This window comes from Chiloscyllium plagiosum, unplaced genomic scaffold (genome assembly GCF_037043375.1).
Source record: "Chiloscyllium plagiosum isolate Xiang-an unplaced genomic scaffold, Cpla_swu_hap1 HiC_scaffold_40, whole genome shotgun sequence".
NCBI classification, from domain to species: Eukaryota; Metazoa; Chordata; class Chondrichthyes; order Orectolobiformes; family Hemiscylliidae; genus Chiloscyllium; species Chiloscyllium plagiosum.
Window position 1 is genome coordinate 22,580,435 of NW_028270178.1, and position 144,179 is coordinate 22,724,613.

The 144,179-nt window shown below is 44.0% G+C and overlaps 2 protein-coding genes across 2 annotated transcripts; both read left to right on the forward strand.

Moving 5' to 3' along the window:
- The first annotated feature begins 47,901 nt into the window (after positions 1-47,901).
- On the forward strand, positions 47,902-89,639 carry LOC122544075 (NACHT, LRR and PYD domains-containing protein 3-like). Its single transcript, XM_043683075.2, has 12 exons — positions 47,902-47,961; positions 52,046-52,140; positions 62,685-62,851; positions 69,498-69,669; positions 69,773-69,838; positions 73,703-75,440; positions 77,605-77,691; positions 80,520-80,690; positions 80,801-80,971; positions 81,082-81,252; positions 88,515-88,682; positions 88,771-89,639. The coding sequence occupies exons 2-12, from the start codon at positions 52,113-52,115 to the stop codon at positions 88,898-88,900; spliced, it is 3,069 nt and encodes a 1,022-aa protein (XP_043539010.2). The 5' UTR covers positions 47,902-47,961; positions 52,046-52,112; the 3' UTR covers positions 88,901-89,639.
- A 25,052-nt stretch (positions 89,640-114,691) lies between these two features.
- Positions 114,692-131,192, forward strand: LOC122544136 (uncharacterized). The gene is made up of 7 exons (XM_043683176.2): positions 114,692-114,789; positions 117,686-117,866; positions 120,240-120,350; positions 122,812-122,868; positions 128,755-128,901; positions 129,965-130,090; positions 130,888-131,192. Exons 2-7 carry the CDS (start codon positions 117,702-117,704, stop codon positions 130,981-130,983), a joined length of 702 nt encoding a protein of 233 aa, XP_043539111.2. The 5' UTR covers positions 114,692-114,789; positions 117,686-117,701; the 3' UTR covers positions 130,984-131,192.
- Positions 131,193-144,179: the final 12,987 nt, after the last annotated feature.

The following is a 144,179-nucleotide window of genomic DNA, read 5'->3' on the forward strand; positions in this document are numbered from 1 at the left end:
TGTCATGTTTTAGCTGGGAACCCAGGGAAGCTATTGGGCACCCAAAGAAACAGTGCCATGCTGAACATCTCTGCCTACCTGATATCTCTCCTATGAGAACCTGTGTTTGATTTTATCGTTTTCATTTTGTCTGCCAAGGGGGTATTTGTGGGCATATTTCAAGCATTTGGAGCTGCATCATTAAGTTGTGATAGAGTTGACTGGGTTTTCAGCTCAATTATTTGATTTGGTATTCTGTTGTCTTTTGTTAGAACATAGAATATAGAACATAGAAAAGTACAGTGAGGCATGACCTACCCCTCACATTCCTGAAGAAGGGCTAATGCCCGATACGTCGATTCTCCTGTTCCCTAGATGCTGCCTGACCTGCTGCGCTTTTCCAGCAACACATTTCCATCTCTGATCTCCAGCATCTGCAGACCTCATTTTCTCTACCCCTCACAAAGCCATGCTGACAGCCTTTAATCACGCTATGCATTTCCAAATAATCATAAATCCTATCCTTCAGAATTCTTTCCAAAGCCATGCTGACCACAGACATAAGACGGATGGTTTGTAATTGCCAGGGATTTCCCTATTCCCCTTTTTGAATAAAGGAACAACATTCGCCTCCCTCCAATCCTCCTCCACGACCCCCGTGGAGAGTGAGGAAACAAAGATCTTCACCAGCCGCTTAGCAACCTGCTTTGTTGCTTCCCGGATCAACATAGATAAATCTGATTTGGCTCAATCTTAATGATTGCCAAAATTTCCATCACATCAACTTTATCAATCTTGGTCTGTTCAAGCTTGTTTCACAGCTCCCCAAAGTTCTCATTCACAACAAGGTCCCTTTCCTTCGTGAAAACCGAAGAAAAACACACATTTAGGAATTCCTGTATCTGCTTAGACTCCACACATAAGTTCCTTACGCTATCCCTGTTCGGTCCTCCCTTCTCCTTGATCATTCTCTTAATTTTCACGTATAACAAAAATGCCTTCGGTTCTCGGTAATCCTTCCTGCCAAGCCTTTTCATGCCCCCTCCTAGCTCCCCTCAGATCCTTTTCTGAGCTGTTTTCTAGTAGGCCTGTAATCCTCTAAAGCTGTGCTAGATCCTTGCTTCCTCCATCTTATGTAGGCTGCCTTCTTCCTTTTGAAGAGAAGCTCCTTTGTTCTCATCCAAGACTCCTTGATCTTACGCCTTCTTGCCTGTCGCAGAGGAACAAATTGGTGCATCACTCGCAGCAGCTGCTCCATCAGTAGACTCCACATGTCTGCTGTGCCTTTTCTGTGGAACAATTGCTCCCAATTTGTACTTCCCAACTCCTGTCTGAAAGCGTCCTAATTTCCTTTGCCCCAATTAAATTCCTTCCCTTTGTAACTGTTCCTTTCCCTCTCCAGGTCTGTGGTAAATGTGAGACACATCAGAAAGAAAAGGGCCAAATTAGGCATGGGAGTGAGATTCCCACTCAGTGGAAAACACACGCCAGCATTTTGTTGATTTAAAATGTAATAATGAAGGGAAAGCGACATCTCAGTCTGGTATAGAATAGCTTTCTGTCTTTCTAAAATATTTTAAAACAAGTTTTTTTTCCGTTTTAGCCTTTTGTTGCTATTTTGTACTTAAGATGGCGCTAGGTATGGTGACATTGTACATGTTTCACTCTACTCATATACTTCTATGCCTGAGTACATAGAACAAAACATTCTAATTCTAATTCTCACGAAATTAATGACGCCTTATTTTTCAAAATAGATTCCACTGCAAAATAACCCTTAGAGGAAAATAGTTAATTTGCTGCTTATTCAGATTACTGCAATTAGTGCAATTACTGATTCAGTCAGATTTATTGTCTCACTGGATATTTCGCTTCCAAATAAAATGAAGCTGTGTTGACAATATTATTGTATTCTGACGCACAGAATAATTGACTCTACAGGAACAGACAGGCCTGACTGGGACAGAATGAAATGCTCAGCAGTCTTACCGATAGCACGCATTTACTACCCGGTACTTACAGCTGTTGGCTTTATTGATAAGTCTCTAAAACAAGTTATGTGTGTGTAACAAGAAGAGAATTTGCTGGAAAAGCTCAGCAGACCTGGCAGCTTCTGTGGAGAGAAGTCAGAGTTCACATCGCGGTCCATTATCTCTTCATCAACCTTTCCCAGCAACTGCTGTTTTTGATTCTGATGTACAGCATCTGCAGTTCTTTCGGTTTTTATATTTGCACAAAGCCTATTGAATTTAACTCCCTTATTCATTATTAAAATTTGACATACTTTCCCTGGCTTTGGTTATTTCTAGTCTATGTTTTCCTAGTGGTTTCACCAGTAGTCCAATTTTACTGTTTATTCCTTCCATCTGATGACGCAGGTCGATTTATAAATGTTTATAAAGAATTTAACATAGAAAATTACATTACAGCGCAGTACAGGCCCTTCGGCCCTCGATGTTGTGCCGACCTGTCATACCAATCTGAAGCCCAACTAACCTACACTATTCCATATACGTCCATATGCTTGTACAATAACGACTTTAATGTACTTAAAGATGGCGAATCTACTACCGTTGCAGGCAAAGCATTCCATACCCTTACTACTCTCAGAGTTAAGAAACTACCTCTGATATCTGTCCTGTATCTATCACCCCTCAATTTAAAGCTGTGCCCCCTCGTGCTCGCCGTCACCATTCTTGGAAAAAGGCTCTCCCTGTCCACCGTATCTAGCCCTCTGGTTATCTTAAATGTCTGTATTAAATCACCTCTCAACCTTCTTCTCTTTAACGAAAACAGCCTCAAGTCCCTCAGCCTTTCCTCGTGAGACCTTTCCTCCATCCTAGTAAATCTCCTCTGCACCCTTTCCAAAGCTTCCACATCCTTCTTATAATGCAGTGACCAGAACTGTACACAATACCCCAAGTGCGGCCACACCAAAGTTTTGTACAGCTGTAGCATAACCTCATGGTTCCAGAGCTCGACCCTTCAAGTAATTAAAGCTAAAACACTGTATACCTTCTTAACAACCCTGTCAACCTGGGTGCCAACTTTCAAGGATCTGTATACATGGACACTGACATCTCTCTGCTCATCTACACTACCAAGAATCTTACCATTAGCCCAGTACTTTGCATTCCGGTTACTCCGTCCAAAGCATATAACATCACACTTGTTCGCATTAAACTCCATTTGCCACCTCTCAGCCCAGCTCTGCAGCTTATATATGTATCTTTGTAAACTAAACCATCCTTCATCACTAGCCACAACTCCACCGACCTTAGTGTCATCTGCAAATTTACTAACCCACCCTTCTACGCCCTCATCCAGTTCATTTATAAAAATGATGAACAGCAGTGGACCCAACACCGACCCTGGTAGTACACCACTAGTAACTGGACTCCTGGATGAACATTTCCCATCAACCACCACCCTCTGTCTTCTTTCAGCAAGCCAATTGCTGATCCAAACTGCTATATCTCCCACAATCGCATTGCTCCGCATTTTGTACAATAGCCTACTGTGGGGAACCTTATCGAACGCCTTGTTGAAATCCATATTCACTACTTAAACCAGTTTACTCTCATCTACCTGTTTGGTCACCTTCTCAAATAACTCAATAAGGTTTGTGAGACACCACCTACCCTCCACAAAACCGTGCTGACTATCCCTAATCAAATTATTCTTTTCTAGATTATTATAAATCTTATCTCTTATAACCTTTTCTAACACTTTACCAACAACTGATGTAAGGCTCACTGGTTTATAATTACCATGGTTGTCTCTGCTCCCCTTCTTGAACAGGGAAACCACATTTGCTATCCTCCAGTCTTCTGGCACCATTCCTGTAGACAATAACGATTTAAAGATCAATGCCAAAGGCTCAGCTATCTCCTCCCTGGCTTTCCAGAGGATCCTAGGATAAATCCCATCCGGCCCAGAGGACTTATCTATTTTCACACTCTGCAGGCTTTCTAATACCTCTTCCTTGTGAACCTCAATCCTACCTAGTCTAGTAGCCTACTGTGGTTGAAAAGCCAGTGGAAAATCAGGAAACTGAAATGTTTCAGGAAGTACATTCCAAGATTTTCCCTGACTGCTTGGTAATCAGGTCACAAACTCACAGTTTGAAGCAGGAGGAGACATCAAGGATTAAATATACGGAAATTGAAGTGCAATTATCAGAGACTACATTTGATCAAATGGTTGAAAGAAAACAAGGGCAAGTTGGGGGCAAAGTGAATACAATTATTTCAGAGAAATGAGTTGAATTACAAAAGAAAGATGAAACACTAAAACAGTTGAGTCTAAAAGCATAGACTGTCAAAGGGCAAGTGCTGTGGGATTGCCGCACTATTGGAGAGTCAGTACGCAGGATGTGCCGCACTTTCAGAGGGTCAGTACTGCTAGAGCACCACACTGTCAGAGGGTCAGTACTGAGGTGTGCTACAGTGTCGAAGGGTCAGTACTGAGGGAGTACCACAGTGTCAGAGGGTCAGTACTGAAGGAGCGCTGCACCATCAGAAGATCAGTACTGAGGGAGTGTAGCAGTGTTAGAGGATCAGTACTGAGGGAGTGCTGCACTGTCAGAGGGTCAGTACAAAGGGAGTGACACACTTTCAGAGGGACAGTACTGAGGGAGCGCCACGCTATCCGAGGGTCAATGGTGAGAGACGGTCACACTGTCGGAGAATCAGTACTGAGGGACCGCTGCACTGCCGGAGTGTCAGCGCTGAGGGAATATTGCATTGTTAGAATATTAGTAAAGGGCAGAGCGCAAATTTGGAGCTGCTGTGCAACGTAATATCTCTTCATGTGTTAAATCTCGTGTGTGAGTTTTGAAGCCGAGCTCTTTCAGATCTTGGAAATGAGGGACACTGTGACTCAGTGATGATCAGGAACAACCGATCATTCTCTCGCTGAGAAAGTAAACAGTGCATCAGTTTCGGCAGTCCAAAACTGGGGATCAAAGTTCAAGGATACAGATTAAATCATTTCAGACAGTGAAGAGGAGAAATCCTTTCATCAGAGAGTGGTGAGCCTGTGGGAGCATGTGCCACAGAAAACACTTTGGGCCTAAACATTAAATGTTTTTAAATGGGAGTTAGTTACAGTTCTTGGTGCTAACTGGGTTCAAGTGTATGGGGACAAAATAGGAAAAGGTGACTGAGTTGGAAGAACAACCCTGATGTTACTGAATGGTGGAGCGGGCTTGAAGAACCAACTGGCCTACTCCTGCTCCCATTTTCCATGTTACTCTGTCTTCTCATTTTCTCACGCTGTTAACCTCATCACCAACAGAGAAAACGAGGCTTCCAAACCTGCAGAATGAACCCTGAGGCAGGGGGCATGTTTACACAGGTTTACTAGTGCACAGCCTCTGATACTTGGCACGGATACAATTGGCAGTGAGCTCTCAATGTGACATGAGATGGTGTGAGGGAATTAGGGCTTTACACCAATAGCTCAACAACAGAAGCTGGGAAACGTGGAATGACGGAAGGTGCAAGACGGCAATTCAGCTCAACGTGGCTCCTTGGGAGAGGAGTAACAGTTAGTCAGAGTTGATGATACTTTGTCTGTCCCCACCCGAGACCCAGACCCTGATCCTCGTGGGGCACCAAAGCTAATCCAAAACTGTTCAGCCCATTTCTAGTTTCAATCCTTATCATTAAAGTTACGGGAAATTTAAAAAAAGAAGGTGGCAGTTTTCCCTGTCAGGGAACGAAGGAAGGACTGGGTAAGGCAATCGCTCACAGGAATCAGCACTATCCCCCAATTTCCAGCTTGGAAAACTGAACAAACGGTGAAAGACTGAGGGTCAAGCTCAGAGAATGGGAGTGATTTCCCTGCCGAAAGGCCTCATCACTGAGGGCATGAACTAGAGGAAGGAGGAAACTTTATAAATGCAGAACGGAGAAACAGAGTGAGAGTAAGCGAGAGAGTGGGACAGACACAACACGAATGCATCAAAGGACCTGGTGCTTTACCTGGCGTTGCAGCCATCACTCCTGAGATTCAGACCATTGTGCAGTCGGTACGTAACCTTTCTCCGTATTCAAGTTACCCTGTAGAACAAACCAGACCGATCCACTCCACATTTCACCAACTCTGGATACCACTGAGTCTTTGATAAAACTGAGGTGTTTGTTTACAAGACAATGCTGTGAGTTACAGACTTCACATGACATTTATGTAGAGCAAGATCTCAGAAAGGACAAAGGTTAGAATGAAGTGTTTCAAACTTGGAATGATGTGATTGAGGAAAACATCTTTCTGCCCAAGACGTTGACATCAGCTCAACTTTCACCACTGTCTATGGGATTGGTTTAGTGTCCCAACTGAAAGGAACTATCTTGCAATGCAGCAGATAGTCAGTACTGACCCTGGCTCTTTCCCAAAATGTCGATTCTCCTGCTCCTCGGATGCTGCCTTTTCCAATACCACACTCCCGACTCTGATCTCCTATATCTGCAGTCCTCACTTTCTCTGAGCACTGATACTCAGACAGGGCGGCACTCCATCAGTACGGACCATCCCACAGTGTGGCCCTCCCTCAGTACTGATCCTCTGAGAGTGCGGCATTCCCTCAGTACTAACCCTCTGACAGTGTGGTACTCCCTCAGTACTGACCCTTTGACAGTACGGCACTCCTCAGTACCGACCCTCTGACAGTGCAGCACTTCCTCAGCACTCACCCTCTGACAGTGCAGTACTCCCTCAGCACTGACCCTCCGACAGTGCGGCACTCCCTCAGTACTGTCCCTCCAACAGTGCAGCACTCCCTCAGTGTTGACCCTCTGAGAGTGTGGCACTCCCTCATTGCTGACTCTCCAATGTGCGATAAGTTCTCAGTACTGACCTTCTGACCGTAACTGTATTATTCAGTAATGCTGACATTTTCTCTTTTTCTCCATTGTGTCTGTCCCCAGTTGAAGTCCTCAGTTGAGCAAAAGTTGAATCGACCTCCGCATGTTTATCATGCAATCTCATATCACTCGCAAGTAGTTGCTGAAACAAATTACTTCATCAAAGTCTGTCAACACAAACACCCTGTTTTCCTCTGGCAGTTTTCTCCTCACAGAATCTACCCCGAAGCTCTGTCTAAAGACCAGATCAATTACAAAGGTATTTGGCCAGTTGGACCTGCAGTGCCATTCACTCAGGATCTGATTTTGTCCTGAGCACCTCTATGTACTGACCCACCAGGATGTTGTCCTTCCTGCTTGTCGCTATTCCTGCCTTTGTGATCTGCTGTCACAGTCTGTCACACTCATTTCTCTCTCAACCCATCCTTACACATCAACCCTTGCAGTCTCTGTGACATCCATCTTCCAACTCTGTTTTTGAGTGGGAGCAGCGGCCGAGTAAAGGCGAACCCGGGAGACTACAGCTAAGGTAAAACAGTTTGTTTCAAAATTACTTACCTGTAGCGGGCAGCGGTGTTTTTTATTCTCTCTTCACAAAAACAGCGGGAGCAGCAGAGGAAGTGACGGCAAACAGGGGCAGCCGGGAAGGAGAACTGTGAGTATAAATACTCACCTTTTAATCACCAACGGTCATTTGAGTGGGAGCAGCGGAAGTGAGGTTGGAGCGCATAGCTGGGCGGGAAGGTAAGTGATTAGTATTTGAGTGGGTGTGTTCTAGACCCCAGGTAAGTGACTCAGTGTTATTGACTCAGTGTTCTTGTTTTTGGAGAAAGTGTACAGTCATGGCAGCGCAGGCGGTGGAATGTTCCTCCTGCAGGATGTTTGAGGTAGGGGTGACCACCGATACTCCTGCCGACTTCGTCTGCAGGAAATGCAGTCAGATCCTGATCCTCACCGAACGAGTTAGGGAACTGGAACTGGAGTTGGATGAACTGAGGATTATTCGAGAGGCCGAGAGGGTGATTGATAGAAGCTACAGGGACATAGTTACGCCGGAGAACAGAGGTAGCTGGGTAACAGTTAGAGGTGGGAAGGGGAAGAAGCAGGCAGTGCAGGGTTCCCCTGTGGTCGTTCCCCTAAAAAATAAATATACAGCTTTGGAAACTGTTGGGGGGGACAGCGTTGCAGGTGTAAGCTGCAGTGAAGGGGTCTGTGGCTCTGAGACTCAGAAGGGAAAGGGGGAGAGGAGGAGAGCGCTAGTTATAGGGGACTCTCTAGTTAGAGGGACGGACAGGCGGTTCTGTGGACATGGGCGAGACTCGCGGATGGTTTGTTGCCTCCCGGGTGCTAGGGTCCGAGACGTCTCAGACCGTGTCTTCAGAATCCTTAAGGGGGAGGGTGTGCAGCCAGAAGTCGTGGTGCACATTGGCACCAACGACATAGGTAGGAAGAGGGGTGGGGAGGTCATTCAAGAGCTCAAGGAGTTAGGCTGGAAGCTAAAAGCTAGGACAGACAGAGTCGTCATCTCTGGGTTGTTGCCGGTGCCACGTGACAGTGAGGCAAAGAATAGGGAGAGAGTGCAGTTGAACACGTGGCTGCAAGGCTGGTGTAGGAGGGAGGGCTTCAGATATTTGGACAATTGGACTGCATTCTGGGGAAGGTGGGACCTGTACAAACAGGACGGGTTGCACCTGAACCAGAAGGGCACCAATATCCTGGGGGGTAGGTTTGCTAGCACTCTTCGGGGGGGTTTAAACTAATTTGGCAGGGGGATGGGATCCGGACTTGTAGTCCAGCAAGTAGGTTAGCTGTTTGTCAGGATGCCCAAGACTGTAGGGAGGCTGTGGAGAAGGTAGCACTGACAGGGACTACTTGCGGACACAGAGATGGGCTCAAGTGCGTATACTTCAACGCAAGGAGTATCAGAAATAAGGTGGGTGAACTTAAGGCGTGGATCGGTACCTGGGACTACGATGTTGTGGCCATCACGGAAACGTGGATAGATGTGGGACAGGAATGGCTGTTGGAGGTTCCTGGTTACAGGTGTTTCAGTAAGATTAGGGAGGGTGGGAAAAAAGGAGGGGGGGTGGCATTGCTAATTAGAAATGGTATAACGGCTGCAGAAAGGAAGTTTGAGGGGGATCTGCCTCTGGAGGTAGTATGGGCTGAAGTCAGAAATAGGAAAGGTGCAGTCACCTTGTTGGGTGTTTACTATAGGCCCCCCAATAGCAGCAGAGATGTGGAGAAACAGATTGGGAAACAGATTTTGGAAAGGTGCAGAGGCCACAGGGGCGACTTCATGGGACTTCAACTTCCCAAATATTGATTGGAAGCTCTTTAGATCAAGTAGATTGGATGGGGCGGTGTTTGTGCAGTGTGTCCAGGAAGCTTTTCTAATGCAGTATGTAGATTGTCCAACCAGAGGGGAGGCCATATTGGATTTGGTACTCGGTAATGAACCGGGACAAGTGGTGGGCTTGTTAGTGGGTGAACATTTTGGTGATGGTGACCACAATTCTGTGACTTTCACCTTGGTTATGGAGAGAGATAGGTGCGCACAACAAGGTAGATTTTATAATTGGGGGAAGGGAAATTACGATGCTGTAAGGCAGGATTTGAGGAGCATACATTGGGAGCATAGGCTGTCAGGGAAGGATGTGGTGGAAATGTGGAACTTTTTCAAAGAGCAGATACGACGTGTCCATGATATGTATGTACCTATCAGGCAGGAAAGAAATGGTCGTGTGAGGGAGCCTTGGTTGACGAGAGAGGTTGAATGTCTGGTAAAGAGGAAGAAGGAGGCTTACATAAGGTTGAGGAAACAGGATTCAGACAGAGCAGTGGAGGGATACAGGATAGCCAGAAGGGACCTGAAGAAAGGGATTAGGAGAGCTAAGAGAGGGCATGAAAAATCGTTGGCGGATAGGATCAAGGATAACCCCAAGGCATTTTATGCGTATGTGAGAAACCTGAGAATGACGAGAACGAGGGTAGGTCCGATCAAGGACAGTAGTGGGAGACTGTGTATTGAGTCGGAAGAGATAGGAGAGGTCTTGAACAAGTACTTCTCTTCAGTATTTACGAACGAGAGGGACCGTATTGTAGAAGAGGAGAGTGTGAAATGGACTGGTAAGCTAGAAGAGATACCTGTTAGGAAGGACGATGTGTTGGACATTTTGAACAACTTGAGGATAGACAAGTCCCCCGGGCCTGACGGGATATATCCTAGGATTATGTGGGAAGCAAGAGAGGAAATTGCAGTACCGTTGGCAATGATCTTCTCGTCTTCACTGGCAACGGGGGTGGTACCAGGGGACTGGAGAGTAGCGAATGTTGTGCCCCTGTTCAAAAAAGGGAATAGGGATAACCCCGGGAATTACAGGCCTGTTAGTCTTACTTCTGTGCTGGGCAAAGTAATGGAAAGGGTACTGAGGGATAGGATTTATGAGTATCTGGAAAGACACTGCTTGATTAGGGACAGCCAGCACGGATTTGTGAAGGGTAGGTCTTGCCTTACAAGTCTTATTGAATTCTTCGAGGAGGTGACCAAGCATGTGGATGAGGGAAGAGCAGTGGATGTAGTGTACGTGGATTTTAGTAAGGCATTTGATAAGGTTCCCCATGGTAGGCTTATGCGGAAAGTCAGGAGGCATGGGATAGAGGGAAATTTGGCCAATTGGATAGAAAACTGGCTAACCGGTCGAAGGCAGAGAGTGGTGGTAGATGGTAAATATTCAGCCTGGAGCCCAGTTACAAGTGGAGTTCCGCAGGGATCAGTTCTGGGTCCTCTGCTGTTTGTAATTTTTATTAATGACTTAGATGAGGGAGTCGAAGGGTGGGTCAGTAAATTTGCAGATGATACGAAGATAGGTGGAGTTGTGGACAGTGAGGAGGGCTGTTGTCGGCTGCAGAGGGACTTAGATATGATGCAGAGCTGGGCTGAGGAGTGGCAGATGGAGTTCAACCCTGCCAAGTGTGAGGTTGTCCATTTTGGAAGAACAAATAAGAATGCGGAATACAGGGTTAATGGTAGGGTTCTTAGTCAGGTGGAGGAACAGAGGGATCTTGGGGTCTATGTACATAGATCTTTGAAGGTTGCCACTCAGGTGGATAGAGTTTGTAAGAAGGCCTATGGAGTATTATCGTTCATTAGCAGAGGGATTGAATTCAAGAGTCGTGAAGTGATGTTGCAGCTGTACAGGACTTTGGTTAGGCCACAGTTGGAGTACTGTGTGCAGTTCTGGTCGCCTCACTTTAGGAAAGATTTATTAGATTAGATTTATTAGATTTATTAGATTACTTACAGTGTGGAAACAGGCCCTTCGGCCCAACAAGTCCACACCGACCCGCCGAAGCGTAACCCACCCATACCCCTACATTTACCCCTTTACCTAACACTACGGGCAATTTAGCATGGCCAATTCACCTGACTTGCACATCTTTGGACTGTGGGAGGAAACCGGAGCCCCCGGAGGAAACCCACGCAGACACGGGGAGAACGTGCAAACTCCACACAGTCAGTCGCCTGAGTCAGGAATTGAACCCGGGTCTCTAGCGCTGCGAGGCAGCAGTGCTAACCACTGTGCCACCGTGCCGCCCACTACTTCCTGTGGAAGCTTTGGAGAGGGTGCAGAGAAGATTTACCAGGATGTTGCCTGGAATGGAGAGGAAGTCGTACGAGGATAGGTTGAGAGTTCTCGGCCTTTTCTCGTTGGAACGGCGAAGGATGAGGGGTGACTTGATAAAGGTTTATAAGATGATCAGAGGAATAGATAGAGTAGACAGTCAGAAACTTTTTCCCCGGGTACAACAGAGTGTTACAAGGGGACATAAATTTAAGGTGAAGGGTGGAAGGTATAGGGGAGATGTCAGGGGTGGGTTCTTTACCCAGAGAGTGGTGGGGGCATGGAATGCGCTGCCCGTGGGAGTGGTAGAGTCGGAATCATTGGCGACCTTTAAGCGGCATTTGGATAGGTACATGGATGGGTACTTAATCTAGGTTAGAAGTTCGGCACAACATCGTGGGCCGAAGGGCCTGTTCTGTGCTGTATTGTTCTATGTTCTATGTTCTATGTTCTATGTATCAGACAACCCCACTTCCTGCTGCACTCCATGATGCCGCTATCCAATCTACTGACATCCTGACCACAATCTTCCCTTTCGTGTTCCTACTTCACATCAAAATGTAACCTGCACTTCACTGTTCACTATTTCAAAAGACTTCTTGCTCCCTCCTTTGATGAATATTGAAATCACTTCGTTGGGAAAACTCCTCAGCTCAGTGTTTGAAAAGCTTGCACTCTATTGTATTCGTTTTCTCTGCTACTTCAATGAACCAATGGCTCAAGTCACTGGGCATACATGATTTGGGGTATATTTGATCACAGATTTCTGTAATGCCCCCAGTAAAGGACAAGAGAGATGGGCGGAAATATATGAGCTCATGGACAACTCAGGACTGTAGGGGCTGGAGGAGGTTACAGAGATAGGGAAGGGTGTAGGAGATGGGGTGGGTTACAGAAATGGGGGTGTAGAGAGCTGGAGGCAGTTAAAGAGATATGGAAGATCTAAAAAGTTACTCTGACAATACATACTGAAGTTGACGAGTTATTAAACTGTAATTGCAACCCACAGCATTCAATAAAAAAAAAATCTGAAGTGGGTGGCACGGTGGCACAGTGGTTAGCACTGCTGCCTCACAGCGCCAAGACCCGGGTTCAATTCCCGACTCAGGCGACTCACTGTGTGGAGTTTGCATGTTCTCCCGTGTCTGCGTGGGTTTCCTCCGGGTGCTCCGGTTTCCTCCCACAGTCCAAAGATGTGTAGATCAGGTGAATTGGCCATGCTAAATTGCCCGTAGTGTCATCTGGGACGGTGAACTAAAGGTATCATTTTCAAGAAGGCCTGTGACTTTCGACTTCGTCAGCTATCTATAGTGATAACTGATGGAGTAAATGTTAGTTTTATGACATACAGAGAAAAAGGCCAGGAGCCAGTAATAGGTTGAATACAGTTCTGAACCACCATGTTTCCAGGGCAGAAAAGTTGGGTCAGCTCAATAGAGAAATCTGGTCATATACAGGAAAACTCAACCTCAGGAGAATCATTTGCAAAGTATCTATGCCGTGAGAGTTTGTGTCGACTTTTCTCAAACTGTCAAAACTGAAAAGAGGCTTGGGTGATCAGTCCTGCAAAAATGTCACAAAGCCATAAATCCTGCAAAGAGCCAGTTAAGTTAGAAATTAAATTTAAGGAGAGTGGCATTCTAAGTAAAGACAGTATTGATCTGAGTAGCTTCATTAACTGTACACGATTTGTTCTTGTGAGAAAAGTATAATTTTCAATAAAACTCTGTGTATTGGGCTGATGCTTCGGCTAAATGCCAAGAGTTTGGTTGTAAATATAGAGAATGGTGAACGTCAAGGATCAATTTGTTCTCTGTATGTAAAGAAAGTATAGACCAGAACGGCTTCATTCACTGTACATGTACATAAATATTTATTTTTATGAAGGAAGAATATCTTTGCAGCAAAAAAAGTTCAGAGGAAAAATCAGAGAGCTTGACACTTCATTGAGATTGAGTATCTGTAAAGGATATTCCTGGGCAAAATGTGAAATTTTATTTTTCCTGTTTCTGTTCAGATTATCCTGTTGTGTAAGGGCTTTCGGACCCTGCAACAAAGTTGTGTAGATGCCATAGAGCTGCTCTGCTCTAAGTGTCACAATAATACAGTACAGGTGGAACAACAAAATAGTGCTGCACTGTTGGAGGGACAGTACTGAGGGAGCGCCACACTGTCGGATTGTCAGTGTTGAGGGAGTGCCGTACTGTCGGAGGGTCAGTGCTGAGTTGTGGTCACTGTCACCAAAGTGTTCTCCCACCGCGCGATCTGACATGGTTCATTGTCGAACCCAAAATCCAAAATGGCCTCTCCCCTTGTGGGCCTGTCTACATACTGAGTAAGGAAACCTATCTGAACACACCTGACAAAAATGACTCCATCGAAACCATCCAGACCACGGAAGTTCCAGTCAATATTGGGAAAGCTGAAGTTATCCATAACAACAACCCTGCTACCTCTGCATTTTTTCCAAATCTGCCGGCCTAGAGTTATTCAATCTCCCTACTGTTATTAGGGAGTCTGTAGAAACCCCCTTGCTGTTCCTAACTTCCACCCATACTGACTCAGTAGACAAACATTCCTCAACAACCTTTGTTTCTGTAACTGTGATGCACTCTCTGATTAGCAATGTTACACCCCCTCCTCTTGTGCCTCCTCTTTTTTTTAAACATTCTTAACGCTGGACTATCTAGCAACCATTCCTGTTCCTGTGAAACCCACGTCTCCGCTACGGCCACAACATCATTTTCCCAAGTACTGATCCATGCTCTCAGTTCATCGCCCTTATTTCTGACACTTCTTGTGTTAAGGAAGACACGCTTTAACCGATCCCTTGTTTCATCACGTGAAAAACCTTCCCAATAGATGCGCTACATCCTGTCACTGCCCCATCTACAACTACCCCCCCCCCTCTCAGATATGTAGCTGTGGTTCCCACTCCCTTGCAAAACTAGTTTAAACCCTCCCAAACCACACGAACGAAACTCCCGCCTAGGACATTTGTGCCCCTCCAATTCAGGTGCAACCCGTCCTTCTTCTACAGGTCACACCTTTGACAGAAGGCATCCCAATGGTCAAAGTATCTTAAGCTTTCCCTTCTGCACCAGTCCCGCAGCTACATGTTAAGCAGCATTCTCTGACTGTTCCTCACCTCACTGTCTTGTGGCACCGGTAGCAAAACTGAGAAAACTACTCTACTCATCCTGCTCTTCAGCTTCCTACCTCGCTCTCTGTAAGTCACTTTTCAAATCCTCCATCCCTTTCCTGGCTATATCATTGCTCGTGTGTAACTAAATGTTGTTTTGTTCAAAACAGAGTGGTTGGAACAGCTGCATCATTCCACAGAACACCTGTGAAAAATAAGTGGAAATGTTACTGGACTACCTTCCTTAAATGATTTGAGGGTATCTGATATGGTCCATGCCAGGCGACAAAACATTTTACTTGGTTCCACCCAATATTTGTCTGAGAGTACAAAACTCATTCATTCATTCAGAGGACAATGTATTTCCCTCAAAACTGATGCCTTCTGGTTTTGGAGCCCTCGCCGCTGGAAGAAGACCATACAAGACACAGCAACCTTGTAACTTTATAATCTCTGCAAACCCAGGCCTCTGATGATCCAAGGAAAATCTGTTGACCTGCAAGTTCACTTTCAGCCCTGATTTGCACTGCCAAATTGTAGAAACTCACATTTGTTTATATTAAACTCCCCCTGTCACTCTTCAGTGTAATGGCCCATCTGACCAAGGTCCTATTGCACTCTAAGACGACTCTGTGTCTATTCCACCATCAATTTTGGTGTCACCTGCAAAGTTACAACCATCGCTATTGTATTCACAGCCAATCAATTAACATAAATCACATATCAGCAGTGGAACTAGCTCCAATCCTTGCAGTTCTCCCACTGGCTATACGGAATCTTGTCAAACGCCTTGCTGAAATGACTACAGACGGCATGCACCACTGGGCCTTCATCAGTCTTTTTCGTAACTTCTTAAAAAAAAAAACTCAATCAAGTTAGGGAGCCATCATTTCGCACGGACAAAGCCATATGGACTATTTCTAATCGCTCCAAGCCTCTCCAAAAGCATCCTGTCCCTCCGAATGCCCTCTGTAGTGTTCAGAAACACATGTGCTTGCTTTTGAGTTTCATGCACATTTCCGCCTAAGTCCCTTTATGTTGCAGATTTCTGCAGTTTTGTCTCAATTTGAATATTACTCTGTTTTTTTTATTGGAACTTCCCAAAATGGTCAAATTCACATTTTGCAAACTTATATGCTAATTGCTAGAATTTTTCACACTTACTTTACTCATTAATATCTCTCTCTAAACTGATTGTATCCCTGTTGCAACTTGCCTTCCCCCTTATTTTTGTGTCATCTGCAAATCTAGCTATAGTACATAGTGCATTCGTTTCCACTGTCGAGTCATTCATTTATACAATATTTAATATTATACATGTATTTTATTACAAATACATATGTCCATGCATACTTATGGATGATTTACTGTATGTTGTCATATGTTGTTTCACTTTATGTCTTTATGTAAATATTGTCATACATTGGAACTCTTTGTACTTATAAGTAAAAATTATTTATGTAGAGGAGCTGTTCATGTTCACTTATAAATATTGTTGTGCATTCAAGCTGCGGTTGTTTGCATGTAAATTTTATTGTGCATTGAAACTATTCCTACATATATATAAAAAGTGTTGCTTGTGAGCAGACAGGGCTTTCCACTCAAAGACAGATTTTCTGTTTCTGTTGCATGTCAAGCTGGTGAATATCTGAAAGCTCCCCGATCAGAAATGTAGTCTGGCTTTCACCGTTCTTGTTTTATTCTTGCACCAGTGGAGAAGGAACAGCTATCGCAACGCGTTCGTACATTTCTGATATATTACCTATTGCTTATCCACTGTTACCACGTTCACTAAGGTTCAATCAATAATTGCCAATTTATGCATCAATCCCTTCTTCTGCTTTTTATTTGGACTCAGGATTCTCATTTCGGATTCAATTTCCTAAGTTTCCATCTCAAGAAATAATCTTAGCATTTTATGTTTTTTTTTCTCCAGCACAGTAAAATTATCAATTAATGCCATCTCATTGCACAATGCCCACACACCCCCCACCATCACTCCCAATCACAATAGCCTCAATAGTTCTCCAGCCTCAATATGTTGGTCTAAAACAGCATCGAATATAAACTTCAGCAAATTATCGTCAGTATTATTGCTAGTTTGGTTTGTCCAACCAGTATGTAGATTAAAGTTAGCCATGATTGCAGCTGTAAACTGCATGTATTCTGTTTTAGCTTTCACGTATGTCTACAGTACTCTTTTGGGTCTACAGACAAACCCTACCTTTATTAACTGTTTGTTGTATTTCCTATCCCTACCCGTACAGGTTCCACGGATTCCATGCGGATTGACAAAGAGGAAGAGGGCACTAGGGTTCTTCTGCTGAGAGAGAGTAGAAGCGGAGCAGGAGGCGGCTGCGGTGGTACAGGCAGAATGAGGTGAAAGCATTACTTTCTAAATGAGGTAATGTTGCGGCATTCTGAAGTGCAAAGGGACTTGGGAGTCATCCTTCAGGATCCTCTAAAAGTTAACATGCAGGTTCAATTGCCATGCAAGAAGCCAAGTCAGATATCAGCATTCATTTCAAGAGGGCAAGACTGCAGCAGCAGCGGAAACTCTGTTAAGCTCTGTTCAGATTGCATTTGAAACACTGTCAGCAGTTTTGAATCCAGCGTCGAAGGAATGATGGACTAGTGTGACGATGCTGCTCCTTTATCAAGGTTATGCTGTGCTCGGGCCTTTTTTTTTCTCAGAATTCTGAAAAGGAGCGATTCTGCAAGGTTTAGATTTGTACGTTTTTAAAGCTGTTTCGATTATTGCTAACAGACACTGCCTCAGGTAAAAGGTTTTCACGGTTAAAGAAAGCACGTGCACAAGTTCACCCAGGTCAGCTTTCCTCCGTTTGCTATGGTTTCGGCAGTCAGAGTTTGAAGCAGCAAGACCCAAAGAAGCAGATCTATGATGATCCTCCCTCTCTTGGACACCTCTCCGAAAAGAAGATGTGTCTGATTTTTTTTCCTTCGTTGCTAAGAGGTGTTTATGGGGATTTCTGCCGGTATTTGGAACAGCATCACTTAGTTGGGGTAATCGACTGGGTTGTCGGATGGGTTAAGTTATTCTATATTCTCGTTTGTTTCTGCTTCATTCGGTAATAGTGTAAGTAAATTCTGTTTTGATTAAAACTGAAGTGATTTGACCAGCTGCATCTCTCCTGGAATATCTGCCTGACGCCTGCTTAAAACATACCGCAAAGTAAGGTCTCGGTTACTTTCTTGAAATGCTTACGGGGGATGCCCTGGAACATAGCACAGGCGCTAGATGTTGTCCTGAGGAGGTGGACAAGAATGATGCCAGAATGATGCAGGCTGTTCATAAGAGGAACAGTTTACAACTCTGGGTCTGTACTCGATGGAGTTCAGGAGGTTGAGGGCTGGGAAGACTGAAACTTACAGAGTACTGAGAGGCCTGCATAACACGGAAATGAAGATGTTGCAATTGGTAGGATGCAACAGCACAGCCTCAGAGTGAAGCGGCAATCCTGTTGAACTGAGGTGAGGAGGAATGTCTTCAGCCAGAGCGTGGTGAAACTGTCCAACTCATTGCCAGAGATGGCAGTGAATGGAAAGTCGTTGAGTCTAGTTAAGACAGAGGTAGATTGTTTCTGGAAAAGTAAAGGGATCAGTCCTTCAGGGGAAAAGCTTCGAAAAGTGTCGCCCTGGAAAAGCACACTAAGTCAGGCAGCATCGGAGGAGCGGGGGAGAGACGTTTCGGGCAGAAGCCCTTCATCAGGAATGTGTGACGGAGCGTAGAGAGGAGGGGAAGGCTGCTGAGAGAAAAACAGGAGGGGAGAAGGTAACATGGAGGGCAGGTGGATGCAGGTGGGAGTTGACTGTGACAGATCGTTGGGGAGAATGGAGAGGAAAGTGGGAAGGTGCATCGTCTCCAGTCTCCCCACTGAACTATCCCAACTGCATCCATCTGTAGCTTTCCCAGTTATCTTCAGCTCACCCCTACCCTTCTCTTTATCTCTCAGCACCATTCCCACATTCTATTCCCCGCCACATTCCTGATGAAAGCTTATGCCCGAAACATCGATTCTCCTGCTCCTTAGATGCTGCCTGACCAGGTGTGCTTTTGTAGTGACTATCCTGAAGCCTCGTGTGTGCAAATCCTTACCTGTCCTCAACCTCCAGCTCCCTTCAACCTGCTTTATTCCATCGTCAGTCAGATATTTTAGGAGTCGTCACTGTACATACCCCGTAAATTATGCATAACAAAATGATTCTTTCCCATCTGCTGCTGTACAGCTCGTGGGTGTCTCTTTCCCAGCCTCTGTGCATGTCCAGTAAACTGCAGGGAACAGAGAATGATTCACTTATATCTGCTGCAAGAGCTCTGTATGTGTCCCAGAGTCAGATCTGATTCATCTCCAGGACTGTTTCATACTGGTAGGAGGATCTGTATTTATGGAAGCTCTCTAACAGTTGACAATATCTTTTGCTGAGTTGTTTTACTCGGGGTAAAGTATTGCATTAATTGACGAAGTCATAATGAATTGAGACAGCTTATCCGTGCATGGCAAAGAATTCTGTTACGATGTTGAATTTGTTAAAACTAATAATGTGTCACCTCAGGTAACCAACAATCATCACGTCACAGAACAGTCGCGGTTAGACAGGGAAAATACATCCTGGAGTTGAGGAGAACAGTTCACAGAGATATACTCAACAAACATAATTTAATTACAAAATGTTTTAAGTCAAATGGAGGACGGCACTGAACTAAAATGAGTCTCAAAGTGGGACAGATAGTGTTCGGGTATCAATGCTGGCACAGATGCATTTTCAAAGTTTAGTTTTCACCGATTGAGCTCAGTTCTAAAAATGGTCTGTCTCAATTGGGAAATAACTCATGTCGTCATCTTTTTTGTTCAAATTCTTAAAAAAACAGTGGAAGAACCTCGTAAAGTGAAAATTCCCAGGCGGTGCTGTGAGGTATAAATGAGATGCTTTGGGATTATTTACGTCGGTCTGTCATACAGAGACAGATTGCCTGCACAAAGAGATTCGCATCGAAAATGCAACAAGTGCGGATAATATTTTATGTGAGCTTTCCGATCGTAATCATTCCTGGTAAGTGCCTTGCACCGTTGAATTTGTGGTGAATCTGCCTGAGGCTTCCCTGCGGTTTCAGTCTGCCACTGACAATGATACATGGGCATGTTATGGTCACCCTCACACAGGGGCAAATGATCCATAATTTAGCCTCAGATTACAGGGACCCAATAGAAATCTCATCACTGCAGATTCCTCAGAAATTGCTTGGAAAATTGAACTCTCCGCTAGCCCAATCTGCCTCTGGAACCTTCTAGAAACCTCCACTTCAACTGAAGGCTGCAGAGTTTCGATGGAATTAAGTAAAGCCGTCACGATGAGAAAGTGTAAGAGACACAATTGATTTTTTTTTTATGCAGAACATGCAACAGCATGTTGGTTGAGTTTGGTTCTGGTTTTGTTTGAGTAAATAAGTGAAGGCCTTCACTGTGCATTTGAAGTTAATCGTTAACATGAAGGTATTTCTGTAACCACAACCATTTCTTTTACAAACTGCTTTTGAAGCCTGGCTATAGGCTGAATGACTGTGTATGAATAAATTTTTGTTTCTTTTCGATTGTTTGCAACTCAGCATGTTATTAATGGAGACTCAAATGTTTGTTAGTGAGTTCTGGAATCAGTGCTGAAGGAACAAACCCTTGACTGAGAAACCTTAATTTCAGTTTTAAATTTAAATCATTCCCCTTAGTCTTTGGAAGACAGTGGAACTGGATGGATGTATCGATCTGTGCTCATGAGAAAGGAATGATGGATTTAGTCAATTAGATTATCTTGGAGCGAAAAGTTTGTGTTCATCCCAGACCAGAAGTGTTGGAATTTTTTTAAAAACCTGAAGAGGTAACTCAACACTGAGTCCATTGAAGCTGAGCTGTGTTTTAGCCCTAGTTACATTGTAAAAATGGAAGTCACAAATCATTTAACCAAGTGTTTCATATAGGAAACCTGGCTAGAGCATTATACGAGAGTTGCTTTCTTTTTGGAACCAGAAGTGGTGTTTGTATCTGATATAAAGGTAGATTGATTTCTTCTCAATTTATAGACTGATTTGGAATTAATCTGGTTATACATGTAGTGATTGTTCATTGCCTTTGAATCTGGGTTATAAAAACGTAGTTTGGTTTATTCTATTTTATCATCCTTCCCTTTACAACTGACTTCTGTTTTGTTGGGCAATATTTGCAGCATTGCGTGTTTACGGTTCAACAAGAGATCACTTTGTTCAAAACCAAAACAAATAAGGTTCTGATCCCTCAAGCTGCGTTCAGGTCCTGCTCCTGCCATATTCTGATTTTTGTCAGACAGAAGAGACGTGATTAAACACATAGTCTAACTCCCAAGTAAATGATTAACTGACCCCGTGTTTCGATCAGCTACTCCTAACTGCACCCTTCCAGGTCCAATAAATTCCCTAGAGCCTGATCAGATAGCCAGACCAGGATATAAGTTGACATCAGCTTTCCCCAAACTACCAACGACTCACCCTGGGACTCAGCCGAGTCAATGCAAATTCCCTCATCTCCTGCAACACTCGAACTACATGTGACACTGGGCAGTTCACAACTGTGATGTTGCGCGGACGTCTGGCCACCTCTAACAGTAAGGATAGAATTGCACTGAGGCGAATACTAACGAGATTAACAGGAATGTTGCCAGCATCTGAAAATTACAGAGGCATTGACCTAAGCATCTGAAAATTACAGTGGCATTGACCTAAGCTAGTTTGGGTTTGGTTTCTTTTCCTGAGGACAGAGTAGAATGACGGGGGATGTGATTGAGGTGTACAATCTGAGGAGGGCCTAGAAAGAGCCCTGATACCCGGAAAGGAGCAAACCAGTTACCAGGGGATAAAAAGTGAGACTGATTGCTGGAAGAATTATAGCAGAGAAGAGGGCTAACGCTTTCATCCAAAAGGTGGTGATGTGTCTGGAATTCATTGTCTTGTTTGGTGGGAGGGGAGGGGAGGGGACGGGGAGAATGTTTCAGGTGGCAAGCCTCAACTCAGTTAAAGAGAGCCAGGATCCCCAACTGTAGTGAAATAATATTCAAGGCTGTAGACCAGGTGCTGGAAATTTGAATTATACTAGGTAACTAGTTTATACAGTTGATGCAGATATGGTGGGCTGAATGGCCTCTTTCTTTGCTATAATTTGCCTGCTCTTCAATGAGATAGTAGATTAGATTACTTACAGTGTGGAAACAGGCACTTCAGCCCAACAAGTCCACACCGATCCACTGAAGCTCAACCCACCAATACCCCTACATTTACCCCTTTTTTTAACCTAAAACGATGACCAATTCACCTGACCTGCACATCTTTGGACTGTGGGAGGGAACCGGAGCAAACCCACGCAGACACGGGGAGAATGTGCAAACTCCACACAGTGAGTCGCCTGAGTCGGGAATTGAACCCGGGTCTCTGGCGCTGTGAGGCAGCAGTGCTAACCACTGTGCCACCGTGCCACCCTAAGATTAGATTCCCTCCACTGTGGAAACTGCCCAACAAGTCCACTCCGACGAATAACCCACCCAGACCCATTTCCATACAGTTACCTCTGACTAATGCACCGATTACTATGGGCAATTTAGCATAACCTGACCTGCATAGATTTGGATTGTGGAAGGACGCAGACACTGGGCGAACGTACAAACTCTAGACAGACGCCCGAAGCGGGAATCGAACCCGAGTTCCTGGTGTTGTAAGACAGCAGTGCTAACTACTGAGCCACCGTGCGGTCCAAGTGAAATATTGAGGAGAGTTAAAGTGAAGTCGAGGGGGCTGTGGCTACCTTGTAGCTGCCTCCTGAAGAAGGGTTTGTAGCTTTATAATTTTTCCAATACAATCATTCTTCAAAGGGAGGAAAATAAATTGAGTTAGAACATCTGTGCTCATGAGTTCTACCGCTTAACTTGTTTAATTATTCTCATTATAAAGTGAAGTTTTTTTTTCAAAAGTTAATGTGAAAGCATGTTGACCCGTTCTCTCCATGAACTACTGGCTATTCAGTTTATCAGTTTAAATGCTAATTGCCCCTAACATGATCAGAACACAATGGAGAGCCAGAGAGATTGGATTTTTATTATATTATATTTTATTACACACGGATTGGATCAATGGCAATAAATAATTGCATGAGTGAACTGCCTGTTGGGTTTTGGCATTATGTTCTTTATTTGTAAATTGTTGACAAGCACAGTCTGAAAGTAATTGAGTCAGAGAACACAGAGAAACATTAAAACAACAACATTTCTCTATTTGAAGTTTGCATTGTTTGCTGAGTCAATGCATATGCAGGTTTGGAACATTTGCTAAATGTTGACTTTCCAAGACAAGCTCTGAGGGATTCAATGATTTAGCATATCCCGTTTATCAGGGCACAGACGTCTTCTCTCTTAAATAATAAAATAGAACTTTCTCAGCTCTGTTAGCATTCTCCATCGAATAATTACATTTTCGACAGTTATGTTATTGTAGCATGGTCACCATACACCTGGTATGCTAAGTGTGGTCTAACAAAGGTTCCAAAGTAAATGAATATCAATGCTTTGTACTTCAATTCCTGTTTGGAAAGGAACACCTGTCCTTTGTTTGCAATGACAATCTTTCTTGGGGAGAAAACTGAATTAACGTTTTGAGCCCAGTGACCCTTCTTCAGAATGAAGAGTGATTCTAGACACAAAATGTTAACTCCTTTTCTGTCTCGACAGATGTTGCCTTACCTGTTGATTTTCTCCAGCTGTTTTTGTTTCAGTTCATGTTGCAAGCATCCACAGCTGTTTGATTTATCATTAAAATGTTTAATTTTGTAATCTATCTCACAGAAGCAATTCTTGGAATTACAAAACCTAATGCTGCAGAAGAGGTCATCTGCATCATTAAGCTTGTCGTATCAAAGCTACACCAAATCTAACATCATCCCAGCTTCCAGCACTGGACTCATAGCCTTAAAATGGAAAGCACATCAAGTGCTCATCGAATTCCTTTTTTTTAAGGCTGTGAGGTTTCAAGCCCCAACCATCCTCCCAGGTAGTGCATTTCAGAAATCTGTTAGTCGCTGGATGAAAGCCTTTCCCTCAAGTCCAAACTTCTTGCCTTTCACCTTAAAAATTGTTGTCTGTCAATTCCCTGGCTCACTTACTTAAGATGCGGATGTGCTAGTGTTAGACTGGGGTGGACAAAGTTAAAAATCATACAACACCAGGTTATAGCTCAATAGGATTATTTGGAAGTACAAGCTTTCAGAGTGCTACTCCTTTGTCAGGTAGCTAGTGGAGCAGGATCATAGGATACAGAATTTATAGCAAAAGATCACAGTGTCATGCAACTGATGTGATATATTGAACAAACCTAGATTGCTGTTAAGTCTTTCCTCTTTTAAATTAATTTACGGATTTCAATTCATTAATAAGTCAATCCCAAAACTTCTTTCAAGTCACATTACCGAGATAACTCAATTTTATTTTTTAAAAGTGACATCTCCACTCAGAAAATATATTAAAGGTGTGACATGAGAGTCTGTATGTATTCCAATCTTCAGTCAGACTGGTTTTATTTCCAAAGTACGAATTTATAAAATATAACATGGATTGACTGCCTACAGATTGTGGGCTTTTTGAACAGAATTGAATGCATCTGCAAGTAGAATTCTGCAAATGCAAATTGACCCCATAGATTTATAGGTGTGTGAGTGCATGATGTGGAAGAGAGATAGTGTGAATGTTTGAATGTGTGTGTGTTTTAAAGTGTGTGGCTGTCTGTGCTTGAAAGTGTGTGTACATGTGTGTAATGGAATGTATGCCTGTGAGAGTGTGTTTGCATGGATGTGAGTGGGGTTTGTGTGTGTGTGTGCACACACGTACACTTGTCCCTGAGAGATTGCATGCATGAGAGTGGGTCTGCATGAGTGTGAGTATGTAAGAGAGTTTCTGTGTGTGTTGTGTGTGTATGTGCACATGCGCTTGTATGTGAATGTGTGTGAGAGAGTATACAATCTATTGCGGTCACCTGTAGTGCGACATGAACTGAATGTTCTGGTTAAGGCTCTCCTCGTGTGTACTGAACTTGGCTATAAGCCTTTGCTCGGCAACTCTGCGTTGTTGTGTATCCTGAAGTCTACCTTGGAGGACAATCACCTGTAAATCTGAGGCCATGTGTCCCCGACTGCTGAAGTTTTCCTGACTGGGATGGAACATTCCAGTTTGACGATTCTTCCACAGAGTCCATTCGTCCATTGTCATAATGTCAGCTTTGTCTCACCAATATACCATGTTGTCAAGAAATGTGTAAATGCCAGATTCATCAGCCACACTAACAAGGTAGAAAAAACATCACCCAAACTCAATGCAATGCCACGCATGCTCTCAAAGCCAAGCACAAAATTGTCATCAATCCAGCAACAATGGAGGAGTCATTGTCACTCAGAATAGAACAGACTATTGCAAGGAAGTGTGCCAACAACTGAACAACCAGAAACACTACAGCAACTACCGATAAATCCAAACAAAGAACACACCCATGAACTAAGCGAATTGATCAAGACTTTTGAGCCAGTTCTTCAGAGTTCCCTACACAGTCTCATCCCCCGTACTTTTCATTCAGAGTACTTCTACTGCCTCCCAAAGATACAGAAAGCCAACAGGACATGCCATCGTGTCAGGTAACTGAACCCTGTGTGAGGATCTCTCTGGCTATGTTGAGGCCATCTTGAAACCCATTGTATAAGAGACCCCAGCTTCTGTCATGACACTACAGATTTCTTGCAGAAACTCAGTACCCACGGACCAGTCAATAAAGGAATATTCTTCATTACAATGGATGTTTTGGCACTCTACACCAACATCCTCTGTGATAGCAGCATCATTGCAGCAGCCTCCGTACTCAATACCAACAACTATCTATCTCTGAGCATCATCCTACAACTCATCTGCTTCATCCTCGACCACAAAGTCTTCACCTTTGACAACCAGTTCTTCATCCAGACACATGGAAGAGCCATGGGGACCACATTTGCACCCTAATATGCCAATAATTACAAACAAAAGTTTGAATAAGACTTTTTTTTGTGGCACAGGACCTCCAACCAGCACTATATACTATATATATTGACGACATTTTCTTCCTCTGGACCCATGGTGAGGAGTCACTGAAACAACTACATAGTGAAATCAACAAGTTTCATCCCACCATTAGACTTAACGCTGACTTCTCTTTAGTATCTGTCTCATTCTTGGACACACGGATCTCCATAAAGAACAGGCACCTCAGTACCTCACTCTACTCCACAGATAACCTCACAATGCTGCACTTCTCGAGATTCCACCCTAAACACATGAGGACAGCCATCTCTTATGGACAAGCTCGACACATACACAGGATCTGTTCAGGTGAGGAGAAAGGTGACAGAACCTGAAAGTGCTGAAGATGTCCTCATAAGAACAGGATCCAACGCTTAATCATCAATCACCAGGTCCAATGTGCCACAGCAAGAAATTATAATGCCTTCCTCAGGAGACAGACATGAGGTATGACAGATATTGTAACCTTCATGTCCAGTACTTCCAGGGAACAGAGAAATTACTCTATGTTCTTCACAGCCTGCAGACATATTATTGATGAGGATGAGCACCTCACCAAGACCTGCCCTACTCCTTAACCTCTTGCCTTTAAACAACCACCAAACCTTAAACAGACAGTTGTTCACAGCAAACTATCCAGCTTTCAGGACAACATCAACCACAACACTGTAGAACCCTGTCATGGTGACCACGTTAATGTGTCAGAGTGTCAACATGGATACTACCATTACACGTGGGAACACCACCCACCATGCACATGGCAGGTATTCAAGTGAACTGAAAAATGTGTTGCTGGAAAAGCACAGCAGGTCAGGCTGCATCAAAGGAGCAGGAGAATTGACGTTTCGGGCATAAGCCCTTCTTCAGGAATGGGCTTATGCCCAAAATGTCGATTCTGCTACTCCTTGGATGCTGCCTGACCTGCTGTGCTTTTCCAGCAACACATTTTTCAGCTCTGATCTCCAGCATCTGCAGTCCTCACTTTCTACTAGGTACTCAAGTGACTCAGCCAATGTTGTCTATCTCATACGCTGCAGGCAAGGATGCCATGAGGCATGGTATATTGGTGAGACAAAGCAGATGCTACTACAATGGGTGAATGGAACCCGCTCAATAATGACCAGACAGGGATGCTCCCTCTCCATTCAGGAATACTTTAGTGGTAAGGGACATTCTACCTCTGATCTTTGAGTTAGTACACACCAAGGCAAACTTCAGGATATACAAGAGAGTGGCCGAGAAAAGGCAGATAGCCAAGTTCTGTGCCCATGAGAATGGCCTCAGGTGGGACCTTGAGTTCATGTCGCTTTACAGGTAAAACCCAATACAATGTACACACCCTTATATAGTCACACACTCATGCAGACCCTCTGTCATACACACACACTCTCTCAGGCACACACACATACACACCACACTCACACTCGTGTGCACATCATCTCACAGGCATATACTCCATCACACTCACTCATACACTCTTTCAAACACACACACATGCAAGCACACACATTTTCACTCTTTCTGACATACTCACACACACACACACACACAGTCGCTTTCATGCTCACTCTCCCTCCCACACATACATGCACACATACGTATAAGTCTACGTATTGGTATTTGCAGAATTGTATTTGCAGATACATTGTATTTTGTTCAAAAAGTACACAATCTGTAGGCAGTCAATACATGTGACATTTTGTAAATTCGCACTTTGGAAATAGAATCAGTCTGACTCAAGATTGGAATACGTATAAACACTAACCTCACACTTTCAATGCATTGCCTGAGCTGAGAATTCTCTTTTTTTTATATAAACCCTTAATTTATCTCAGCAATGTGACTTGAAAGAAGTTCTGGGATTTAGATATCAATGAATAGAAACCTGGAACTCAATTTAAAAGATGGAAGACTTAACCAGAATCTCCGTTTGTTCAATATATCACATCAGTTGTGCGACAGCCTGATAGTTTGCTACAACTTCTGTGTTCTATGATCCTGCTCCACGAGCTACCTGATGAAGGGGCAGCACTCCAAAAGCCTGCACTTCCACAAAAACCTGTTGGACTATAACCTGGTGTTGTCCGATTTTTAACTTTGCTGAAAATGTGTTGCTGGAAAAGAGCAGCAGGTCAGGCAGCATCCAAGGAGCAGGAGAATCAACATTTCGGGCATGAGCCCTTCTTCAGAAAGAAGGGCTCATGCCCGAAACGTCGATTCTCCTGCTCCTTGGATGCTGCCTGACCTGCTGCACTTTTCCAGCAACACATTTTCAGCTCTGATCTCCAGCATCTGCAGTCCTCACTTTATCCTAGACGATTTTTGACTTTGTCCACTTACTTAATATCAGGAGTGACTGCTCCAAGCTGATATTTTTAGATGCACTCTCTGACATCTCCCAACTGATCCATTTCGATGCTTAATCCCCCTAAGATTGGGGAGACAAGGCAAGTGTTTGATCAATAATTTCAGATCTTTTTTTACTTTCTGTCTCTTGCAGTTAATGTCCTCCTGGTTTTTATTCTCGCACAGGGAAAATGCGGCCTCTCAACCTGTACCATGCGATGCCTGGTGGCTATGGCAACTGCAGATCTACTGTTCATTGGCACGAACATTATACTGAATCAACTGAGGATCTATTACTTCCCAAAGTGTTTCCTGGACATCACCCCTGTGTGCAGTTCTATTTTTGCCCTGGCGAATGCAGCCACCGACTGTTCCGTCTGGTTCACTGTCCTTTTCTCCTTTGATCGTTTTGTGGCCATTTGCTGTCAAAAAATGAAGAGAAAATATTGGACAGAGAAAACCTTGGCTGTGGCTCTGGCCTCAACCGGCATTCTGCTCTGTTCAAAAAGCATTCCCTTCTATTTTCAGTTTGAACCTAGGAGGATAATTGACAAAGTTCCGTGGTACTGCCGAGTAAAGTCAAGTTACATTACTGATCCCAAGTGTCTGGGTTTCAACTGGTTTAATCACATTTTAACCCCTTTCATCCCATTTGTGTTAATTGTGTTGATGAATACTCTGACGGTCAGGTACATTTTAGTGGCCAGTCAAGTCCGCAAAAGCCTGAAGGGTCAGAGGGAGGGAGAGAGTCACAAAGATGCAGAGATGGAGAGCCAGAGGAAGTCAGTGATTTCCCTCTTCATCATATCCATCAGCTTCATACTTCTGTGGTTAATGTATGGTATACATTTCATATACCGTGGGATTAATGGAAAATCTATTGGGCAGTGCTGCATTTTTCCACAAGTCGGAGAAATTCTCAAGGATTTCAGCTGCAGCACAAACACATTATTTTATGCAGTGACTCTGCCCAAGTTCAGAGCGAAGTTCAAGAATGCCGTGCACCAAATGGTCACGTAAACTCTTAATGACTCTGCAAAACAACGGTGCAGGAATTGCATGTGTACGACCAGGATTCCATCAGCAAAATCACATGGATCTGAATACAACACCCAACGGTGGATGGGGAGGAGGAAACAGGATGGGTCACCATTCACCAGGTTCATGAACAGGCTGCTATCCCTGATTGACTAATGGATTGACACACATGGGGGGACACAGACAATGAGCAGCAGTCGGCCATTCACCCCATGGAATTTGGTTCACCCACCATTCCAGAAATTTGCTGACCATTCAGTTGTTAAGTCAAATCTGCATTCCAGTGTACCCCTGACATAACAGGAATCTATCCATTTCTACCTTAAAATTATTGCAGGGCATGACAAAGCAACAGCAGGTAAAGGGGCAAGAGATGACAGTGGGGGCTAAGGGACGGTGCGTGGTGATTTCATGGTAAGAGGTTGTTGGAGTGATTCAAAAACACGGACTGGCTGTGAGTGATGGGTCCAGCTGGTGCATTGGGTCTTCACAGACTCTTGTAAAAGGTTCCTCAAATGCAGGTAAGGTTATTAAAGGTTCAGCTTTTACTACCTGTATGACATGTCTGGCAAAATCCAACTACATCCTTGTGAAATTCAGGCCAGTAAAACAGTTACTGTATTTTAGCTTGGGTTTTTCTTACACCTAAATGTCCCCCTACAGGTAGTTCATGCACCACATGCATTTCTATGACCCATTGGCAATACAACTTGATGAACTTGTGCCCATTTCTTATCAGCCTGGATATGTGATGGTGTCAATTTTCTCATGAAGACATCATTTTTAAGATAGATGACAATTGCCCCTCCCACGTGGTCAGTAATGCCTTAGAACATAGAACATAGAAGAATACAGCGCAGTACAGGCCCTTTGGCCCTCGATGTTGCGCCGATCCAAGCCCACCTAACCTACACTAACCCACTATCCTCCATATACCTATCCAATGCCCGCTTAAATGCCCATAAAGAGGGAGAGTCCACCACTGCTACTGGCAGGGCATTCCATGAACTTACGACTCGCTGAGTGAAGAACCTACCCCTAACTTCAGTCCTATATCTACCCCCCTTAATTTAAAGCTATGCCCCCTTGTAATACCCGACTCCATACGCGGGAAAAGGTTCACACTGTCAACCCTATCTAACCCCCTAATCATCTTGTACACCTCAATCAAGTCACCCCTAAACCTTCTTTTCTCTAATGAAAACAGCCCCAAGTGTCTCAGTCTTTCCTCATACGATCTTCCTTCCATACCAGGCAACATCCTGGTAAACCTCCTCTGCACCCGTTCCAGTGCCTCCACATCCTTCCTATAGTATGGTGACCAAAACTGCACACAATACTCCAGATGCGGCCGCACCAGAATCTTATACAACTGCATCATGACCTCAGGATTCCGGAACTCAATTCCTCTACCAATAAAAGCCAGTACGCCATATGCCTTCCTCACCGCACTATTTACCTGGGTGACAACTTTCAGAGATCTGTGTACATGGACACCAAGATCCCTCTGCTCATCCACACTACCAAGTATCCGACCATTAGCCCAGTACCCCATCTTTTTGTTATTCTTCCCAAAGTGAATCACCTCACACTTAGCTACATTGAAATCCATTTGCCACCTTTCTGCCCAGCTCTGCAGCTTCTCTATATCCTGCTGTAACCTGCCACATCCTTCCTCACTGTCAACAACTCCTCCGACTTTCGTATCATCCGCAAACTTGCTCACCCAACCTTCTAACCCCTCTTCCAGGTCATTTATAAAAATGACAAACAGCAATGGTCCCAAAACAGATCCTTGCGGAACACCGCTAGTGACGGCACTCCATGAAGAAACTTTGCCATCAACTACTACCCTCTGTCTTCTTCCATCCAGCCAATTCCTAATCCAAACCTCCAACTCACCCTCAATGCCATATCTCCGTATTTTCTGCAGTAGCCTACCATGGGGAACCTTATCAAACGCCTTACTAAAATCCATATATACCACATCTACCGCTTTCCCCTCATCAACCTCCTTCGTCACCTTTTCAAAGAATTCAATAAGGTTTGTGAGGCACGACCTGCCCTTCACAAAACCATGCTGACTATCCTTGATCACATTATTCCTATCCAGATGTGCATAAATCCTATCCCTTACAATTCTCTCTAAGACTTTGCCCACAACAGAAGTGAGACTCACCGGCCTATAGTTACTAGGGTTATCCCTACTCCCCTTTTTGAACAAGGGAACCACATTTGCTATCCTCCAGTCTTCTAGCACTACTCCTGTAGACAAAGAGGACATAAAAACCAAGGCCAATGGCTCTGCAATCTCCTCCCTTGCTTCCCAGAGAATCCTAGGATAAATGCCATCAGGCCCAGGGGACTTATCTATTTTCACCTTTTCCAGGATTTCCAACACCTCTTCTCTACATACCTCAAAGCCATCCATTCTACTTATTTGTGACTCAGTATTCACATCGACGACAATGCCCTGTTCCTAAGTAAATACTGAAGAAAAGTATTCATTCAGTGTCTCCCCAATCTCTTCTGCCTCCACACGCAACTTCCCACTACTATCCTTGACTGGACCTATTCCTACCCTAGTCATTCTTTTATTCCTAACATACCTATAGAAAGCCTTAGGGTTTTCCCTAATCCTACCGACTAAGGACCTTTCATGTCCCCTCCTTGCTGCTCTTAGCTCTCTCTTCAGGTCCTTCCTGGCTACCCTATAACTCTCAATCGCCCCAATTGAACCTTCACGTCTCATCTTGAGATAAGCCGCCCTCTTCCATTTAACAAGGGATTCCAATTCCTTATTAAACCACGGCTCCCTCGCACGACCCTTTCCTCCCTGCCTGACAGGTACATAATTATCAAGGACACTCAATAGTTGCTCCTTGAACAAGCTCCACATATCATTTACACTCTTGCCTTGGAGTCTACTTTTCCAAGCCACACATCCTAAGTCATGCCTCACCGCATCATAATTTCCCTGACCCCAGCTATAACTCTTGCCCTGTAGTACACACTTATCCCTCTCCATCACGAGAGTAAAAATCACTGAATTATGGTCACTATGCCCAAAGTGCTCACCTACCTCTAATTCTAACACCTGGCCTGGTTCGTTACCCAGAACCAAATCCAGTATGGCCTCACCTCTTGTTGGCCTGTCTACATATTGTGTCAGGAAACTCTCCTGCACACATTGAACAAACACTGACCCATCTAACGTACTTGAGCTATAGCTTTCCCAATCAATATCAGGAAAGTTAAAGTCCCCCATAACAACCACCCTATAACTGTCACTCATCTCCTGAATCACCTTCCCTATCCTTTCTTCAATGATTCTAGGACTATTAGGAGGCCTGTAAAAGACTCCTAACAGGGTGACCTCACCTTTCCTATTCCTAACCTCAGCCCAAACTACCTCAGATGGCAAGTCCTCATCCATCGTCCTTTCCACCACTGTAATACTATCTTTGACAAGCAATGCCACACCTCCCCCTCTTTTACCCCCACCTCTGACCCTACTAAAACATTTAAATCCTGGAACCTGCAACAGCCAATCCTGTCCCTGTTCTAGCCATGTCTCCGTAATAGCCACAACATCGAAGTCCCAGGTTCCAACCCACGCTGCAAGTTCACTACCTTATTTCGTATACTTCTTGCATTGAAGAATACACACTTCAAGCCACTTTCCTGTTTACAGGCACCCTCCTTTGAAATTGATGCCATGTTCCTAACGTCCCTACACTCCAGGCCCTGCACCCTGAAGCTACAATCTGGGTTCCCATGCCCCTGCAGAGTTAGTTTAAACCCCCCCCAAGAGCACTAGCAAACCTCCCCCCAAGGATACTGGTGCCCCTCAGGTTCAGGTGTAGACCATCCTGCTTATAGAGGTCCCACCGTCCCCAGAAAGAACCCCAGTTATCCAAAAACCGGAATCCCTCCCTCCTGCACCATCCCTGTAGCCACGCATTTAAGTGTTCTCTTTCCCTGTTCCTCGAATCTCTATCACGTGGCACGGGTAACAAACCAGAGACAACAACTCTGTTCGTTCTAACTCTGAGCTTCCAACCTAGCTCCCTGAAAGCCTGTCTAACATCCTCGGCACTCCTCCTACCTATGTCGTTGGTGCCAATATGGACCACGACTTCGGGCTGCTCCCCCTCCCCCTCCAGTACCCGGAAAACACGATCAGAGACATCACGTACCCTTGCACCTGGGAGGCAACATACCAAACGTGAGTCTCTCTCGTTCCCACAAAACCGCCTATCTGTGCCCCGAACTATCGAGTCCCCAATTACTACTGCTCTGCTCTTCTTCACCCTTCCCTTCTGAGTAACGGGGACAGGCTCCGTGCCAGACCCCTGAGCCCCGTTACTTACCCCTGGTAAGTCATCCCCCCCACAAGTATCCAAAACGGTATACTTGTTCTTGAGGGGAACGGCCGCAGGGGATCCCTGCACTGGCTGCTTCCTCCCAGTCTCCCTCACTGTCACCCATCTATCTGCCATCTTTGGAGTTACTACTTCCCTATAACTCTGATCTATGACCCCCTCTGCCTCCCGAATGATCCAAAGTTCATCCAACTCCAGCTCCAGTTCCCTAACACGGTCTTGGAGGAGCTGGAGATGGGTGCACTTCCTGCAAGTGTAATCGGCAGGGACGTCGATGGCATCCCTCACCTCATACATGTTGCAGGAGGAACATTGCACTGCCTTCACTGCCATCCCTCTAAAGCTAACTTTTATTTTAAAAAAAACTGGGACTAAAGAATACAACAAGCAAAATTCAGCACTTACCTACTACCACAACAGATGTTATTATTAGGTTAGAGGAGGAGGGCGGGTGGGAGGCACTACCCGTGTAGTGCCTCGGGTTCCTCTCCTTCGCGCTTTTAAAGGGGGAAAAAACCTACCCAGGTAAGCTTACACTAACTGCTTCCGGGTCTCGGCTGCCCCTCTGGTCGTCGTCACTTCCCCCTGGTGCTCCCGCTCTTTCTGTGAAGAGAGAGTGAAAGAGAAAAATAAACACCGCTGCCCGCTACCGGTAAGTACGTTTAAAACCAAACGGTCTTACCTTCGCTGCTGCTCGCACTGGAAATCTAGCACATCTTCTAGCACATCTCCTCCACTTCCCACAACTCTGCCCTCGAATCCCATCCCTCCAACCGCAACAAGGACAGAACTTCCCCTGGTCCTCACCTACCATCCCACCAACCTTCGGATGTTTCGTATTATTCTCTGCCATTTCTGCCACCAACAAACAGACCCCACCACCAGAGATATATTTCCCTCCCCACCTCTGTAAAGACCATTCCTTCCACAACTTCCTTGTTAGGTTCACGCCACCCCAACAACCCACCTTCCCCTCCCAGCACCTTCCCCTGCCATCGCAAGAATTGCAAAACCTGCACCCACACCTCCCTCCTTACCTCCATCCAAGGCCTCAAAGGAGCCTTCCACAAACATCAGAGATTAATCTGCACTTCTGTACACATCATCTACTATATCCATTGCTATTGATGTAGTCTCCTCTACATTGGGGACACAGGATGCATACTTGCAGAAAGCTTTAGAGAACATCTCCATGACACACGCACAAAACAACCCCATCAATTCGTGGCCGAACACTTTAACTTCCCTTCCACTCTGCCAAGGACATGCAGGTCCCTGGGCCTTCTCCACTGCCACACCCTTGCCACCGACGCCTGGAGAAAGAAAGCTTAATCTTCTCCCTTGGGACCCTTCAACCACACAGGATCAATGTGGATTTCACCAGTTTCCTTATTTCCACCCCCTACACCTTATCCCAGAGCCTAGCTTCCAACTCAGCACTGCTGTTTTGACCTGTCCTGCCTGACCATCTTCCTTCCCACTTATCCACTCCACTCTTCTCTCTGACCTATCACCTTCACCCCACCTTCATTTACCTATCGCACTCTCAGCTGACTTCCCCTCGCCCACCCTCTCCCATTTATCTCTCAGCCCCCTTGGGCTACCACCTCATTCCCGATGAAGAACTTGTGCTCATGGCAGGGCACATGGTGACTCAGTGGTTAGCACTGCTGCCTCACAACACCAGGGACCTGGGGTCAATTCCCACCTCAGGCAACTGTCTGTGGAGTTTGCACATTCTCCCTGTGTCTGCGTGGGTTTGTTCCCATTTGCTCCCACAATCCAAAGACGCGCAGGTCAGGTGAATTGGCCATGATAAATTGCCCATAATGTTAGGTGCATTTAGGATGGGGTAAATATAAGGTAGGGAAATGGCTCTGGGTGGGTTACTCTTCTAGATGGTCAGTGTGGACATGTTGGACCAAATGGTCTGTTTCGATACTGTGGGGAATCGTATCTTAAAAAATAATTGATTCTCCTGCTCATCGGATGCTGCCTGACTGGCTGTGCTTTTCCACCAACACAATCTTCAAGTGCCTATTCATGAAGTCAATCCAAGTGTGCTCCAACCGAAGACCTTGGGTGAACCAGGAAGTCCACTCCCTACTGAACACCAGATGGGCAACATTCAAGTCAGAAGACCCAAATCTATCCAGGGAATTCAGATATGACCTCCTTTTCCTGGGGTGGGGGAGTCCAGAACTAGAGGGCATAGGTTTAGGGTGAGAGGAGAAAGATATAAAAGGGACCTAAGGGGCAACTTTTTCACGCAGAGGGTGGTAGGTGCATGGAATGAGCTGCCAGAGGAAGTGGTGGAGGCTGATACAATTACAACATTTAAAAGGCATTTGGATGGGTATATAAATAGGAAGGGTTTGTAGGGATATGGGCCAGGTGCTGGCAGGTGGGACTAGATTGGGTTGGATAGGTTGGCATGGACAGGTTAGACCCAAGGGTCTGTTTCCATGCTGCACATCTCTATTAATCTACTGGAACACGATAGAGGTCCAAACCTTCCAAATGGATTCCGGCCACCTATAGCATGGCCCAACCAACATTATGGGATACAAAATGAAGCTGAACAAGATAACAAACAAAGACACATTTCTTCCTGAGGTTGTCAATCCTTTCTCTGCTCCTTTTGAGCCGAATGCTCGTGGCGCAGTGATGCCTGCCCCAACAGCCCCAGACGCACATCTTCCCTTGGTCACCACTGCAGATATCAGAACGGTCTTCTTGAGAGTCAACCCAAGGGAAGCGACAGGCCTGGATGAAGTCCATGGCCATGCACTTAGATCCTGTATGGACCAACTGGCAGAGGTATTCATCGACATCTTCACCCACTCCCTCCAAAAAGCTGAAGTCGCCATCTTCTTCAAGAACACCACCACTGTCCCCATACCTAAGAAAACACATGCAATGTGCCAACTTGCTTTCCCATCTATTTTTGTGTCATCTTCAAATTTGGCAGCAGTACATTTTTTCTTTCCTCCAAGTCATTCATATACACAGGATTGCAAGTTTTTCATACATACATATATAAACATAATAGAGTAGTATGTTGGTGCAATGGCGGGCACTGCTGCCTCATGGGACTTGTGTTCGATTCCAGCCTCAGGCAATGGTGTATGTGGAGTTTGCAAGTTCTCCCCATATCTGCATGGGTTTCCTCTGGGTGTTCCTGTCCCCTCCCACAGTCCAAAAATGTGCAGGTTAGATGAATTGGCTACGCGAAGCTGCCCATTGTTTTTAGTGATGTGTAGGTTAGGTGCATTAGTCATGGAAAATGTAGAGTGATAGGGGAATGGATCCGGTATGATACTCTTCAGAAGGTTGGTGTGGACTTGTTAGGCCTAATCGCCTGTTTCCACACTATAGGGATTCTATGAACATATATTATGTCTCATATGCTGGAGCTGTTTGAGTCTGTACAAATATTATTGCAAATTAGAACTGATTATGTTTCCATGCAATATTAATGTGCATTGGAACAGTTTGTACCTGTATATAAATATTGTTTTGTGTTGAAGATGTTGCAGTTTCTCTATAAATAAAGTTATGTATCAAAATTGTTCATGTTTATACGAAAATACTGTTGTGTATTGGAGCTGTTCCTATTTATATATCAATACTGTATTAGTTCATGTTAAAGTTGTGCCTGTTTCCATAACATCAGCAATATTGTCTCTGACCATGTGGGGGTGTTGCTGAACTCCTCCAGCACTTCGGGATGAATCTGCAGTCCCAACACTGGCCAGACGGGCGGCAGCAGAGAGCGGCGGCGGTGACGTATTGGCGGTTGTGGGGAATGATTTGGTAGAGACACGTGGTCTCTGGTTATTGTGGGGCGGATCACACATTCTGGAAGTGGGAGGGGTGACAATAAATGGAGAGTACTGTGGAAAGAGTGCCAGTTAAATAAAGAGAGAGATAGGGCTAAAGATTGTAATAGGGAGAGAATAATGGGGAGAGGATTAAATACACAATAGGAGAGGGTTAAATAAAGAGTAATAGGGAGAGGATGAAAGTTAGAAAAGGGAAAGGATTCAATAACAAGTAATAGGGGCAGAAGTCTATAGAAAATAACAAGTTTTTTTCAGGGGCACAGGGAAGGAGTTAATACAGGGGGAGCTTTACAGATTATGATGAGGTCAGCCAGATGGATCTCATTGAACATGAGTTCAGTGATTGGGGCTCTAGGAGGAGATTAATAATCATAGGGACATAGCAACAGGCCATTCACCCCCCATGAGCCTGTTCCAGCATTCAGTGGCTGAGCTGTAAGCTAACTTCATGCTCCTGTCTTTGTGCCTCATTCCTTAATACATAGGTTTAACAAAATAAAATCTCAGACTTAAAATTAACAACTGACACAATATCCACTGCCATTTGTGGAAGAAGCTTCCAAACATCCACTTCCAGTGTAGAAGTACTTCCTAGCATCTCTCCTGAACACGCTGGCCCAAATTTGCAGACGATGTCCCTTTCTTCTAAAATTCCCCAACTATGGAAATAGTTTACCCTCTCTTCTAATTTCTAGAGGAAGCAAGCCTAATTTATACAGTATCTCCTCATAACTAGACCCCTGAAGTCCAGGTATCATTCTTACAAATCTACACTGTACTCCCCCCAAGGTCAATACATCCTTCCTAAGGTGTAGTGCCTGGACCTGCTCACAGTACTCCAAATGGAATCTAACAAGGGGTTTGTGTAGCTGCAGCGGCCAAACCTTCTAGGGTGGTATGGTGGCTCAGTGGCTAGCACTGCTGCCTCACAGCACCAGGAGCCTGGGTTCGTTTTCAGCCTCAGGCAACTGTGTGGAGTTTTCACATTCTCCCTGCGTTTGCGTGTATTTACTCCAGGTTCTCAGGTTTTCTCCTACAATCCAAAGACATGCAGGTTAGGTGAATTGGCCATGGTAAAGGGTAGGAGAAAGTGAGGACTACAGATGCTTGAGATCAGAGTCAAGAGTGTGGTGCTGGAAAAGCACAGCTGGTCAGGCAGCATCCGCGGAGCAGGAGAATCAACGTTTTGGGCATAAGCCCTTTGTCAGGAGGTTATGTGCATTTGTCAGGGGTAAATAGGTTCGGGGAATGGCTCTGGTTGGGTTACATTTCGGAGATTTGGTGTGGACTTAGAGTCATAGAGATGTACAGCACGGAAATAGACCCTTCAGTCAAACTCGTCCATGCCAACCAGATATCCTAACGTAATCTCATCCCATTTGCCCACACTTGACCCATATCCCATCTAACCCTTTCCTGTTCAGATGCCCTTCAAATACTGGAACTGTACCAAGGCATCCCACTCCATACAGGCACCACCTTTGTTTGAAAATATTGCCCCTGAGGTCCCTTTTATATCTTTTCCCCTCACCCTAAACCCTCTAGTTCTGAACTCCCCCACCCCAAGGAAAAGACCTTGTCTGTTTATCCTATCCATGCCCCTCATGATTTTATAAACCTCTATGAGGTCACTCCTCAGCCTCCAATGCTCCAGGGAAAACAGACCCAACCAATTCAACCTCTCCCTCTAGTTCAAAATCCTCTTGTTGGGCTGAAGTTTCCACACTGTAGGAATTCTATGATGATTCTATAAGGGATGAGAGGATAACTGACTCAGACAGCATTTATTGCCCATTCCAGAGGGCATTTAAGAGTCAACGACTTTGCTGTGGGTCTGGAGTCACATATTGGTCAGATCAGGTGAGGATGGCAGTTTCCTTCTCTCAAGGACATTTGGTGGAAAGTTTCTTGTTGATTTGATATTTGTAAATACTTAGGCAAAATGATTAATGAATATGTTGACCATTTCCCCAAAGCTGTTGAAAATGTCTCCTGTAAGTTTTATTTTGTATGGTCTGAACTACTTGCTTACTTGTGGGCCTCATTTTACAGTAATATTGAGCTGTGGCTGAAAAGAGACATAGTTGATTATCTTTGAAAAACAAGGTGGATAAATCAGCCTTTCCTTCTAATATCCCGAGTAACCTTACAGTTCTGAAATGTCTATGCCCATCGGGTAGCTTAAAATCTGCATTACCCGTTTACAGATTGTCGAACTGGAGTTGGGTCTGTCCTTCCAACTGCCAAGGTTTTGGCTTCTTAGAACATAGAACATAGAAAAGTACAGCACAGAACAGTCCCTTTGGCCCACAATGTTATGCCGAGGTTTAATCCTAATGTAAAATATAATAACTTAACCTACGCACCCCTCAACTCACTGCTCTCCATGCACATGTCCAGCAGTCGCTTAAATGTCCCTAATAACTTTGCTTCCACCACCACCGCTGGCAATGCATTCCATGCATTCACAACTCTCTGCATAAAGAACCTACCTCTGATATCTCATTTACATTTTCTCCGAATATCTTAAAACTATGACCAGTCAATCCAAACCTGGGGAAAAGTCTCTGGCTATTGACTCTATCTATTCCTCTCGTTATCTTGTATACCTAAATCAGGTCTCCTGTCTTCCTCCTTCTCTCCAGAGAGAAAAGTCTCTGAGCTTATTCAACTTTCTTCATAAGGCAAGCCCTCCAGTCTAGGCAGCATCCTGGTAAACTTTCTTTGCACCCTCTCCAAAGCCTCTGTATCTTTCCTATAGTAGGATGACGAAAACTGGACAGAATATTCCAAGTGTGGTCTCACCAGGGACTTCTAGAGCCGTAGCAAAACCTCACAGCTCTTAAAGTCTATCCCACTGTTAATGAAAGCCAAAACACCATATGCTTTCTTAACAAGGCAAAAGTGAGGACTGCACTTGCTGGATACCAGAGTTTAGATTCGATTGATGCTGGAAAAGCACAGTAGTTCAGCCAGCATGCGAGGTGCAGGAATATCAACATTTCGGACAAAAGCCCTTCATCAGGAATGGAGGCAGAGACCCTCCAGGGTGGAGAGATAAATGGGGTGGGGGGGTGGGTAGGATGCTGGGGAAAAGGTAGCAAAGAGTACAACAGGTGAATGGGGGTGGGGATGGAGGTGATTGGTCAGAGAGGCAGGTGGGGGAAGATAGCACAGAATACAATGGGTGGATGGAGCAGGGGATGAAGGGGATAGATCTTTCTTAACAATCCTATTCACTTGGTGGCAACTTTGAGGGATCTATGTGCTTGGATACCCAGGTCCCTCTGTTCCTCCACTCTGTCTTTAATCCTATATTAAGCATTTGAGTTCGACCTTCCAAAATGCATCACTTCGCATTTATCCAGGTTGAACACCATCTGCCATTTCTCAGCCCAGCTCTGCATCCTGCATTCTTGGTCCAAATGTTCTCTGGAGTGTGTATGGGATTCCTCTGATTTGAGTGGCCTATTTTAGCGAGTTTCTGGGTGGTTTCTGAATACACTGGCTTAGCAGTAGTTTGACGTAACAATGTAATTAGTATAGATTAGATTAGATTAGATTAGATTAGATTACTTACAGTGTGGAAACAGGCCCTTCGGCCCAACAAGTCCACACCGACCCGCCGAAGCGTAACCCACCCATACCCCTACATTTACCCCTTACCTAACACTACGGGCAATTTAGCATGGCCAATTCACCTGACCTGCACATCTTTGTGACTGTGGGAGGAAACCGGAGCACCTGGAGGAAACCCACGCAGACACGGGGAGAACGTGCAAACTCCACACAGTCAGTCGCCTGAGGCGGGAATTGAACCCGGGTCTCTGACGCTGCGAGGCAGCAGTGCTAACCACTGTACCACCGTGCCGCCCACAATATAGTTTAAATTGAATTTCCATCTCAGGAATGGTGTTACCTCAGACAGTCTTGGATATTTTACTTAGCCCTTCTTAACAGAGCCAACCCTACAAGCCTAGCCATCTCAACAACAGTTCTACTGAAACTCAAATTTATTCTTGTACCTGAAACCTTGTGGCAGTGTCTCAAAAGCAACACTTTCGATCGTCTATCAAGGTGAATGGCTTGCATATCTGTCTGGCTTCATTCAAATTGACAGTGAATGCTGCAATCTTCCTGGCTTGATATCTCCACTCCACTGTCTCATTAACATCAATTCAATGCAATCAGTCAAAAGAATTGGTTTGCATACCTTGGCCTACTCGCTGCCGTCGCCAGGATTCCCGTACTAGGCCCATAATGCCACCACCACAGATGCCATCTTCCTCCACCATCACCACCAAAAAGAACAGAAAGATGAAGACAAGAAGAGAAAAGAAAAAAAGGATACAATTGGCTTGGTGATTGGATGTGAATGGGCTCAGGACGCAATCACTGCCTAACCTGCCAATGCCGCCATCTTTTAAAAAAATGTTCATAAGGAAGGATTACAGGATAGATTGACCAGGGCTGGAGTGTTTCACCTGTGAAGTGAGACGAGATGGGCTGGGATTGTCTTCCTTAGAGCAGAGAAGCTGAGGGGGACCTGACAGAGATGTACAAAACTATAAGGGGTAAAGATAGGGTAGACAGAAATAGAGGAGGAAGTGAGGACTGCAGATGCTGGAGAGACAGAGTCTAAACGTGTGGTGTTGGAAAAGCACAGCAGGGTCACGCAGCATCTGTGGAGCAGGAAAGTCAATAATTTGAGCCAAAACCCTTTATCAGGGCTGGGGAGGGGAAGTGAACCCAGAAGTAAATAGACATAGGGTGTTGGGAGTGGGGAAAGGTAGGTTGGATGGAGATAGATGGATGAAGATAGGTGTTCTTATGATTTGTAAGTGAGGAGGTTGGAGCAGAGAGGTAAGTAGGAAGACTGACAGGTTAGGTCAGGTCAGGGAGATGAAGAGGAAGGGAGGGCTGCACATGGAACAGCCTGGAGTTGGAAGGATTTCCAAGCTGGTGAAGCCAGTATTGAGGCTATTGGCCTGCAAGCTCTCCAGGTGAAATGTCAGGTGTTTTTCCTCCAGCTTATGTTTGGCCTGACTCTGTGAGGCATCAGTGCTGCCTTGTGCTCCCGCAAGGAGCTCAAGCAGTTTATCAACTTTGCCGACAACATCCACCTCACTGTCAAATTCACTGGATAATTTCCATCGCCTTCCTCCCCTTCCTGGACCTCTCCACTTCCAGCCCTGGAAACCAAATTAACACTGGCATCTATTTCAAATCCACTGACTCCCATAACTACCTCAATAACACCTCCTCTCATCCACCCTCCTGCAAAAGTGCTATCCATTACTTCCAATTCCTCTGTTTCTGCCATATCTGCTCCCAGGATGAGGCATTTCACTCCAGGACAACCCAGATATACTCCTATTTTAGGGATCGTAGTTCACCCTCCTCAGTAATTGAGGATGCCCTCAACCACACCACCTATGTCTCCCACACTTCTGCCCTCAAACCCATCTCCCCAACATCAATGCTCCCATACCTTCCCTCTTACCTCCATCCAAGAACCTAAACAATCCTTTCAGATTTGACAGACACTCACCTGCGCTTCATCCAATGTGGTCTCCTCTATATCGGGGAGACCAAACACAGACTTGGGGATCAGTTCTGCAAAGTATCAACCAACTTGGCCTTCCAGTTTCCATCCAATTTTTTTCCCCGTCCTACTCCCACTCCCCCAGTGACATGTCCATCCTTGGCCTCCTCCACTGTCAGAGGGAGTCCAAATGTAAACTGGAGAAGGAACACCTAAGATTTTAGCTGGGAAGATTCCAGCCCAGTGGCCTTAACGCTGACTTCACCAGCTTCAAAATGCCTCTTCTCCAAGCCATAACTCACGTCTAGCCCCACCCTCCTCCTCATCTCCCTGACCTGATCTAGCCTTCCTACTCCCCTATCCGCTCCACCATTCCCACTGACCAATCACAGTAATCCCACACCAGCGTCCACCTATCTCCATCCCATCTACATTTCCGGTACACCCAACCGCTTCCTCTATTAACCTTGAGATTCCCTCCCCCTCCCAGATCTGACAAAGGGTTTTGGTCCAAATCATTGACTTTCCTGCTCCATAAATGCTGTCTGATCTGCTCTGCTTTTCCAGCTTTGCATCTATTGACTCTGGCTTCCAGCATCTGCAGTCCTTACTGTCTCAGGTCACACACTGTCTGATTGCACAGGGGTGGGGTGGCACACACAGTCTGATCGCACATGGATGGGCAGTCACACAATGTCTGATCCCAGAGGGGTAGGGCAGTCACACACTGCTGATTGCACAGGGTTGGGGTGTCACACACTATCTGATCGCACATGGATGGGCGGTCACACACTGTCTGATTGTACAGGGGTCGGGGGGGTCACATGCTGTCTGATCTCACTGGGGGGGGGGGGGGGGGGGGGGGTCACAAACTGTCTGATCACACTATGGAGTCACGCATTGTCTGATCTCACTGGGATGGTCACACATTTTCTGACCTCACCGGGGGTGGGGAGTTCACACACTGTTTGATCTCACTGGACAAAGTTAAAAATCAGACAACACCAGGTTATAATCCAACAGGTTTTTTTTAGAAGTACTAGCTTTCAGCGTACTACTCCTTCATCCTGTGAAGCAAGATCAAAAGACACTGAATTTACAGCAAAAGATTACAATGTCATGCAACTGAAAGAAGATATTGAGCAAACCAAGTTTGGTGCTAAGTCGTTCATCTTTTAAAATGGGTTGCAGGTTTTGGTTCATTAATATGTAAAACCCAGAACTTCTCTTCAGTCACATTCTCAAGGTTACATGGTTTTATAAAAGAAAAGGTGACATCTCAGCTCAGACAATGTACTGAAGGTGTGAGGTTAGAGTCTGTCTTGAGTCAGACTGGTTCTACTTCCAAAGTAGGAATTTATAAAATGTTAAACGGATTGATTGCCTGTATTGACTGCCTGCAGATTGTGTGCTTTTTGAGCAAATAGAATATATCTGCAAATACAATTCTGCAAATCCCATATTCACCCCATACACCTTTTTGTATGTGTGGAAAGAGCAACAGGAATAAACAGTACTCAGCTAATGGTAAGACTCTTAGTAGTGTAGATGAGCAGAGATATTTCGCTGTCCATGTACATAGATCCCTGAAAGTTACCATCCAAGTTCATGGGATTATTAAGAAGTCATTCAGTGTTAGCATTTATTTGTAGAGGAATCGAGTTTCAGAGTCACGAGGTTTTGCGGCAGCTGTACAAAACTCTGGTGTGGCTGCACTTGGAGTATTGCATACAGTTCTGGTCATGGCATTATAGGAAAGATGTGGAAGTTTTGGAAAGGGTTCAGAGGAGATTTGCTAGTATATTGCCTAGTATGGAGGGAAGATTTTATGAGGAAAGGCTGGGGGACTTGAAGCTGTTTTTGTTAGAGAGAAGGTTGAGAGCTGACTTACAGTCATAGAAATGTACAGCATGGAAACAGACCCTTCAGTCCAACTTGTCCATGCCAACCAGGTATCCCAACCCAATCTAGTCCCACCTGCCAGCACCTGGCCCATATCCCTCCAAACCCTTCTTTTTCATATACCCATCCAGATGCCTTTTAAATGTTGCAATTGTACCAGCCTCCACCACATCCTCTGGCAGCTCATTCCATACTCGTATCACCCTCTGCCTGAAAATGTTGCCCCGTAGGTTCTTTTATATTTTTGCCCTCTCACCCTAACCTATGTCCTCTAGTTCTGGACTCCCCCACCCCAGGAAAAAGACTTTGTCTATTTATTCTATTCATGCCCCTCATGATTTTATAAACCTCTATAGGGTCACCCCTCAGCCTCCAACGCTATAGGGAAAACAGCCCTAGCCTATTCAACCTCTCCCTGTAGCTCAAATCCTCCAACCCTGGCAACATCCTTGTAAATCTTTTCTGAACCCTTTCAGGTTTCTCAACATATTTCTAATAGGAAGGAGTGCAGAATTGCACACAATATTCCAACAGTGGCCTTAATTCAGACATATAAGATAATCAGAGTGTTAGGTAGGGTAGACAGTGAGAGCCTTTTCCCTCAAATGGTGATGGCTAGCACAAGGGGATATAGCTTTAAATTGAGGGTTGATAGATATAGGACAGATGTCAGAGGTAGGTTCTTTATTCAGAGAGTAGTAAGACCATGGAATGCACTGCCTGCAACAGCAGTAGACTCGCCAAATTTAAGGGCATTTAATTGGTCATTGGATAAGCATATGGATGAAATGGAATAGTGTAGCATTCAAATGATTCAGTATTGTTCCACAGGTCGGCACAATATCGAGGGCCTAAGGACTTTACTGCACTGTAATGTTCTATGTGTGCGCTTAAGAGAGGGAGAGCGCGAGAGAGTGAGTGTGTGCGTGACTGTGACGGAATATAAGCCTGTGAGAAGGTGTGTGCATGGGTCTGAGTGCAGAGTGTGTGTATGTATGAGAGAGGATCTGCATAATTGTGTGAGAATGTTGTAGTGTGTGTGTATGTGTATGTGTGTGTCGTGCAGTGGGGGAGTCATCTGTTGTATTAGGTTAGATTCCCAACAGTGTGGAAACAGGCCCTTCAGCCCAACCAGTCCACACCGACTCTCTGAAGAGCAAACCACCCAGACCCATTTCCCTCTGACTAATGCACCTAACACTATGGGCAATTTTGCATGGCCAATTCACCTGACCTGCACATCTTTGTGACTGTGGGAGGAGGAAACCGGAGCACCCGGAGGAAAGCCACGCAGACACTGGAGAATGTGCAAACTCCACACAGACAGTTGTCCGAGGCTGGAATCAAACCTGGGACCCTGGCATTGTGGGGCAGCAGCGCTAACCACTGAGCCACCATGCTACCCCAATGTTCTATTGTGTCATAGAACATTACAGCCCTTTCGCCCTCGATGTTGCGCTGATCTGCGAAACCAATCTGAAGCCTATCTAACCCACACAATTCCATTTTTATCCATATGAATATCCAATGATCATTTAAATGCCTTTAAAGCTGAAGAGTCTACTACCGTCACCAAAGTCTTGCCAGACCATAGGGGCAGCTCTCTTATTAGAGGGAAGCAGCTGGTGGTGATTTTCCCTGATGAAGGGCTCCGGCCCGAAACATCGATTTTCCTGCTCCTCGGATGCTGCCTGACCTGCTGTGCTTTTCCAGCAACACACTCTCAACACTGGTGGTGATTTAACCTGAGGGCCACCAGACCTCAGGCGAGGGAAGAGGCTGAGAAGGAGAGTCCTTCATGGTAAGGTCAAGCTGTGTTAGAAACAAATTTAATAAAATTTAGACGAGACCACCAAAACTGGAAACAAGACCATTTATTCTACGATCTTGCAAGAAAGGGCATCAAATGCAGAAGCAAATGAGCAATGAACATTCAAACTGGTACACAGTTATACTTTTGAGCTGCGTGAGGTCACCTCTTCTGACTCCTACATTACCCAATCAATTTTATTCTCTGACTAACTTACGATCCGCTCTTATTATTTCCCCCCCTTCTCCAAGTTGGTGACCCTTCCCTCTGTAAGTGCTGACATAAGGGAGATTTTGCTAAACTTGGATCTTGATGTCCCTTTCACTTTAACTGTTTTGCTTGTAACATCTTCCATTGTTCATAGGTACATTCCATTCCTGAATATACATTTGAACAATGTGTCTTTTCTTGCCTAGTTTATGTGTTTCAGCTATCTCAGCTATTTTGCTGAGACTAAATTATTTAAACTATCATGATGAAAGAAATTATTTACTAGAATAATTATGCACTAAAGTTAGTACCCAATTATACATTTTCCTAGTGCTTGCTGATTTAATCATTGTCTGCAGCTCGATTTATCAGCACTATACTAAAGCTTATTATCACTACCTTTTTGCGAAAACAACACACTTCCCCATTTCTTACAGCCGGTGATGGGAATTGAACCCACACTGTTGGCATCACACTGCCCTGTAAACCGGTAGCGCGACATTAACCAGAGCTCCCGGTTGGGTACCGAACTTGGCTATCAGCCTCTGCTAGGAGAAAGTGAGGACTGCAGATGCCTGGAGATCAGAGCTGAAAATGTGTTGCTGGAAAAGTGCAGCAGGTCAGGCAGCGTCCAAGGAACAGGAGAATCGAAGAAGGGCTTATGCCCGAAACGTCGATTCTCCTGTTCCTTGGATGCTGCCTGACCTGCTGCGCTTTTCTATCAGCCTCTGCTCGGCCACTCCAGCATTGTGGCATCTCCCGAAGACTGCCCTGGAGGATGGTCACCCGAAGATGCGAGGCTCAATGTCCCTGCCAGCTGTAGTACTCCCTGACTTGGGTGTTGGGGGGGTTGGGGGGGGGGGTGGAATCACCCCTGTCTGGGTGATTGTTGCTCAGTGTCCATTCACTCCCCCTTGTGGCAGCGCCCCACCGTGGGGATGGCGAAGGGAGGAATTGCAGCTGCTGACCGGCGTGTGTAAACTGCGCATGTCCGCCAACGGTCTCCTGTGCGCGCGGGTGACGGGCAACAGCCGGCACCGGAGCGAGTGCGCGTGCGCGGCACCGTGCACCGAGCATGCGCGGTTGCCAAACGAGGAGTAGTTCCGTGTTCACGGTGGAACTGTTTTGTTTGTTGGTGACGGTGAGAAATGTATTTAATCTTCACAGTTAGAGCGTCAGTGTGAATGGTTTATTGGATTAACACTGTGGTGATATATCGTATTAATGTTCTATACTTAACGCATGAACTGCTAAAGGAGGTCCGGGTGCGGCTTTGGAGCCAAATTATAAACATCCGACAGTTTATACCGCCCTCCCCCCGAGATCAGACAGTGTGTGACCCCCCCCCCCCTCAGTGTGATCAGTGTGTGACCCCCCAGTGAGATCAGTGTGTGCCCCCCCAGTGAGATCAGTGTGTGCCCCCCCAGTGAGATCAGTGTGTGACCCCCCCTCAGTAAGATCAGTGTGTGACCCCCCCCCTCAGTGAGATCAGTGTGTGACCCCCCCTCAGTGAGATCAGTGTGTGCCCCCCCAGTGAGATCAGTGTGTGACCCCCCTCAGTAAGATCAGTGTGTGACCCCCCAGTGAGATCAGTGTGTGCCCCCCCAGTGAGATCAGTGTGTGACCCCCCTCAGTAAGATCAGTGTGTGACCCCCCTCAGTGTGATCAGTGTGTGACCCCCCCCTCAGTGTGCTCAGTGTGTGACCCCCCCCCTCAGTGTGATCAGTGTGTGACCCCCCCTCTCAGTGAGATCAGTGTGTGACCCCCCCCCTCAGTAAGATCAGTGTGTGACCCCCCCCTCAGTAAGATCAGTGTGTGACCCCCCTCAGTAAGATTAGTGTGTGACCCCCCCTCAGTATGATCAGTGTGTGACCCCCCCTCCCTCAGTGCGATCAGTGTGTGACCCCCCCAGTAAGATCAGTGTGTGACCCCCCCTCAGTGTGATCAGTGTGTGACCCCCCCTCCCTCAGTGTGATCAGAGTGTGACCCCCCCCCCAGTGAGATCAGTATGTGACCCCCCCTCAGTGAGATCAGTGTGTGACCCCCCCCTCAGTGTGATCAGTGTGTGACCCCCCCAGTGTGATCAGTGTGTGACCCCCCCTCAGTGTGATCAGTGTGTGACACCCCCCCCTCGGTATGATCAGTGTGTGACCCCCCCTCCCTCAGTGTGATCAGTGACCCCCCTCAGTATGATCAGTGTGTGACCCCCCCTCCCTCAGTGTGATCAGTGTGTGACCCCCCCCAGTAAGATCAGTGTGTGACCCCCCCCCCCCCTCAGTGTGATCAGTGTGTGACCCCCCCCTCGGTATGATCAGTGTGTGACCCCCCCTCCCTCAGTGTGATCAGTGACCCCCCTCAGTATGATCAGTGTGTGACCCCCCCCTCCCTCAGTGTGTGACCCCCCCCAGTAAGATCAGTGTGTGACCCCACCTCAGTAAGATCAGTGTGTGACCCCCCTCAGTAAGATCAGTGTGTGACCCCCCTCAGTAAGATTAGTGTGTGACCCCCCCTCAGTATGATCAGTGTGTGACCCCCCCTCCCTCAGTGTGATCAGTGTGTGACCCCCCCCCAGTAAGATCAGTGTGTGACCCCCCCTCAGTAAGATCAGTGTGTGACCCCCCTCAGTGTGATCAGTGTGTGACCCCCCCCTCAGTATGATCAGTGTGTGACTCCCCCCCAGTGTGATCAGTGTGTGACCCCCCCTCAGTGAGATCAGTGTGTGACCCCCCCTCAGTAAGATCAGTGTGTGACCCCCCCTCAGTGTGATCAGTGTGTGACCCCCCCAGTGTGATCAGTGTGTGACCCCCCCTCAGTGTGATCAGTGTGTGACCTCCCCTCAGTAAGATCAGTGTGTGACCCCCCCCCAGTGAGATCAGTGTGTGACCCCCCTCAGTAAGATCAGACAATGTGTGACCCCTCCAGTAAGATCAGTGTGCCCCCCCAGTAAGATCAGTGTGTGACCCCCCCTCAGTGTGATCAGTGTGTGACCCCCCCTCAGTGAGATCAGACAGTGTGTGACCCCCCCAGTAAGATCAGTGTGTGACCCCCCCAGTGAGATCAGACAGTGTGTCATCCCCCTCAGTGAGATCAGTGTGTGACACCCCTCAGTGAGATCAGTGTGTGACCCCCCCTCAGTGAGATCAGTGTGTGACCCCCCTCAGTGAGATCAGTGTGTGACCCCCCCCAGTGAGATCAGACAGTGTGTGACCCCCCGCTCAGTGAGATCAGTGTGTGACCCCCCCAGTGAGATCAGTGTGTGACCCCCCCAGTAAGATCGGTGTGTGACCCCCCTGAGATCAGACAGTGTGTGACCCACCCCCTCAGTAAGATCAGTGTGTGACCCCCACTCAGAGTGATCAGTGTGTGACCCCCCCCTCAGTGAGATCAGTGTGTGACCCCCTCAGTAAGATCAGTGTGTGACCCCCACTCAGTGTGATCAGTGTGTGACCCCCCCCAGTGTGATCAGTGTGTGACCCCCCCCCAGTGTGATCAGTGTGTGACCCCCCAGTGAGATCAGACAGTGTGTGACCCCCCACTCAATGTGATCAGACAGTGTGTGACCCCCCCCAGTGTGAACAGTTTGTGACCCCCCAGTTTGATCAGACAGTGTGTGACCCCCCTCAGTGAGATCAGACAGTGTGTGACCCACCCCCCAGTATGATCAGACAGTGTGTGACACCCCTCAGTGAGATCAGACAGTGTGTGACCCCCCCCCGAGTATGATCAGACAGTGTGTGACACCCCCAAGTGAGATCAGACAGTGTGTCACACCCCCCCTCCCCACTCAGGTCAGAGGGGAGGGTGGAGTGGACAGGTGGGAAGGATGATGGACAGCTAAGACAGATCATAAGCATGGTGCTGAGCTGGAAAGTTGCAAGTGGAATAAGGTTGGGGGGGGGAAATGAGGAAACCTCCACCCTCCCTCCGACCTATCACCATTACCCCTATTTCCATCCACCTTTTGCACTCTCAGCTATCTTGTCCCCCAGCCCCACTCCCCCCTCCCACCTCTGAGCCTCCCAGCCTCATTCCTGATGAAGGGATTTTCCTGCTCCTGGGATGCTGCCTGACCTGCTGTGCTTTTTCCAGCACCACACTCTCGACTCTAATCTCCAGCATCTGCAGTTCTCACTCTTGCCTAGATTCAGTTGAGTGCCAGTTCTTCTGCCAGTGGCCCACAGGTCATCTCGATTGTCCAGATTTGAATTGTTGGATCTGTTCTGAGTCTAACATACTTAGCACAATGGTAGAGCCACACAACACAATGAGGGTGTCTCCAAAGTGACAAAAAGACTTTGTCTCCACAAGACTAGGTGATAGTCATTTCTATCAATATTGTCAAGGACACACGCATCTACGACAGGTGAGGATAAAGTCAGTATGTTTTGTTGGCTCCCTTGCCACCTATTTCCACAGAGTCTGGCAGATATGCCCTTCATGATTTGGCTAGCTTAGTGCTACTGAGCCACTTTTGGTGGGACACATTGAAATTCCCAATTCTAAGCACATTTGCGCTTGTGCTAACCTCAGTGTTTCTTCCAAGTGGTGCCCAATGTCGAGGGGTACTGATTCATCAGCTGAGGAAGCTTTCCTTATTCTGATGTCATGGACTTTGAACACTCCCAGTGCTACACCCACCCAGCGTTGTGTTGCCCCTTCAGTCGGTCCCTCCTTCTGGTGGGACAGGACATCGGGAATGATGGTGATGGTTATGTCTGTGAAATTAGTTCTAATGCAGTATTCGCAGTAAGAATGACTGTCACACCGTTCCTTGATTCATCTTTGGCATATTGCTCTTCATGTTGCCAGTTCCCAAATTTTAAACAAGTCAATTTGGCAGATTTAATTGGACAGCCTATACCATTCACATTTCCAGTACCATCCAATTCTTATTTTTGGATCCTTTATCATCGTTGGTTCATACAGTGTAGCGTCACTTAATAATCCCCCACATGGTTGCTGGAATTTCCCCTGGAATATTCTCAATCAGGAATTTGACAATGAAGCATTGAGTCTGGGCTGATGGGAGCATTTAAGTCAGTGGGACTGACAGGATTTCACTTGGTAACTGTCTGTGTCACACACGTCATTGGGACAGTTCATCATATCTTATAATAAGATATTGATATGGGAAAGGAAGGAATGCTATTACGTTTAACAAAGCAATGTTTTCATCACTGTAGTATTTCTGTCTACCCCTCCTATTGATCTTATACCTCTTACAGAACATCAGAATCTGGAAACACCTATCAACAGCTTTGCTGACCGATTGAACAGGGAAGTAGATCCAATATGTCACAAGGTGGGAGATTGGATGGAGGTCAGTTGAGAAGTTGCTGTAAAATACAATCTGTCCTGAAAAGCATCCCTGACCTGCATCTCAGATCGATTTGCACTCGCACATACTCAGTTCGCCTCCTTGCTTTCTCTCAAATTCCCTCTTGTCCTTTGCCTCTCTCTTTCTCTCACCATCTCTCTTTCACTTGCCCTCTCTCGCTCACCCTCCCCTCTCTTACACCCCTCCTCTTTGTTGGCCCCTCATGCCCCCCTCCCAGCACACATGACTTCAAAATGTTTTAAGAAGGTACTGGACTCCCTAGCTTCTTATTGTAATACCAAATGTAGTGTCTATTCCAGATGAAATGCAACTGGTCAGACTATTCAAAGTTAAACAAAACAAAGAATTGTTCAAATACAACCAAAGAAAGAGGAATTTAGAATAACATTACTCTATTGGAAAACTTAGCAGAATAATACAGTAACTGTTACTAATTAAGTATTCCAACATGGTAACATTCCATAAACACACACCTTGGCATAAAGGACAATTCAGACACAGATTCTCGCATGCAGTTTTCCCATCCAGAAATAAAAAAAGCAAATCAAGAAAATTCAGGGAGAGTAGCAGCCAGGAAACTTTCACTGAAGCTTCCAAGCTTCTGATGCTACTCAGAAATCCGGATCTGTGGGAGTTGGCCACATCCATTCAGGATACATTTGTAAAAGATTCCAAGGCCTCCAAAGCTATTACTTCTTGAAATTCCCAATTCTAAGCACGTTTGCGCTTGTGCCAACTTGAACCCATTTGTTCAATCTCCCTCCTAAAACAAAGCAGGGCAAAATAACATCTTAAAGGTACAGCATCATCATGATCCCCCTCCCACCTTCCAATTATACATATAATTTCGAACAAAAGGTACACTAAAATAAAGCAATCTCGCGTCCAATAAATGTTGAAACCAAAACAGAATGGTTCACAGTGCACTCAGGACAAAGGAACAGGAGGAGGCCATTCAGCCCTTTGAGCCTGCTCCAGCATTCAGTGAGATCGTGGCAGTTGTGTGGCCTAACCCCCTTAGGCCCATAATCCTTTATACCTTCACTCATCAAAAGTTCATCTGTCTCAGATTTAAAACTAAGAACTGATCTGACATCAACTGCCATTTGTGGAAAAGAGTTCCAAACCTCGACCACCCTGTGCCTCCAGTTGAGAGGGGAAAGATGTAAAAGGGGACCTGAGGGAAAACATTTTCATAGAGAGAATGGTATGTATTTGGAATGAATTGCCAGAGGAAGTGGTAGATGCAGGTGCAGTTACAACATTTAAAAAATAGTTTTGCAGGTACTGTTACAACATTTAAAAGACATTTTCACAGGTACATGAACAGGTAAGGTTTAGAGGAAGGTAGGCCAATTGCTGGCAAATCGGACCAGTTTAGTTTAGGAAACATGGTCGCCATGGACGAGTTGGACCGAAGGGTATGTTTCCATGCTGTGTGACTCTTATGGCTCTAACATCTCTTCTGGACATCTCATCTTAGCCTCTACCCCCTTGTGGTAGAATCCCCAGCCAGTGGAAATGGCTTATTTTAATCAACTCTTCCTTTTCCTGTCAATATCTTAACTTGCATCTTAACTTTTTAAATCCTAGAGTAAACAGGCCTTTTTTGTATAATCTCTCCACATAAATTAAACACTGAAGTTTATGTGAATCTGTGTTGTACTCCCCCCAAGATTAATATCACCTTCCTAAGGTGTGTTTTTGTACTCAGTACTCCAAGTAGCATCTCACCTGGATTTTGTATAGCTGCAGCATAACTTCTGCATCCTTATACTCTAGTCCTCTTGATGTCAAGGCCAGATTCCATTAGCTTTCTTGATTATTTTCTGCATCTTCCTACTGTGTTCATGCCATTTAGACAATGCCCTGATCTATGCTTTTTCCATCCAAATGGATAATCTCACACTTGCTTACTTTGAAGTCCATCGACCACAGTTTTGCCCATTCACCTAATCTGAGATGCTAAAACATCGTAATTTTATGTTGTCATCTGCCGCTCAATTTTGTGTTAACAGCAAATTTGGATGTAAAGAGGAACCTCGATTATTCGAATATCAATTATCCAAATATCGGATTATCCAAAGGAGATCACGAGGTCCCAATAGAAACATTACATCAAAGATATGATTCCAACATTGATCACAACTTTTGTTTACACTGATTAAAGGTGAACTCGGCTTACTGAAACACTGCCAAGAACAGTCCTGGACTGATGGGAGCCCAGGCACTGTCTCCAAATGACTGGTCACCCGCCCCTCTCTCTGTCTCTGTCTCTCTCTCTCTCTCTCTCTCTCTCTCTCTCTCTCTCTCTCTCTCTCCCCCCACACTTTCCCTGGAGTTCTATACAGAGGCGTACCCTAAACCCCCAGATATTTTTAACATTGTCCTGTACAGAGCTAAGGTGGAATCTGTCAAAAGTTGCAGTAAAACGTTGTGTGTGTGTGCGCGCGCTATTTGGAGACTCACCGGAAAGGACAGCAGAAGCAGTAGTCTTGTTGGTGTCCAGTTGGGCTGCCCTGGAGATGAGGCGGGGGCAGACGGGTTGACGCACGTGGGCGGCTGGGGTTGGGGTGGATGGAGGTGGTGTTGGACGGGTTGGGGGGGTGAGGGTGGGGGCAGTGTTGGGCGCGTTTTGGGGGGGGACGAGGGTGGGGGATTGTTGGATGGAGTTGGGGGCAAGGTTGGATGGGTTGGGGGTGGGGTTGAACGGAGGTGGGGGGTGGGCAGTGTTGGACAGGGATTGATGGGTGGGGGGACGGGGTTGGGGCACTGGCAGTGTTGGATGGGGGGCCAGGTGGGGAAGGCATGGTGTTGGATGGGGCACGGGTGGGGGGTGCAGGGTTGGAGGGGGTTGCCAGGGGGCTCATGCGCAGTGTGCTGCTGCCTAGTTTCCTGAACAGAAAGCGGACTTAATAGAAAACTCCGAGCCCCAGAGGATAGGCATTCAATCAAGTAACCAAATAATTGATTGTCCGAATGAAATAGTGTCCGCCCGTCTCGTTCGCATATCTTTCTGTGTCATTATCCAAGCCATTCCGAAGTATTGTGAATAATTGGGACCCTAACATGGACCCTTGTGGGACATCACTGGTCACATCCTGCCAATTTGAGTATCTACTCATTACCCCTATTTCCTGATGCTTGCCACTCAATCAATTTCCCAGCCATGTCAATAATTTGCCCTCAGTTCCATTGGCTTTTATCTGAGTTAACAGTCTTTGATATGAGACTTTATCAAATATAGTCTGTACAAGCAACATCCATCGACGTTTCCCTCTTCACTTCCTTAGACACCTCTTCAAAAACTTTAATGAGATTTGTCAGGCATGACCTATCAGTCATGACTCCATGCTGGCTCTCCCTGATTCTAAATTAGAGTGGTTCGCATCAATGAATTTAATACACACCGTGACGTCAAACACTTCTTCCACCGCCTCCACCTCCAAGCTTACTTTTACAATCAAGACTCCCGCCCACCTTCCGAGGACCCATTCGCCCGCCTCCAACACACTCCATCCATCTTGACACCCCGCGCTGGCCTATTACCCACCTTCGACCTCTTCATTTCCAACTGCAGCTGTGACATTAACCGCCTCAACCTGTCTACCCCCCTCCCCTACTCCAACCTCACCCTCATAACGCGCAGCACTCCACTCCCTCTGCTCCAATCCCGACGTCACCATCAAGCCAGCAGATAAAGGGGGCGCAATGGTAGTCTGGTGCACTGACCTCTTCACTACTGAAGCCAGACGCCAACTCGAAGACACCTCCTCCTACCACCCCCTCGACCATGACCCCACCCCCCATCACCAAACCATTATCTCTCAGACCATACAGAACCACATCACCTCAGGAGATCTCCCACCCACAGCTTCCAACCTCATAGTCCGGGAACCTCGCACTGTCCGGTTCTACCTCCTTCCCAAGATCCACAAGCCTGACCACCCTGGCCGATACATTGTCTCAGCATGGTCCTGCCCCACTGAACTCAACTCTACCTACCTCGACACTGTCCTATCCCCCCTAGTCCAGGAACTCCCCACATACTTTCAAGGCACCACCCATGCCCTCCACCTTCTCCAAGACTTCCGTTTCCCCGACCCCCAACGCCTCATCTTCATCATGGATATCCAATCCCTCTACATCTCCATCCGCCATGACCAGGGCCTACAAGCCTTCTGTTTCTTCTTCTCCCGACGTCCCCAACAGTACCCTTCCACCGACACTCTCATTCGTTTGGCTGAACTGGTCCTCACCCTTAACAATTTCTCCTTCGAATTCTCCCACTTCCTCCAGACCAAAAGGATAGCCATGGGCACCCGTATGAGCCCCAGCTATGCCTGTCTCTTTGTTGGCTACGTAGAACAGTCCATCTTCTGTAGTTACATTGGCACCACTCCCCACCTCTTCCTCCACAACATTGATGACTGCATTGCTGCCACCTCGTGCTCCCGCGAGGAGATTGAGCAATTCATCAACTTCACCAACACATTCCACCCTGACTTTATATTTACCTGGACCATCTCTGACACCTCCCTCCCCTTCCTGGATCTCTCCATTTCCATTAATGAAGACCGACTTGAAACCGACATTTTTTACAAACCCACCGACTCCCACAGCTACCTGGATTACACCTCTTCCCATCCTACCTCCTGCAAAAATGCTATCCCGTATTCCCAATTCCTCTGCCTCCACCGTATCTGCTCCCAGGAGGACCAGTTCCACCACAGAACACACCAGATGGCCTCCTTCTTTAGAGACCGCAAATTCCCTTCCCACGTGGTTAAAGATGCCCTCCAACGCATCTTTTCTACATCCCCACCTCCGCCCTCAGACCCCACCCCTCCAACCATAACAAGGACAGAACCACCCTGATGCTCAACTTCCACCGTACCAACCTTCGCATAAACAAAATCATCCAATAACATTTCTGCCACCTCCAAACGGACCCCACCAGCATGGATATATTTCCCTCCCCACCCCTTTCTGCCTTCCACAAAGACCATTCCCTTTGTGACCACCTGGTCAGGTCCAAGCCCCACAACAACCCACCCTCCCATCCTGGCACCTTCCCCTGCCACCGCAGGAATTGCAAAACCTGCGCCCACACCTCCTCCCTCACCTCCATCCAAGGCCCCAAAGGAGCCTTCCGCATCCATCAAAGTTTTACCTGCACATCCACCAATATCATTTATTGTATCTCTTGCTCCCGATGCGGTCTCCTCTACATTGGGGAGACTGGACGCCTCCTAGCAGAGCGCTTTAGGGAACATCTCTGGGACACCCGCACCAATCAACCCCACCGCCTTGTGTCCGAATATTTCAACTCCCCCTCCCACTCAGCCGAGGACATGGAGGTCCTGGGCCTCCTTCACCGCCGCTCCCTCACCACCCGACACCTGGAGGAAGAACGCCTCATCTTCCGCCTCGGAACACCTCAACCCGAGGGCATCAATGTGGACTTCACCAGTTTCCTCATTTCCCCTTCCCCTACCTCACCCCAGTTCTAAACTTCCAGCTCAGCACTGTCCACATGACTTGTCCTACCTGTCTATCTTCCTTTCCACCTATCCACTCCACCCTCCTCTCTGACCTAGCACCTTCATCCTCACCCCCATTCACCCGTTGTACTCTTTGCAACCCTCCCCCACCCTCCTCTCTGACCTATCGCCTCCAACCCCACCCCCATTCACCTATTGTACTCTATGCTACTTTCTCCCCACCCCCACCCTCTTCTCATTTATCTCTCCACCCTGCAGGCACTCTGCCTCTATTCCTAATGAAGGGCTTTTGCTTGAAACGTCGATTTTCCTGCTCCTTGGATGCTGCCTGAACTGCTGTGCTTGTCCAACAACACTCTAATCTAGAATCTGGTTTCCAGCATCTGTTGCAGTCCTTGTTTTTACCTGGCTCTCCCTGATGAAGTGAACACTTTTGAGCTGTTCTGTTACCCAATCCTTGATCAAAAATTTCAATAACTTCCCCACCAAGGATGATGGGCCAACTGGTCTATAATTCCCTAAATTTCCTCTTTGACCACATTAAAAAGTGGCGTGACAGTAGCAATTTTCCCATCCAGATAGATGCCGCCGATATCCAAGAAAATTCTAAAAGGTTATAGTTATGGTGTGTATGATGTGGACCCCTCCTCCCTCCCACACCTTTAACCACCCATGCAATTTATTGCCCTTTAGTTCCATTAATTTCCCTGATGCAATATTAATTTCCTCAGGATTTCTAGCAAGCTGAACTCCTTTTCTGCTGTAAATACTGAGGCAAAGTAATTATTCAACTTGGCTGCTATTTCCCCATAGACATGGACAATATCCCCACTTTCAGTCTTTACTGGGCCAACTTTGCTCCTGACCCACTTTCCCCTAAAATATTTCTTCTTATTGATTTGGTGTCCCTTGTGAGTTTCCTTTAGTAATTCTTTTTGGACCACGATAAGGAGGAATTTCTTCAAGCACATCCTGTGGAATTCACTGCCACAGAAAGTGGTTGAGGCCAATACATTGTGTTTTCAAGAAAAGGTAGATATAGTTTTTTGTGGCTAAAGTGGTCTGAGGGCATTATTAGGGTACTGAGCTCAATGATCAGCTGCGATCACATTGAACAGCAGATGAATGGCCTACTCCTGCTCCTATCTTCCATGTCTATCCCTTTTAGTAGTTAAAGATCAGAATCCAATTACCTGGACTCGAGTCATTGAGTCGTACAGATAGGTTAGGTTAGGATTGTTGTCATTTGAAAAAAGGAGATTGGAAGGGGAGCTGATTTAGGTCTACAAAGTCATGAAGGATATAGACAGGGTAGATAGAGGTAAGCTTTTTCCCAGAGTGAGGGATTCAGTAACGAGAGGTCACACTTTCAAGGTGAGAGATGAAAAGTTTAAGGGGGATACACGCAGCAAATACTTTACACAGACGGTGGTAGGTACCTGGAACGCGTTGCCAGCAGAGGTAGTAGAGGCAGGCACAGCAGATTCATTTAAGATGCGTCTGGACAGATGCATGTGTAGGTGGGGTTCAGCGGGATAGAGATGCTTAGGAATTGGGCGACAGGTTTAGACAGTGGATTTGGATCAGCTCAGGCTTGGAGGGCCGAAGGGCCTGTTCCTGGGCTGTAAATTTTCTTCATTCTGGTTCTAGATATACAACACAGAAACAGACCCTTCAGTCCAACTCGTCGATGCCTACCAGATATCTTAAATTAATTTAGTCCCATTTGCCATCACGTGGGCCCATATCCGTCTAATCCCTTCTTATTCATATAGCCATCCAGATACCTTTTAAATGTCATAATTGTACCAGCCTCGACCAATTCCTCTGGCAGCTCACTCCATACACACACCACCCTCTGCATTAAAAAGTTGCCCCTTAGGTCCCTTTTAAATTTTTCCCCTCTCACCTTAAACCTATGCTCTCTAGTTCTGTACTTCACCGCCCCAGGGAAAAGATCTTGTCTATTTATCATATCCATGTCCCTCATGATTTTATAAAGCTCTATAAGGTCACCCCTCAGCCTCTAAAGCTCCAGGGAAAACAGTCTCAGCCTATTCAGACTCTCCCCATAGCTCAAATCCTCCAACCCTTGTACAACTCCTCTTTGTAATTTTTTTCTGAACCCTTTCAAGTTTCGCAACATCCTTCCTTTAGAAGAGAGACCAGAATTGCACACAATATGCTAAAAGTGGCCTAACCAATGTCCTGTATAGGCGCAACATGACCTCCCAGCCCCTATAGTCAATGCTCTGACCAATAAAGGAAAGCATACCAAACACCTTCTTCACTATCCTGTCTACCTGTGACTCCACTTTCAAGGAACTATGAACCTGCACTCTAAAGTTTCTTTGTTCAGCAATATTCCCTAAGATCTTACTATTAAGTGTATAATCCCTTACCTGATTTGCCTTTGACGAATTCCTTCAGCCATTGATGTCCAGGCTGGTAATTCCTATCTAGACTAATGGATGGGCTAAGTTTTTGCTCTCGGTGATTTCAAAGTCTTTTTTTTCTAGTTCTGCGGAGATTTTAGCTTTCAGTTTATCTATTATGTCAAGGTCAGCTGGATCTCCTCGCTCCTCAGGTGTTAAAAGTAGTTTGCATCAAAAGTCCTGAAGAGTTTGAGTCACAAGACGGTGGCCATTGGAGGATAATGATGGGGGCTGGAGATTTTCGTAAGCTATCTTTCTTCACAAAAGAGGTTCTGCCACCTAAACAAATCCACTGACCACGCATCAGCAATGGACAGTTGCTTTTAACACCTCTGTAGACACGATGCATTTCGAGACGTCTGATCAGTTAGTGAACCAGGTTCCGAGAATAGGAATCTGCACTTGATTTGTTCCAATGTTTTCACTGTCTCCACACGATGACAGGTGAGAAATCCCACAAGGGTGACCTGACTCGTTGTGCCCCTCTGTGACCCACTGTTCAACTTGTGGCCTAGTTGTAAATCATGTGATATGTGACAAACATTTTAACCATACTCAACTTTTCTGAACAAAAGGGAGGTTAAGTTTTTTTTTTAACATGTAATCTGCTTTATGTTCTGTGGACAAGACCCATGGGGACAATGATAGGTTTTGAGGGTTGTTCAGGAATTATTATCAGTTGGTCAAAGAGGTTGGTTAGGAAGGAACCTCTGGAATTTATATTTCAATGCCAAAATAGTCAACAGTTAGTGAACATAAAACATAGAACATTACAGCGCCATACAGGCCCTTCGGCCCTCGATGTTGTGCCGACCAGTCATACCAATCTGAAGCCCATCTAACCTACACTATTCCATATATGCCCATATGCTTGTCCAATGATAACTTAAATGTACTTAAAGTTGGCGAATCTACTACCGTTGCAGGCAAAGCATTCCATACCCTTACGACTCTCTGAGTAAAGAAACTACATATGACATCTGTCCTATATCTATCACCCCTCAAAGCTATGCCCCCTCGTGCTCGCCGTCACCATTCTTGGAAAAAGGCTCTCCCTGTCCACCCTATCTAACCCTCTGAATCTCTTACATGTCTATTAAATCACCTCTCAAGCTTCTTCTCTCGAACGAAAACAGCCTCGAGTCCCTCAGCCTTTCCTCGTAAGAGCTTCCTCCTTACCAGGCAACATCCTAGTAAATCTCCTCTGCACTCTTTCCAAAGTTTCCACATCCTTCGTATAATGCGGTGACCAGAACTGTACACAATACTCCAAGTGCGGCCGCACCAAAGTTTTATACAGCTGTAGCATTATCTCATGGTTCCAGAACTCGATCCCCCTATTAAGAAAAGCTAAAACACTATGCCTCCTTAACAACCCTGTCAACCTGGGTGGCAACTTTCAGGGATCTGTGTACCTGGACACTGAGATCTCTCTGCTCATCTACACTACCAAGAATCTTACCATTAGCCCAGTACTTTGCATTCCGGTTACTCCGACCAAAGTGAATCACCTCACACTTGTCCGCATTAGATTCCATTTGCCACCTCTCAGCCCAGCTCTGCAGCTTATCTATGTCTCTCTGTAGCCTACAACAACCTTCGTCACTATCCACAACTCCACCGACCTTAGTGTCATCTGCAAATTTACTAACCCACCCTTCTACGCCCTCATCCAGGTCGTTTATAAAAATGATGAACAGCAGTGGACCCAACACCGATACACCACTAATAACTGGACTCCACGATGAACATTTCCCATCAACCACCACCCTCTGTCTTCTTTCAGCAAGCCAATTACTGATCCAAACTGCTATAACTCCCACAATCCCATTCCTCCGCATTTTGTACAATAGCCTACTGTGGAGAACCTTATCGAACGCCTTGCTGAAATCCATATACACCACATCAACCGGTTTACTCTCATCTACCTGTTTGGTCACCTTCTCAAAGAACTCAAAAAGGTTTGAGGCACGACCTGCCCTTCACAAAACCGTGCTGACTATCCCTAATCAAATTATTCTTTTCTAGATGATTATAAATCCTATTTCTTATAACCTTTTCCAACACTTTACCAACAACTGAAGTAAGGCTCACTGGTCTATAATTATCAGGATTGTCTCTACTCCCCTTCTTGAACAGGGGAACCACATTTGCTATCCTCCAGTCTTCTGGCACCATTCCTGTCGACAATGACGATTCAAGGATCAATGCCAAAGGCTCAGCAATCTCCTCCCTGGCTTCCCAGAGGATCCTAGGATAAATCCCATCCGGCCCAGGGAACTTATTCTGTTTTCACACTCTGCAGGATTTCTAATACCTCTTTCTTGTGAACCTCAATTGCACCTAGTCTAGTAGCCTGTATCTCAGTAATCTCCTTGGTGTAGGGATGATCAGGGAGGCTGGAACAGGTAAGTCATGTTTGACAAATATGGCCAATTTTGAAGAATAAAGACAGGCCGATCGTACAGATTTGAAGTCTGTGCTGATAATGTGGTTGACACGTCCATTCAGTTACTCAATGCAAGAGAAATTATAGCCAAGTAGGTATAAAGTTGAAAATGCATTTTATTTATGTTTGTGCTCACAGATCCAGATACCATAATCACTAAGTTCTTGGCAGTGTGTAAGAGCTACCACTTATTCCAGTTGACGAAGTTCTACTGGCACAGACTTGAACAGGCAATTCAAGAAGAGGTGGATGGTGTCAGCTCATTGTTAAAAGATAAGAAGCATTTCAATGAAAAAGAACATTTGGTAAGTGGAGAGCACAGAATGGGTTTCAATTATATAACTATCACAAAACTGGCAGAACAACAACAAAGGAATTGCTGGGTGAAGAAAAAGACCAAAGTGGTGTGTCCCAACATGCTGACAGTCTCACGTTATAACAATGTTGGAGTTATTAATGAATCACAGTCATCAGCTCATCGACAACAAACCCAGACCTGAAGTGAGAACAACACAAATGTTTCAGAGCATTCAGAACCACAGGGTTCTGAAACAAAACCTCAAGATATGAGTGGTAACATATTCACATGATTAGAAGATTAGCTGGTCAACAGCAGCATACCACAGGGATCAATGTTTGGGGCCTTTATTGTTTGTGACATTTGTAAATGATGTAGATGAGAATGTTGGGGGTATGATAAGTCAGTTTGTGGATAATACAATGATTAGCCAGGTCGGGAGGAGATTGAGGAGGAAAGTGTTAGGTTACAGGAGGACATAAACTGCTTGATCAGATGGACAGATCAGTGACAGATGAAATGCAACCCTGATAAATATGTGTTGATGTACTTTGGAAGAAGTAACAAGACAGGTAAGTAGATAGGCAGGAGGCTGGAAGAATACAGCAAGCCGGGCAGCATGAGGTGGAGAAGTCAATGTTTCAGGTGTAATCCTTCTTCAGGAATGGAGGTGGGGCTAGAGGGAGCTGCAGATAAAGGTGGGGGGTAGGTTTGGGTGTGGAATAGTGAGATAGTCCTATCACTACCTCACCATTTCGCCTCTCTACCCGCCCAAAGCCCCACCTTTGTCTGCAGCTCACTCTACCCCTACCTCCATTCCTGAAGAAGGATTATACTTGAAATGTTGAGTTCTCCAACTCCTGATGCTGCCTAGCTTGCTGTGTCTTTCCAGACTCCTGCCTGTCTACCTGGGATTCCAGCATCTGCAGTTTTCTTTTGTCTTTAACTGAGTACTCAATGAATGGCAGGACACTTGGAATCTCAGAGGAACAAAGGGATCTTGGGATGTTTGTACACAGGAGATAGGAGGACAAGAAGGCATATGGGCACAGTGGAGATAAAAAGGTCCTTCTCAGGATGGCAGCCATTGTCAAGTGGTGTTCTGCAAGGCTCAGTGTTGGGACCACAACTTTTCACGTCATACATTAACGATCTGGCTAAGTTTGCAGATGATACAAAGGTGGGTAGAGGGACAAGTAGTACTGAAGAGGCAGGGAGGCTGCAGAAAGATTTGGACAGGTTCAGAGAATGGGCAAAGAAATGACAAGTGGAGTACAACATGGGGAAATGTGAGGTCATGCTCTTTAGTAGGAAGAATTGAGGCATGGACTATTTTCCAAATGGGAGAAAATTCAGAAGTGTAAAGTGCAAAGAGACTTGGGAATTCTAGTCCAGGATTCTTTGAAGGTAAGCTTGCAGGCTGAGTCAGTAGTTAGGAAGGCAAATGCAATGATGGCATTTATTTTGAAAGGACTTGAATAAAAAAGCAGGGATGTATTTCTGAGGCTCTATAAGACGCTGGTTAGACTACATTTAGAGCATTGTGTGCAGTTTTGGGCACTAAGTCTCAGGAAGGATGGGGTGGCCCTGGAGTGTGTTCAGAGGAGGTTCACAAGAATAGTCCCAGGAATGAAAAGCTCAACATATGAGGAACTTTTGAAGACTCTGGGTCTATACTTCATGGAGTTTAGAAGGATGAGGGAGAGATCTAATTGAAACATATGGAATACTGAATGGCCTGGACAAAGTAGGTGTTGGGAAGATGTTTCCATGGGAGCAGTGACTGAACTTGAGGGTATAATCTTAGAATAAAGGGAAGATCTTTTAGAACGGAGATAAGGAGAAGCTTCTTCAGCCAGAGAGAGGTGAATCTATGGGATTCATTATTTTCAGAAGGCTGTGGAGGCCAGGTCATTGGGTATGTTTAAGACTGAAGTTAGTTCTTGAGCATCAAGGGTTATGGGGAGAAAATAGGAGAACGCGGTTGAGAAATGTTGCAGCCATGATTGAATGGTGGAGCAAACTCAATGGGCTGAATGGCCTAATTTCTGCTCCTATGCCTTATGGTCTTCTTTGCCTTTGTCAGTCAAAGCATAAATTACAAGAGCAAGAAGGAACCGTACAAGACTTTGGTTGGATACAGCTGGAGTACAGTGTAGGAAGGAAGTAATTCCACTGGATGGGGCGCAGAGAAGATTCACGAGTGTGGGGCAGTTCCGCATTGAAGATAGGCTGGAAAAGCTCAGGCTTTTTTCCTTTGGAGCAGAGAAAGTTGAGGGGTTATTTGGTCAAGATCTGTAACATTATGAGGATAGAAAGCAACTCTTCCCCTTCGTTGAAGGTTCAAGTATAAGGGGACACAGTTTGAAAGTGAAAGGCAAGAGGCACAGCGGGCACTTAAGGAAAAACTGTTTTACCTGGGAGACAGTGGGGTGTGGAATGCATTGCTTGAGATGGTGGTTGAAACAGATAACCTTGAAAAAGTACTTTTACAGCATTTCAAGCTTTCAAGGCTATGGTCTGTGTGTGGCAAAGTGGGATTCGGGTAGAAAGTAGTGTAAGTTTTGGCAGTACAGACTCTTTGGTCCAAAGGTCCTCTTTTGTACTTTATGAATGAGAAGGCAGAGAATAGGAATAACAGAGGTGTGGTAGCTAAATTTGCTGATGACATAAAGATAAGTGAATTGTGGAAAGGTCATGAGGAAACTATAAAGAGATATCAATAGATGAAGTGAGCTGATGAAGATCTGGTAAATGTACAATGAGAGAAAGTGTGAAATTGTCTATTTTGGCAGGAAGAATAAAAGAGTATAGAATCTAAATGGTAAGAGATTGTGGAGCTCTGAGAAGCAGAGAGATTTTGTCGTCCTCGTGCATGAACCACAAAAGGTTAGTTTGCCGAAAAACCCTGCTGAAGCTAAACAGCCAGGTACAGCAAGTAATCAGGAAACCCAATAGAGTTTCTTAGTGAGGAGAATTGAATGCAAGAATAGGTAGGTTATACTTTAGTTGTACATGGCATGTTTAAGACTGCATCTGGAGTACTGTGTGCAGTACAGGCCAACGTAAGGATGTTAACATGTTGGAAGCAGTTCAGTGAAGGTTTGCTACACTAATACTTGGAATGAGTGGATTGTTTTAAGAGGAATGCTAGACCTGCATCCACTAGAGTTTAGAAGAGTCCAAAGTGACTGAATTGACACATATAAGATCCTGAGGGGAATTGACCAGATGACTTTTAAAAGCATGTTTCCACTTGTGGAAGAATTGAGAGCTAGGAGTCATCATTTAAAAATAAAGGGGCATCCATTTAAAACAGATGAGGACCTTTTTTTCTCTGAAGGTTGAGTCTTTGGAATTCTTTTCGTCAAAGGGCAGTGGATGCAGAATGTTTAAATATTTTTAAGGCAGAAGTAGATAGATTCTTGATTACAAAGGGGATTAAAGATGATCAGATATACAAGAATATAGAGTTAGGGTTAAAATGAGATCTGTCGTGATCGTATTGAATGGTAGAGCAGGCTCGGAGGGCTGAGTGGCTTGTTCATTATTCAGATATTCATCGGCTCAGACGTACATCAAGCCAAAAGTTCCCACACAGGCCATACACATAAGATACACAAGAACAAAAACGCTTGAAAGAAATTAGCTGCCCTGACCAAAAGGAAACAAAACTTAGGCCAGTCTGGTGAAGACCTTCATTCAGAATGGTTTGCATTCATCTGTAAACACATGCTGTCAGGGTAATCTGTCGAACACTCACTAAAGATTTATTTGATCATTATCCTTTAGAATTAGAGAAACTTCCCATTTAATCTCCTTACCTCCACTGGAAGTAGTTGACAGTTCTCAATCCTCTCTCTAATAGTAACTGCACACCATGTTAAATCTGTTTAGCACATTTTCATTGAAGTTCCTCCCATCAATATAGTGTTCAACACTACAAAACTGATTTTTCTTTATCCCTCGTGTGTCTGCCACCCGATGTGTTCAACTCATATCTAGCAAAGAAACTACGAGTTGACTCTTAATAAGAAGAAGCAATAATATTTATTTATTTAACACAATGCTTTAACAACAAATACACTACAAACTAACAATTTACACTATAAGCCTAATCAACTATCTTGTGCTTTAACTTAACTCTTGGTGTCTTCTCTTTCTCGTGGTTGGTCTCGTGTTACCACTCCTGAGGGTGGTGTTGCGGCTATTCTTTTACCTAGAAGTCGTTGTGGCCTTTTGCAAGAGTCTACAATGTCCACCGGTTGATCGAGATGTGCTCGATCACCCAGATCGATCAGACCCAACCAGGTGTTGACATGTCGCTGGCAGGCTGGTCTTTGGGCATCTCTTCCTGGAGGTGTTGGGGGCATGTAGGTCAGGTAGCCCTTTTTAAATTAGGGTGTGAGGTGCCCCTTTATTTGGTGAACAACTCGATGTTTCCGATTTTCCTGGGAATGCCATTCAGGTCAATCCATTCAATTCAAATTCAAGCTGCTGGGTCAGTTGCATACTGTCTGTCTGTAGCTGCAGCCTGTCTAGATTCTGCAGCATGTTTATTCCAGAGGCTTTAAGCACAGTCACTTTTGGCCAAGGTCTGTCTCAGTTTCCCAGCGTGTCTTATTTATTGTCCAGTTTTCAAAATTCCATTCTTATAAGCAGCCTGTTTGGCCACACCCTGTTCGTGGGATGTGTGTATCACTGACTATGCCAATAATTATTTTCCATCCCTGATTCATGGGAGGAGTGGGTAGTGAGATATCGCCTTAAACTGCTGCCAGCCTTCGTGTATGAACACCCAAGCTGCTGTTGGGAAAAGAGTCCTATTATTTTACCCATCAATGCCAGGGACCCGGGTTTGATTCCAGCCTCGGTCTATGTGGAGATTGCACATTCTCCTCACGTCTGAGCATATTTCCTCCGGGTGCTCCTCCACAGTCCAAAGATGTGCAGGTTAGATGAATTTGCCATAATGTTCAAGAATGTGTAGGTTAAGGTGCAATAGTCAGGGGTAAATATAGGGTAGGGGGAATGGGTCTGGGTGGGTTACTGTTTGGAGGGTCGATGTGGACTTGTTGGACCGAAAGGCCTGTTTCTGCATTGTAAGGATTCTACGTTTCTATGCCCATTGAGGGAACAACAGTGTAGGTTCAGGGTGGTATGAACTCTGGAGGGTTCCCATTTATGCATTGCCGTTGTCCTGCTGACCTGTTAACTGAGACCACATAACCTCTTTGACACAGAAGTATGGAGTCTAATTCCTATAGGTTGAAACTATTGAAGGTTTATTTTTTTAAAAAATATTTAATTGTTTATGCTGATGACGTTAGCTGTACCAATACTTCACAAGTCACCAGCTCAGAGGAAATTTTGCCCTTTCACTACCTCAATAAATTCCCTTCCCCAACTACAATCTGAAGCTGCACCTAACTTTACTATCTCTGTCTTCTTTGCTGGTGGACTGGGCTTTCAATTCTTTGTCCTCTACATCGCAAGTGTTGCTTGTTTCATCCTCCATAACATTATCCAGTGTCTCCTATCTCAGTCTGATGAAACTCTCATCCATGCCTTTGACACATTTAGCAATAATGATTTAAATAACACTGTGACCGTATTTAAACTTCAGCTCATCCAGAGCTCTTTTGCATGTATCCCACCTGCCTGCTACTCAGTTCGTATTCTTGTGCTTGCTTCAATGCTCCTGGTGCTCAAATGACTTTAATTTAAATTTCCTGCCTCCAGTTTAAGTCCATTCATGTTCTCAATCCAGACTGTTTCTGTAACCCTCCATGGCCTCTTGAAATCTGTGTTCCTTTTGAGTCTGGGTTCTTCCTCACATCTCTGTGCCTTCACCTGATCAGTTGTAGCTGAATTTGAATCAGGCTCAGTGTGATAGTGAGACAGAGATGGTCATGCTCTTGAATGGGGAAGGAAGGCAGCAAATCGGGCTCTTACTGCAGAAACTGATCAATTGACAATTCTGTGCCATGAGCATTACTTCTCACTTGTCAACCCAATCCAGGCTGTCACCCAGGGCTTGCTGCACATGGTTGAACACAGTTGGTCCCAGGACACAGTGCTGAGATACTGTTACAGTGATTGTCTGGAGCTGAAATAATTGTCTTCCTAAACAATGAGCATGTGCTTTTGCGCAAGATATTAAGCACTGGATTAGTGGTGCTGGAAGAGCACAGCAGTTCAGGCAGCATCCAAGGAGCTTCGAAATCGACATTTCGGGAAGATATTAGGCAAACAAGTGAAGTGTTTTCCAGAAAAAGGTTATTGACTTGAACCATGATTTTGAATGATGAACAGATTAAGCTGGCGGAGCTGAATGGGCCACTTCTGCTCTTCACTATTTTGCCCTTGATCAGACTGGATCAGTACATTGCCCAGTAACTATACTGAAAGCAACTCTGAGATACAGTTAATGGAAAGGCCATCCTCAAGGGCAAAATGGCATGTTTGGGATCCCATCTTTCCAGAAGAGATTTACAGTGTACTCACCATATTCACCATGGATCAGGATAAGTGACTGCTTTCCAGGCTCAAAATAACTGGGGAATCCCATTGCTGCGGAGATCCTTTCCTTCTCATACACCATATTTATCTTTAACTCCACTACTCAATCTGTTAATGATTATTCTTTCCAGGCAATCACTGAGCTCGTGGAGAAGGGAAACCAGGCAGACAGTTCCAAACTGCTGCTAAATCTGATGATGGAGAAAGACCCTCAGGCCCAAAGGGTGATGTGGATGTCCTTTGTGAAAAAGCGCCATGCCTCGCCAAAGTTGGATGAAATACTGAAAGAAATAGAGGGACATGGTACAGTAGAGTCTCACACTATTTCATTTCAGATTGGAGCACTCTATATTTTGCCACAGTGTTACACAGATCTGAATTAATGAAATCTAAATAATCTGCACAGGTCTTGATCAATTTAATTACATGGATATGGTCCGAAATTTATCTGAAATACCCAGTCATCTGAAAGGTAATTAACAATATGGAAATCTTAAGTAATTTTATTTCATTTCTGTGCATCAGCGTGTTTGACTTTAGCCATTTGTTTAGAGTTTCAAAATGTGAGAATTGAAGTCCCAAGCTGCGAACTATGATTACAACTGGTTTGGAAGTTCAACTATTTTGTGTCTATTCAACTTATAATTCATACTGTTTCTCCCCTATGTAGTAAATGTGTGGAAGTTGTATGAATTTGTCAAACGAACCTGCTGATCACTGTTAGGTATCAGTTTTACATGGAGGATCCTGGTACACTGTGATACCCTGTATACACCTGGCTGGATCCTGATGCACTTAAAAGTGTATTTCAGTACGCCTGAGATATAATTCTAACTGCACTTTGAGTCTGACATATTAGGTTGTTGCCTGCTGATTGAGTGCAGAGATTAAAAACTAAGTGACTTGAGTTCTTGAGTCTATACCATGGACACAGGCCATTCAGCTCAATTGTTCTGTGTCCACCTTCTCTTCCCTGTATTTCCATAACCCATCTGTTTGTTTAGCCAGCTTTCATCCATATTTTCATCTGAACTAATCTTTTGGTTGTGAGGTCCATATTCTAAATCTCTCTGGAGTAAAGAAGTTTCACCTGAATTGCCTTCAGGATTTATTGGTGACTATTTTCATTTTCATATGGAATCCTCCACTCTTCATGTACTGTGTCAACCTTCAATCATATTCATAATATAAAATACTTTTATGAAGTGAACCTCGCCCTTATCTCTTCAGCGGTGGGATGAGTCCTGGCGTATTCAGTCTCCCTTGCTAAATGCAACCTTCCACACATTTTGGATTGTGGTGAATTGTATTTGTATCTTTCTCTGGTTTATTAAATGGAAACGTGAACATCAGGTGTACCCGAGAACTCTGTGAGAAGCGCGAGAAGTGATTGCTGGGCCTCTTGCTGATAGTCACAGGTGAGGTGCCGAAAGGCTGGAGGTTGGCAAACGTGGTGCCACAGTTTAAGAAGGGTGGTAAAGACAAGCCAGGGAACTATAGACCGGTGAGCCTGACTTCAGTTGTGGGCAAGTTGTTGAAGGGAATCCTGAGGGACAGGATGTACATATATTTGGAAAGGCAAGGACTGATTAGGGATAAAATCAACGAGGTAAAAACAATGACTGCAGATGCTGGAAACTAGATTCTGGATTAGTGGTGCCTGATGAAGGGCTTTTGCCCGAAACGTCGATTTCAAAGCTCCTTGGATGCTGCCTGAACTGCTGATTAGAGATAGTCAATATGGCTTTGTGCATGGGAAATCATGTCTCACAAACTTGATTGAGTTTTTTGAGGAAGTAACAAAGAAGATTGATGAGGGCAGAGCAGTAGATGTGATCCATATGGACTTCAGTAAGGCATTCGACAAGGTTCCCCATGGGAGACTGATTAGCAAGGTTCGATCTCATGGAATACAGGGAGAACTAGCCATTTGGATACACAACTGGCTCAAAGTAGAAGACAGAGGGTGGTGGTGGAGGGTTGTTTTTCAGACTGGAGGTCTGTGACCAGGAGAGTGCTACAAGGATCGGTGCTGGGCCCTCTACTTTTTGTCATTTACATAAATGATTTGAATGCGAGCATAAGAGATACAGTTAGTAAGTTTGCAGATGACACCAAAATTGGAGGTGCAGTGGACAGCGAAGAGGGTTACCTCAGATTACAACAGGATCTGGACCAGATGGGTCAATGGGCTGAGAAGTGGCAGATGGAGTTTAATTCAGATAAATGTGAAGTGCTGCATTTTGGGAAATCAAGTCTTAGCAGGACTTATACACTTAATGGTAAGGTCCTAGGGAGTGTTTCTGAACAAAGAGACCTTGGAGTGCAGGTTCATAGCTCCTTGAAAGTGGATTCGCAGGTAGATAGGATAGTGCAGAAGGCGTTTGGTATGATTTCCTTTATAGGCCAGAGTATTGAGTACAGGAGTTGGGAGGTCATGTTGCAGCTGTACAGGACATTGGTTAGGCCACTGTTGGAATGTTGCGTGCAGTTCTGGTCTCCTTCCTATTGGAAAGATGTTGTGAAACTTGAAAGGGTTCAGAAAAGATTTACAAGGCTGTTGCCAGGGTTGGAGGATTTGAGCTACAGGGAGAGGCTGAACAGGCTGGGGCTGTTTTCGCTGGTGCGCTGGAGGCTGAGGAGTGATCTTATAGAGGTTTACAAAATTATGAGGGGCAGGGATAGGATAAATAGACAAAGTCTTTTCCCTGGGGTCGGGGAATCCAGAACTAGAGGGCATAGGTTTAGGGTGAGAGGGAAAAGATATAAAAGAGACCTAAGGGGCAACTTTTCCACGCAGAGGGTGATTACGTGTATGGAATGAGCTGCCAGAGGATGTGGTGGAGGCTGGTCCAATTGCAACATTTAAGAGGCATTTGGACGGGTGTAAGAATAGGAAGGGTTTGGAGGGATATGGGCTGGGTGCTGGCAGGTGGGACTAGATTGGATTGGGATATCTGGTTGGCATGGACACGTTGGACTGAAGGGTCTGTTTCCATGCTGTACATCTCTATGACTCTAATTTAATACCCTGAGTGTTGATATCACTGCCTAGATAAGCATTTTTTGCCAATCCCTACGTACCTTGTGTCCAGTTTTGGGACACCGACAGGGAGTACCAGGATTTTGGCGCAGCGACTGTGAATTAATTTTGTGGTAGTGTTTGACTTAGAAGGAAACTTTCAGGTGGTGGTCATCCCATTCATCTGTTGCCCTTGTCCTTCCAAATTACAGGTTATGAAGGTGCAGTCTAAGCTATCAGGTGAATTGTGGTAGTGCATCTTCTAGGAGGTGCACACTGCTGCCATCTTGTGTTCATGGTGGATGGAGTGAATGTTGAAGATCACATAAGCATTCCCAATCCAGCAGGATACTTTGTTCTGGATGGTGGCCAAGGATGAAGTCTTCCTGTGATAGAAAGGATATTATTATAGCTGGAGAGGGTTCAGAAGAGTTTTAGCAGTATGTTGGCAGGTATGGAAGATTTGAGTTGTAAAGAAAGGCTGGATAGGCTGGGACTTTTTCACTGGAGCATAGGAGGTTGAGAGGCGACCTTATAGAAGCTAATAAAATAACAAGGGGCATTGATAGGGTTAATGGTAGTTGCCTTTTCCCTAGGATAGGGATTTCAAGATGAGGGGGTCTCATTTTTACATTAAAAGGAGAGAGATTTGAAAAAAGACTGGGCGTCTTTTTTTTATGCAGAGGGTGGTTTGTGTCTAGAATGAACTTCCTGAGGAAGTGATGGATGTGGGTACAATTACAATGTTTAAAAGATTTTTGGATAAGTACATAAATAGGAAGGGTTTGGAGGGATATGAGCTGGGACAGGCAGTTGGCACTAGTTTAGTTTGGGATTATGTTTGGCATGGACTGGTTGAACTGAAGGGTCAGTTTCCGTACTGTATGACACTATGACTCTATAACTTCTCTCATCCGAACAAATGAGAGCATTCCATTCACACAGCTGGACTTGCAATTTGTAGGTAGGCTTTGGGAGATAGATGAGTTACGTGTGAGAATTTGGAAGATGATGTCTGTTATAAGCCTCTGTATAAACCTTGAAGGGAATATGTCATCTTTTTAGAAATTTCCACAACCAAAACTAAAAGAATTTGAGTTCTTTCTCAACCATCTCTCATTTACAAGTGATGTTTTCTTGGACGGCAGTTTAACTTCTACACGAATCTGTATTGAATCTGTGCATGTAATGCAACATTTTGTTTATAGATTTACATATATTCAGTTACAGAAGTAAAGGATTTAGACTTTTTATTTTTCTTCGATGTTAATGTAACTAACTTGGGAAATTGCTTTCTCCCTGTTCTAATTGAAGGTGTTCAACAGAAACACAAGGAGACATTGCGGGTCCAAACTGAAAAACTGAGAGTGAACACTATCCTAATAAAGGAGAAGGTGAAGATTTTCCAGCTGGTTGACCAATACACTGAGCTAGCAGTTATTTCTCCTGTTCGAGGTCGGACACTTGTAGAAGGTGAACTGCTAGCAAGAGGCCGAGACCATGAAGAGCAGAGAGAGAAACTTCTCCGAACTGAACTGGAAAAAACCCAAGTTGATCAGTTGTTCCAATGCAACATTTCCAGGGGAAAGTCCAAACCTGGGATTTCAGCAGTAATAAGTGGAGTCCCAGGGATTGGAAAATCAACAATGGTACAAAAAATGGTTTATGACTGGGCCACTGGGAAAATATACCCAGGTTTCCAATTTGCATTCATTTTTAAATTCCGAGATTTGAATGCTCTTAATTGTCGGATAAACCTGAGGAATCTGATATTGGATCAGTATCCTTACTTTGGGAATACTCTGGAAGAACTCTGGAAGAACCCAGAGGGATTGCTCTTCATATTTGATGGTTTGGATGAATTCAAGGACAGTATTGATTTTTCTGACAGTCGGAGAGATACAGAACCTCAGTTCATGTGCACTGATCCTGAATGCTGGTGTGAAGTGTCTGACATTGTGTACAGTTTAATCCAGCACAAGCTGCTCCCTGGATGTTCAGTGCTAGTGACCAGCCGTCCCACTGGATTGCATTTATTGGAAAAGGCTGAGATCAGTATCTGGGCTGAAGTCCTGGGATTTGTTCGTGATAAACGGAAGGAATATTTCAACAGGTTTTTTGAGGATCAGACAGTGTCAGCAGCTGTTTACAAATACGTGGAGGAGAATGAGATCCTGTACACCATGTGCTACAACCCTTCGTACTGCTGGATCCTCGGTCTGTCACTGGGTCCCTTCTTCACACAAAGGGACAGGAAACAGCAGCAGGTTCCCAAGACCATCACCCAACTGTATTCCTACTACATTTACAACATTCTGAAAAACCACAGCCGTCCGATTGAAAATCCCCGTGATGTGTTTCTGAAGCTTGGTGAGATGGCCTTCACTGGCATCTCTGAGAAGAAGATTGTGTTTAGAACTGGAGACTTGATTCAGCACAGTCTGCAACCTTCCCAGTTCCTGTCTGGATGTATGATGGAACTTTTGGAGAGAGATTATTCTGCACAGATTGTGTGCCACACATTCCCACATCTCACCATCCAAGAATTTGTAGCGGCCCTTGCCCAATTCCTGACTCCTGATCCCAGGGACATTCAGAAATTGCTCACTGAGGCCTATAGTAAGGAAGATGGACAATTTGAAATTTTCATCCGTTTTGTTGTGGGCCTCTCCTCCCCACAGTCAGCTTATCCTCTGGAAGAGTTTCTGTGTCCGTTTCTTCATCAGACAGTCTGTCATGTCGTTGATTGGGTGAATGACATTGTTAAAGGACAGATTGGAAACACTAAGACTATAACTGGTAAAAGAAACCTCCTGAATACATTGCACTACCTGTTTGAGTCTCAGAATAAATCACTCACACGGAACTCAGTGAAAGATGTGGAAATATTTTCATTAAGTGACTGGAGACTGACCCCAATAGACTGTGTAGTCCTCTGTTTTGTCATTGAATTCTGTGAATCAATCAAAGAGCTTGATCTTGAGAATTGCTACATTCAGTACGAAGGACTGCAGCGATTGGGACCCATACTTCACAAATGCCGAGAGCTGAGGTAACTGTCTGTCTCTAATTTCGTCAAATTGTTGAGCAGCCATGGATTGTGCCTTTTCTCCATCATGAAGGGAGACTAATAATTCAGTTGGACCAAAAAGAATCATTTTCAACATAAAATTCATTAATAATGAAAATTGATGACAGATTCCACTAGGGCTGAAGAATCTTAAATGGATTCTTGTCAATAAGATGTGATTTGACTGTCTTTTCCTGATGAACCAAAATAAGTTGTTGAATTTTGTGTCAATATGTCATCAGACTCATAGGTAATAAGACGAGGAAACAGAATGAAACATGATTCGTGTCCTTCTGAATTATATCTCGTACAGTAATAAGGCCATTGTTGTTTGCATGTTACCTACAACTTTCACTTCATTGTTCCTTAATCCCATTACAGATCATGGCACGGTGGCTCAGTGGTTAGCACTGTTGCCTAACAACGCGAGGGACCCAGGTTTCATTCCCATCTTGGGCGACTGTTTGTGTGGAGTATGCATATTCTTTCTGTGTTTGCGTAGGTTTCCTCTGGGTCCTCCAGTTTCCTACCACAATCCAAAGATGTGCAGGTTAGGTGAATTGGCCCTGCCTAATTGTTCATAGTGTTAGGTGCATTAGTCAGGGTTAAATATAGGATAGGGGAATGGATCTGGGTAGGTTACTCTTCGGAAAGTTGTCGGGCCAAATGGCCTTTTCCCCTCATTGTAGGTAATCTAATTCACACCAAATGTTTATCTATTTTGTACAAAAGGAGCCTTGAATACATTGCAAGACCTGAATTTTTTATCCCATCACTTATCTTTTCTCACCGATATGTCGGAAGACTCACCCATGATTTGTTTTAACTGATATCACTAATCTGCCTATATTTCTTCCTCCATCTGTATTAATGTGCAGTCAATCCTTTGCTTACCATTGTCTCCAGTTATATGGTACTACTTATATTTGGCTGATTTATGCTGATATAATGTTTGAATAATTGCAGCTTCTGCACTAACACATCTTTGTTTCTTTCACTTGTTTTCCCAAGTGCATTCTATCTTGCAATGTTGAATTCTCTGCTGGAATATTTCAGCAGCCATTCCTCAGTAATTCCTCCTCGGCATTTTTGCAAGATCCTCCTGAGACACTAACAGATTTTAATGGTGATTCCTCTTATTCTTTGCTCTCGTATTTCTGAATCCTATTTATCTGTCTTCATCTGTCCTTAGTTTGTTCTTTTCTATATTATCTTTTCAAGTTTCATTAATATTTAGACTGATTCAATTTACGGTTCTGCCTGTTTACTAGTTTTAAATTTTTTTCTGCTTCCTTATTTGCTCTTTCCAGAAGAACAGATGCCTTATCCTGGTTCAGATGGAGTCTGCCCCCTCAGAATAGCTCCTTCCTGACCCAGGACTGATGAATGACGTCCTTTGAAGTGACACCATTTTATCCCACATTAGCTCTTTAGTCACTTGTTCGTTCTTCTGATCTAACTGCCTCGAAGTTAATTTACTTGTGGGTCAGAGAGTTACCGAGAGGTTATTAATTGTGAGGTCCCTCTTTAATTTATCTTGTAACTGCTGTTTCTGCACTCATCCCCCTTCACCCTGACTTGGTCCACCACAGTTGGATTGTCCCACTTCCTTTTCATTCCCTTCCCAGCTACCATGAGACCTTCCTTAGACTGACACCTGGTAAGTAACATACCCGACTGAAGTTTCATTTGTGGCGACAAAGAACGTTACCTATGTCCCTAATTAGGAAAACCCTCCCTATTGCTACATTTCCATTCTGCTCTTGCTCTGTGTTTGACACCTAGTGGTATTGTCTGTATTGTAACTGTCCTTCCACAGTCTTCCTGCTTGTCCTGAGACAACCAGTTCACATACCTGTTGGCCACAATCAATATCTGTGGGATTGCCTCCTCAATCTCCTAAATTCCCACCATACACTTTATCTTGAAGCTGTGCTAACTGTCGCAGTTTATAGAGGTTATAAATATGATCATGCTCAGTGATGATTCACCTACCTGCTTCTAACAGAATAAGACTAGTTGCTAGTGTCAGGAAAATCTGGTTATTTTCTGCTGATTTTCAGTGTCTGTATACATTCAAGAAGCAAAACAAATATTCAATCCAGCATTTGATTCACTTCATTTCACACTCTCTGTTTTGCTTTAGGCTGGGGAGTAACAAAGTGGGAGATTTAGGAGTGAAGCTATTGTCTGAGGTTCTGAGGAATCTGGACTGTAAACTGCAGCAACTCGGGTAAGTATTAGAATATGTGAGGTTGTGTTTCTATTATCTAACAGGAGGGAGAAACTCTTGACATCTTGTTCCATGTATTGGAGATGCCGGTGTTGGACTGGGGTGTACAAAGTTAAGAATCACACAACACCAGGTTATAGTCCAACAGGTTTAATTGGAAGCATACTAACTTTCAGAACGACGCTCCTTCATCAGGTGATAGTGGAGGGCTCGATCGTAACACAGAATTTATAGCAAAAATTTACAGTGTGATGTAACTGAAATTATACATTGAGAAATTGCTTGTCTGTTAAGCCTTTCATCTGTTAGAATACAGTGATGGCTTCACTTCTTTCATGTGTAAATCACAAAACCCTTTTTTTAAAAGTTGCATTCTCGGGTTAGCTGTTAACAATGGTGATAGCTAGACAATATGTTAAAGGTGTTGGCCCCCTGTGTTCCCTGTCTATGCCATGATGTTTAGATTGAGTCTAATCTAAAAAGTGAGATAACAGAGTTTTACATAAATACATGCAGTTTTTGAGCTCAGAGTTCTACATGAATGCATGCAGTTTTTGAGCAAAGTACAATGTAACTCTGCAAGTACGAATTCACCCCACAAAGTATATGTGTGCACATGGGTCTTTGTCTGTCTGTGTGTGTGTCTGTCTGGCGTTGGGGTTGTGAGTGTGAGAAAGTGTGTGTGTGTGTGTGTAGTGAGTGCAGAGTGTCTTAAGTCTGTGAGGAGGTGCATGTGTGAGTTTGGGAGTGTGTGTGTCTATAAGGGTGTGTGCGCATCTGTGTGTACCTATGTCTGTGTATGTGAGCGTGTGTGTGTGTGTAGGAATATCTGTGTGTGTGTGTGTCGTGCAATGGTGATCACTGTAATGTGACATTAACCCAAGGTCCTGGTTGAAGCCCTCCCTATGGGTACCGAACTTAGTTATCAGCCTCTGCTCGGCCATTTTTCTCTGCTGCCTGTCCCGAAGTCCACCTTGGAGGGTGGTCACCCAAAGGTCCGAGGCTGAATGTCCTGGACCACTGAAGTGTTCCCCAACTGGGAGGGAACCCTCCTGTCTGTGGATTGTTGTGCGGTGCCCATTCATCCATTGTCGTAGCCTTTGCTCAGTTTCCCCAATGTACCATGCCCCCGGGCATCCTTGCCTGCAACGTACAAGATAGACAACGTTGGCTGAGTCACATGAGTACCTGCCATGTACAAGGTGGGAGGTGTTCCCACGCGTAATAGTGGTATCTATGTCCTGAACAACCCTTCATACTGAACAACGAAGGGTACCCTGTCAGTTGCAGCACATGTCTGTCTCCTGAGGGGGTCATTACAGTTCCTTGCTGTGGCATGTCGGAATTGGTGGTCGATGAGTTGAGCATCGTATCCCGTTCTTGTGAGGGCATCCTTGAGTACTTCCAGGTGTCCGTCATGTTCCTCCTCATCTGAGCAGATCCAGTGTATGCGTAGGGCTTGTCCATAGGGAATGGCTATTTTAATATGAAGGAGTGTTGCTCCGAAAGCTAGTGTGCTTCCAATTAAACCTGTTGGACTATGACCTGATGTTGTGTGATATTTAACTATGTTCCATGTAGGTATCAATGTCATTGGTAGAATTAGGAAAGAGTTTAAACTTCAAAAATATGAGGAGCTAGGCAGCAAATAAGAAAAAACAGAACCTCGTATTTTATTATAGAATACTAACTGAGCCACAGTACTGTAGAAAACTACCCGAGCCACATGGAAGTTGACATAGGATGCATAACATTGAAATATATGTAGAATATGTAGCTCAACAACAGGTTCATTTCCAGCCTCGGGCAACTGTGTGTGGAGTTTGCATGTTCTCCCTGTGTCTGCGTGGGTGTGTAAGCTAGGTGAATTGACCATGCTGAATTGTCCATAGTGTTAGATGTATTAGTCAGAGGGGGCTGTGGGTTGCTCTTCGGGGGGTCGGTGTGGACTTGTTGGGCCGAAGGGCCTGTTTCCACACTGTAGGGAATCTAATCTAATCTAATCACATTCTTTGACTCTGATCTCTAGCACCTGCAGACTCACTTCCTTGTGGTTTCCACAGGAGTTTAGACAAGCTCAGTGGTGACTTGGTCAAAGTGTACAAAGGCCTTCAGGGTCTTGATGAGGTGGATGTGGAATGGGTAGTGGCTTATGTGGGTGAGTTCAGAGTGAGGAGGCACTGTTTTAAAATTAGGGCTGTCCTTTTCAGGGAATTTCTTTTTAAGGATTGTGTGAATTTAGAACTCTGTCCCAGAAGGTGATGGAGGTGGGGTAATTGAATGTTTTTAATTCACAGGTAGATATTTTCCATTGTGTAACAAGAATCTACATTACTGGAGGTAGATCAGAATATAGATTTCAAACATAAATAGATCAGCCACAATCATGTTAAATGAAGAAGCAATCTATGGGAGCAAATGGTCTGCTTCTCTTCCAGTTGTGTATGTCAACATGTGATATCTGGATATCTGAATCTTTACATCATTGTTATTATAAATAATAGTGTTAATACTAAACCCTGTTTTTTTTTTCTCTTTGGTTCTCTGACAATTGTACACACTCCTTCTCTGGTTTTCTCACATGCTCTCTCTCTCTCTCTCTCCCCCTCTGGCTGTCTTATTCATGCCCTCTCTTTGTCTGGTTCCCTCACGCATGCTGTATCTCTCTGGCTGTCTTGCACCTTCTCTCTTCTGTCTGGCTCTCTCATGTACAATGACTCTCTCTCCCTCTCTGGCTCCCTCATGTGTGCTTCCTCTCTCTGGCTTTCTTGCGTGCGCACTGTCTCTTTCACTCCCTCTCTCCCTCCCCCTATCTCTCTGATCCCTAGTCTCAACAATAACATGCTCACAGATTCTTGTGCCGACGATCTCAGCTCCATTCTAAGTACAAGTCGCTCACTGACTGTTGTGAACCTGAATGATAATAAATTGGGAGATTCAGGAATGAAACTGCTGTCAGCAGCTCTGAGGAACCTGAACTGTAAATTACAGAAAGTGGAGTAAGTACCCAAATATTTTAAATAGTGTTTGTAATAACTAGATGCCTAGCACTTTACTATTGACATAAACAAGAATGAAAACTGGGTGTTTTTCTGAATGTAATCCCCAGGCTTCGTGACAACAATCTCTCAGAATCTTGTGCTGAGGATCTCGCCGCAATACTCAACACAAACCAGTCACTGATAGAACTAAACCTCGGAAATAACAAGGTGAAACATTTAGGAGTGAAACGACTGTCATTGGCTCTGATGAATCCTCATTGCAACCTACAGAAGCTATTGTGAGTACAAAACTGTGTGAGATTGTGTTTCTATTTATTGTTTGCGTAAGTAATGATCAATTCTGGGGATTTACTCTGATTCCTGTTACTTCTTTCTCTCTTATCCGAAGGCTGTACAGAAATGGTCTGACAAAATCTTGTGTTCAGGTTCTCAGCTCTGCCCTCAGTACAAACCAGTCTTTAATAGAACTGAACATGAATAATAACAATTTGGGAGATTCAGGGATGAAACTACTGTGTGCGGTTCTGGGGAACTCGGACTGCAAACTACAGAAACTGCAGTAAGTACCAGACTCTGTAATTGTCTTTCTGCAAATTGATATCATTGTTATAAAGGTGCAGAAGTGTTCTGTACCTTTAAGAGAGTGAAGGATTTGGCAAGCACACCGAGTGCTAGAGACTTTACAAAGTAACATTTGGTTCAGAACAGATAGCACTGGCTGAGTTGCTATGAGACAAAAACAAATTCGAGTTCAGCCAATCAGTTTAAATTATACCCCGAAAATACCAAATCCCAATCAAGTTTGAATTTAGGATATTGACAATCTTAAAAGCCGATTACACAATCCAATGCTTTAGGGATATAAGACTGAGGATGATTGGACAGTTGAGAGGAGAACTGCCAATAGGAAAGTGAGGACTGCAGATGCTGGAGATTAGAGTCAAGATTAGAGTGGTGCTGGAAATGCACAGCAGGTCAGGCAGCATGCGAGGAGCAGGAAAGTTAACATTTCAGTCAGGAGCCCTTCAGTCCTGAAGAATGGCTCCTACCCAAAATATCGATTGTCCTGCTCCTCGCATGCGGCCTGACCTGCTGTGTAGTTCCAGCACCACTCTAAAGGAGAACTGCCAAGCCAACAACATCTGCACACTGCCCAGAAAAATAGCTCTCTTAAAGGTACCTTTATCGATCAATAACCTGCGAACCAAGACCCCCCACCCCCCAAGATGAAGAAAAGAACAGGAATGCAGAAGAACCGAAAGCTGCCTGGTTTTGAGATAAGAAGTTTTGTTTTGTAAATCTTAATCGGACTAGTATTGCAGAAAGGGAAACTAAAGGATAAGTTAGAGAAAGGAGTTATAAACAGTTGTTAATTATTCTCTGTTTTGCTTTAAGAAATAAAGTAGTTAATTTTTACTTTGATTAATTCTTGGCCTCTCAAATTTTCACAGATTATTTCACGGGATATATCTTTTCTGTGTTGTCGCTTTTAAATTAAGCAGGAGAGTTTACACCATATCATAACAGTTTTGGGGGTTTGGGTCCATGATTTTTTTTTAGATTAGATTCCCTACAGTGTGGAAACAAGCTCTTCGGCCCAACCAGTCCACACCAATCCTCCGAAGGGTAACCCACCCCTCTCTCTGACTAATGCATGGCCAAATCATCTGACCTGCACATCTTTGGACTATGGGAGGAAACCGGAGCACCCGGAGGAAACCCACACAGACACTGGGAGAATGTGCGAACTCCACACAGACGGTTGTCTGAGGCAGGTATTGAACCCAGGTCTCTGGCGCTGTGAGGCAGCAGTACGAACCACTGTGCCACCCACAAACCTGAACTGGTTTAGACAGATTTGGATAGATTTGGGGCTACGAAAATTCCCAGCAGATTTAAACACTTGCAGGTTTGTGTTCTAGATCTTTAAATAAAATGTAAGTGAGGCAGTTTGTTTACTTTCGGTGACTTGTGGTAGATTAAATTAAAGGTGAGTGAAATGGCTCAGAAAATTGCGAAAAAGTTCTGGTACTTGAAGATGATTCTCAAATTTGCCAAGAAAGTTTATTAGGAAAGAAAAAGGCCATGCTTTTATAATTAGCAAATAAGTTAGATTTGGGTTTATCCAAGGACAAAAGTAAAGCTGAAATTATCAGGAATTTACTCAAACACTTCGGTGTGTCAGAGAAACAGACAAGTGCAATCGAGGTATAAAAACTTAAAATTACAATTGAGGAAAATGGAGTCAGAAAATAAACAAAGAAAGAAAAGAGGTGGGGGAGGAAGAGAGGAAGAGAGAGAGAGAAGCGAGTGAGAGAAAGGAAAAAGATAGAGAAAGTTCTCAGCCAAACAGAAAGAGAGAGAATTTGAACTTGAGAAGTTGCGACTTAGTCGGCAAAGTCAAGTTAACAGGACAGAGATTAAAAAAATGTTAGTGATATATATAAGTATGTCAAAACTCTGCCACATTTTGTTGAAGCCTTCTTTATTTCATTTGAAAAATTGGCTAGGTAAATGGAGTAATCCGAGGATTTATGGGTAATGATGGTTCAAATTAAACTGGTAGGCAGAGTTAGTGAGATATTTGTGGCATTATTGGGTGAGGGGTCAAGAGATTATGAAGCGATTAAACAGGCTTTTTTAAGTGCTTAAGAATTGGTACCAGAGCATATAGACAGCCGTTCAGAAACACAAAGAAGGAACCATGTCAGACTTATGTTGGGTTCGAAGGAATTCAACATGGTCATTTTGATGGATTGATATGTGCTTTGAAAATACATAAGACCTTTGAGGTTCTCAGAGAGATTATTCTGCTGGAGGAGTTTAAAAATTTACTTCCAGAGATGGTAAGAATTCATGTGGAAGAACAGAAAGTTCTGGAAGTGAGAAGAGCAGCAGAATTAGCAGATGAGTACATGTTGCTGCATAAGACAAACTTCCGGGCAGAATTTCATCCTGTGAGGGATAGAAGTTGGGAAAAGGGGAGATCCTACACTACTAAACCAAGAGTAGAGGGCACTGGTAAGAATTTACCTCAGGATAAAAAAGACGTCCAAGAGGGTGGATAGGAGTTGAAAGGCCTCAGGTTTCCACTGTGGCAAAGTGGGACACGTAAAGACACAGTGCTAGTCGTTAAAGAATTCACGTCTGTGGGTAACGTTTACTCAGAAAGAACGGGGGAGAAGGACAAGAAGTTATAATTTTGAGAGATACAGGACCTAACTAGTTGCTGATTGTAAGGGATTTAGCAAATATACACTCTTTCTGACCTGTTATCTGAAAGTGTGGTAATTTGTGGGATAGATGGACAGAAATTTAATGTTCCCCTATGTAAGATCAGGTTGGAGTGCCAACTAAAGACTGGAAAACATACAGTGGGAGTGATTGACAGAGTGTCAGTTCCAGGAATTCAGTTTGTTCTTTGAATGAATTGGCAGGATCCAAGGTGGGAGTGACACCCTTTGTTGTAAAGAAGCCCATGGAAGATCAAGAAACTGAGGAGTTAAAACAGAAATACCTTGGTATCTTCCTAGGCTGTGTGGTAACCAGATCCCACTATCAGAAGTCACAGCACCAAGTGAGAAGAAAGAGAAAGATGAAGGAGTTGAGGTTCAGTTAGCAGACACCCTATTTGATGTAATGGTGCAGGGAAAACCTGAACAGGCAGAGAGTCAGACAGAAGTGTTTAGTCCTTAAAGACTAAGAGACTTACAACAGCAAGACAAGGCGATAAAAGATAGATATGTGGATGCATACTCTGAAAAGGAGGCAGAGATTATTCCAGAGGGTTATTATCTGAAAGTTAGAATGCTAAGGCAGAAGTAGAGACCTCCTCTGCAGGTTAGTGCAGAGAAGTAATGGCCGAAGTGCACCAGATTGGGTTGACGGTAGCATATAGGTAGGAGATATTACGGGTAGCACATGAACTACCTGTAGGAGGTCACCTAGGTATACGAAAGACTCAGACTAAGGTACAAAAACGTTTTTACTGGCCTGGAATGCACAAGGATGTGGTTTACTTTTGCCATACATGCGGTAATAAAACCAGCACCTTTGTTGCCAATTCCCACATTTGAAGAACCTTTCATGTGGGTTATAATTGATTGTGTAGCCCTCCCGCCTGAGAACTAAAAGTGAGAACCAGTACTTGTTAACCATAATGGATGTGTCTACCAGATTTCCAGAGGCAATTCCATTATGGAGTGTCAAGACAAAAAAAGATGGTAGAGGAGTTAGTAGCTTTCTTCACACGGTACGGGCTACCCAGAGAGATTCATTCGAAGCAAGGGTCAAATTTTACTCCAAGGCTGTTTAAGGAGGTTCTGGATAGCTTAGGTATAAAGCACCTTAAATCCAGTGCATCTCGTCCTGAATCCCAGGGAGCTTTAGAAAGGTGGCATCAGACCTCAAAGACCATGTTGAGAGCATACTGTCAGGATTACCCGAATAATTGGGTAGAGGTATCCCATTCATATTGTTTGCCATTAGAGATACCCCAAATGAATCTACACACTACTCTCTCTCTGAGTTAATTTTCGGTCATGAAGTGGGAGGCCCTTTGAAATTAATTAAAGAAAAATTGACAAGACCAAAATCAGAGATATCACACTTAGGTATGTATCAGGGGTGAGGTAGAGATTAAATAGACTAGGTGAGTTAGCTAACTAGCACCTAAAGAGGGCACAGTATTGGGCGGCACGGTGGCACAGTGGTTAGCACTGCTGCCTCACAGCGCCAGAGACCCGGGTTCAATTCCCGACTCAGGCGACTGACTGTGTGGAGTTTGCACGTTCTCCCCGTGTCTGCGTGGGTTTCCTCCGGGTGCTCCGGTTTCCTCCCATAGTCACAAAGATGTGCAGGGTCAGGTGAATTGGCCATGCTAAATTGCCCGTAGTGTTAGGTAAGGGGTATGGGTGGGTTTCGCTTCGGCGGGTCGGTGTGGACTTGTTGGGCCAAAGGGCCTGTTTCCACACTGTAATATAATCTAATCTAAAAAGTATAGAATGAAACAGGTGAGATAAAAGCACTGAGACTTGGACGTTTTCCCAAGGAGATAACATGTTGGTATGGTTACCAGTGATAGGAGATCCCTTCAAAGCCAAGTTTAGTGGTCCCTATCAAATTGAGAAGAAGTTGAGTCAGGTGAACTATCCAGTAAAGCTGCCAGATTGGAATAAAAAGGTATCAGGTACGTCATGTGAACATGTTGAAACCGTGTTATACTCAAGAGAACGAACTGGAGAAACAGGTGTTAGTTACTGGCCCGCAGAGTGAGGAATCAAATCCAGATGGTGTGGATTTTGATGTGCCTCCAAATAGATTAAAAAATGAAGAAGACCTTGAGGAGTGGGATAGGCTAGTAAGCTATCTGTCTCAGGAAAATAGAAAGCAGTTTAAAAAATTTGTTACTGCAGTATAAGGACCGATGTAAGAATCAGGTGGGAAGGATTAATGCTAGTGTTGCATGAAGTAGATATAGGGAATACTGCAATCAGCCTAACCTTTTCAAAGCCATACTGTGCCAGATAGAGGTGGAGGGCATGCTCGACGAGGACATCATCGCACCAAGCCAGAGCAATGGAGTTCGCCGAGCACCTTAGTTCCCAAACTGGACAGGGCTCAAAGATTCTGCGTGAATCATCGGCAGGTCAACACCGCAACAAAATTGGACTCATGTCCAATTCCTAGATTGGAGGACTGTATTGAGAAAGTTGGACAAGCCAGTTACATCACCAAATTGGACTTAATGTGTGGTTATTGGCAGGTACCTTTATCGGAGTTGACGAAATAAATTTCTGAAAAATGTGTTGCTTGAAAAGCGCCGCAGGTCAGGCAGCATCCAAGGAGCAGAAGAATCGACGTTTCAGGCCCTTCTTCAGGAATGAGGAGGGTGTGCCAAGCAGGCATTCCTGAAGAAGGGCTTATGCCCGAAACATCGATTCTCCTGCTCCTTGATGCTGCCTGACCTACTGCGCTTTTCCAGCAATACATTTTTCAGCTCTGATCTCCAGCATCTGCAGTCCTCACTTTCTCCGAAATAAATTTCTGCATTTGTAACCTGCCACATTCCAAAGACTCATGAACAGAGTTGTGGCTGGGTCAACAAACTGTGCAGTCTGTTTGGATGATGTAGTGATCTTTAGTAAGTCCTGGAAAGATCACATGGTACAGTTGGCAGAGTTCTTTGGGCGTCTAGGAGAAACAAAACTTGTGATAAAATTAAACAAAACTGAATTCACAAACGCAAAAGTGACGTTCTTGGGGCACAACATGGAAGGTTAACATCACGGAATGCAAAGACGAAGGCCATCGAGGAATTTCCATGACCAACCTTGAAGAAAGTGGTACTTCGATTCTTAGGACTCAGCGGATCCTATCGAAATTTGTTCCAAACTTCAGAAGTATAGCAGCATTGTTAACCGATTTGCTGAAGAAGAACACAAAAGTTTTGGTGGACAGGACAATGCCAGGAGACATTCAACCATTTGAAAAACATATTAACCACCAAACCAATTTTAGCTACACCAAACTTTTCAAAACCTTTTAAAGTCGCCATCGATGCTAGTGACGTTGGAGTTGGAACGGTACTCCTTCAGGAAGATGAGGATGGGATTGAACTGCCAGTTGGTTACTTTTCGAAGAAGATCAACATCCCCCAGAGGTAATACTCCACAATCGAAAAGGAGCGATTGAGTTTGGTACTGCCCTTACAGCATTTTAATGTGTATGTCACGAACAATGTGTCAGAGACGGTTGTGTACACAGATCGCAATCCGTTTACATTCTTAGAACGCTTTAAAGACAGGAATATGAGACTATTCTGTTGGAGTCTTATGTTACAGACTTTAAATTTAAAAATCATACATGTTGCAGGTCGTAAGAATGTAATCGCAGATGCGTTATCATGGATTTAACCGATAGGGTTTAGATGAGATTTGATGGTTCATTTTTTTCTTAAAGGGGGAGGTGTTATGAAGGTGTAGAAGTGTACTGTACCTTTAAGAGAGCGAAGGACTTGGTAAGCACACCGAGTGCTGGAGAATTTATGATGTAATGTTTGGTTCAGAGCAGGTAGCACTGGCTGAGTTGCTATGAAACAAAAACAAATTCGACCAATCAGTTTAAATTATACCACGAAAGTACCAAATCCCAATCAAGTTTGAATTTAGTATGTTGACAATCTTAAAAGCCAATGTCACAATCCGATGCTTTGGGGGTATAAGACCGTGGAGGATTGGACAGTTGAGAGAAGAACTGCCAAGCCAACAACATCTACACCCTGCCTAGAAAAGAAAGCTCAGTAACCTGTGGAGTAGAACCACACCCCCCCACCAGAAGAAGAAAGAAGACAGGAATACAGAAGAACCGAAAGCTGCCTGGTTTTGAGATAAGGAATTTTGTTTTGTAAATCTTAATCGGGTGTTTTATCGGGCTAGTATTGTAGAAAGGGAAAGTAAAAGATAGGTTAGAGGAAGGAGTTGTAAATAGTTGTTAGTTAATCATTCTCTGTATTACTTTAAGAAATAAAGTTGTTCATGTTTACTTTAAATAGTTCTTGGCCTCTCGAATTTTTGCAAATTACTGCACGGGATAAATGTTTTCTGTGGTGCTGGTTTAAATTAAGCAGGAGAGTTTACCCTATGTCATAACAGTCATACTGTACATAGTGATTCCTATCAAGAATTGATTTAAATAGACACTTTAAAAGTATCTGTTTTACTAACAAAAGCTGCACACTATTACTATACTCAATGCTAGTGGTTTTAATGAACACTGAAGGTTGACTTTGATTCTTTTCATTTCTGTTTCCATTCTATCCAGTTTGTGTGATGTCAATCTCTCAGATTCTTGTGCTCAGGAGCTCTCCACTGTTGTCGGTACAAACCAGTCATTGAAAGTTCTGGATCTGGGATCGAATTCCTTCACAGACCAATTTGTCCCCGCTGTCATCCGTCTCATACAGACCTGCAGATGTTTGGAACTGATTGAGTGAGTGTTTATCTTCTGGGTAATATTTGTCAATGATTATTGAACGATTACTTCGATCTTATTTATGGCTGTATTTGATCTGTTCCAGGCTGTGGGGGAATCGGTTCAGTCCAAATGGAAAGAGGCATCTAAAGTCACTGCAGGAATCTAGAGGTGGACTGACTGTTTCGTTCGGTGAATCTTTCAGTGTTATGGACCGGCCTGACAATGACTACTAATCTCTCCGCGGCCCCCTCAAAATATCTTAAGAAGGTAGCCTAGACCCTAACGTTTTCTTATTTTAAAGACAAACGTGAAGTGGATATTCTAGGTGTGACACAGCCGGTCAAACCACTCTGCTTTAAGCAAAACACAACTTGATTTACACTACAGTTGAAACACAAAGAACGGAAACCAGAATTTAGAATAATATAACTATTGGCAAACTTAACCGACCCGATTCAGCAACTTAACTAAGGAGCTGTTCCAACGCAGTACATCCCATAACTACATCCCTTGGCAAAAAGCTAAATTGAAAGACAAATTCTTAAAGGCAGGAGGGAACAACTTCCAAAGAGATTTCAGAGAGAAAGTCATTCAGGAATCATTTGTTCAAGTTTGCCTTCCTTCCGTTCAGCATCTTTTGATTACCACAGTTAAACCAAGCTCCAAAAAACCTGAACTGGGACAACTGGCGACTCCACTGCCATTGCTAAACTTGGCTGTTCCCAGAGCCCTCGGCACCTCTGCCTTCAACACCTCTCTTAAAAAAAAAAGGACAAAATAACCTTTCTAAAGCGACTGCATCGTCACTTCAGTTGCTAAAGATTATAGAAGGTAGAACATTACAGCTCAATACAGGCCCTTTGGCCCGACCTGTGGAACCAATCTGAAGCCCATCTAACCTACACTTTTCCATTCTCATGTTTATTCAATGACCCTTGAAATGCCATTAAAGTTGGTGAGCCTATGACTGTTGCAGACAGCGCATTCCATGCCTTTATTACTCTCTGAGTAAAGAACCTACTTCTGAAATCTGTCCTATATCTATCACCCTCAATTTAAAGCCATGTCCCCTCACGCTATCTGAGGGAAAAGGCTGTCATTGTCCAACCTATCTAACCGTCTGATCATCTTGTACGTCTCTGTTAAGTCACCTGTCAACTTTCTTCTCTCTAATGAAAACAGCCTCAAGTCCCTCAGCTTTTCTTCATTAGACCTTCCCACCATACCATTTTGTTTTCTGCTCTAGTCTCCTGATGTGGTTCAGTGTCAAAATTTGCTTTATAATATTACTTCGAATTATGTTAAGGATGATACATATACCAATTATTGCTCTGCACCACAGCCTTGTCACCCAAAGTCGGAAGTAAGTTTGGTAATCTTGAGATTTGCTTTGATGGGTATAAGACAAAGAAACAGTATGACTCTTTACTCTACAACACTCAAGGTCTGTATCACTAAGCAACTACATATATACATTTTTATAAAGGACTTATAATTTTTCAAGTAATACTTTCAAAAACGAAGTTTTTGTTCTTAGATAGTGAGCTCAAGTAGCATGAATTGACTTAGAGTCATAGAGATGTACAGCACAAAAACAGGCGCTTCGGTCCAACTCGTCCATGCCAACCAGATATCCCAACCTAATCTGGTCCCATTTTGCCAGTACGTGGCCTACTTCTCTTGGTGGAACGATATACAAAAGCTTAATGTTTGTACAGTATTGTAAAACAAAATCCTTCACAAGAATATTGTAAAAGTATGGAGCTGAGCCACACTGAGGACACTCCCACAGTATCATAGAATTTGTTGCAGAGCTGGAGGCCATTTGGCCATCATATCTTTATCAGTTTTGAGCGTTTTAATTTAGTGCCAAGCGTCTGGTTTTTTCCCATGATCCTGACATTGTGTCTATTTTAATGGTCATCTAATATCCTCTTGAATGTGTTAATTGAACATTCCTCCATGACACTTCTGGGCATGCCTTCCAGACTTTAAATGCTCACAGTGTGAATGTTTCTTTTCCACCCTTATTTGCCTCTTTTGTGTAATATTTTAAAACTGTGCCCTCTGGCTCCAATCCTTTTTGAGCCCAAATAGTTTCTCCCTATCCACTCTGTCCAAAACTCTCATGGTTTTGAAACCGTCTCTTAGCTATCTCCCCTACAAGGGGGAAGAGTCCCAACTTCACCAATCTTTCCTCATAACGACGAGTTTTATCCCCTGAACAGTTCTCAAACTTCTTCTACACTCTGTCCAATGCATTCACACCCTTCATTTATTGTGCTGCCGAGGACTGAGCACTATACTATAGCGGAGAACAAAGCAGTGTCCTTTGCAAGTTTATTATAACACCCTTGCTCTTGAATTCTGTGCCCCTATTAACTGAAGGCTAGAAATGACTAATGTACATATGCAAGCAAATGTCTCTACTTTTATAATCTAGTCCTTTTCCACTTAATGCCAGATTCCATTCGCCTTTCTTATTCTATGCTGAAGCTGCATATTCCATAGAACAAAATCTCTACAGTGGGGAAATAAGCCATTTGGCGCAACAAGTCATCATGGGTGGCACAGTAGCTCAGTTGTTAGCACCGCTGCCTCACAGCTCCAGGGACCCGCATTCAATTCCAGCCTCAGGGTTTGCTTTGAGCTAAGTCCATGTTGAATTGCTTTCTGGGAGTTTTTCTCTCAGTGAGGCCTAGTGAGATTTCTTACCATACCTTAGCCAAATATAAACGATCTACCCCCTGTCACACTGTCTTTCACTTGGGCGATTTCAACCCCTTCACACCATGTGCCTTTGGAACAACTCACCACTAACTGCCCAAAGACTAGTGTCCCTTGCAGCCACACCACCTTTGAAAGGCTGCTGTACACCCAGGGAAGAGTTGGTAATCTGGCTTTGAGCCTCAGCAGCAATGGCCACAAAGCCACACTGCTCTTGTTACACAGTCAACGTAGCTGACACTCCCCTACAGGTACAACCCCATTCTCTCACCCTAGTCACTGTTTATACACCAGCCTAGACAGTTTACCTGTTCTCAACCCCATCCCATCTAACCGCCTGCTCTAAGTCACCGTTACTCTGTCGCCAGTGCCCAGTGTAGACCCACAGCCTCTCATTGTGCACTGGGTGATCATCAGAGGCTGTGAGCAGTGACAAACATCCAATCAGGTCCTTCTCTTTCCAACCAACATAAAGGGATGCAAACATGACGAATTGAGTCAGCATTTTGACCCACAATGCAAGTCAGCCACTGGCATCTTCAGCTATGTCAATTATACAAGCCATGATGGTGTGCTGCACACAACTCACTGATTGGAACTGGGTGTCAGTCCTGATACAACAGAGCTCTGTCATGGACAAGCTGAGCTTCCTCATTGGGAGACTGCTCCAACCTGCCCCAATTCCTCCGCATCTATCACATCCCTCTTTGCCAAAACTTTTAATAATTTCTTCCCTGGGCCATACACTATCCGCACACCAGGTTTTGTTGAAATCTGTTCATAGTCTTTGAGAAATAAAGAATAAGAGAAAATCAGAGGTTGCTGATGCAAAGACCTCTCCTATGTTACATAAACTGGGAAAATTGAATGTTTGGACATTGCTATGTTGTAAAAAAGCATGAGGTGTGTTTTTTTTCACAACTCGAAGGTTGAAAGTGCAACTGGAAGGTATTCACATATTAGTTAAACAAAGGCATGTAACCTTTGGAAACACTGGATTATAATCCTCTATTGAAGCCAGCAGACACTAAATGTTTTAACAACCTTTGGGGGGTTTAAGTTACAGTTTGTCACAATTTGTGAAATGGCAGTGACACACAGATCTCTGAAAACTTTGCAAACAGCGATGTTAGTCTCTCCTTCTCAAGAGTAATGATCAAGCACTCAAAAGATTCAGAAAGAAAGAATTTCGGGCAATGCCCTAGGTCCAACTGACCAGCTACTCAGTTGATGATTAGATTAGATTAGATTACAGTGTGGAAACAGGCCCTTCGGCCCAACAAGTCCACACCGACCCGCCGAAGCGAAACCCACCCATAACCCTACATTTACCCCTTACCTAACACTACGGGCAATTTAGTATGGCCAATTCACCTGACCCTGCACATCTTTGTGACTGTGGGAGGAAACCGGAGCACCCGGAGGAAACCCACGCAGACACGGGGAGAACGTGCAAACTCCACACAGTCAGTCGCCTGAGGCGGGAATTGAACCCGGATCTCTGGTGCTGTGAGGCAGCAGTGCTAACCACTGTGCCACCGTGCCGCCCACATGATGTAGTGTCTCATTGCAGTCAGCAACAATGTGATGTTTCTTGTGGATTTTGCCACTAATTTGAGGAAGTTCCTTCATTGACTTTTGTCGTCTGGACTCTTGATCCATAGAATTAGTTCCATTTTGCCTCCATTTTCCATTAATGATAGAGTCATAGAGACGTACAGCACAGAACAGACCTTTTGGTCCAACTCGTCCATGCCAAGCAGATATCCCAACCCAATCTAGTCCCACCTGCCAGCACCCGGCTCATATCCCTCCAAACCCTTCCTATTCATATACCCATCCAGATGCCTCTTCAATGTTGCAATTGTACCAGCCTCTACCACTTCCTCTGACAGCTCATTCCATACACATGCCACCCTCTGAATGAAAAAAGTTGCCTCTTAGGTTTCTTTTACATCTTACCCCTCTCACACTAAACCTATGCCCTCTAGTTCTGGACTCCCCACCCCAGGGAAAAGACTTTGTTCATCCTATCTATGCCCCTCATGATTTTATAAACCTCTGTGAGGTCACCCTCAGCCATGCTAAAGGGAAAACAGCCCCAGCCTATTCAACCTCTCCCTAGAACTCAAATCCTCCAACCCAGGCAACAGCCCTGCAAATCCTTTCTGGACCCTTTCAAATTTCACAACATCCTTCCGATAGGAAGCAGACCAGAACTGCACACAATATCCCAAAAATGGCCTAACCAATGTCCTTTGTAGCCGCAACATGACCTTCCAACTCCTGTACTCAATACTCTGACCAATAAAGGAAAGCATACGAAATGCCTTCTTCACTGTCCTATCCACCTGTGACTCTACTTTCAGGGGGCTATGAACCTGCACTCCAGAGTCACATTGTTCAACAACACTCCACAGGACCTTACTATTAAGTGAATAAGTGAATAGGATAGTTAAGGCGGCACACTGGACACGTGCTTTCATCAGTTGTGGCATAGCATACAAGAGAAAGGAGGTAATGTTGGAGCTGTACAGAGCATTGGTCTGGCCACAACTGCAGTACTGTGTGCAGTTCTGGTCACCTCACTACAGACAGGATGCAGAAAGGATACAGAGGAGGTTCACCAGAATGTTGCCTGGAATGGAGAAAATGAGCTATAAGGAGAGAGTAGGGGTTGGATTGTTTTCTCTAGAGCAGAGAAGATTGACAGGGGACATGAATGAGGTGTATATAAGACTATGAGGGGTATGAACAGCAGCTGTTCCCCTTGGTTGAGGTGTCAATCATGAGAAGACATAGTTTTAGGGCAAGGGGCAGCAGATTCAGAGGGGATTTGAGAGAAAACCTTTTTCTCTCAGCAGGTGGTGGGAATCTAAAATGTATTGCTTGGGAAGGTAGTGGAGGCCAAAACCTTTTCAACCTTTAAAAAAATAATTGCATGAGTACATTAAATATCATAACATTCAAGGGATAAGTGCAGGAAATTGGAATTAGCACACCTGTTGTGGTAGTTATGTTGGTGCAGACTCAATGGGCTGAAGGGCCTTTTCTGTCCTGTGTGAATATAAATAGTGAGGGGAGTGATTAAGTATTAGTGGATGTGATAAGTCAAAGTGTCAGGAAAAGGCAAGAGAGAACAGTCTTTATATGAGAAATAGACTATGATGGAAAGAGTCAGATAGTTCAAATTTAAGAATAAATCAATCAACAGAAAAAGCTAGAAATTACAAAATTAAAACTAAAGGTCCTGTATCCAAATGCACATAATGTGAAGCAAAGATAGATGATGTTTGGCCAATTTGTTGCACTTGTCTATATTATTTGTGTGTATATTTGAGATTAGATTAGATTAAAGAGGATATTACTTCAGTTTTCATTTTAGTTATTGTTCATCCATCTTGTCACTTGTTAAAGTTTGTTTATTTTGTTTCAGTTTTTATTTATGAAATCACCTGTTTATTTTGCCCTCGATCGGTAATTTAACCATTTTGTCATTCAATTAGTTGTTCATACAGGATGAATATGTAAATGTTTATAATGTATATAACATATTTATACATTTGTAATAGCTCATGAATAGTGGAGACTGAATATTTTTCAATTGGAAATGGTTAGATTTTTATCTACAAGAGAGTCAAATGTGATCAGGAATATGGGACTGAGGACATAGTCCCAACAGCTTATATGTACAAATACATTACGCTTGGTTATCTGTGCACTCTTATCTATTAGACTTGTGACAAAAATTTGGAGGCTGTGTGATGTATTTCTGAATGTGGACAATGTGGGGTGAGTAATTGTTGAGGAACAAAAATATACAGACCAGGTTTCTTGTATTAAACATAAGATGACATTGGAAGCAGCTAAATCCATACAGCAGGAGGAGGAGGTAACTTGGACTGATTTGCAGGTGCAATGACAAGAGATGATTGAAATTTTGTGAAAGCATTTGGAATGTGTGCAATATGAGGGATCACACACTCGAATAAGCGAGTCATTGGAATTGTCTGTGAAGAAGTTACTGAAAGTAGTTTAAACATGATGAAGAAATGAAACAGTTATAAATAGCCTTCCAAAGAGCAGAGAAATGGGAAAAAGATAAAGGAAGTATTGGAATTGGAAAGGATGGAGATAGAATAAGGATTTGAGAAATTCTTTAACTTCAAAGAGAAGTGATAGAAAATAAGAGAGTTTTTTTTAAAATGGAATATAGGAAAGAGATAGGGACTGCCAACCTGCAGTATAAAATATAAACATCAGCTGCAGAAGAACGCTGTGAGGTAAAACCCAAGACATAGCCTAACGTCCACAAAAGAGCTGTTTACATTTCAACAGGCCAAACCAAAGTTTGTGGCAAAGGATGTTGAGATATTTTTTGTCATTTGACAACATAGTGAAGAAAATGAAATGGCTGAAGGTGAACTGGTCACTGCCCGTGTGGAGAAAGTGAGGTCTGCAGATGCTGGAGATCAAAGTTGAAACTTTATTGCTGGAACAGCACAGCAGGTCAGGCAGCATCTGCCTGACCTGCTGTGCTGTTCCAGCAATAAAGTTTCAACTGCCCATGTGGAGCAGGTTGATAGGTAGAACACATGAGGTTTGTGCCTCACTACTAGAGGATCCTTCACAGGGTTATTAATATGCAGTAACAAAGTCTATTCTGAGTGTGTGTGAATTGGTTTATAAATTATACTAACGTTCTGCAGCTTAAGGGAACGGCCATATAAGCCGACATTGAATTTGAACAGTTAAAGCAAAGTCATTTTGATTCTTAGATAGGAACATTTGGAATAACCACCACACGTCAAGATCAAAGAAAAGATATTCTCTGAGAAGGACTTACAGACTTACTATTATTTGCAACATAGAATATAGAACTACACAGCGCAGAAAAGGCTTTTTGGCCCTCAATGTTGCGCCGACACTCGAACTCATCGAAGCTCATCCCCTAACACTATCCCATCATCATCCATGTGCTTATCCAAGGATTGTTTAAATGTCCCTAATGTGGTTGAGTTAACTGCATTGGCAGGTACGGCATTCCATGCCCTTACCACACTCTGAGTAAAGAATCTGCCTCTGATGTCTGTCTTAAATCTATCACCCCTCAGTTTGTACTTATGCCCGCTTGTACAAGCTGACATCATTATCCTAGGAAAAGGACTCTCACTGTCCACTCTATGTACTCCTCTGATCATCTTGTATGTCTCTATTAAATCCCCTCTTAGCCTTCTTCTTTCCAATAAGAACAGACCCAAGTCTCTCAGCCTTTCCTCTTAAGAGCTTCCCTCCAGACCAGGCAACGTCCTGGTAAATCTCCTCTACACCTTTTCCAATGCTTCCACATCCTTCCTGTAATGGGGCGACCAGAACTGTATACAATATTCCAAGTGCGGCCGCACTAGTGTTTTGTATAGTTGCAGCATGACATTACGGCTCCGGAACTCAATCCCTTGGCCAATAAAACCTAACACACCGTACGTCTTCTTAACAGCACTGTCAACCTGGGTGGCAACTTTCAGTGATCTATGTACATGAACTCCAAGGTCACTTCGCACATCTATACTACCAAGAATCTTTCCATTGACCCAATATTCTCCCTTCCAGTTATTCTTCCCAAAGTGAATCACCTCACATTTAGCTGCATTGAACATGTTCAAGGCCAGTGTGTTACGACTGTTACTAGCTGATGATTGAGCTGATCCATGAAATTAATCCTTTCTTTCTGTCAGTCTGCAAACCCACAAAGGATTGAAAGTGGGAGAGTGAAAAAAAGGCAAGTAGCCAGGGTAAAGAAGGGACAACTGGCAATGCCTCAGGATGCATTCCATGGGCCAGAAAGGCAGGTGCTGAGGCCGAAGTGAAATTCAATAGCTTGTGTTTCTGTTGTAACTAAGTGAGCATCTTTGTACATGACGTTGTGGGGGTAGCCCATGGAACTCACTGCAGTTCACAAATGTAAGTCCAGAAAGGAAGACTCCAGGAAACTGCTGATCCACTTGTAATGTTAATTGCAACTGGGAGACTGAAGGTAAACACTGCTTTTTTTCACAGAAATAGTACATTAAAAGCCAAAGTGATAAACAGGAAGCCTAATGAAGATTGCACATTTGTCATGTTGTATGAAGTGCACTTAGAGCATGAATTGTTGTCCGGAGCAGTGATGGTAGGAGTTGTTCAGCAATTACCAGGAGATACAATTGACTTATTCATTCATTTGATTGGATTGGTTCAGTAGTGAGTCACTGACATGGGATTTAGGGCCTTGCAATGTCTCAGTTTTGTCCATGAATGTACAGCAGGAGTCAGTCACCACATGTATTGATTGAAACAGATGTCATTAGATCATACACGAGAGGGTGTGCAGAGGAGATTCACCAAGATGTTACCTGGGATGCAGTATTTTGGCTGTAAGACAGACTGGACAGGGTTGGCTTGTTTTCTTTAGAGCAGAAGATCAAAGCAACAGGAGTAGGAGAATATTCTGCCATTCAAGGAGATCATGGCTGACTTGTGGACGAACTGTCTTTCGCCCATATCCCTTAATACCTTTGCTTCACAAAAATGTATTTATCTCACAATTAAAATTAACAACTGATCTGGCATCAATTGCTGTTTGTGGAAGAGAGTTCCAAATATTTATTATTGTTTATGTGTCAAAGTACTTACTCACATTTCTCATGAATGGTCTGGCCCTAATTCTCAGACTCATTTTAGTATCTGCAACCAGTGGAAGTGGCTTATCTGCCCTGTCTTTCCATGTCAAGTCTTTGATCAGATCATCCCATAATCTCCCAAATTCTAGAGAAAACAGGCCGAATGTGAATAATCTTTCATTATATCTACACTCCGGGCGTAAAGTTATCATTCTTCAGAGAAGGCTGGAGGAGTACATGGTAGAAGTGTATACGATTTTGAGAGGTATGGATAAGGTGCGGCTGTTCCCTTTAGTTGAAGAGTCAATAAGAAGGGAATTAATTTTAAGGTGAAGAACAGGAGGTTTAGAAGAAATTTCAGGAAACCTCTTTTCACGCAGAGGGTGGCAGGAATCTGTAAGGGTAGTGGAGGTGGGAAACCTCAACCTTTAAAAAGTTCTGGATGAGCACTTGGAATGTCAAGGCTATGGCCCAAGTGCTACAAAAAGTGTGGGATCAGTATAGATAGGTTGGCAAAGGTGGGCTGAAGGGCACCTGTGTTGTATAATTCTGTGATTCTATTATTCTAAATGAGACATAATCTAGGGACAGTCCTTGAAAAAACATGTCTGAATGTGGTTTTCTGTTTGGCTCTCCAGAAGGGAAAAATGTTATAATGAAGCCATGCTGAGGATGTACTTTGGTCAGGACAATGATTGTTTTAATTGGGTCTTCCCACCTCATTTCTCTCAATGTTTATGTTGCGCACATTGCAGTTAAGGCCAAGTATGGTATTAAAGACACCTGAATGATATTTCATAGTCTAAGCTGGAACACACAGACATATTTAACAGTATCTTATGAAAGTAAGATCAAATCAGGTCAATGTATCACCCAGTTCTGAGGAAAGGTTCACTCAACGTGAAATGTTAATTCTGACTTTGGTCCCCAAATGTGGCCAGACCTGCTCAGTTTTTCCAGCAATCTTCATGCAGGCATATTGCGGATAAAGGCACATGAGATATTAGGATAGAGCAGGAAACGTTGAGTTGAAGAGAACAGTTTCAAGTTACAGCTTGTAGATCGAGCAAGGAACTCAGGGAGATCTAATGGAGATGTTACAGACCTTACAGCTAATTGTACAAATAGTAAAGCAATGTAGAGCAATGAGTGCACGGGTAAATCGTCAACAGGATGTGGTACAGGTTATAACAGGGGCAGAGTGATTGTACAATAGAGTCATACAGAATGGAAATATATCCTTTGGCCCAACTCATCCATATCAACCAGATATCCTAAACCGATGAAGTCCCATTTGCCAGCATTTGGCCTGTATCCCTCTAAACCCTTCCTTGTCATAAATGCATCCAGATGCTTTTTAAATGTTTCCCCTCTCATCAAACCTATGCTGTCTAGTTTTGGACTTTGCTACCCTGAGAAAAAGACCTTGACTATTCACCCTATCCACGTCCCTCATGATTTTATAAACCTATATGATCATCCCTCAGCCTCCAAGGCTCCACAGCAAGAAGACCTCATCTATTCAGCCTCTTCATGCAGCTCAAACACTCCAATCCTGGCAACGTCCTTGTAAATCTTTTCTGAATCCTTTCACGTTTCACAACATCTTTCCTATAGCAGGGAGACCAGAACTGTATAAAGTATTCAAAAAGTGATCTAACCAATGTTCTATACAGCGGCACGGTGGCACAGTGGTTAGCAATGCTGCCTCACAGCGCCAGAGACCCGGGTTCAGTTCCCGCCTCAGGCGACTGACTGTGTGAAGTTTGCACGTTCTCCCCGTGTCTGCGTGGGTTTCCTCCGGGTGCTCCGGTTTCCTCCCACCATCCAAAGATGTGCAGGGTCAGGTGAATTGGCCATACTAAATTGCCTGTAGTGTTAGGTAAGGGGTAAACGTATGGGTATGGGTGGATTTTGCTTCGGCGGGTCGATGTGGACTTGTTGGGCCGAAGGGCCTGTTTCCACACTGTAATCTAATCTAATCAAAGCCGCAACATGACATCTCAACTCCTATACTCAATGCACTGACCAATAAAGGCAAGTGTACCAAAGGCCATCTTCACTATCCTGTCTACCTACATGTTAACGGGGAGAAAGTGAGGACTGCAGATCCTGGAGATCAGAGTCGAGAGTGTGGTGCTGGAAAAGCACAGCAGGTCAGGCAGCATCCGAGGAGCAGGAGAATCGACATTTCGGGCATAAGACCTTCATCAGGAATTAATCCCTAAAAAGGACTTTTGCCCAAAACATCGATTCTGCTGCCCCTTGGATGCTGCCTGACCTGCTGTGTTTTTCCAGCACCACACTCTTGACTACCTCTATGGGAAGAATTGTTCATTCTGGCCTTGTTGAAATACGATGTTGAATATTTTTCTTGCTGTAAGAAGTATATCATCTTAAAACTTGACAGTTTTCATCTTATGAGGAAGGGGCATAATCTTATTTAAAAGGGTGGCATGTGTGTGCTGGTGGTTATGATTGCACAGATTTCAGAGGAAGGAACATTTTCAAGGAGTTGCAGGAGAGAAGAGCCTGAACTGCATGGAGAGAGATGCATGAATAATGTACAATTAAAACCCAGAAAATAACATGGTTTGGTCTCTCTGATAAGCCAGTAAAGTTGATATTTTTACATGAGGAATGTGTGTTCCTCTTTGCTATGATGTAAGGAGAGGAACTTCCAGAGCAATCTGCTGCTGTCATCTATTTTGTTCATTAAGTAATTCAATAATGGATGCAAGTAGACATTTCACCATGGTCTTGAGCTGGTTTCTGAACTTGGACTGAGTTGCCCCATAAATAAATGTATTTGTTGGCAGCTTAAACATTGAGGACTGTCTCCAACTTCACTAAATATATATTCAGAATTGTCATTATCTCTACCATTTCTGCCCATAATGCAATTATACAAGAAATGCAAAACTTATACCAACCACAGAAGTATGAAACTGGCAAATATGGTAACAGTATCACAAACTTCATCTGCTCTCCATTTCTGGGTCACTGTGATTTTCTTTCTTGTTCTGACCCTTCAATCCTTTACAGATTTGACGACACACTAAAATGTGTCTGACTGTCAGAGCATTGAGCAACAGAATCAAAGTGAATGGCAGCAGGAAGGTTAAAACTGTATCAAACCAGTTAGATCCTGCCCATCCAGCCTTTGTGTTATACCTTTCTATTACAAAACATAACCACCAGTGTTATCAGTTACCTTTACAGTTCAAGTGGAAAGTAGAAATGGAATTTTCAAACAGAGATGAGCTTCTAGAATTACACACCCCATTTTCTTAATGCAGTATTTTGTTTTTAGTTTGTGGCAGCAAATGACCGCAAATCGGTCAAAGGTGAAAATAACGGTGAATCAGACAGAAGAGTCTGTAGGCGCACGGTGCAACACATTGGTGACTCTACACACACGGATGAGGTACAGGAAACAACGTGGAGAACAATAATAAACAGTCTTGCACACAGTTACATCAGTAGTAAGGAACAATAGATCTGCCATTGCCATGGCCACCAGGTAGCAATTGGTGCAGCTGGAGAGCGCACACTTCCTGCAGGATGCAATCGCAATTGCCACCAAATTAACTGAAAGAGCAGAAAGTAAAAAATGACTGGGAATTAATGACTAACGGGTGGCATGCTGAGAACTCACTACCAGTGCCAGAGGTCATATCACAACCCCGATGGCCATATACGTGTCGTATGTAATGTGAAAATGTGATCTACTGAACAGATGCGAGCAAGAGATGGATATAAGGAAGTGCCTGCGAATATTTCTGAAGCACTGGAATGGACAGTAGTGTGACCAGGGTAAAGGAAAAGAGATTTGGCAGGGAACAAGATAGATGTGGGAGTTGGTGAGCTTATACATGACTTATACAAGGAGGTGATCACCTGAAATGGAATTGGAGAAATTGAAGGTCATAAGTACCAAAGAAGGCCAATGAATAAAGGGAGGTGGCAGAAGCTGAAAACAAAGTCAAGTAAGTTAATCCACATTGAGCTGATCGAAGGGAATATTGCAAAGATAGTCATCACAGTACCAGTTGTAGCAAGGTAGCTGAATAAGACAAACGCACAAAGGCAGCAACACCAGGACTCCGAGAGGTTCCCACACCAATACATTTAAGTGGGGATGCCCAAGTGTCTACAACAAGCACCTACACAAACATCCCTTACTACAGTGTCCCTGCACACAGACTAGGAACAAGAACAATGGTGTTACACATTTCCAGACCAGAGCCATTGTTTAAGAGAGGAATTCCAGCAGGAATTTGTCAATGACCCAAAACCAAACAAGTCCAAACGGGGTTCTGGGTCCAATAGGAGATGGTTGAGAGAAGCTGACAGGGTTAGGGACTGATGAATCCTGTCAGGGAAGACCCCAAGCATTGATTATTTTATTAAATGCCATTTGACTGGGCTTTGCACCTCTTTGGGGAAGACCAACGTGGACAAAAAAGTGAATGAACTTCTTGATGATGGTTCCAAGCTCAGAGAGAGGTAATTCACTTGGGATGTGAGAGGCGACTGACCGAATGAACTGATGGATAATGGTTCAAAAACTGAAGAAGAGAAAACTTGCTTTGAAAAGAGGAGCTTAATGGTTAATTCATAGTGAATCATTTCATAACCAATTAAAGAAAGCAGACATTTTAATATTTCATGTTAATATTATCTCAGGAATATATAATAACAGAGGTGTTGTAACATTAGGTAAGTGTTATGAAGTTGGAGGCCTGTACTGTACCTTTTCAAAGAGTGAATGCTGTTCTGAACTGAGAGATTACAAGCACCTTTGCATATGACTAGGTGGCAGTCCCAGAATGTACTGGAAAATTTAAAGTATGTAACTTCTGGCTGTGAAATGGATACCTGAGTTTTGGTTGCTGTTCTGACAACAATTTGGATTAACCAATCAGTTTAAATTATGCCCCAGCTCACTGAAACCCAATTAAGTTTGAATTTATTGTTTGCCAACATCGAACCAATGAGACTACCCAATGTTGACGAGAGTATAAAATACAGACATTTTGAAAATCGGTCAGAGAGCAACAGCTGTCGAGACAAAAATGCCTGAAGAGCTAACATCTTGCTTTCCAAGAAATTAGGAAACTCTGTCTATCAAAGGTACCTTTTCATATGAAACATACTCACAGTAAAAAGAAAGACGACGACCCTGGGAGACTTTCAGCTGGAAGAAGAAAGACACAAGATGACAGCGGCTGTGTGGTTTTGAAATTATGCTGATGTCATTGTAATAAATGTCATATTGGAGCGACATATTGTTATAAAGTTGTAATTTGTATGTTCTCTTTCACTCATATTTTAACATTGCTCAACTTTGTCTCCATTCATTAAATTTAACCCCTCAATTTCTCTTCTGCATTGCCTCCCATGTATTTCTTCCCTTTAGTTTGGTCTAACTAGTTCACCTTTATCTTTGTCTTACTTCCTCATGTTCCATCGATCTGTTACACTTATCTCCATCCTTCCCTTTCAAATTATCCCTTTCACACAGCTACCTTTCCCTCCTTTATCCTATATCTTTAGTTATGTAATTGTCTTTCTCTTGCCTCCTTCTTTACTATTACATTATTAACCTTGCATCCTTTCTTTCTCACACACACACACATGCATCCTCTTCCCATCCCAAGTTCTCTCTGTGTCTAATACACCACCCTATTCTCACACGGACTCTCTCTCTCTCTCAACCTTTCCCTGTTCCCATAGATTGTCTGCTGCTCCCACCTTCTCCCCCTCCCACACACTTCCCTGCTCGTCTTTCCCACATTCTTTTTTCTATATCCACGTTTTCTGTCTCTTCCACATTCTTTCGTTCACTTTCTACCTGATAGATTTCGACTTTCTCATTCCTCTCTTCCTACATGTTCTCTCACTTGTACAGACAGTCTTTTTCTCACTCATACGGTGGACTGTGCATGATCCCTATTCCATTTAGACAGATCGATAACCCACAAGAAATTATGTGGACTGTTTCCTGACCGGATGGAAATGTGGTCCAGAGAGGACACAAAGTGAACAATGAATGTGACAGAGGGTCGTGGTGGAGGGTTGCCTCTTAGACTGGAGGCCTGTGACCAGTGCTGTACCACAAGGATTGGTGCTGGGTCCACTGATTTTTGTGATTTACATAAATGACTTGGAGGAGAAAGTGAGGTCTGCAGATGCTGGAGATCAGAGCTGGAAATGTGTTGCTGGAAAAGCGCAGCAGGTCAGGCAGCATCCAGGGAACAGGAGAATCGATGTTTCGGGCATAAGCCCTTCCTGAAGAAGGGCTTATGCCCGAAACGTCGATTCTCCTGTTTCCTGGATGCTGGCTGACCTGCTGCGCTTTTCCATAAATGACTTGGATGTGAACATAAGAGATATGGTTAGTAAGTTTGCAGATGACATCAGATTTGGAGGTGTAGAGTATAGTGTAATGGTTACCTCAGAGTACAATGGGATCCTGATCATATGGGCCAATGGACTGAGGAGTGACAGATGGAGTTTAATTTACATGAATGTGAGGTGCTGCATTTTGGAATGGCAAATCAGAGCAAGATGTATTCACTTACTGGAAAGATCCTGGGAAGTCTTGCTGAACATAGTTCTTTGAAAATGGAGTTGTAGGTAGATAGGATAGCGAAGAAGGCACTTGATTTGCTTTCCTCTATAGATCAAAGCATTGAGAATAGGAGTGGAGTGTGTGGTACTGGAAAAGCACAGCAGGTTATGCAGCATCCGAGGAGCAGGAAAATCGACGTTTTAGGCAAAAAGCCTTCATCAAAATTGAGTATAGGATTTGGGAGGTCATGTTGCGGCTGCACAGGATGTTGGTTAGGCAACTTTTGGAATATTGTGTAAAGTTCTGGTCTCTTTCCTATCAGAAGGATGTTGTGAAACTTGAAAGGGTTCCAAAAAGATTTACAAGGATGTTGCCAGGATTTGGAGGAGTTGGTCTATAGAGAGAGGTTGAATAGGCTGCAGTTGTTTTCCTGGAGGGTTGAAGGCTGAGTGGTGAGCTTTTACAGGTTTTGCAAAGTCATGAGAGGCATGGACAGGATAAATATACATCTTTTCCCTGGGGTGTGGGAGTCCTGAACTGGAGTGCATAGTTTTAGCATGAGAGGGGAAAAATCTAAAGGGGATCTAAGGGGCAACTTTTTCACGCAGAGGGTGGTGCATGTATGGAATGACCTGTCAGAGGAAAGGGCATCTGAATGGGTATATGAATAGGAAGGGTTTTGAGGGATATGAGCCAAGTGCTGGCAAATGGGACTAGATTAGGTTAGGATATCTAATCATGATGGACCAGTTGGATGGAAGGGTCTGTTTCCGTTCTGTATATCTCTCTGACTAAATGAATGTGCAGCAATATTTTTTGTGTGTTTTCAATGTTTTATCATCCCATGAAATATATGCCAGTGAGAAATTTATGTTTGAAACTGTTTGTTGTAAATCCTTTAAACTACTGAGCAAGGTTAAATATTGACAATTGATTTGATGAGAGAGAAATACAGAGACACACACCAAGTTGCCTTTAAAACAACAGTGCCCAGTTGAAACAAGTCCAGCTGCAGTCACAGAGTCACACAAACTGAGATGGAATGGGTTATGTACAGCTGTTCACAGGGACGTAGTGATAATATGAACTTAACATCAGGGTGGTATGGTGGCTCAGTGGTTAGCATTGCTGCCTCACAGTGCCAGGGACCTGGGTGCGATTCCAGCGTTGGCCAACTGTGTGGAGTTTGCACATTCTCCCTGTGTCTGCGTGGGTTTACTTCGGTTTCCTCCCACAATCTAAAGATATGCAGGTTAGGTGAATTAGTCATGCTAAATTGTCCATAGTGTTCAGGAATGTGTAAGTTATGTGCATGAGTCAGGGGTAAATGTAGATTAATAGGGTTGGGCAATGGGTCTGGATTGGTTACTCTTTGGAGGGTCAGTGTGGACTTCTTGCGCCGACTGGCCTGTTCCCATACTAGGGATTCTATTCTATTTGCTGCCTTAGTGAAAATGAAATGAAGAATGGAATGAGGAGGGGAAACCTGTGGAACTTGGTAACCACCTAGTGATGAGGAAAGGTCACTGGTTTTTAAAAGTGTTTTGATGAAGGATGTGTTTGTTTGTTTTCATTGAGCCGTCTGCTCTGCAGTAATGGGCAGAACTATCACAGTAATTGTGGAAAAGCTGAGGTTTTGTTTAAAACAGACCCACTGAGTCAGATTTGTGAATGTGCGACTGAGAGAAGACCAGAACAGTGTGAAAGGGCAAAAGGAGACAAGGGAGAGTAGGACACGATGTGAGGCTGCAAGAGACAGAGACAAGGAGGGAAGCAGTCAGAGACAGACAAAGAGAGGGAGACAGAGAAGCTACCACCGAGAATGTGTGAGAGGTAGAGAAGACAAAGAGAAAAGAGAGAAAGGCTGCCGAAGTCAGACAGGAACAGGTGGAGACAAAGAAAACCAAGACACTGAAACAGATAGAGAGAGAAAGACACATGCAGTGAGGTTTGTTAGATGGATAGAAACAGAGATGGACAGAGGGAAGGGGTCGATAGAGAGCGATGCTCAGTTGGCTCGGGTGCTGCTGACATAGAATGACGGTGACGGTGTGAGTTTAATTCCTGCCCTGGCTGAGGTCACCATGAAGGTTCCTCCTTCTGAATCGCTCTCATCCTCTGAGGCGTGGTTACCCTCGGGTTAAACCACAAACAGTTGTATCTGATGAGAGAGCATCACGTTGGTATGGGGTGACTTTACCTTTAAAATCGATACACAGTCCCCTTCAGCAGTAACAGTCTCCCTCTGCTGGACTATATCTGTATCACACACACATGCACAAACACACACACTCACTCACACTCCCCTTCGAACAATTATCCATTGCTGGATTCTATCTGTAGCTCTCTGTCTTCTCTCTCACACACACATTGTCTCTGTCTCTCTCTCTCACACACAGAGTCTCTTTTAACAGTAACGTTCTCCCTCTGCTAGACTCTATCCATTTCTCACAAATTAAAACAAAGAACTGATAATGCCGGAGATCTGAAGCAAAAGCAAAATTTGTTGGAGATGCTCAGCAAGTCTGGCAGCATCTAACCAAAGAAGACATACAAGATGATCAGAGGATTCGATAGAGTAGACAGTGGAAAGTCTTTTTCCTAGGATGATGACGTCAGTTTGCACGTCAAACTGCTACAAATTGAGGGCTGATAGATTTAAGACAGATGTCAGAGGCAGGTTCTTTACCCAGAGAGTGGTAAGGGCGTGGAATGTCCTGCCTGCCAATATAGTTAACTCAGCCACATTAGGGGAGTTTAAACAGTCCTTGGATAAGCATATGGATGATGAAGGGATGGTGTAGGGGGATTGTCTTAGATTAGTTCACAGGTCAGCGCAATATCGAGGGCCAAAGAAATGTTCTAAGAAAGCAAAGTCAACATTTGAGTCCAGTGACTCATATTCTGAGCTGTTAATAACTCGGAAAAAGCTAAAGTTGAGAGAGCAGGTGTAAAGGGAGAGATTAACAGACACGTGGAGTCTGAGCACAGGCAGCAAAAAATATATGAAAGTTGTAGGCAAACAAGGAGATTATGGATAGCAGGGCAAGACAGAAGAAAAGGTGAATAAGTGAGGTGGTAGAGACACAGAATGAATCGGGGCGCGGAGTTTAGACAGAGAGAGACGCACAAAGTAAGGACGCAAGATAGATGTACAGAGTGAGGCGGTAGAGATGCACCGAGTGAGAAAGCAGATATAGAGAGAGATGCTCAGAGTGAGGTGGCAGATACATATATATAAATAGAGAGAGAGAGACGCACAGAGTGAGGTGGAGAAACTCAGCAGGTCTGGCAGCAGCTGTGGAGAGAAAGCAAAGTTAACTTTTTGAATCCGGTGACTCCTCATCGTTTTGTTTCAGATCTCCAGCATCCGCAGTTCTTTGTTTTATTTTAACTAAATAATTAGTCCACTGCCCGTGTCCTCATTTGTCATTATTCTTGCCCCAGTCCTTACCGTCTGCAGGACAGGTTGACATTTGTTTTCCTTTTTTATACAAGCGTGAAAGTTATTGTTAATGTGGTGTGGTCAAATATTTTAATCGTTGTACCCTTACACTTCATTTCTATGTTTCTTATTATTCTAATAGCCATTCATAACATGAAACAGATCTTCTGGGTCATCGCTCACTTTTGCTGAATTGTGAACATTTCTATGAGTCTCTTATGATCCAGAACTTCTGATGGCCTGAGTTTGGTTGATTTCTGGAGAGTAATTATCTCTCCTCTCTCTCAACAAAACATGCCTTTATTGAGAATGTGCGAAATGTCTGCGGAAATATCGAACCCTGTTTTATCATCAACCGGCCTTTCTATCCCAAGCCTGTTCCACGATGTCCAAGCGTGTTTCCATTCCCCTTGACAATTCCTTTGTTCAGCTTGAATGAATTCTTTCCAGCCTTTGTTCTATCTCAGTGTCAAGCTGGCGGTGAAATTTCTTTGATGCTTATGTTTTAGAATGAATGGAGATTTGAAGCAAAAAACATTGTCTCATTTTCACCAATTGTATTATAATGTGCTTCACAAGCAAATGCAGACGTTATAACGTGAAAACATTACATTAATTGAGAGGCATTGTGGTCATAACGACATACATTAGAAGTTGAATTCTACTCCCTGATTCCAGTCAAATAGGGTTCGCTTGGAACTAAGTCACAAGGTATGTCATTACTCTCTGAGAGTAAACTGTGAATTCTCTACAGTGACCAGCTATTCCACAATAATTCATGGTTTTCCTTCCGTCGAAGTTATTCCTGTAAAGCTCGTCTTGATGAGTTTGAATTCGTAAAATCCCTACAGTGTGGAAATAGCCCACACCAAAGCAACCCCGCCCCTCCCCCAAACCCTATTATTCTACACTTACCCCTAGCTCATGCACTATGGGCAATTCAGCCTGGCCAAGTCACCTAACCTGCACATCTTTGGATTAAACCCACGCAAACACAGGAAAAACGTGCAAATTGCACACAGACAGTCGCCCGAGACTGGAATCGAACCCAAGTCCCTGATATTGTGAAGTAGCGAGTGCATCATCCACCAGAAAATGAATATACGGTTATGTGTTCAAACTGCAAAAGGAACTAATTGCAACCAGATCTCACGATGATCTGACGAAGGAGCAGCGCTCGGAAAGTCTGTAGTTCGAAATAAACCTGTTGGATTATAACCTGGTGTTGTGTGATTTTTAACTTTATCCAGATCTCAAAACAGGCACGAAGCCAGTTGTCTTTTGACTGAGACTCGCTGTGAGTTTCTCACTTTAATCTTCAGCTAATGTGTCGACTTCTCCTTAATGGTTTTGTCACGAACTGAGTACAAGGTTCTAATCCTCTGCACCATGAGCCCCCCTCCGATCTAGTGTTACTCCATTCCAGCACAGGTCTGGACTTAATGCTCGACCTCTCATGGGCGACATGCAATTCGTGCTTCACGGGTGCCAAAGCCGACACAGACTCTTGCTAACTTTCTCAAGCATTAACCGGGCTGGCTATTTCCAAACACACCATTGAAAAAATGGTCAAGTCAGACAGAAGGTCTCTCACAGAACCCCACCCCACTTGCGTTTAATGTGACACCGAGACCCCGTTCGATAGGTTGAAAATACAATTTTAATTCCACCGTTATTCTTCATTATAGAAAACCACACAAGTAACCCAAGTACGTTTTGGTTTGTGTTTGAAGATGGCGCCAGAGACTGTCGATACAATACAATACTTTCCACTGCGCTTTCAGAACAAGATACACATGACAATGAATAAATAATTAAATCGATCGAATCAAAACTTGTACTGGAATTCTGCTGACTGACTGTCTCCAGTTATTTATCACCGGCATTTTATGTCTCACACCACTTTATAATGAGATGGAAATGTGTTGCTGGAAAAGCGCAGCAGGTCAGGCAGCATCTAGGGAACAGGAGAATCGACGCTTCGGGCATTATCCCTTCTTCAGGAAAGGGCTAATGACCCTATCCGGTAAAGACAACTTCATCTTTGAATTGGAATTAGATGAAGGTTGTGTGGTCTGCCTGTCTCCAGCTGGTGACCCAGGGGGTTTACTCGCAAGCACTGAACTCAGGTTTCAGATGTAATTTCTACAACCGAACAATCGAATCACAAGAACAAGTCACAAAATCGTACCATGTGAACTGTGCTATTACCACGCACCACTTTATTACGATCACCGTTACCTGGGGAATTGACTTCAAAATCAGGTATCATTAATTAATCCTGCCTAACAATATCTTACCAAGCAAACCCTTCCCTGCTCAGTTGCAAACCGTATACTGCACTTCTTTAACAAAATGCTCCAAATATAAATGAACCCATCTGTCAGGCCATCTTTACTGAATGGATTTGTACGATCTACTTGATCTACCTTTCTTCTTTCCCCATTTCTTCTTCACTTGTAATCCCTTTCCAGTGTGGCTCCTGTCAGCGATTCGAACATTCACTCTGGACAGTGCTAGCTTGCCTCTGCTACGATCAAAATGTGTTGCAAAGCTCACATTGTCAATGTGAACGATAATATCTGTTTATTTTCCTGTCAAAATCTAAGTCCTTACCCTGAGCGATATTAAACAATAGTTTGCTGATTCCTTAAGCTTTCTGTGACCTTTTTTTTTCTGTAATGTGCCATTCCCTGAGTACTTACTGGAGGCTGAACCCTGCTTTGAGCTGGGGATTGAAAATTATTCACGTCAGTTTTGGGAAGTAGTGTCTCGTCCTCCCAGCGCTCACGGACCATAACTCCTCCTGTCCTCGTCATGTCATTGCCACACGCCCTATAAATCTACGCATTATAAAACATATTGTTTTGCATCCTCGCTGCACCTTATACAGTACAAAGGAAAAAGAACAAAGAAAATGTACAGCCCAGGAATAAGCCCTTCGGCCCCAAACCTGAGCCGATCCAAATCCACTGTCTAAACCTGTCGCCCAATTCCTAAGCATTTGTATCCCTCTGCTCCCCACCTACTCGTGTGTCTGTCTAGACGCATCTTAAATGAATCTATCGTGAGTGCTTCTACCAACTCTGCTGGCAACGTGTTCCAGACACCCACCACCCTCTGTGTGAACTTGCCGCGTGCATCCTCCTTAAACTTTTCACCTCTCGCCTTAAAAGCGTGACCTCTGGTAATAGAGTAATCCAGCACGGAAACAGACCATTCGGTCCAACCAGTCCATGCTGACCATAATTCCAAACTAAACTAGTCCCACCTTCCTACTCCTGGCTCATATCCCTCTGAACCTTTCCTGCTCATGTACTTATCTAAGTGTCTCTTAAATATTGCAATTCTACACCCACCCACCACTTCCTCTGGAAGTTCATTCCATGTGCAAACCACCCTCTGTAAAAAAAATGCACGTCATGTCTTATTTAAATCTCTCTCCTATCACCTTAAAAATATGCCTCCTTACTTTGAAATCCCCCGCCTAGGGGAAAATTCACCAACCATTAACCCTATTGATACCCGTCATGATTTTATAAACCACTATGTGGTCACCGCTCAACCTCCTACACTCCAGTGGAAAGAAGTCCCAGCCTGTCCAACCTTCCTTCATAACTCAATTCTTCCATGCTGGTAAATCTCTTCTGAACCCTCTCCAGCTTAATAATATCCTTTCCATTACACGGAGATCAGAACTGGACACAACTCCCAGAACAGGCCTCACCAATGCCCTGTATAACCTCAATATGTTTTTTTTTTGGAAAAGTACCAACCAATTTTCTCATGTCTTGACCTTAGTATTTCAACAATTCGGCATTATTGGAAATTCCAAGTCTATGGTACCGAATAAGGGATGCTTTTAATAAATTATGAATTTAATGTGGTTAGTCAAGAATTTCGGGTATTACCTCCTCGCCATGTAAAAAAAAACGTTCCTCATGTTGAGCTTTGGTACCTTTAATCTGAACCAATTCTGTCTTGATTGTTGGTCTGCCCACAGCACTTTAACTGAAAACCTACTTTCTATTTTAAGAAAAGATTTCTCAAATGGTATCCGAATGTAAGTAGGTCATTGTGAGTTAATTATGAAAGGCAGAGGTGGATACGGGTAAGAACTGTAAATAGTTAATAACCATATTAAAATGCAAACTGTAAATTAAGTACAATTTAATTAAACTCTATAACTCTTTTTGTTGCTGTTTTAGAAAAAGAAGTAACTGGAGAGGGACCAGAAACTCTCAGAAACAAAATCTGACAGTGTAGCAACATGGACTTATACAGATCCAATTCGAGGAATCTGCAGCAAATTATTCGGGGGGATGAAAGTATTCTTTCGAGATGGACCTTGGGGAATCATAATGCAACAGCTTCAACACCAGCGGGATGTTGGATTGGAAAATAAAACTGATGTGGCAAACCTTTTGGATAGTATCCATCAGTTCGTCAGCTACATATTGGCCAGTCAATCCCTAACTCCACTTACATCATGAATACAGTTGGCAGGAAAGCCAAATGCTCTCAGTGTCAATGTGTGGAAAGAATCCCCCAATAACAATCGAGGGAGAAACTGGCAGCTGTCATTTCAATCCGGAGATATTTCCTGACCTCACAACTGAGGTGTGCAGCCTTCATAATAAAGGTAATTGGGTGGGTAATGGCCTCGTGGTGCCATCAATGGACTATTGAGCAAAGAAATGTTTTAGGGGACCCGAGTTCGAATCCCACCATGGGCGGCATGGTGACGAAACGTTTGAAAATGAATCTTCCAGCTCAGCGAGCAAACTTGCATCGATTTTGATTTCAGTTCAGAAAAAGACATCTTGCATTAAGAGTCAAATGATGATGATGAAACCAATGTCCACTGAGTGGTGGAAACCCATTGGTTCACTCATGTCCTTTAGGGAAGGAAACTGCCATCCTTACCTGGTCTGGCCTACATATGATTGCAGACCCACAACAATATGGTTGACTCTTAACTGCCCTCTGGGTAATTAGGGAAGGGGAGCCAGTGACGTCCTCATCCTGTGTTAATAAAATAGACACCTCCCAATTGTACGTCGTCTCGCACGTACCACAGCAAGTCTGTGACATTACCTTAAAATCTTCACTCGGTTATAAATCTTCGATTTATTTCAGCAGACAAGTGTACCTGAGAAATGGCCAAACACTTAAGTTGAATAAGGAATTAGATTTGGCGATTTGGCAGAGGGAGATAACTGCTACCTTGAGTCAAGGTGGACTCAAATGGGCACCTGCCTCAGCGAGTACAGGTGTTGAAACCACTGGATGTGGCTACTGAACAATGTGCAAAACCTTTGACAGTTCTGAGCTGTGCATTGAGGCGGCAGGCATAGCTTGTTCCCCACTCACACTGTCTGTAGCTGCAGAAACCACGGGGAATGGGTCAAGGCGAGGACATCATGTGGGGACCGGAAGCAAGAAGATGACCACGCGTCCTCTCTCTCTCTCGCTCAGCCACCAAATCATCTCGCAACAATATCCGTTTTAAACCACCAAAACTATCTTTTGTTAGACCCATCGCTTGTCGTTTTCCGTGCTCAGTGAAAAAAAGGCTTTACCTCGTGAACGAGATAAGGGGGCTTTGATGCCAGTACACATCACTGAGCCATGCCGAACTCTACAGTTTCCCTGCGTGTTTCAGCTGTTGTAAAGTCTTTCGAGGTAAGTGAGTCAAACTGGAGACGTTTGGTTAAAGTCGGACCGAAACAGGCACATTAAACACACTCAAACAGACACAAAAATGCTGGGGCAACTAAGCAGGTCTGGCAGTATCTGTAAGATAGAGAAAACAATGAACATTTCAAGTCCATTGACCTTTCAGAACGGGCACGTTAAACATTTTTCTTGAATATTAAGCAGTTTGACTTGAGACTTCGATACGACGAGCTGAAAGTTCTTTACTGATCCCAATTGCAGCGTGAGCAGCAAGTTAATTCATTGTAAATTTCTACTCAAACGGCTTCGGCTGAGTGGGTGCAGGTGGCCAGGGGCGTCCTTCTAGCATATCTTTCTCTTTATTAGTGGTTCCTCCTTCAGTTTTTCACAAAGATGTGTTTTGGGTATAAACCTATTCAGTGATGTTAGTCCACCCTCCTGCGGCAAGGGGAATTTGAACCAGGACCTCCTGACTCAGAGGTAGGGACACCACCAACTTCATCACAAGAGAATCCAGACTGGACCTCAATCAGACTGAGGATAATGCACGCCAGGGGAGATAGTGGGAATGGTCTTGGCTTTACAGCTGCTCAAAAAGGCCTCCAGCTCACTTGGGCCGCACGGTGGCTCAGTAGTTCGCACCGCTGTCTTACAACACCAGGAACCCGGGTTCGATTCCCGCTTCGGGCGTCAGTCTGGAGTTTGTACGTTGTCCCAGTGTCTGCGTCGGTTTCCTTCCACAATCCAAATCTATGCAGGTCAGGTTATGCTAAATTGCCCATAGTGATAGGTGCATTAGTCAGAGGGAAATGGGTCTGGGTGGGTGGACTTGTTGGGCTGTTTCCATTGTGTAGGGAATCTAATCTTATCCCTTGGCGGCTGGTTTTAACAATCTGCTGTTATTCCCTCTGAAGTGAACAATCTCATGCCCGTGAGCGGAGTGTGCGCCGAGAGGGGGACAAGTCGCCAGGTCAGAGAATCCGTTTCCCAAACGTCTGTCTGAGGATCCCGATGCAAAGTCAGTGACCACCACAGGTGGGATTGTCCTTAAATTTCCTATCATTCCTTTTTTAAAACTAAACTACTTTTCTTTTGCTTTCGGGATCAACTGGAATTAATGCTGGGAATCAGAGCCAAAACAGCAATTGCTGGAAAAGCTCAGCAGGTCTGGCAGCATCTGTGCAGAGAAATCGGAGTTAATGTGTCCGAACAAATTCTGAGGACGGGTCACTCAACTGAAAAGGTTAACCCTGATTTCTCGGCACAGATACTGCCAGAACTGCTGAGCTTTTTCAACAATTTCTGGGTTTTTTTTTGTTGTTGATGTTGCAATTAATATAATCTTTCTGAAAAAAACGAAATACCTGGGAAGTCCAGTTACTCCGGACTGGAAAGGTTAACAATGTTTCTCTCTCCACGAATGTTGTCAGATTCGCTGAATTTCTCCAGCATGCTCTCTGTGTGGTTTTAATGGTAATCTTTCAATGGTATGGCTCTCAGTGCAAAAGTGAGATCCAGTGAATGCCTCGCCCGATGCCACTTCCAGCAAAGTGGTTTTGAATGAGAAATGTCGATTTGGGAGGTGAAGTCAGTTCGCACCGATCTCATCAATATCTTCATTCCAAGTTGTCAACATATAGCGACGTGATGACTTTCCTTGAGTGAATATTCTGTTGCTCCCGCGATATACTGTACATGAAAGTTCCAGCGAATTGCACCCCAAAAATGTAGTCGGAACTTTGTACAAAATGCGAGTCGTGTGCTGGTGTGACTGTCCTTTGTTGGTGTGTACAGCAGTTCCCCCAACTCGGACAACAAATCACAACCACTGAATGTCGGTTCAGTCTGTTCAAGTGCAGCGTTGATATCAAAATGCATTTTCTGTGTCAAAGACATAGAGGTTTGCAGGAAAATGTCCTTCGTCCCATCACGTTGATGCCAGTCAAATACCTATCTATTCCAATCCCATTTTTCAGCACTTGAATCCTAGTCTTGCCTACTACTGCATCGCTAGTGTATACCTAAATACTTCTTCAATGTGATGAGTATTTCTGCTTTGACCACCCTTACAGACAATGAGTTCGGGATACCCTCCACCTCTGGGTGAAAATAAATTCCCCAAGAGTGAGGACTGCCAATGTTGGAAATCAGAGTCAACATCAGAGTGGTGCTGGAAAAGCACAGAAGTCAGGCAGCAGCAGAGGAGCAGGGAAATCATTTTCCAACTCCTCGGATGCTGCCTGACCTGCTGTGCTTTTCCAAGACCACTCTCATCTAAATTCCCCACATCCCCTCTGAATCTCTTGCCCCTTACCTTCAATCGATTCTCATGGTCATTGAACCCCCTCCATAAGGGGAAAAGTTTCTCCCTGCCATCATAATTTTATATATCTCAGAGATGTGTACCTCTGTGACCGATGGAAAACAACTGCAGTCTGTCCAATCTCTCTTCAGGACTGAAACTCTCCAGACCAGAAAACATTCTGGTAAATCTCCTCTGCTCCAGACTAGGCAACATCCTGGTAAATCTCCTTCGCTCCAGACCAGGCAACATCCTGGTAAATTCCTTTGATCTAGACCAGGCAACATCCTGGTAAATCTCCTTTGATCTAGACCAGGCAATATCCTGGTAAATCTCCTTTGCTCCAGACCAGGCAACATCCTGCTAAATCTCCTTTGCTCCAGACCAGACAACATCTTGGAAAATCTTCTCTGCTCCAGCCCACGCAACATCCTGAAAACCTCCTCTGCCCTGAATCAGGCAACATCCTGGAAAAACTCTTCTGTTCCACACCAGGCAATATCCTGGTAAATCTCCTCTGCACTCTCTCCACTGCTATCGTATCCCTCCTACCATGTGGATTCCAGGACTGCTCACCATACTCTAACTGTGGTCGAACCAACATTTTGTGAAGTTCAAATATAACCTTCTTGCTCTTAAACTCTATGTTGTCGACTACTAAGGGTAAGTTTGCTTTCTTTGCCATTTTATGCAAGGTAAATGAGCACCCAGGTTCCTTTAAAACTTAGTGATCCCCAGGGTCCTGCCGTCATTTGCCCATTTACCAGCAAAATGCTGTCTGATCTTTCGATCATTTTAACTGATCATTTTTATTGCAATATTTGCACAAATGTTTGCATATCCTTTTTATTGCATCATTAGGTTCGTGAGGCAAGATACAGATTTTTTAAAAGTAGGCAAAATTGTAACCTGAAACTTGAAAAGAAGGGAGTGAGATATCAGTCTGGCAAAAAAAAACCCAGAAGGAACTGAAATTATGAATTCTGAATGTCCAACTTAATTTAAACATGTGGGTAGTTAGGTAAAGGTGAGATTTGCAGTAAAAGCAGCAATGTTGGGACGAAGGGATGATGGAGTGCATCATCAGAATGACGAGCAAGGGATTACCTCTCTAGGGAGGTAATTGTTCCAATCCCTGTGAAATTCAGCCCAAGGCTGCTGCCAACGCAGTCGCCCGTTTGGGTAAATCTGATAAATGCAGAGGGCACTTTGGACTAAAGCTGGGCATGTCATGTTTCAAGGGAGGTAACAGATCGGAGCGTGGGAGGGTATAGAAAGACATGGATTGAAAATGGATTGCTGCCAGCATCTAAACTTGAAGACTTGGAGAGAATGTTCTCTTGAAATATTCCTCTGAATAAAGAGACAAAAAAAACCTAAAATCCTCAATAAGTACAACTGAAGTAATCACAAAGCTATGTAAACTGAATTGCTAAATCAAACCAAACTGAAAGCATTTGAGGCTTCAAGGAAAGAACTAACTTCCAAATGGATTGCTTTAGATGGTCTGGCAACTTAATTTTGTTTTCACAAAACAGCCACTGTCAGGCTGAAATGAACTCAGTTTCTTCCCAATAACATGAAACATTAAGTCTTTAAATCTGATTCACTTCCCTCTCGTTCATGCAGGTCTTCATCTTGGGACATGGAGACTTCGCTGAGCAGTGACCCTAGGGTTGCTGGTTCCTGTCTGACTGCGGAATCTGGGACAAGTAACACTGCAGAGAGATATCAAAGCCCCCAGACTGACCTACCCATTGGAGCAGGATCCGCCTCAGCGACTCAGATGGGAAGACACAAATCATTGGGTGTAAGTCTGCATTTTGTAAATCGCAAAAAATCCCTTTCTTGGTCCTCAGCATTAGCAATTGCCTTTGAAGATGCTTTGAACAAAATAGGCTTCAGGTAATATTCGCAGGCTGATGACAAATGAGATAAAAGAGATTCATTCGGTTTGCTTCATATTGAAAACATGATGTAGGAAATTGGAAGGCAAGCAGGAGGGGTGGAAGGACATGACAAAATGCTAAGATGAAGACAAGTTGTTCCTGGTTCTTGTCAGTTACCAGTGTGGAACACTGACCCACCTCGGTCAAAGATTCTTCTTAAATGCACCACCCTGTCTCATCAACATTAAACGTTTCAAAACACCCTGTCAGAGAAATGTAAACACAGTTACCAAGTTCACAGGCATTAGTGTATGAATAATATCAAGAATAAATCATGAGGAATATGGAAGGCTCTGGGGAGAATCATATTCCTTTTCCGCTCCCAGTTATCTTTGGAAAGGTCCATGTTTCTGAACCAGGGCATTTAATGTGCTGACGAGAATTCTAACATGATGTAAGGCTCAATATTCAAGTATATGTTCCAGCAACTGTTAGGAATCATATATCCAACACTTGATAACATATAAATTAATATATCTATTGCTTGATAGCATAGGTATATAATGCTGATATACCTACTATTTCACAACACATAATATATAATGAAAATAGATCTATTGAGTTTTTTGAAAAAGTAACAGAGGATTGATGAGGGCAGAGTGGTGGACGTGTTCTATATGGACTTCAGTAAGGCATTTGGCAAGGTTCCCCGCTGGAGACTGGTTAGCAAGGTTAGGTCTCATGGAATACAGGGAGAACTAGCCATTTGGATACAGAACTGGCTCAAAGGTAGAAGACAGAGGGTGGTAGTGGAGGGTTGTTTTTCAGACTGAAGGCCTGTGACCAATGGAGTGCCACAAGGATTGGTGTTGGGTCCACTACTTTTCAGCTACACACTACAGCTTTGACAAAGGGTCAGTTAGACTCAAAATGTCAGCTCTTTTCTCTCCTTACAGATGCTGCCAGACCTAATGAGATTTTCCAGCATTTTCTCTTTTGGTTTCAGATTCCAGCATCCGCAGTAATTTGCTTTTATCCACTACTTTTCATCATTTATATAAATTATTTGGATATGAACATAAGAGGTATAGTAAGTAAATTTGTTGATGACACCAAAATTGGAGGTGTAGTGGACAGTGAAGAAGGTTACCTCAGATTACAATGGGACCTTGATCAGATGGGCGAATGGGCTGAGGAGTAGCAGATGACGTTTAATTCAGATAAATGTTCTGCTTTCCTTTGTTGGTCAGAGTATTGAGTTCAGGAGTTGAGAGGTTGGCTAGGCCACTTTTGGAATATTGCATGCTATTCTGGTCTCCTTCCTACCAGAAGGATGTTGTGAAACGTGAAAGAGTTCAGAAAAGATTTACAAGGATGTTGCCAGGATTGGAGGAGTGGATCGATAGAGAGAGGCTGAATAGGCTGGGGCTGTTTTCCCTGGAGCAGCGAAGGTTGATGGGTGACCTCATAGAGGTTTATAAAATCATGAGGGGCATGGATAGGATAAGTAAACAAAGCCTTTCCCCTGGGATGGGCGAGTCCAGATCTAGAGGGCAAAGGTTTAAAGTGAGAGGGGAAAGATATAAAAGAGACCTAAGGGGCAACTTTTTCACACAGAGGGTGGTGCGTGCATGGAATGAGCTGCCAGAGGAAGTAGTGGAGGCTGGTACAATTGCAACATTTAAGAGGCATCTGGATGGGTATATGAATAGGAAGGGTTTGGAGAGATATGGGCCAGGTGCTGGAAAATGGGACTAGATTATGTTAGGATATCTGGTCGGCATGGACAAGTTGGACCGAATGGTCTGTTTCCATGCTGTACATCTCTATGACTACTTTTTGAGAATATATAGTGAACCTATATCCCCTAATTGATAACGCATAATATATAATGATCATATATCCATTGCTTGATAATATATAATATTTAATGAGTCTGCCTGACTCAGTGCTCGACTGGAAATCATATATTTTCCATATATTAGTTGCTCTTGTCCTTCTGACTGATGGATGAAAGGTCCAATACATACTGTCGATAGCATCTTGACAAATTACTGCAATATGCCTGAAAAGTATACACGAAGTCTTTCAGTGTTGAGGGGATTCAATGTTGGAGACCACCACGCATTGGATATAACCCAAATATCATCTTCACATTTCAAAGTGGTTTTACTTGCATTGTTACTTTCTTCAATTTCATTTCCATCACCTTTCCATCTCTCCAACCCAGAGAGACTTCGTTTGAATTTGAATAATATACGGTGATAGCACAATGTGATATTCCTTCTGTTTAGTTTGCTCAGATTGTGTTGGGAGTATTTTTTATAATCTGCTGGACGCCATTAATTCTGCGACCTGTGTCAATGGAAGGGAAGTACAGAATCCAGTGGTGGATCGGCCTGTCGGTATGTACACATCCAATGTACTCATCCAATGTATGTACACAATGTATGTACACATCCAATGTACTCAATGCCATTTTGGAAGCTATTCACTCCTCCTCAACTCCTAAGAAGAGGATGTTTTGCCCAACATTCTTTTGCATGGAAAGTTTACCATTCTTAATCTGTTATTGGCATTATTTCATCTTGAAGCTGGACATTAATGTATAAAAGGCAAAACCTCAACTTAGAATGGGTAACAGATCAGATATGTTAAATCTGTTCATCAAAATGATTCTATTTCTCACATTCTCACTATTATTAGATTAAAGCGTGATTCCCCACACATCCTTTGGATTGATTAGAACAATTGTTAGATTCAGACCTACTTCCGTTGGACTCTCCACTTGTGGAGACTCCTTATTGATGTCTTTTTCTTTCCTACTGAACCGTTTGAATGTTTTCCTGCATAGTTATAAGTCACCACTCAGTCATTTTTTGTTGTTGTAAAGAATAGGGACTCAATCGCTTTGGCTTTTCAAACAGGAATGCACTTTCATACCTTGAAGTGATTTACAAATTCCCTCAAGCCCTGCTAAAGATTTTTTTGTTAAGTATACAGATATAAAGCTATCTATATTTCAAAGTATAATATATAATGATAATATGTATACTGTTTGATATTTAATGCTAATGTATCTATTGTTTTATAATACATAGTGAACCAAGTTTTTTTAAGAAACAAATATAGTCCTCAATATATAAATGCTTTGACGGTATTTACATTTCTGTTGCTGTATTAAACTAAAATTTGGTGAATTTTTACAACAAAGTATCTATTCTTTTCTGCACTATAAAAAACAATATCTCTAAATCTGTACAGGCACCATATGACTCCCACTGAGGTGTACACTATTTCAGTAAATTTAATACAGCATGTTATTCCACCTCACATTCTGCAAGTATATTAAAGGGGCCTTTGCGCTATTTTCAGTTTTGCTCAACATTGCTATAACTGAAAAGTTGTTTTCACTCCCTAAGTTATCATTTGCACTTTTAATTCCAAAGGGCAAATGAATATGAACATTCTATGGCCACATATGAGTAATTCCCCAAATCGATGCCTGACTCTCTCTACAGTTACGTTCTGCATAACATCTGACCATTTACAAAATGCTCTTTTCCATTTCTTCAAGTCCATGTTGATGCAAATCCACCAAAGGTTTATCTGTTTTTGATATCCTTGGACAGCATTCTAATCAGACAGAAGCACGCCAACAAATATACATGCTTGGTTAGCTTTTGCTCCATACATTTTACTGATAGATAAAAATGAATAGAAAGAAATTGGGAACAAAGTGCAGATACCAAAGACTTACTGCCAATCACCATTTTGTTGCATTCATGTATCAAGGGGTGGCACGGTGGCTCAGTGGTTAGCACTGCTGCCTGACAGCACCAGGACCTGAGTTCAATTCCTGCCTTGGGTAATGGTCTGTGTGGAGTTTGCACATTCTCCCTGTGTCTACATGGTTTTCTCCCAGAATCCAAAGATCTGCAGGTCAGATGAATTTGCCATTCTAAATTGCTCATAGTGTTAGCTGTATAAGTCAGGGGTAAATATAGGGTAGGGCAATGGTGCTGGGTGTGCTCCTCTTCAGAGGGTCAGTGAGGACTTGTTGGGTCAAATAGCCTGTTTTCATGCTGTAGGTAATCTAATTGGTTATAGAGTTATGCAGCATGGAAACAGACCTTTTGGTTCAACTAGTCCACACTGACCATGTTCCCAAATTAAACTAGTTCCATTTGCCTCCGTTTGTTCCAATCCCTCCAAACCTTTCCTATTGATGTACTTATCCGAAAGTCTTTTAAATGTTGTAACCTGCATCTGTCATTTCCACTGGAAGTTCATTCTACACACAAACCACTCTCTGTGTTAAAAAAACCTTGCCCCTCATATCCTTTTTAAAACTTTCTCCTCTCACCTTAAATATATATCTCCCAGTTTTAAACTCTTGAACCCTGGGGAAAAGACCTTTGCTATTTACCTTATCTAAGTCCCTCATAACTTTATAAACCTGTATAAGGTCACCCCTCAACCTCCCATGCTCCAGTGAAAAAGTCCCAGTCTATCCAGTCTCTCCTTATAACTCAAACCTCCCATTCCTGGCAACGTCCTAATAAATACTTTTTGAACTCTCTCCAATTTAACAATATCCTTTCTCTAGCTGGGTGACCAGAACTGCACACAATAATCTAGAAGAGGCCTCACCAATGTTCTATATAATCTTAACATGATGTCCTGACTCCTAGACTCAAAGGTCTGAGCATTAAAGGCAAGCATGTTAAACACCTTCGTAACTGTGATACAAATTTCAAAGTATTATGTACCTGAATCTCTCGGTCCCTGTTCGATAGGACTATCAAGCAAATTGTTGTCATCAGAGACAGGTCTCATTACCAGAAATTCAATTGTCTTTTTCAGTTTGTACTTTGTGGGTTTATATGGCATACTGTGGAAAAGACAATATCTACTGTTCGGGTAAGTAACCACCATATGTGTTTTCCATTTGAATAATGAACTGAAAAGCTGGGAAAGATGATTGAGTTTGAAGTTCTGGTTACTAGATACATTATATGGAGAGTTGTGAAGTCACATCCTATTGATTAGTTTTGGCGCGCATAAATGTGGTTAACCTTGACATTTGACAGTCGTTAAAAATGGTAATTTGCACAGTAGCAACCTGCTTTTTCTTGCGACCAAGTTTCATTTCAACTGACTTCAGTGGAAAAGGAAATTTGGCGGATTGCTCAATGGTCAGGATATTCACTGGCACAGAGTTACACATCATAGACAGAATGCTGGCTTCAACGTATTGTGTCAAATGACTTAGAATGGAATTGCATGAACGCCTATATCTCTGAATGCATATTACCTTGCAAGGCTTTTAACATTCAGAAGTCATGAAGCAGAGAGAAGCTCATTTTTCAAAAGGGAATCATTCTCTGTTGTACTGTTCAGGTGCTTTTTGGAGACAGGTTTTCCAAAAAGTATTCTCAAGCCAAACAATACAATGGAATAGTTATAGAGTCATAGAGATGTACAGCATGGAAACAGACCCTTCGTTCCAACCCGTCCATGCCGACTAGATATCCCAACCCAATCTAGTCCCACCTGCCAGCACCTGGCCCATATCCCTCCAAACCCGTCCTGTTCACATACCCATCAAGATGCCTCTTAAATGTTGCAATTGTACCAGTCTCCACCACTTCCTCGGGCAGCTCATTCCATACACGTACCACATGCTGTGTGAAAAAAATTGCCCCTTAGGTTTCTCTTATATCTTTCCCCTCTCACCCTAAACCTATGCCCTCTAGTTCTGGACTCCCCAACCCCAGGGAAAAGACTTTATCTATTTATCATATCCATGCCCCTCATAATTTTATAAACCTCTATAAGGTCATCCCTCAACCTCCGATGCTCCAGGGAAAACAGCCCCAGCCTGTTCAGCCTCTTCCTATAGCTCAAATCCTCCAACCCTGGCAACATCCTTGTGAATCTTTTCTGAACCCTTTCAAGTTTCACAACATCTTTCCAACAGTGACCTAACCAATGTCCTGTACAGCTGCAACATGACCTCCCAACTCCTGTACTCAATACTCTGACCAATAAAAGAAAGCATACCAAAAGCTTTCTGCACTATCCTATCTACCTGCAACTCCACTTTCAAGGAGCTATGAACCTGCACTCAAAGGTCTCTTTGTTCTGCAACACTCCCTATGACCTTACCATTAAGTGTATAAGTCCTGCTAAGATTTGCTTTCCCAAAATGCAGCACCTCACATTTTTCTGAATTAAACTCCATCTGCCACTTCTTAGACCATCGGCCCATCTGGTCCAGATCCTGCTGTAATCTGAGGTAACCCTCTTCGCTGTCCACTACACCTCCAATTTTGGTGTCATCTGCAAACTTACTAACTGTACCTCTTATGCTTACATCCAAAGCATTTATAACAAAAAGTAGGAGCCAGCACTGATCCTTGTGGCACTCCACTGGTCACAGGCTTCCAGTCTGAAAAACAACTCTCCACCACCACCCTCTGTCTTCTACCTTTCAGCCAGTCCTGTATCCAAATGGCTAGTTCTCCCTGTATTCTGTGGGATCTAACCTTGCTAACTAGTCTCCCATGGGGAACCTTGTCGAATGCCTCACTGAAGTCCATATAGATCACATCTACCGCTCTGCCCTCATCAATCCTCTTTGTTACTTTTTCAAAAAACTCAATCAAGTTTGTGAGACATGATTTCCCACACACAAAGCCATGTTGACTATCCCTAATCAGTCCTTGCCTTTCCAAATACATGTACATCCTGTCCCTCAGGACTCCCTCCAACAACTTGCCCACCACCAATGTCAGGCTCACTGGTCTATAGTTCCCAGGCTTGTCCTTACCACCCTTCTTAAACAGTGGCACCACATGAGTCAACCTCCAGTCTTCTGGCATCTCACCTGTGACTATCGATGACACAAATAATTCAGCAGCAGACAGGAAGGTGAAGAGTTTCTGTAAAACAAGCAAAGTTGAGATTGATTCCACCTGAGGTGGTCCAAGTAAATTTGATGATGGTTAATAAAATTTTGAGGGGCATGGATAGGGTGAATAGCCAAGGTCTTTTATCCAGGGTAGGGAAGTCCAAAACTAGAGGGCATTGGTTTAGGATGAGAGGGGGAAGATTTAAAAGAGACCTAAGGGGCATCTTTTTCACTGGATAGTGCATGTATGGAATGAGCTGCCAGAGGAAGTGGTGGACTCTGGTACAATTACAAAATTTAAAAGGCATCTGGATGAGTACATTAGTAAGGAAGGGTAAGAGGGATATGGGACAAGTGCTGGCAAATGGGAGGAGATTAATTTAGGATATCTGGTCGGCATGGACAAGTCGGATCAAAGGGTCTGTAACTATAGAATAGAATAGAATCACTACAGTGTGGAACCAGGCCCTTCTGCCCGACAGGTTCATACCAACCCTCTGAAGAGTAACCCACCCAGACCCATTTCCTCTCCTATTATCATATTTTAATCCCTGACTAATGCACCTAACCTACATATCCTTGAATACTATGGGCAATTTAGCATGGCCAACTCACTTAACCTGCACATCTTTGGATTGTGGGAGGAAACCGGAGCACCCAGAGAAAACCCAGGACACAGGGAGAATATGCAAACTCCACACAAGGGGGGCCTGAGGTTGGATTCAAACCCGTGTCCCTGGCACTGTGAGGCAGTAGTGCTAACCACTGAGCCACCGTGCCAACCCATTTCCATGCAGCACAGCTCCATGACTCCAGCACTCTATGTATCGAGGACAGTCAGTAAGCATCAATTGTGAATCGATGAATGAGGTTTTTAATTGAGCACACGTAGAAAATCTTTCCATTTGGGAATCGTTGAGGAGTGCCGAGAACACCTCACACTTAACAAAATACTTTACTTGTGCTATGAATTGATGATAATTGTGTTTTTGCTGAGGTGGGGATTAGGTTGAGACCAACATCATGGACAGGCAGAGCAAATGGACGTGCTGTGTTATTAAATCTCAGGCGCAAGGGGAAAATAGAGAGTGAGTAGGTTTTTCAATCCACCAGCAATCAGATAACGTGCGATCGGGGACCTGATGCCATGGGCTGGCTTTAGGAAGGCAGCATAGGATCAACTGCAGATACCAGAGCTGAGAGATGATACTGTGACAGGGGACAGAGGGTTGCCAGCAGTTCCTAAAATAGTGGCTGACATCAACCAACCCGAATTAAGGAAGGCAGCCAGCATTTGGAAGGTTTCCACAGCAGGTTCAGGAAATGGACATTCATTGATCTCTTGAAAGGCTCAAATGTCTCCCAGTGGATAATCTTCTAGCACTGTCCCCTCTACAATTAGAGAAAGCTGAAACCTTAATTTCCCAATTTACAAGCACATGGCAACAGACTCGTAGATGTGTGTTGCATGAATATAGCTTTGCCTCAAATCACTCATAATAACTGGTTAATATGCGAATTAAAACTAGCCTTAAGATTTACAATGAGCCAATGATCAGGAAAGATCATATCCAAGGCTATTTTGCCATCGTATTTGGAAGGTGGAATTGATAGAATGACCTCCTCACTCCTTTTCCCTTCAAAATTTCTGTGTTCTTTCTCTTCAAGTTCTTTTCTAATTCCTCAATGAACGCATTTAACTGGAAATTGGAGAAGCTCTTGAGAGTGTAATGAAAAGAAAACAATGTTGACACTTAGGGGATTAACTATAGCAGGAGAATGCCAGTTAGCATGGACTAGTTTAGCAGAATGCTTTATTGATAGCGTGCTAAGGCCTATGCTACTTCATGTACTGCATTCTTCCAAATAAAATGGCCAGTACAAATCAGCTACCTTATCTTCCATCACAAGGTCATTCCACTACCAATAACGTGGTAGTGGCAGCCATTCCAAACATTTGATGCCATTGCTTCTTGCGTTGGATGAAGCTTCATTTCCAAGATGGATATTTGTATGTGCAATTTTGTACTGCAACATCATTGTAATGATCAGCCTGACTTCACAGAGCTCGAACAGTTTCCTCTTGAGATTATCTTTTACTCGACACAATCGAATCTCCAATCTATGAAACTCAAATAGCACAAATTTCTGTGCTATTTCTTTGAATGTGCAAAGCAATGACTCATTTTTCCTTTTACCAAGCAGCTATCTGATTAGGGGTTAAGAGTCGCTTCAAAAGATAAGACTGAATCTGTCTGCTCTGTGTCTTTTCACCAATTTAAAGTCATTGCATTGCAGATTCCAGCTCCTCCTCTCAGTGGGGGAAAAAGTCATGCTCTCCTAATTTCTACCCAATTATTGTAAATATTTATCACTACCAGCATGACAGTGGACATATTTTGTTTTTATTTTGGGTTCGACAGTGTGTGGATCATAATGATGGCAAACAGATTGTTTCATAACTTTTTAAGACATCTTGTCAGGGATGTGGGATGTCACTGGTAATGCTGGCATTTATTTCCTTTCTGTCTTTGACCTGAATGGATTGTGAAGCTGTTTCAGAGTGAAATTAGCGTCAACATAGTGCATTTTTGGAATCACTTCGAGGCCAGACAACAGTTTCCTTCCCTAACAGGCATTAGTGAATCCAACAATTGATAATGGTTTCATGGTTACCATTAACTCTTAATTCCAGATTTTTATTGAATTCAAATCCCATCATCGGCCGTGGAGGGATTTGAACCCAGGTCTCTGAACCCAGGTCTCTGGGTTAACAGTCCATGCAATCATACCATTAGGCCATCGCTTCCACAGTCTGACAATGATGACTGGCCTTGTCCACTTTTCTAGTCCAACACCAGGCCTTGTTGTCACATAGGCTGCTACCTGAAACAACCCATTGTCAGGCACTATTGGTCCCCATTAGAAACTAGTTATTCTTCCAGGCTGACCATAAGCCATTCTTTGTCTGTTCAACTTTATTCTCTCTTCTTGAGCTCCATCTCCACCTGTTGCTTACTCCTCCTCTCCCATGCCCCCATCGTCAGCATATATACCAACCTTTTTCTTATTATAGTCAAAGCAAAAAACATTTTCGTTGTTCGATGTTAACTCTGCTTACTCTCCACAGATTCTGCTAGACCTGAAGAGTTTCTCCAGCAATTTATGGGGTTTTTTTAATTGTGAAGGAAAGATTACATGGTTAGAATCAAACATGAGTTACAGAAGTGACAATCATTGCCATCTGCTTCCTCAGGCTCAAAGTTAAGGAGGTATTTCAGAACAGAGAATGTAGAGAATAATCACCTCAACATGAAGAGATTTAAGGTTGTTCTGCGCTCTGGGCAGTTTGTGATTGCTTCCTTTTAAAACAGTAGATAAATGGGGAATTATCAGAAGTTTTAATCATAACGCGTATTGAGTGGGTCCTGAAATGTTAGAAATTAGTGGCAGGGTTTAACTATTTAACCAATCTAAGCTGCACTGTCACTGGGCTGAGTGTCACTGTGATTTGTGATGTAGACTCTGAAACCTATGATCTGTGGTTATGAGTTTGAATCCATCATGGCACATTGTAAAATTTGAATTTTAAAAAATCTGGAAGAAAAATGTCACCATTGGCCATTGTTGTAAAATCCAAACTGGTTCAACAATATCCTTTTGAAAAGGAAAACTGCCAGGCTTAGCTGATTTGACCTACACGTGACTCCCAACTACCTTCTGGATAATTAGAGATGGATGTTAACAACAGACTGAGTGACACCCCACATCCCATGAACATGTCTTAAAAATGTGTCAAATGCCTTCCCCAATGTCAATGTAATACGCTTGCAGCATTATGATATTATCAACAGTTACAGATGTCTGAATTAAACATTGCTTTTTCTTCCAAGTTTGTGGCTTACCTGATCATGAATACAGTCAGTGCCCTTGTTGCTGTCGCAAGTGTCATCCAGGTTTCCATGAATTTGCACGTTTGGACAACAGATATTGTCTGCTATTCGGGAAATATTTGTGATTCTTGGTCCATTGCTTTGGCTGTAAGTACGAAACTTAATTCTTTATTTACACGATCTTTGTTTTTAAAAATGGGTCAATTTGAGTGGTTTATGGTATCGGGTCAATGGGGAGCTTATGCTGTGTGTTTGACACGTTGTAATTGATGTTCATCTCCCTCACAATATCTTTTCAGACACACATTCTTACCCCATGTACATGTCAGATTAGCCCCACAATCCCTTTCCAGAAGAAGTGAAAATTAAGAAAAATCACATTATGACAACATGAAGAGTTGAAAGACCTTTCTTGATTGGTATCTTAATGACTGAATTACATTGATAATCTCAATCTTACAGAATATGGGGGGAGAAACAGGAAAGAGGTTCTAATTTTAAATGTAATTTAAGCATTCACATGGAGTTCTTAGGTGGAACTGCCAATGTACATACAATTCCTATAGTGTGGAAGCAGACTATATGGTATATCGAGATTACCACTGACCCTTGCCCAATCCTGTGGCCCTGCATTTCCCCATGGCTAACACAGCCAGCCTGCACATCCTTGGGCAGAGGTGGGGACTGCAGATGCTGGAGATCCAGATGCACATCCCTGGGTACTATGGGCCAATCCACCTAACCTGAAAATCTTTGGACTGTGAGAGGGCACCCATGCAGAAACAGGGAGTACAGCAAACTCCAGGCAGACAGTTGCCCAAGTGTGAAATTGAATTCAGGTCCTTAGTACTGCGAGGCAACGGTGCTAATTAATGTGCCACTGGACCATCCTCACATTCTCTGACCCTTTGCTTCACATCCTAATCCACTGTTTCCTTCACTCTTCCTCACAGCTCCCCATTACCCAGTGACTTGGGTTTCCTTTTCAGTTGGATATCATGGCAGTGAAATTGACTTGTTCCTATGTCAGTGACAAAGGATGTGCAAAATCCCTTTAACTCCCATTGCATCAAATGTAATGTTCCACCAACTGAAAGCTCACTTTGGGTGTCTAGATCAATTTCCTTGTCTCTGGGCATACAATTGATAGACTTGGAAAATGCAACTTGGTTCAAAATGCCTTTAACATATTCTTGCTGCTTCTCCACAGAGATATCGCTTAGGTCTCATCATCGCCCTCTTCCTCCTTGCATTTCTGGAGCTCGTCATATCGATTATCATTTTAATTTTTGGATGCCCCATAGTAAGCAACAAATCGAAGACACAGCACAATAAGGTTAGTCATTACAAATCCTTGCTTCCCCCTCGATATTACTTGCGATGATGTCCAAAAATGCAGCTCAACCAACTTGGTGAATTTGAAATAGCTAGATATTCTGCAGAGGGATTGATATTTAGTTTTGTTTTGACCAACCCAGCACTGCACAGAGGAGATTCCACAAATGGCTGGTCTGATAACTCTCTGTATTGTGCACCACAAGAGTTGAGCTTCCATGTGAAAGAGTTGCTGCCCATCTGGGTGTGTGAAGGAGAATTGAAATGAATGATGGATCGAAGTTCCCAAATTGCACTGAATTGCACTAGTAGGGATTGTGCTCAAACTCACAGCAATATATCATTGAAATAAGGACTCATTAGAAATCCAGGGCTGGCAACTGGCACATGCCAGTCCCTTGAGGAACAGAAGAGGTGGGAGTTTATTGTTCTCGGTCGAGGGATCATGCAGATTAGGCGAAAGTGAGGACTGCAGATGCTGGAGATCAGAGTCAAGATTAAGAGTGGTGCTGGAAAATCATAGCAGGTCAGGCAGCACCTGAGGAGCAGGAAAATCAACATTTTGGGCAGGAGCCCTTCATCACTGAAAACGTTACACACGCTCGTTCCTGATGAAGGTCCTGCCCAAAACATCTATTGTCCTGCTCCTCGGATGCTGCCTGACCTGCTGTGCTTTTCCAGCACCACTCTAATCTTGACTTGGATCATGCAGATTGTACATTGGCAGAAATATTTACTACATTTCTTTCGCTACCCTCTTGTTCACTTTTTTGATATGAGTTCTGATTTCTCTGTCAGCCTCGAAGTAAATCTACTGATCAGGAAAGCACCTCTCAAATGCCAACACACCAGGACACCACCTACAGCAATGTAATATCTCAAACAACTTTATAGCATGGATTCCCATTGTGCAATAGGACTTTAAAAGGAAGCCAGATTGTCACCAGAACAGCTCTGAGCAGTTTCTGGATATATTTGAATATATGTTGAGATAGGCCCGATAAAGATAATGCTCTCAAACTGTTGCTTTTGATATGTTGAGCTTTTATATTTGTACAATAGGTAAATTAAAATTAAAACACTAGACACAATTTGTTCGATCAGGTAAGTGTAAGTAAGAGGAATGATCAGGACTGTAACTCTCTATGCAGACTTACCTCTTTATTAAACCAGACCATTGAGAGCAATCAGCTATGTACAACTGCTGGAGTGTGGGGTTCCAGCAGAAACTAGCATTGCCTGCGGAAATGGAGTATCCAATACTCTATCAGATTCAGCATATTTGCTACGTTGCCCTTGTAAGCACTGGAGTTTCCAGTCAGCCAGTCTATACATTGTTCATCTACAGTGCTAACTGCTCTCTCATCTTGGAGTGCTGTTAAATCTCTTCTCATATGTGTAGTGTTATCATATTGCTGTTCCATTCCAGCAGTCCAAAGCTGTAAAACCTCAGTGTCTGCTATTCCTACGATGAGATTTTTGTCCAGTTGTGCTGTTGTTCTTAAATTATTCCCAACATATTGAAATTTGGTGTGAATGAGATCATTAGATGCCGTTCACAATCCCTCATATTGTGGGACTAATATGTGTGTGTGTGTGTGTGTGTGTGTGTGTGTGTGTGTGTGTGTGTGTGTGTGTGTGTGTGTGTGTGTGTGTGTGTGTGTGTGTGTGTGTGTGTGTGTGTGTGTAAAACACATTTCCAGTCCACAGCAGAGAGAGGTCTGTGTGTGTGTGTGTCTGTGTGTGTGTCTATGTGTGTGTGTCAAACACATTTCCAGTCCACAGCAGAGAGAGGTCTGTGTGTGTGGGTGTGAGTGTGTGTCTGTGTGTAACATTTCCAGTCTCCAGCAGAAAGAGGTCTGTGTGTGTGTGTCTGTGTGTGTGTGTCTATGTGTGTTTGTGTGTGTGTGTGTGTGTGTAACACATTTCCAGTCCACAGCAGAGATACGTCTGTGTGTGTGTGTGTTTGTGTCTGTGTGTGTGTGTGTGTGTGTGTGTGTAACACATTTCCAGTCCACAGCAGAGAGAGGTCTGTGTGTGTGTGTGTGTGTGTGTAAAACACATTTCCAGTCCACAGCAGAGATACGTCGGTGTGTGTGTGTGTCTGTGTGCCTGTGTGTGTGGATATGAGTGTGTGTCTGTGTGTAACATTTCCAGTCTCCAGCAGAAAGAGGTCAGTGTGTGTGTGTGTAAAATATTTCCAGTCCTCAGCAGAGAAAGAAATGTGTGTGTGTGTGTGTGGATGTGTGGGTGTATGTGTAAAACATTTCCAGTCCCCAGCAGAGAGAAGTCTGTGTGTGTGTGTCTATATGTGTGTGTGTGTGTGTGTAAAACATTTCCAGCACGGGGCATTGAGCTGTGACTGTGACTGTGACGAAGGGAGATTGCTGTTGGTGGTGTGTGTGCTGTAATTGACACTGCCCTCAGTTCAAAGTTAAAAATCACACAACACCAGGTAAGAGACCAACAGGTTTATCTGGAAGCACTAGTTCTCGGAGCGCTGCTCCTTCATCAGGTGGTTGTCTAAACATCCTGAGTTTAAACATCTTTAACATTTCCAGTCCTCAGCAGAGGGAGATAATGGTTGTTTGTGTATGTGTGTTAAATATTTACAGTCCCTGGCAGAGGGGGAAAAACATTCGTTTGTGTGTGTATATGATGTAAAACATTTAACTCCCCAGCAGAGGGAGATCGGGCCGTATGTGTCTAAGTGTTTGGAAATGGTATTTGCAGAGTTCAGCAGAGGGAAATTGACATTGATGGCGTGTGTGCAGTCATGATGTGGAACAGCACTCTGGAAACATGTCTGATTTCAATTAAATCTGTTGAAGCGTAACCTGGTGCCGCGTGACTTCTGACTTTATAAAGTGATTGACACTGCCCTGAGTGTAAACATCTTTCATACAATTTGTGTCAAGCGGTTTCTTGCCAGCACCAACTATCGATGAAAAAGTGGAACAGCCTTGAAACATCCTTAAACCTATTCCTCAGAATGAAGTGCATTTGTTTAACCATCTTAAGTTCAATTCCATCCGCCATTTCAATTTTGTGAAGATCAAACTTGTGTCTATTTGTATAATTAAACTGTAAATACGGCGCGTTCAATTGTATGATGGATTTATTATCATTTGTTCAACTCTCAAACTCAAGTTTGCTGATTTGTTTGTTTTAGTTTCATTAAATTGGTGCCAAATAAAATCTTGAGCTCAATTTTGCAAGAACTTTGTGTTCATTGGTGGAATAAATGAGTGTGTCCTGGCTGCACTGAGGTTTGTGTCTGTGTGTATTCCAAGTCTGGGTCCAGTGGGGGTGGGGCAGAGACAGACTGGGCCAGACCTGGGCTAAACATGTTGCTTTCTCCCACATCCTCCTCGAATCTCACAAAGTTGGTGGCTGATGTGTTCCATTCCTGGGGGAGGTGTGTTCCAGGTAGAGGAAACTGGGAGCTGACGAGATGATGTCACATATGGGATGTGGGAGGAGGTGGGGTTTAAGTGACAGACCCTGGGGGTATTTAAAACGGCCATTATCCTCTTGCCATATGGTCTGACTGGGGAGAGTGTCTGTCTGTTCCTGTCTTTGTGAGAATCTCAATCCCAGTTTGGATCCTTTCAGGCTCCCCAAATCAGCCATGCTGCCCCTGTCAGCATCCTGGAACCAGCTTTGTCCCTCATGGAGAAAGTGAGAACTGCAAATGCTGGAGATCAGAGTCGAGAGTGTGGCGCTGGAAAAGCACAACAGGTCAGGCAGCATCTTAGTACCAGGAGAATCGACATTTCGGGCATAAGCTCGATTCTTGATGAAAGGGATAGGTCCGAAACGTCGATTCTCCTGCTCCTCGGACACTACCTGACCTGCTGTGCTTTTCCAACACCACACTCTCGACTCTTTCCTTCATGGGACAGTGAGAGTGAGAGATACTGAAAAGCCTTTGGGAAAGAAAGCTGAGACCAGCTGGAATGGTCTTTAGCGTTTGCATGTCACTTCTTGCTTAACTTTGTCTCTGCCTCATTTCCCCCTTCTCTCTCTCTCTCTCACTCTCTCTGTCTCTTTATCTTTCTCCATCTCTCTGTGTGTCTCTCTCCCTGTCTGTCTCTCATTTTTTGGTTCCTCTCTGTCTCTCTCTCTCTCTGTTTCTCCCTCTCTCTGTATGTCTGCCAGTCTTTTCCTCCATTTCTCTAATTTTGTTTCTCGCTGAGTCTATCTGTCCCTCCTTCTCTCTCTTTCTCTCTCCCTGTGTGTCTCTTTCTCCATTTACTTTTCTCCTTGTCTTTCTTGCTGTCGCTCTCTCTCTTTCTCTCTAAATGCCAGGCTCATTTTTCTTTCGGCCTCCACTTTGTATTTCTTGCCTTGCTCTCTCTCTTTCATCTTTGCCCCCCCTTTCCCCCCAGACTTTGGCACCCTTCCTCCATTTTCTGTCTGTTTCCCTCTCTCTCTCTCTTACTCTATCGCCCCATCTTTCTCTCTCTCCCTGTTTCTTTCTTTCCCCATCCCTCTCTCCACATCTCTCTGTCTCTCGCCCACAACTGTGAACACTATGGGGCAAATTTCATTTGTTCAGTTCACCTAACCTGCGCATCTTTGGATTGTGGAAGAAAGCCAGAGCACCCAAAGGAAACCCACACGGACAAAGGGAGAACGTGCAAACTCCACACATACAGTCACCCGAGACTGGAAACAAACCTGGGTCCCTGGTCTCATGAGTCGGCAGTGCTAACCACTTACAAACTTATAAGGAAGGACGTTATTAAACTGTAGAGGATTTGCAAGGGGTTTACCGGGATGTTGCTAGGGGTAGAGAGCTTGAGTTATAAGGGAAGGCTGGAACGTTCTTTCACTGGAGTGTAGGAGGTTGAGCAGTGACCTTGTAGAGGTCCATAAAATCATTGGGTGTACAGATAAGGTGAATGGCAGGTGTTTGTTTCCTTGGGGCAGGGGATTTCAGGATAAGGGGGCAGATTTTTAAGGTGAGAGGAGAAAGATTTAAAAAAGACATGAGGGGCATGTTTGATCCACTGAGACAGGGGCATGTGCAGAATGAACTTCCTGAGGTGGGTGTGAGCACAGTTACAATGTTTAAAAGGTGTTTAAATAAGTACATGAGGTTTGGAGGGATATGAACCAGGAGCAGGTGGGTGGGACTAATTTAGTTTGGGATTATGTTTGTCACGCATTGGTTTGGACGGAAGGGTCTATTTCCGTGCTGTATGACCCTATGTTGGATCTGGTAGATTGGTTCATGGGCCACAAGGTGGCACCTAATCAGGGTATTCTGGAACCTAACAGATTGAATTCTCACTGCAGTGAGCCAGATTTTCCAAATTAAAGTTAAATAATGCATTTGCCTTTTGCTTCAAAGATAATCTGTTCAGTTATTGCTTTATAAACCTACAAGGTTTGAGAAGGAAACAATTTGAGCATTCGAATCTTGGTAAAGTGGTCTGTTGCCACGCTCAGAAACAAGCCTATTTTTGTTGGACAGGGTGAACGAGAGGAATTTATAACTCACGCAAATTTCCAAGGATTAATTTTCAAGTCTGGAAAAGGTGCAGCTGCCCGAGTGTGACGTTATTCGGCAGATTAAGATAAAAAGCCTGCTCCAACATGGGGCAGGAAGAGTTGCTAATTGAAAACAGTGGAGAGAAGACAGAGTTAATGTTTCGAGTCCAGTTCTGCGGAAGGGTCATTGAATTTGAAACATTAACTCGGCAGGTCTGGTCGCATCCCTAGAGAGAATGTCGAGTTTCTCCAGCAATTTCCGTTTCTTGTTTCAGATTTCCAATATCCAGTTCTTTGTTTATGATTAAAATGACTGACTGTCCACTTCATGTTGACAATATCTAACTAATCCAGGCAGCACCACAACCCAATGAAGGTTCCTTTAGGTGTTCGGTACTGTCTTGGAGGAAGACAAAGGGGCCTTTATACCTTTCAGACATGCCATCTGGCTTTCTGTCTGCCTAGTCTGTTTCACTAGCACTTGATTTGAAGGTGCCCATGTTGGATTGGGGTGGATAAACTTACAAATCACACAACACCAGGTTATAGTCCAATAGGTTTATTTGGAAGCACTAGCTTTCGGAGCACTGCTTCTTCATTAGGTAGTTATACCCCATACCCACCTGATGAAGGAGCAGCGCTCCGAAAGCTAGCACTTCCAAATAAACATATTGGACTATAAGCTGGTGTTGTGTGATTTGTCAGTTTGTACTAGCCCTTGAGTAAGTCAGTTACCCCTCACTTAGGCAAAGAGAGTCAACCTTGTAGAATTTTACAGATGGACAAGAGGAAGTGAATAACTCTGTGTCTCTGTTTTTGAGCATTGGAGACGTTCAGCTCATTCAGGTCCTTCATAATCGAACATAGAGTGAAGTTGAACCATTCATAAGTGCATCATGTTTCATCTTTCAACTGGAAATAGTCAAATACTCAAATATTCCTGTCTTCACCTACAAAGCCATTGTTGCCTCTCACCCGGCGAAATGTCATGATTTCAAAATCAGCAGCGTTAACACATTCAGAGAGATGGGAGGGAGAGACAGGGGGAGACAGAGAGAGATGGGTGGGAAAGAGAGAGATGGGGGAAGAGAGAGACAGGGGAGAGACAGAGAGAGAAAGGTGGAGAAAGAGAGAGAGAGAAGGTGGGAGAGAGAGAGATAGGCAGGGTCGAGGGAGAGAGGCAGAGAGAGAGTAAGACAGAGTGGAGAGAGAGACAGACAGTGACTGGGGGATAGTGACAGAGAGAGAGACAGGGAAGAAAGAGGCAGTGGCAGTGAGATAGAGATAGGTGTGGGTAAAGGGAGAGAGACAGGGGGAGAGAGAGAAAGACAGTGACAGGAGGTCATGAAAGAGAGAAAGAAATGGGGAGAGAGATGGGCAAAGAGAGACAGTGGCAGGGAGAGAGAGTGAGAGAGACAGTGAAAAACAGAGGGGAGAGATTGAGAAGAGAGAGAGATGGAGAAGAGACAGAGAAAAACAGAGGGGAGGCACAGAGATGGTTGTGTACTGAGAGAGATGGAAAAGAGAGAGTTGGAATAGAGTGAGAGAGAGAGAGAGACGGGGTGAGAAATATAAGTGGGGGGAGAAACCCGAACAAAAGAGAACAGAATACAGAATAACTTAACCTGTCTGAAAACCCAACAGATCATCCCAACTGATGCTGCTCCAAATGCCAGCAACAATCCCCATAAACACCCCTTGGCACAAAAGGTAAAGTCAAACACAAGGTCTGACAGGAGAAAAGTCAGAGAGAGAGCACCAGCCTGGACCTGCTTCGCTTGGGTCCAGCAGCGACAAAAACAACTCCTGTGTTAAAACCAGGGAGATGCCGGGCTGAGGGAACTGGCCACTCCCCTTTCATTGTACAAGAGTAGTTTTTAAAACTTGAAAGTCTTATCATCAAACTGACCCTAAAACCCATCCACATCCAGACGTTTCAGAGTCTGTGTCTTTGACGACCTCTCTGAGAACAAGAAGAGGATTAATGAGGGCAGAGCAGTAGACATGATCCATATGGACTTCAGTAAGGCCTCGACAAGGTTCCCCATGGGAGATTGGTTAGTAAGATTAGATCTCATGGAATACAAGGAGAACTAGCCATTTGGATACAGAACTGGCTCAAAGGTAGAAGACAGAGGTTTGCGAGACATAATCTCCCACACACAAAGTCATGCCGACTACTCCTAATCAAATCCTAATTTTCCAAATGCATGTATATCTTATCCCTCAGAATCTTCTCAAGTAAATTACCCACCACAGATGATAAGCCTACTGGTCTATAGTTCCCAGGCGTTCAACAAGATTCCTCATGTTAGACTGCTTAGCAAGGTTAGATATTATGGAATACAGGGAGAACTAGACATTTGGATACAGAACTTGCTTGACGGTAGAAGACAGAGGGTAGTGGAGGCGGGTTGCTTTTCAGATTGGAGGCCTGTGACCAATGGTGTCCCACAAGGATCGATGCTGGGTCCACTGCTTTTTATCATTTATAGAAATGATTTGGATGTGAACATAGGAAGTATAGTTAGTAAGTTTGCAGATGACACCAAAATTAGAGGTGTAGTCGATGGCAAAGAACGTTACCTCAGTGTACAACCGGATCTTGATCAGATGGGCCAATGGGCCAGGGAGTGGCAGATGGAGTTTAATTTTGATAAATGTGAGGTGCTGCATTTTGGGAAAGCAAATCTTAGCAGGACTTATATACTTAATGGTAGGGTCCTAGGGAGTCTTGCTGAACAAAGAGACCTTGGAGTGCAGGTTCATAGTTCCTTAAAAGTGGTGTCCCAGGTAGACAGGATAGTGAAGAAGGTGTTTGGTATGTGCTTCTTTATTGGTCAGAGTATTGAGTACAGGAGTTGGGAGGTCATGTTGCGGCTTACAGGATGCTGGTTAGGACATTGAAATATTGTATGCAGATTCTGGAGTAGAGTGGCGCTGGAAAAGCGCAGCAGTTCAGGCAGCATCCGAGGAGCAGGAAAATCCGACATTTCGAGCAAAAACCTAATATTGTATGCAATTCTCGTCTCCTTCCTGATGGAAGGATATTGTGAAACTTGAAAGGGTTCAGAAAAGATTTACAAGGATGTTGCCAGGGTTGGAGGATTTGAACTATAAGGAGAGGCTGAACAAGCTGGGGCTGTTTTTCCTGGAGTGTTGCAGGCTGAGGGTGACCTGATAGAGGTTTTTTAAATCATGAGGGGCATGGATAGGATAACTTGACAAAGTCTTTTCTCTGGGGTCAGGGAGTCCAGAACTAGAGGGCATAGGTTTAGAGTGACAGGGGAAAGATATAAAAGAGACCTAAGGAGCATTTCTTTCATGCAGAGGGTGGTGCGTGTATGGAATGAGCTGCCAGAGGAAGTGGTGGAGGCTGGTACAATTGCAACATTTAAAAGGCATCTGGATGGGTATATGAGTAAGAAGGTTTTGGAGGGATGGGGCCCTGGGCTGGCAGGTGGGACTAGGTTGGGTTGGGATATCTGGTCAGCATGGACGAGTTGGACTGAAGGCTCTGTTTCCTGATGCAGTATCTGTACATCTCTGTGGCTTTACGACTGTGACTCTAGCGTGAATCGAGTGAACCTCCTCTAAACTGCTTCCCTCCTCCAATAAAGAGGCAAAAATTACACACAATTCTCCAGATACTTCATTAATGCTTTGTACACTTGTAGCAATACTTCCCTACTTTTATATTCTATTCCTTTTGCAATAAATGCCAACACTCTAATTGCTTTCCTTATTACCCACTGTACCTGCACACTAGTTTGCTGTGATTCATGCACAAGGACATATAGACCTCTCTGTGCTGAAGCACTCTTACATTTCTCTCCAGTGTAATTATAATTTTAATGGGTTACACAGATAGAGTTAGCTCGATGAAGGTTGGGAGAGGACATCACACTGAACATAGATCATATTGCTGAAACACTGATACGATATTACGCCCCACATTCTATTGATTTCCATTTCCAATGTTTGTTTAACGTGAGAGATACAATTGCCAGAGAGATGATGTTGCCTTTTTTTGAAAAGGATAGAAAATTCTGCCTGAACGTGTACAATTCTTTCCAACATAGAGAGGGCACAGAGCTTACCAGAAAATTGCAATTGCTTAAGTGTTGGGACTTCCTGACCTCTAGCTGTCACTGCAGAGGACTAATAAATGTAGGGCAGGGGATGGGAAGGGTAAGTTTGACGGTCTGAATTGCCTCCTCTTGCTCCCAGTTATACAGTCACGGCATCCGACAGCATAGAGACAGGACCTTCGGCCTAAACTGGTCCATGAAAACCAAAATTTCCATCCATGCTAAGCCCATTTCCCTGCACTTGGCCCATATCGTTCTAATCCTTTCCTATCCATGTATTTAAGGCGGCACAGTGGCTTACTGGTTAGCACTGCTGCCTCACAGCATCGGGGACCCAGGTTCGATTCCAACCTTGGGTAATTGTCTGTGTGGAGTTTACACATTCTCCCCACGTCTGCCTGGGTTTCTTCCAGTTGCTCCGGTTTCCTCCCACAGTCCAGAGATGTGCCGGTCAGGTGAATTGGCCATTCTAAATTGCCGGCAGTGTTAGGTGCATTAGTCAGAGGGAAATGGGTCTGGGTGGGTTACTCTTCGGAGGGACGGTGTGGACTTGTTGGGCCAAAGGGCCTGTTTCCGCACTGTAGGGAATATAATCAAATCTAATTTATCCAAAGGCCTTTTAAATGTTGTTAATGTACCCACCTCAGCCACTTCCGCTGGCAGCTCATTCCATATCCCTACCACCCTCTGTAGAAACATTGCCCCTCAGGTTTCCCCTTTGTTCTTTACCCTCTGACCTTAAACTGATGCCCTCTAGTCCTCGCTTCCCTAACCTTAGTGAGTGCATTCACCCTATCCATGCCTCTCACGAAGTTATACACATTGATAAGATTCTGCCCGTGCACTAGCACCCACCCCGCCCCACCCCAACCCCCCACCCCACCCCCACTGACCACACCCCACCTCAGTCTCCTATGCTCTAAAGAAAAAATTCCCAGCTTATCCAACTCCTCAGTCCTGGCAACATCCTGATAAATTTCTTCTGCACTCTTTCCAGTTTAATAACATCCTTCCCCTGGCAAGGTGACCAAAGCTGAACACAATCCTCCAAGTGTGGCCCGACCAAGGTCCAGCACAACTGCAACCTAAATATGCATCAACTAGTCAGCTTTCGTCTTGTTGGCAGATCTTCACTATGGAATGCGTAATAATTCAAAAAGTTACTCAGTTTATGCAGTGAATGATCTGTTTTATTATGTGCAGTGTCTTTCTGTGATCCCAAAAGCGTACAATGGAAGATCGTCAAATGTTCAGCTGAGTGGAGGAGGGACATACAATTCGACAGTAAGATTGCAGTTTTAAAACTACTTCGGTGATTTGATTTTGATATGTTTTACTATTATCACATGTATGAGATACAGTGAAAAATATTGATTACATTCTATCTGGGCAAATCATACCTTATGTTATGGACTCAAAACCATTCTTCAGCAGGCAACCCAGCCCATAACATGGCAATTTATTTCAGTAAGTGTACAGTGAGAATTTACCCAGAGTAATTTAGCTAGGTTTTAAAATAGACAGAAATTTATTCACAAAATTACACAATGAAACACGAAGGAAAAAAGAACCCCTACAGAACTCAGTCTATCCAAACGAGAATTAATTATGCTGTTCCGAAAATACACAACAGACCCAAAAAGCAAACCCCCTTAAGACACATTTTAAAAAAGGGAACAGATGCTTACAGGTTGCAGTTAGAAAAGCAGGAAGAGAGCGAAAGAGAGAGAGAGAGAGAGAGAGAGAGTTTCCACATAGCTCACTGTTAAACTCCCAGCTAGTTCTGGACTGAACTGAACTGATCTGCTAGAGAGCTGACCACCCCCCCTTTCATTATATGCAGGTCACTTCTAAAACATGACCATTTTTGCCTGAAGTCTCATCTGTTTACGTATAAACAAAAAGGCCTCTCAATACCCTTTAATCTCTTTACTAAACCAGTGTTTACGACCCCTCTGAAAAAAACCAAGGACATAGCATCCTTGAGAAAAGGAACAGCTTTTAGAAATAAGGGATAAAAGCAAATTACTGCGGATGCTGGAATCTGAAACCAAAAGAGATAATGCTAGAAAAGCTCAGCAGGTCTGGCAGCATCTGTAAGGAGAGAAAACAGCTGACGTTTCATAGAACATAGAACATTACAGCGCAGTACAGGCCCTTCGGCCCTCGATGTTGTGCTGACCTGTCATACTAATCTGAAGCCCATCTAACCTACACTATTCCAGATATGCCCATATGCTTGTCCAATGACGACTTAAATGTACTTCAAGTTGGCAAATCTACTATCGTTGCAGGCAAAGCCTTCCATACCCTTACTACTCTCTGAGTAAAGAAACTACCTCTGATATCTGTCCTATATCTATCACCCCTCAATTTAAAGCTATGCCCCCTCGTGCTCGCCGTCACCATACTTGGAAAAAGGTTCTCCCTGTCCACCCTATCTAACCCTCTGAGTCTCACTGACCCTTTGTCAAAGCTAAAACAAAGGGAGAAATCGGGAGGTATTTATACCAGGCTGAGGGAAGGTAAGTCATGGCTCCAGAAGCAAAGGTAGCAATAAAGAGGTGATAGTGACAGTGCATAGAGAGATTATAGGTTGATTAGGAGCTGTGAAGCAAGGCTGAAGCCAGTGCTTTGTGACAAAATATGTGGAGGATGGGGGGGATGGGTGAAGCAGAGGCAAAATGGAAAACAGGGGACAAGGGCAGCAAAGGGGGAAGAGGAGAGGAAAAAGGTGATGAGAGAGTGGGGAGCGAGAGAAAGAGAGACAATCAAGAAATAAGAGGTACAGAACAGTGAAAATTTTACGGAGCAGAGTAAAAACAGAGGGGTCGAGATGGGATAATCATCTGAACTTAAATGGACTTCAACAGCTTCCTCATTTCCCCTTCCCCCACCTCATCCTAGTTTCAAACTTCCAGCTCCGCACTGTCCCCTTGACTTGTCCGGACTTGTCCGACCTGCCTAGCTCCTTTTCCACCTATTCTCTCCACCCTCTCCTCCCTGACCTTCATCTCCTCCCCCACTCACCTATTGTACTCTATGCTACTGTCTCCCCACCCCCACACTCCTCTAGCTTATCTCTCCACACTTCAGGCTCTCTGCCTTTATTCCTGATGAAGGGCTTTTGCCCGAAACATCGATTTTGCTGCTGCTCCTCGGATGCTGCCTGAACTGCTGTGCTCTTCCAGCACCATTGATCCAGAATCATCTGAAGTTGTTGAATCCAGTGTTGAGACCGGCAGGCTGTAACGTGCCCAGTCAGATGATGAGATGCTGTTCCTCCAGTTTGCGTTGAGCTTCACTGGAACATTGCAGCAGGCCCAGGACAGACATGTGGGTATGGGAGCAGGATTAGGTGTTGAAGTGGCAAGCCACTGGAAGGTCCGGGACCTGATTGCGTACAGGCCGAAGGCGCTCAGCAAAGTAATCACCCAGTCAGCGTTTTGTCTCTCCGATATGGAGGAGACCACATTGGGAGCAACGAATGCAATAGACCAAATTAAAAGAGGTAGAAGTGAAACGCTGCTTAATCTGAAATGAGTGATTGGGACCTTGGATGGTGAGCATGGAAGAGGTAAAGGGGCAGGTGTTGCACCTTCTGCGATTGCATGGGAAGGTGCCGTGTGTGATGGGAGAGGTGTTAGGTGTGATGGAGGAGTGGACTAGGTTGTCCCGGAGGGAACAATCTCTGAGTAAAGCAGACAGGGGGAGGGAAGGGAAGATGTGTTTAGTGGTGGCTTTGTGTTGGAGTTGGTGAAAATGGCAGAGGGTTTTTTTTTGCATGTGAAGGTGGGTGGGGTGAAAGGTGAGAACAAGAGGGACCCTATCCTTGTTCTGGGACCAATGCGGGTACCCATTGCTACACCTTTGATTTGGAGAAAATGGGATGAGTTGAACGAGAAGTTGTTGAGAGAGAGAACAAGTTCAGCCGGCCCTAACCACCTTCTATGTACCATGGATGTGCAATCTCTTTACACCTCCGTCCCACACCAAGATGGCTTGAAAGCTCTTCGCTTCTTTCTCGAAAAGAGGCCCGAACAATCTCCATCCACCACCACTCTCCTCCGCCTGGCTGGGTCCTAGCTATGCCTGTCTTTTGATGGGATATGTAGAACATTTCTTGTTCCAGGCCTATCCGGGTCCCCTCCCACAACTACTTTATCGGTACATTGATGACTATTTCTGTGTGGCTTCATGTTCTCGTCCTGACCTGGAAAAATTCATAAACGTTGCTTCCAGAGTCCATCCCTCGATCACCTTCAGCTGATCCATCTCTGACACTTGCCTTCCTTTCCTTGACCTTTCTGTCTCCATTTCCGGCAATAGTCTATCCACTAATATCCATTACAAGCCCACTGACTCCCACAGCTATCTGGACTACAGCTCTTAGAGTCATAGAGATGTTCAGCATGGAAACATAACTTTCGATCCAACCTGTCCACATCGACCAGATATCCCAACCCAATCTAGTCCCACCTGCCAGCACCCGGCCCATAT

Excerpts from the sequence above, each read along its gene's own strand:
- LOC122544075 (XM_043683075.2), top strand. The coding sequence starts at position 52,113 with ATGTCACAAGGTGGGAGATTGGATGGAG. Across the intron at positions 69,670-69,772 it reads GAAAGAAATAGAGGGACATG|GTCTTGATCAATTTAATTAC; the intron begins GTACAGTAGAGT and ends TAATCTGCACAG. Across the intron at positions 80,691-80,800 it reads TGTAAATTACAGAAAGTGGA|GCTTCGTGACAACAATCTCT; the intron begins GTAAGTACCCAA and ends TGTAATCCCCAG.
- LOC122544136 (XM_043683176.2), top strand. The coding sequence starts at position 117,702 with ATGGAGACTTCGCTGAGCAGTGACCCTAGGGTTGCTGGTTCCTGTCTG. Across the intron at positions 120,351-122,811 it reads AGTGGTGGATCGGCCTGTCG|TTTGTACTTTGTGGGTTTAT; the intron begins GTATGTACACAT and ends TGTCTTTTTCAG. Across the intron at positions 130,091-130,887 it reads CGAAGACACAGCACAATAAG|CCTCGAAGTAAATCTACTGA; the intron begins GTTAGTCATTAC and ends TTTCTCTGTCAG.